A 143,381-nucleotide genomic window follows, 5' to 3' on the forward strand; every position below is an offset into this window, starting at 1 on the left:
TGTAATTCCACAGGTAGTTTGACTAGAGTACCACCACTTCCTCTAATGCGCCTAGCTTTGTCCCAGGCCCACAGTAGTTATACGCAAGGCTGTGTAATTCCACAGGTAGTTTGTCTAGAGTACCACCGCTTCCTCTAATGCGTCTAGCTTTGTCCCAGGCCCACAGTAGTTATACGCTGGGCTGCGTAATTCCACAGGTAGTTTGTCTAGAGTACCACCGCTTCCTCTAATGTGTCTAGCTTTGTTCCAGGCCCACAGTAGTTATAGGCAGGGCTGTGTAATTACGCAGGTAGTTTGTCCAGAGTACCACCGCTTCCTCTAATGCGTCTAGCTTTGTCCCAGGCCCACAGAAGCTATACACAGGGCTGTTTAATTCCACAGGTAGTTTGTCTAGAGTAAAACCACTTCCTCTAATGCGTCTAGCTTTGTCCCAGGCCCACAGTAGTTATATGCAGGGCTGTGTAATTCCACAGGTAGTTTGTCTAGAGTACCACCGCTTCCTCTAATAGGTCTAGCATTGTCCCAGGCCCACAGTAGTTATACACAGAGCTGTGTAACTCCACAGGTAGTTTGTCTAGAGTACCACCGCTTCCTCTAATGCGTCTAGCTTTGTCCCAGGCCCACAGTAGTTATACGCAGGGCTGTGTAATTCCACAGGTAGTTTGTCTAGAACACCACCGGTTCCTCTAATGCGTCTAGCTTTGTCCCAGGCCCACAGTAGTTATGCGCAAGGCTGTGTTATTCCACAGGTAGTTTGTCTAGAGCACCACCGCTTCCTATAATGCGTCTAGCTTAGTCCCAGGCCCACAGTAGTTATACGCAGGGCAGTGTAATTCCACAGGTAGTTTGTATAGAGTACCCCCGCTTCCTCTAATGCGTCTAGCTTTGTCCCAGGCCCACAGTATTTATACGCAGGGCTGTGTAACTCCACAGGTAGTTTGTCTAGAGTACCACCGCTTCCTCTAATGCGTCTAGCTTTGTCCCAGGCCCAAAGTAGTTATACCCAGGGCTGTGTAATACCACAGGTAGTTTGTCTGGAGTACCACCGCTTCCTCTAATGCGTCTAGCTTTGTCCCGGGCCCACAGTAGTTATACGCAGGGCTATGTAATTCCACAGGTAGTTTGTCTAGAGTACCACCGCTTCCTCTAATGCGTCTAGCTTTGTCCCAGGACCACAGTAGTTATACGCAGGGCTGTGTAATTCCACAGGTAGTTTGTCTAGACTACCACCGCTTCCTCTAATGCGTCTAGCTTTGTCCCAGGCCCACAGAAGTTATACGCAGGGCTGTGTAATTCCACATGTAGTTTGTCTAGAACACCACCGGTTCCTCTAATGCGTCTAGCTTTGTCCCAGGCCCACAGTAGTTTTGCGCAGGGCTGTGTCATTCCACAGGTAGTTTGTCTAGAGCACCACCGGTTCCTCTAATGCGTCTAGCTTAGTCCCAGGCCCACAGTAGTTATACGCAGGGATGTGTAATTCCACAGGTAGTTTGTCTAGAGTACCACCGCTTCCTCTAATGCGTCTAGCTTTGTCCCAGGCCCACAGTATTTATACGCAGGGCTGTGTAACTCCACAGGTAATTTGTCTAGAGTACCACCGCTTCCTCTAATGCGTCTAGCTTTGTCCCAGGCCCAAAGTAGTTATACCCAGGGCTGTGTAATACCACAGGTAGTTTGTCTGGAGTACCACCGCTTCCTCTAATGCGTCTAGTTTTGTCCCAGGCCCACAGTAGTTATACGCAGGGCTATGTAATTCCACAGGTAGTTTGTCTAGAGTACCACCGCTTCCTCTAATGCGTCTAGCTTTGTCCCAGGCCCACAGTAGTTATACGCAGGGCTGTGTAATTCCACAGGTAGTTTGTCTAGACTACCACCGCTTCCTCTAATGCGTCTAGCTTTGTCCCAGGCCCACAGTAGTTATACGTAGGGCTGTGTAATTCCACAGGTAGTTTGTCTACAACACCACCGGTTCCTCTAATGCGTCTAGCTTTGTCCCAGGCCCACAGTAGTTTTGCGCAGGGCTGTGTTATTTCACAGGTAGTTTGTCTAGAGCACCACCGGTTCCTCTAATGCGTCTAGCTTAGTCCCAGGCCCACAGTAGTTATACGCAGGGCTGTGTAATTCCACAGGTAGTTTGTCTAGAACACCACCGGTTCCTCTAATGCGTCTAGCTTTGTCCCAGGCCCACAGTAGTTATGCGCAAGGCTGTGTTATTCCACAGGTAGTTTGTCTAGAGCACCACCGCTTCCTCTAATGCCTCTAGCTTAGTCCCAGGCCCACAGTAGTTATACGCAGGGCTGTGTAATTCCACAAGTAGTTTGTCTAGAGTACCACCGCTTCCTCTAATGCGTCTAGCTTTGTCCCAGGCCCACAGTATTTATAAGCAGGGCTGTGTAATTCCACAGGTAGTTTGTCTGGAGTACCACCGCTTCCTCTAATGCGTCTAGCTTTGTCCCAGGCCCAAAGTAGTTATACCCAGGGCTGTGTAATACCACAGGTAGTTTGTCTGGAGTACCACCGCTTGCACTAATGCGTCTAGCTTTGTCCCAGGCTCACAGTAGTTATACGCAGGGCTATGTAATTCCACAGGTAGTTTGTCTAGAGTACCACCGCTTCCTCTAATGCGTCTAGCTTTGTCCCAGGCCCACAGTAGTTATACGCAGGGCTGTGTAATTCCACAGGTAGTTTGTCTAGACTACCACCGCTTCCTCTAATGCGTCTAGCTTTGTCCCAGGCCCACAGTAGTTATACGCAGGGCTGTGTAATTCCACAGGTAGTTTGTCTAGAACACCACCGGTTCCTCTAATGCGTCTAGCTTTGTCCCAGGCCCACAGTAGTTTTGCGCAGGGCTGTGTTATTCCACAGGTAGTTTGTCTAGAGCACCACCGGTTCCTTCAATGCGTCTAGCTTAGTCCCAGGCCCACAGTAGTTATACGCAGGGCTGTGTAATTCCACAGGTAGTTTGTATAGAGTATCACCGCTTCCTCTGATGCGTCTAGGTTTGTAACAGGCCCACAGTAGTTACACGCAAGGCTGTGTAACTCCATAGGTAGTTTGTCTAGAGTACCACCGCTTCCCATAATGTGTCTAGCTTTGTCCCAGGCCCACAGTAGTTATACGCAGGGCTGTGTAATTCCACAGGTAGTTTGTCTAGAGTACCACCGCTTCCTCTAATGTGTCTAGCTTAGTCCCAGGCCCACAGTACTTATACGCACGGCTGTGTAATTCCACAGGTAGTTTGTCTAGAGTACCACCGCTTCCTGTAATGCGTCAACTTTGTCCCAGGCCCACAGTAGATATACTCAGGGCTGTGTAATTCCACAGCTAGTTTGTCTAGAGTACCACCGCTTCCTCTTATGTGTCTAGCTTAGTCCCAGGCCCACAGTACTTATACGCACGGCTGTGTAATTCCACAGGTAGTTTGTCTATTTTTTCCTCTATTGCGTCTAGCTTTGTCCCAGGCCCACAGTAGTTATACGCAGGGCTGTGTAATTCCACAGGTAGTTTGTCTAGAGTACCACCACTTCCTCTAATGCGTCTAGCTTTGTCCCAGGCCCACAGTAGTTATACGCAAGTCTGTGTAATTCCACAGGTAGTTTGTCTAGAGTACCACCGCTTCCTCTAATGCGTCTAGCTTTGTCCCAGGCCCACAGTAGTTATACGCAGGGCTGTGTAATTCCACAGGTAGTTTGTCTAGAGTACCACCGCTTCCTCTAATGCGTCTAGCTTTGTACCAGGCCCACAGTAGTTATACGCAGGGCTGTGTAATTCAACAGGTAGCTTGTCTAGAGTAACACCGGTTCCTCTAATGCGTCTACCTTTGTCCCAGGCCCTCAGTAGTTATATGCAGGGATGTGTAATTCCACAGGTAGTTTGTCTAGAGTACCACCGCTTCCTCTAATGTGTCTAGCTTTGTTCCAGGCCCACAGTAGTTATAGGCAGGGCTGTGTAATTACGCAGGTAGTTTGTCTAGAGTACCACCGCTTCCTCTAATGCATCTAGCTTTGTCCCAGGCCCACAGAAGTTATACACAGGGCTGTGTAATTCCACAGGTAGTTTGTCTAGAGTACCACTGCTTCCTCTAATGCGTCTAGCTTTGTCCCAGGCCCACAGTAGTTATATGCAGGGCTGTGTAATTCCACAGGTAGTTTGTCTAGAGTACCACCGCTTCCTCTAATAGGTCTAGCATTGTCCCAGGCCCACAGTAGTTATACGCAGGGCTGTGTAACTCCACAGGTAGTTTGTCTAGAGTACCACCGCTTCCTCTAATGCGTCTAGCTTAGTCCCAGGCCCACAGTAGTTATACGCAGGGTTGTGTAATTCCACAGGTAGTATGTCTAGAGTGCCACCGCTTCCTCTAATGCGTCTAGCTTTGTCCCAGGCCCACAGTATTTATACGCAGGGCTGTGTAACTCCACAGGTAGTTTGTCTAGAGTACCACCGCTTCCTCTAATGCGTCTAGCTTTGTCCCAGGCCCAAAGTAGTTATACCCAGGGCTGTGTAATACCACAGGTAGTTTGTCTGGAGTACCACCGCTTCCTCTAATGCGTCTAGCTTTGTCCCAGGCCCACAGTAGTTATACGCAGGGCTATGTAATTCCACAGGTAGTGTGTCTAGAGTACCACCGATTCCTCTAATGCGTCTAGCTTTGTCCCAGGACCACAGTAGTTATACGCAGGGCTGTGTAATTCCACAGGTAGTTTGTCTAGAGTACCACCGCTTCCTCTAATGCGTCTAGCTTTGTCCCAGGCCCACAGTAGTTATACGCAGGGCTGTGTAATTCCACAGGTAGTTTCTCTAGAGTACCACCGCTTCCTCTAATGCGTCTAGCTTTGTGCCAGGCCCACAGTAGTTATACGCAGGGCTGTGTAATTCCACAGGTAGTTTGTCTAGAACACCACCGGTTCCTCTAATGCGTCTAGCTTTGTCCCAGGCCCACAGTAGTTATGCGCAAGGCTATGTTATTCCACAGGTAGTTTGTCTGGAGCACCACCGCTTCCTCTAATGCGTCTAGCTTAGTCCCAGGCCCACAGTAGTTATACGCAGGGCTGTGTAATTCCACAGGTAGTTTGTCTAGAGTACCACCGCTTCCTCTAATGCGTCTAGCTTTGTCCCAGGCCCACAGTATTTATAAGCAGGGCTGCGTAACTCCACAGGTAGTTTGTCTAGAGTACCACCGCTTCCTCTAATGCGTCTAGCTTTGTACCAGGCCCACAGTAGTTATACGCAGGGCTGTGTAATTCAACAGGTAGCTTGTCTAGAGTAACACCGGTTCCTCTAATGCGTCTACCTTTGTCCCAGGCCCTCAGTAGTTATATGCAGGGATGTGTAATTCCACAGGTAGTTTGTCTAGAGTACCACCGCTTCCTCTAATGTGTCTAGCTTTGTTCCAGGCCCACAGTAGTTATAGGCAGGGCTGTGTAATTCCACAGGTAGTTTGTCTAGAGTACCACTGCTTCCTCTAATGCGTCTAGCTTTGTCCCAGGCCCACAGTAGTTATATGCAGGGCTGTGTAATTCCACAGGTAGTTTGTCTAGAGTACCACCGCTTCCTCTAATAGGTCTAGCATTGTCCCAGGCCCACAGTAGTTATACGCAGGGCTGTGTAACTCCACAGGTAGTTTGTCTAGAGTACCACCGCTTCCTCTAATGCGTCTAGCTTAGTCCCAGGCCCACAGTAGTTATACGCAGGGCTGTGTAATTCCACAGGTAGTTTGTCTAGAGTACCACCGCTTCCTCTAATGCGTCTAGCTTTGTCCCAGGCCCACAGTATTTATAAGCAGGGCTGCGTAACTCCACAGGTAGTTTGTCTAGAGTACCACCGCTTCCTCTAATGCGTCTAGCTTTGTCCCAGGCCCAAAGTAGTTATACCCAGGGCTGTGTAATACCACAGGTAGTTTGTCTGGAGTACCACCGCTTCCTCTAATGCGTCTAGCTTTGTCCCAGGCCCACAGTAGTTATACGCAGGGCTATGTGATTCCACAGGTAGTTTGTCTAGAGTACCACCGCTTCCTCTACTGCGTCTAGCTTTGTCCCAGGCCCACAGTAGTTATACGCAGGGCTGTGTAATTCCACAGGTAGTTTGTCTAGACTACCACCGCTTCCTCTAATGCGTCTAGCTTTGTCCCAGGCCCACAGTAGTTATACGCAGGGCTGTGTAATTCCACAGGTTGTTTGTCTAGAACACCACCGGTTCCTCTAATGCGTCTAGCTTTGTCCCAGGCCCAAAGTAGTTTTGCGCAGGGCTGTGTTATTCCACAGGTAGTTTGTCTAGAGCACCACCGGTTCCTCTAATGCGTCTAGCTTAGTCCCAGGCCAACAGTAGTTATACGCAGGGCTGTGTAATTCCACAGGTAGTTTGTCTAGAGTACCACCGCTTCTTCTGATGCGTCTAGGTTTGTAACAGGCCCACAGTAGTTAGACGCAAGGCTCTGTAACTCCATAGGTAGTTTGTCTAAAGTACCACCGCTTCCCATAATGTGTCTAGCTTTGTCTCAGGCCCACAGTAGTTATACGCAGGGCTGTGAAATTCCACAGGCAGGTTGTCTAGAGTACCACCGCTTCCTCTAATGTGTCTAGCTTAGTCCCAGGCCCACAGTACTTATACGCACGGCTGTGTAATTCCACAGGTAGTTTGTCTAGAGTACCACCGCTTCCTCTAATGCGTCTAGCTTTGTCCCAGGCCCACAGTAGATATACTCAGGGCTGTGTAATTCCACAGCTAGTTTGTCTAGAGTACCACCGCTTCCTCTAATGTGTCTAGCTTAGTCCCAGGCCCACAGTACTTATACGCACGGCTGTGTAATTCCACAGGTAGTTTGTCTAGAGTACCACTGCTTCCTCTATTGCGTCTAGCTTTGTCCCAGGCCCACAGTAGTTATACGCAGGGCTGTGTAATTCCACAGGTAGTTTGTCTAGAGTACCACCACTTCCTCTAATGCGCCTAGCTTTGTCCCAGGCCCACAGTAGTTATACGCAAGGCTGTGTAATTCCACAGGTAGTTTGTCTAGAGTACCACCGCTTCCTCTAATGCGTCTAGCTTTGTCCCAGGCCCACAGTAGTTATACGCAGGGCTGCGTAATTCCACAGGTAGTTTGTCTAGAGTACCACCGCTTCCTCTAATGTGTCTAGCTTTGTTCCAGGCCCACAGTAGTTATAGGCAGGGCTGTGTAATTACGCAGGTAGATTGTCCAGAGTACCACCGCTTCCTCTAATGCGTCTAGCTTTGTCCCAGGCCACAGAAGTTATACACAGGGCTGTGTAATTCCACAGGTAAATTGTCTAGAGTAAAACCGCTTCCTCTAATGCGTCTAGCTTTGTCCCAGGCCCACAGTAGTTATATGCAGGGCTGTGTAATTCCACAGGTAGTTTGTCCAGAGTACCACCGCTTCCTCTAATAGGTCTAGCATTGTCCCAGGCCCACAGTAGTTATACGCAGGGCTGTGTAACTCCACAGGTAGTTTGTCTAGAGTACCACCGCTTCCTCTAATGCGTCTAGCTTTGTCCCAGGCCCACAGTAGTTATACGCAGTGCTGTGTAATTCCACAGGTAGTTTGTCTAGAACACCACCGGTCCCTCTAATGCGTCTAGCTTTGTCCCAGGCCCACAGTATTTATACGCAGGGCTGTGTAACTCCACAGGTAGTTTGTCTAGAGTACCACCGCTTCCTCTAATGCGTCTAGCTTTGTCCCAGGCCCAAAGTAGTTATACCCAGGGCTGTGTTATACCACAGGTAGTTTGTCTGGAGTACCACCGCTTCCTCTAATGCGTCTAGCTTTGTCCCGGGCCCACAGTAGTTATACGCAGGGCTATGTAATTCCACAGGTAGTTTGTCTAGAGTACCACCGCTTCCTCTAATGCGTCTAGCTTTGTCCCAGGACCACAGTAGTTATACGCAGGGCTGTGTAATTCCACAGGTAGTTTGTTTAGACTACCACCGCTTCCTCTAATGCGTCTAGCTTTGTCCCAGGCCCACAGTAGTTATACGCAGGGCTGTGTAATTCCACAGGTAGTTTGTCTAGAACACCACCGGTTCCTCTAATGCGTCTAGCTTTGTCCCAGGCCCACAGTAGTTTTGCGCAGGGCTGTGTTATTCCACAGGTAGTTTGTCTAGAGCACCACCGGTTCCTCTAATGCGTCTAGCTTAGTCCCAGGCCCACAGTAGTTATACGCAGGGCTGTGTAATTCCACAGGTAGTTTGTCTAGAGTACCACCGCTTCCTCTAATGCGTCTAGCTTTGTCCCAGGCCCACAGTATTTATACGCAGGGCTGTGTAACTCCACAGGTAGTTTGTCTAGAGTACCACCGCTTCCTCTAATGCGTCTAGCTTTGTCCCAGGCCCAAAGTAGTTATACCCAGGGCTGTGTAATACCATAGGTAGTTTGTCTAAAGTACCACCACTTCCTCTAATGCGTCTAGCTTTGTCCCAGGCCCACAGTAGTTATACGCAGGGCTATGTAATTCCACAGGTAGTTTGTCTAGAGTACCACCGCTTCCTCTAATGCGTCTAGCTTTGTCCCAGGCCCACAGTAGTTATACGCAGGGCTGTGTAATTCCACAGGTAGTTTGTCTAGACTACCACCGCTTCCTCTAATGCGTCTAGCTTTGTCCCAGGCCCACAGTAGTTATACGTAGGGCTGTGTAATTCCACAGGTAGTTTGTCTACAACACCACCGGTTCCTATAATGCGTCTAGCTTTGTCCCAGGCCCACAGTAGTTTTGCGCAGGGCTGTGTTATTTCACAGGTAGTTTGTCTAGAGCACCACCGGTTCCTCTAATGCGTCTAGCTTAGTCCCAGGCCCACAGTACTTATACGCACTGCTGTGTAATTAGACAGGTAGTTTGTCTAGAGTACCACCGCTTCCTCTAATGCGGTCTAGCTTTGTCCCAGGCCCACAGTAGATATACTCAGGGCTGTGTAATTCCACAGGTAGTTTGTCTAGAGTACCACTGCTTCCTCTATTGCGTCTAGCTTTGTCCCAGGCCCACAGTAGTTATACGCAGGGCTGTGTAATTCCACAGGTAGTTTGTCTAGAGTACCACCACTTCCTCTAATGCGTCTAGCTTTGTCCCAGGCCCACAGTAGTTATACGCAAGGCTGTGTAATTCCACAGGTAGTTTGTCTAGAGTACCACCGCTTCCTCTAATGCGTCTAGTTTTGTCCCAGGCCCACAGTAGTTATACGCAGGGCTGTGTAATTCCACAGGTAGTTTGTCTAGAGTACCACCGCTTCCTCTAATGCGATTAGCTTTGTACCAGGCCCACAGTAGTTACACGCAGGGCTGTGTAATTCAACAGGTAGCTTGTCTAGAGTAACACCGGTTCCTCTAATGCGTCTACCTTTGTCCCAGGCCCTCAGTAGTTATATGCAGGGATGTGTAATTCCACAGGTAGTTTGTCTAGAGTACCACCGCTTCCTCTAATGTGTCTAGCTTTGTTCCAGGCCCACAGTAGTTATAGGCAGGACTGTGTAATTACGCAGGTAGTTTGTCTAGAGTATCACCGCTTCCTCTAATGCGTCTAGCTTTGTCCCAGGCCCACAGAAGTTATACACAGGGCTGTGTAATTCCACAGGTAGTTTGCCTAGAGTAAAACCGCTTCCTCTAATGCGTCTAGCTTTGTCCCAGGCCCACAGTAGTTATATGCAGGGCTGTGTAATTCCACAGGTAGTTTGTCTAGAGTACCACCGCTTCCTCTAATAGGTCTAGCATTGTCCCAGGCCCACAGTAGTTATACGCAGGGCTGTGTAACTCCACAGGTAGTTTGTCTAGAGTACCACCGCTTCCTCTAATGCGTCTAGCTTTGTCCCAGGCCCACAGTAGTTATTCGCAGGGCTGTGTAATTCCACAGGTAGTTTGTCTATAACACCACCGGTTCCTCTAATGCGTCTAGCTTTGTCCCAGGCCCACAGTAGTTATGCGCAAGGCTGTGTTATTCCACAGGTAGTTTGTCTAGAGCACCACCGCTTCCTCTAATGCGTCTAGCTTAGTCCCAGGCCCACAGTAGTTATATGCAGGGCTGTGTAATTCCACAGGTAGTTTGTCTAGAGTACCACCGCTTCCTCTAATGCGTCTAGCTTTGTCCCAGGCCCACAGTATTTATACGCAGGGCTGTGTAACTCCACAGGTAGTTTGTCTAGAGTACCACCGCTTCCTCTAATGCGTCTAGCTTTGTCCCAGGCCCACAGTAGTTATACGCAGGGCTGTGTAATTCCACAGGTAGTTTGTCTAGAGTACCAACACTTCCTCTAATGCGCCTAGCTTTGTCCCAGGCCCACACTAGTTATACGCAAGGCTGTGTAATTCCACAGGTAGTTTGTCTAGAGTACCACCGCTTCCTCTAATGCGTCTAGCTTTGTCCCAGGCCCACAGTAGTTATACGCAGGGCTGTGTAATTCCACAGGTAGTTTGTCTAGAGTACCACCGCTTCCTCTAATGCGTCTAGCTTTGTACCAGGCCCACAGTAGTTATACGCAGGGCTGTGTAATTCAACAGGTAGCTTGTCTAGAGTAACACCGGTTCCTCTAATGCGTCTACTTTTGTCCCAGGCCCTCAGTAGTTATATGCAGGGATGTGTAATTCCACAGGTAGTTTGTCTAGAGTACCACCGCTTCCTCTAATGTGTCTAGCTTTGTTCCAGGCCCACAGTAGTTATAGGCAGGGCTGTGTAATTACGCAGGTAGTTTGTCTAGAGTACCACCGCTTCCTCTAATGCGTCTAGCTTTGTCCCAGGCCCACAGAAGTTATACACAGGGCTGTGTAATTCCACAGGTACTTTGTCTAGAGTAAAACCGCTTCCTCTAATGCGTCTAGCTTTGTCCCAGGCCCACAGTAGTTATATGCAGGGCTGTGTAATTCCACAGGTAGTTTGTCTAGAGTACCACCGCTTCCTCTAATAGGTCTAGCATTGTCCCAGGCCCACAGTAGTTATACGCAGGGCTGTGTAACTCCACAGGTAGTTTGTCTAGAGTACCACCGCTTCCTCTAATGCGTCTAGCTTTGTCCCAGGCCCACAGTAATTATACGCAGGGCTGTGTAATTCCACAGGTAGTTTGTCTAGAACATCACCGGTTCCTCTAATGCGTCTAGCTTTGTCCCAGGCCCACAGTAGTTATGCGCAAGTCTGTGTTATTCCACAGGTAGTTTGTCTAGAGCACCACCGCTTCCTGTAATGCGTCTAGCTTAGTCCCAAGCCCACAGTAGTTATACGCAGGGCTGTGTAATTCCACAGGTAGTTTGTCTAGAGTACCACCGCTTCCTCTAATGCGTCTAGCTTTGTCCCAGGCCCACAGTATTTATACGCAGGGCTGTGTAACTCCACAGGTAGTTTGTCTAGAGTACCACCGCTTCCTCTAATGCGTCTAGCTTTGTCCCAGGCCCAAAGTAGTTATACCCAGGGCTGTGTAATACCACAGGAAGTTTGTCTGGAGTACCACCGCTTCCTCTAATGCGTCTAGCTTTGTCCCGGGCCCACAGTAGTTATACGCAGGGCTATGTAATTCCACAGGTAGTTTGTCTAGACTACAACCGCTTCCTCTAATGCGTCTAGCTTTGTCCCAGGCCATAAGTAGTTATACCCAGGGCTGTGTAATTCCGCAGGTAGTTTGTCTAGACTACCACCGCTTCCTCTAATGCATCTAGCTTTGTCCCAGGCCCACAGTAGTTATACGCAGGGCTGTGTAATTCCACAGGTAGTTTGTCTAGAACACCACCGGTTCCTCTAATGCGTCTAGCTTTGTCCCAGGCCCACAGTAGTTTTGCGCAGGGCTGTGTTATTCCACAGGTAGTTTGTCTAGAGCACCACCGGTTCCTCTAATGCGTCTAGCTTAGTCCCAGGCCCACAGTAGTTATACGCAGGGCTGTGTAATTCCACAGGTAGTTTGTCTAGAGTACCACCGCTTCCTCTAATGCGTCTAGCTTTGTCACATGCCCACAGTATTTATACGCAGGGCTGTGTAACTCCACAGGTAGTTTGTCTAGAGTACCACCGCTTCCTCTAATGCGTCTAGCTTTGTCCCAGGCCCAAAGTAGTTATACCCAGGGCTGTGTAATACCACAGGTAGTTTGTCTGGAGTACCACCGCTTCCTCTAATGCGTCTAGCTTTGTCCCAGGCCCACAGTAGTTATACGCAGGGCTATGTAATTCCACAGCTAGTTTGTCTAGAGTACCACCGCTTCCTCTAATGCGTCTAGCTTTGTCCCAGGCCCACAGTAGTTATACGCAGGGCTGTGTAATTCCACAGGTAGTTTGTCTAGACTACCACCGCTTCCTCTAATGCGTCTAGCTTTGTCCCAGGCCCACAGTAGTTATACGCAGGGCTGTGTAATTCCACAGGTAATTTGTCTAGAACACCACCGGTTCCTCTAATGCGTCTAGCTTTGTCCCAGGCCCACAGTAGTTATACGCAGGGCTGTGTAATTAGGCAGGTAGTTTGTCTAGAGTACCACCGCTTCATCTAATGCGTCTAGCTTTGTCCCAGGCCCACAGTATTTATACGCAGGGCTGTGTAACTCCACAGGTAGTTTGTCTAGAGTACCACCGCTTCCTCTAATGCGTCTAGCTTTGTCCCAGGCCCAAAGTAGTTATACCCAGGGCTGTGTAATACCACAGGAAGTTTGTCTGGAGTACCACCGCTTCCTCTAATGCGTCTAGCTTTGTCCCGGGCCCACAGTAGTTATACGCAGGGCTATGTAATTCCACAGGTAGTTTGTCTAGACTACAACCGCTTCCTCTAATGCGTCTAGCTTTGTCCCAGGCCATAAGTAGTTATACCCAGGGCTGTGTAATTCCACAGGTAGTTTGTCTAGACTACCACCGCTTCCTCTAATGCATCTAGCTTTGTCCCAGGCCCACAGTAGTTATACGCAGGGCTGTGTAATTCCACAGGTAGTTTGTCTAGAACACCACCGGTTCCTCTAATGCGTCTAGCTTTGTCCCAGGCCCACAGTAGTTTTGCGCAGGGCTGTGTTATTCCACAGGTAGTTTGTCTAGAGCACCACCGGTTCCTCTAATGCGTCTAGCTTAGTCCCAGGCCCACAGTAGTTATACGCAGGGCTGTGTAATTCCACAGGTAGTTTGTCTAGAGTACCACCGCTTCCTCTAATGCGTCTAGCTTTGTCACATGCCCACAGTATTTATACGCAGGGCTGTGTAACTCCACAGGTAGTTTGTCTAGAGTACCACCGCTTCCTCTAATGCGTCTAGCTTTGTCCCAGGCCCAAAGTAGTTATACCCAGGGCTGTGTAATACCACAGGTAGTTTGTCTGGAGTACCACCGCTTCCTCTAATGCGTCTAGCTTTGTCCCAGGCCCACAGTAGTTATACGCAGGGCTATGTAATTCCACAGCTAGTTTGTCTAGAGTACCACCGCTTCCTCTAATGCGTCTAGCTTTGTCCCAGGCCCACAGTAGTTATACGCAGGGCTGTGTAATTCCACAGGTAGTTTGTCTAGACTACCACCGCTTCCTCTAATGCGTCTAGCTTTGTCCCAGGCCCACAGTAGTTATACGCAGGGCTGTGTAATTCCACAGGTAATTTGTCTAGAACACCACCGGTTCCTCTAATGCGTCTAGCTTTGTCCCAGGCCCACAGTAGTTTTGCGCAGGGCTGTGTTATTCCACAGGTAGTTTGTCTAGAGCACCACCGGTTCCTCTAATGCGTCTAGCTTATTCCCAGGCCCACAGTAGTTATACGCAGGGCTGTGTAATTGCACAGGTAGTTTGTCTAGAGTACCACCGCTTCCTCTAATGCGTCTAGGTTTGTAACAGGCCCACAGTAGTTACACGCAAGGCTGTGTAACTCCATAGGTAGTTTGTCTAGAGTACCACCGCTTCCCATAATGTGTCTAGCTTTTCCCAGGCCCACAGTAGTTATACGCAGGGCTGTGTAATTCCACAGGTAGATTGTCTAGAGTACCACCGCTTCCTCTAATGTGTCTAGCTTAGTCCCAGGCCCACAGTAGTTATACGCAGGGCTGTGTAATTAGACAGGTAGTTTGTCTAGGGTACCACCGCTTCCTCTAATGCGGTCTAGCTTTGTCCCAGGCCCACAGTGGGTATACTCAGGGCTGTGTAATTCCACAGCTAGTTTGTCTAGAGTACCACCGCTTCCTCTAATGTGTCTAGCTTAGCCCCAGGCCCACAGTACTTATACGCACGGCTGTGTAATTCCACAGGTAGTTTGTCTAGAGTACCACTGCTTCCTCTATTGCGTCTAGCTTTGTCCCAGGCCCACAGTAGTTATACGCAGGGCTGTGTAATTCCACAGGTAGTTTGTCTAGAGTACCACCACTTCCTCTAATGCGTCTAGCTTTGTCCCAGGCCACAGTAGTTATACGCAAGGCTGTGTAATTCCACAGGTAGTTTGTCTAGAGTACCACCGCTTCCTCTAATGCGTCTAGTTTTGTCCCAGGCCCACAGTAGTTATACGCAGGGCTGTGTAATTCCACAGGTAGTTTGTCTAGAGTACCACCGCTTCCTCTAATGCGTCTAGCTTTGTACCAGGCCCACAGTAGTTACACGCAGGGCTGTGTAATTCAACAGGTAGCTTGTCTAGAGTAACACCGGTTCCTCTAATGCGTCTACCTTTGTCCCAGGCCCTCAGTAGTTATATGCAGGGATGTGTAATTCCACAGGTAGTTTGTCTGGAGTACCACCGCTTCCTCTAATGTGTCTAGCTTTGTTCCAGGCCCACAGTAGTTATGGGCAGGGCTGTGTAATTACGCAGGTAGTTTGTCTAGAGTACCACCGCTTCCCCTAATGCGTCTAGCTTTGTCCCAGGCCCACAGAAGTTATACACAGGGCTGTCTAATTCCACAGGTAGTTTGTCTAGAGTAAAACCGCTTCCTCTAATGCGTCTAGCTTTGTCCCAGGCCTACAGTAGTTATATGCAGGGCTGTGTAATTCCACAGGTAGTTTGTCTAGAGTACCACCGCTTCCTCTAATAGGTCTAGCATTGTCCCAGGCCCACAGTAGTTATATGCAGGGCTGTGTAACTCCACAGGTAGTTTGTCTAGAGTACCACCGCTTCCTCTAATGCGTCTAGCTTTGTCCCAGGCCCACAGTAGTTATACGCAGGGCTGTGTAATTCCACAGGTAGTTTGTCTAGAACACCACCGGTTCCTCTAATGCGTCTAGCTTTGTCCCAGGCCCACAGTAGTTATGCGCAAGGCTGTGTTATTCCACAGGTAGTTTGTCTAGAGCACCACCGCTTCCTCTAATGCGTCTAGCTTAGTCCCAGGCCCACAGTAGTTATATGCAGGGCTGTGTAATTCCACAGGTAGTTTGTCTAGAGTACCACCACTTCCTCTAATGCGTCTAGCTTTGTCCCAGGCCCACAGTATTTATACGCAGGGCTGTGTAACTCCACAGGTAGTTTGTCTAGAGTACCACCGCTTCCTCTAATGCGTCTAGCTTTGTCCCAGGCCCAAAGTAGTTATACCCAGGGCTGTGTAATACCACAGGTAGTTTGTCTGGAGTACCACCGCTTCCTCTAATACGTCTAGCTTTGTCCCAGGCCCACAGTAGTTATACGCAGGGCTATGTAATTCCGCAGGTAGTTTGTCTAGAGTACCACCGCTTCCTCTAATGCGTCTAGCTTTGTCCCAGGACCACAGTAGTTATACGCAGGGCTGTGTAATTCCACAGGTAGTTTGTCTAGACAACCACCGCTTCCTCTAATGCGTCTAGCTTTGTCCCAGGCCCACAGTAGTTATACGCAGGGCTGTGTAATTCCACAGGTAGTTTGTCTAGAGTACCACCGCTTCCTCTGATGCGTCTAGGTTTGTAACAGGCCCACAGTAGTTACACGCAAAGCTGTGTAACTCCATAGGTAGTTTGTCTAGAGTACCACCGCTTCCCATAATGTGTCTAGCTTTGTCCCAGGCCCACAGTAGTTATACGCAGGGCTGTGTAATTCCATAGGTAGTTGGTGTAGAGTACCACCGCTTCCTCAAATGTGTCTAGCTTAGTCCCAGGCCCACAGTACTTATACGCACGGCTGTGTAATTCCACAGGTAGTTTGTCTAGAGTACCACCGCTTCCTCTAATGCGTCTAGCTTTATACCAGGCCCACAGTAGTTATACGCAGGGCTGTGTAATTCAACAGGTAGCTTGTCTAGAGTAACACCGGTTCCTCTAATGCGTTTACCTTTGTCCCAGGCCCTCAGTAGTTATATGCAGGGATGTGTAATTCCACAGGTAGTTTGTCTAGAGTACCACCGCTTCCTCTAATGTGTCTAGCTTTGTTCCAGGCCCACAGTAGTTATAGGCAGGGCTGTGTAAATACGCAGGTAGTTTGTCTAGAGTACCACCGCTTCCTCTAATGCGTCTAGCTTTGTCCCAGGCCCACAGAAGTTATACACAGGGCTGTGTAATTCCACAGGTAGTTTGTCTAGAGTACCACCGCTTCATCTAATGCGTCTACCTTTGTCCCAGGCCCACAGTAGTTATTCGCAGGGCTATGTAATTCCACAGGTAGTTTGTCTAGAGTACCACCGCTTCCTCTAATGCGTCTAGCTTTGTCCCAGGCCCACAGTTGTTATACGCAGGGCTGTGTAATTCCACAGGTAGTTTGTCTAGAGTACCACCGCCTCCTCTAATGCGTCTAGCTTTGTCCCAGGCCCACAGTAGTTATACGCAGGGCTGTGTAACTCCACAGGTAGTTTGTCTAGAGTACCACCGCTTCCTCTAATGCGTCTAGCTTTGTCCCAGGCCCAAAGTAGTTATACCCAGGGCTGTGTAATACCACAGGTAGTTTGTCTGGACTACCACCGCTTCCTCTAATGCGTCTAGCTTTGTCCCAGGCCCACAGTAGTTATACGCAGGGCTATGTAATTCCACAGGTAGTTTGTCTAAAGTACCACCGCTTCCTCTAATGCGTCTAGCTTTGTCCCAGGCCCACAGTAGTTATACGCAGGGCTGTGTAATTCCACAGGTAGTTTGTCTAGACTACCACCGCTTCCTCTAATGCGTTTACCTTTGTCCCAGGCCCACAGTAGTTATACGCAGGGCTGTGTAATTCCACAGGTAGTTTGTCTAGAACACCACCGGTTCCTCTAATGCGTCTAGCTTTTTCCCAGGCCATCAGTAGATTTGCGCAGGGCTGTGTTATTCCACAGGTAGTTTGTCTAGAGCACCACCGCTTCCTCTAATGCGTCTAGCTTTGTCCAACGCCCACAGTAGTTATACGCAGGGCTGTGTAATTCCACAGGTAGTTTGTCTAGAGTACCACCGCTTCATCTAATGCGTCTAGCTTTGTCCCAGGCCCACAGTAGTTATACGCAGGGCTATGTAATTCCACAGGTAGTTTGTCTAGAGTACCACCCCTTCCTCTAATGCGTCTAGTTTGTCCCAGGCCCACAGTAGTTATACGCAGGGCTGTGTAACTCCACAGGTAGTTCGTCTAGAGTACCACCGCTTCCTCTAATGCGTCTAGCTTTGTCCCAGGCCCACAGTAGTTATACGCAAGGCTGTGTAATTCCACAGGTAGTTTGTCTAGACTACCACCGCTTCCTCTAATGCGTCTACCTTTGACACAGGCCCACAGTAGTTATACGCAGGGCTGTGTAATTCCACAGGTAGTTTGTCTAGAACACCACCGGTTCCTCTAATGCGTCTAGCTTTGTCCCAGGCCCACAGTAGATTTGCGCAGGGCTGTGTTATTCCACAGGTAGTTTGTCTAGAGCACCACCGCTTCCTCTAATGCGTCTAGCTTAGTCCCAGGCCCACAGTAGTTATACGCAGGGCTGTGTGATTCCACACGTAGTTTGTCTAGGGTACCACCGCTTCCTCTGATGCGTCTAGGTTTGTAACAGGCCCACAGTAGTTACTCGCAAGGCTGTGTAACTCCATAGGTAGTTTGTCTAGAGTAGCACCGCTTCCCATAATGTGTCTAGCTTTGTCCCAGGCCCACAGTAGATATACTCAGGGCTGTGTAATTCCACAGGTAGTTTGTCTAGAGTACCACCGCTTCCTCTAATGTGTCTAGCTTAGTCCCAGGCCCACAGTACTTATACGCACGGCTGTGTAATTCCACAGGTAGTTTGTCTAGAGTACCACTGCTTCCTCTAATGCGTCTAGCTTTGTCCCAGGCAGACAGTAGTTATAAGCAGGGCTGTCTAATTCCACAGGTAGTTTGTCTAGAGTACCATCACTTCCTCTAATGCGTCTAGCTTTGTCCCAGGCCCACAGTAGTTATACGCAAGGCTGTGAAATTCCACAGGTATATTGTCCAGATTACCACCGCTTCCTCTAATGCGTCTAGCTTTGTCCCAGGCCCACAGTAGTTATACGCAGGGCTGTGTAATTCCACTGGTAGTTTGTCTAGAGTACCACCGCTTCCTCTAATGCGTCTAGCTTTGTACCAGGCCCACAGTAGTTATACGCAGGGCTGTGTAATTCCACGGTAGTTTGTCTAGAGTACCACCGCTTCCTCTAATGCGTCTAGCTTTGTCCCAGGCCCACAGTAGTTATATGCAGGGCTGTGTAATTTCACAAGTAGTTTGTCTAGAGTACCACCGCTTCCACTAATGTGTCTAGGTTTGTCCCAGGCCCACAGTAGTTTTATGTAGGGATGTGTAATTCCACAAGTAGTTTGTCTAGAGTACCACCGATTCCCATAATGTGTCTAGCTTTGTCCCAGGCCCACAGTAGTTATACGCAGGGCTGTGTAATTCCACAGGTAGTTTGTCTAGAGTACCACCGCTTCCTCTAATGTGTCTAGTTAGTCCCAGGCCCACGGTGCTTATACGCACGACTGTGTAATTCCACAGGTAGTTTGTCTAGAGTACCTCCGCTTCCTCTAATGCGTCTAGCTTTGTCCCAGGCCCACAGTAGATATACTCAGGGCTGTGTAATTCCACAGGTAGTTTGTCTAGAGTACCACCGCTTCCTCTAATGTGTCTAGCTTAGTCCCAGGCCCACAGTACTTATACGCACGGCTGTGTAATTCCACAGGTAGTTTGTCTAGAGTACCACTGCTTCCTCTAATGCGTCTAGCTTTGTCCCAGGCAGACAGTAGTTATAAGCAGGGCTGTCTAATTCCACAGGTAGTTTGTCTAGAGTACCATCACTTCCTCTAATGCGTCTAGCTTTGTCCCAGGCCCACAGTAGTTATACGCAAGGCTGTGTAATTCCACAGGTATATTGTCCAGATTACCACCGCTTCCTCTAATGCGTCTAGCTTTGTCCCAGGCCCACAGTAGTTATACGCAGGGCTGTGTAATTCCACAGGTAGTTTGTCTAGAGTACCACCGCTTCCTCTAATGCGTCTAGCTTTGTACCAGGCCCACAGTAGTTATACGCAGGGCTGTGTAATTCCACGGTAGTTTGTCTAGAGTACCACCGCTTCCTCTAATGCGTCTAGCTTTGTCCCAGGCCCACAGTAGTTATATGCAATGCTGTGTAATTCCACAAGTAGTTTGTCTAGAGTACCACCGCTTCCACTAATGTGTCTAGGTTTGTCCCAGGCCCACAGTAGTTTTATGTAGGGATGTGTAATTCCACAAGTAGTTTGTCTAGAGTACCACCGATTCCCATAATGTGTCTAGCTTTGTCCCAGGCCCACAGTAGTTATACGCAGGGCTGTGTAATTCCATAGGTAGTTTCTCTAGAGTACCACCGCTTCCTCTAATGTGTCTAGTTAGTCCCAGGCCCACGGTGCTTATACGCACGACTGTGTAATTCCACAGGTAGTTTGTCTAGAGTACCACCGCTTCCTCTAATGCGTCTAGCTTTGTCCCAGGCCCACAGTAGATATACTCAGGGCTGTGTAATTATACAGGTAGTTTGTCTAGAGTACCACCGCTTCCTGTAATGTGTCTAGCTTAGTCCCAGGCCCACAGTAGATATACGATGGGCTGTGTAATTCCACAGGTAGTTTGTCTAGAGTACCACTGCTTCCTATAATGCGTCTAGCTTTGTTCCAGGCCCACAGTAGTTATAGGCAGGGCTGTGTAATTACGCAGGTAGTTTGTCTAGAGTACCACCGCTTCCTCTAATGCGTCTAGCTTTGTCCCAGGCCCACAGAAGTTATACACAGGGCTGTCTAATTCCACAGGTAGTTTGTCTAGAGTAAAACCGCTTCCTCTAATGCGTCTAGCTTTGTCCCAGGCCCACAGTAGTTATATGCAGGGCTGTGTAATTCCACAGGTAGTTTGTCTAGAGTACCACCGCTTCCTCTAATAGGTCTAGCATTGTCCCAGGCCCACAGTAGTTATATGCAGGGCTGTGTAACTCCACAGGTAGTTTGTCTAGAGTACCACCGCTTCCTCTAATGCGTCTAGCTTTGTCCCAGGCCCACAGTAGTTATACGCAGGGCTGTGTAATTCCACAGGTAGTTTGTCTAGAACACCACCGGTTCCTCTAATGCGTCTAGCTTTGTCCCAGGCCCACAGTAGTTATGCGCAAGGCTGTGTTATTCCACAGGTAGTTTGTCTAGAGCACCACCGCTTCCTCTAATGCGTCTAGCTTAGACCCAGGCCCACAGTAGTTATACGCAGGGCTGTGTAATTCCACAGGTAGTTTGTCTAGAGTACCACCACTTCCTCTAATGCGTCTAGCTTTGTCCCAGGCCCACAGTATTTATACGCAGGGCTGTGTAACTCCACAGGTAGTTTGTCTAGAGTACCACCGCTTCCTCTAATGCGTCTAGCTTTGTCCCAGGCCCAAAGTAGTTATACCCAGGGCTGTGTAATACCACAGGTAGTTTGTCTGGAGTACCACCGCTTCCTCTAATGCGTCTAGCTTTGTCCCAGGCCCACAGTAGTTATACGCAGGGCTATGTAATTCCGCAGGTAGTTTGTCTAGAGTACCACCGCTTCCTCTAATGCGTCTAGCTTTGTCCCAGGACCACAGTAGTTACACGCAGGGCTGTGTAATTCCACAGGTAGTTTGTCTAGACAACCACCGCTTCCTCTAATGCGTCTAGCTTAGTCCCAGGCCCACAGTAGTTATACGCAGGGCTGTGTAATTCCACAGGTAGTTTGTCTAGAGTACCACCGCTTCCTCTGATGCGTCTAGGTTTGTAACAGGCCCACAGTAGTTACACGCAAAGCTGTGTAACTCCATAGGTAGTTTGTCTAGAGTACCACCGCTTCCCATAATGTGTCTAGCTTTGTCCCAGGCCCACAGTAGTTATACGCAGGGCTGTGTAATTCCATAGGTAGTTGGTGTAGAGTACCACCGCTTCCTCAAATGTGTCTAGCTTAGTCCCAGGCCCACAGTACTTATACGCACGGCTGTGTAATTCCACAGGTAGTTTGTCTAGAGTACCACCGCTTCCTCTAATGCGTCTAGCTTTATACCAGGCCCACAGTAGTTATACGCAGGGCTGTGTAATTCAACAGGTAGCTTGTCTAGAGTAACACCGGTTCCTCTAATGCGTTTACCTTTGTCCCAGGCCCTCAGTAGTTATATGCAGGGATGTGTAATTCCACAGGTAGTTTGTCTAGAGTACCACCGCTTCCTCTAATGTGTCTAGCTTTGTTCCAGGCCCACAGTAGTTATAGGCAGGGCTGTGTAAATACGCAGGTAGTTTGTCTAGAGTACCACCGCTTCCTCTAATGCGTCTAGCTTTGTCCCAGGCCCACAGAAGTTATACACAGGGCTGTGTAATTCCACAGGTAGTTTGTCTAGAGTACCACCGCTTCATCTAATGCGTCTAGCTTTGTCCCAGGCCCACAGTAGTTATTCGCAGGGCTATGTAATTCCACAGGTAGTTTGTCTAGAGTACCACCGCTTCCTCTAATGCGTCTAGCTTTGTCCCAGGCCCACAGTAGTTATACGCAGGGCTGTGTAATTCCACAGGTAGTTTGTCTAGAGTACCACCGCTTCCTCTAATGCGTCTAGCTTTGTCCCAGGCCCACAGTAGTTATACGCAGGGCTGTGTAACTCCACAGGTAGTTTGTCTAGAGTACCACCGCTTCCTCTAATGCGTCTAGCTTTGTCCCAGGCCCAAAGTAGTTATACCCAGGGCTGTGTAATACCACAGGTAGTTTGTCTGGAGTACCACCGCTTCCTCTAATGCGTCTAGCTTTGTCCCAGGCCCACAGTAGTTATACGCAGGGCTATGTAATTCCACAGGTAGTTTGTCTAAAGTACCACCGCTTCCTCTAATGCGTCTAGCTTTGTCCCAGGCCCACAGTAGTTATACGCAGGGCTGTGTAATTCCACAGGTAGTTTGTCTAGACTACCACCGCTTCCTCTAATGCGTTTACCTTTGTCCCAGGCCCACAGTAGTTATACGCAGGGCTGTGTAATTCCACAGGTAGTTTGTCTAGAACACCACCGGTTCCTCTAATGCGTCTAGCTTTGTCCCAGGCCATCAGTAGATTTGCGCAGGGCTGTGTTATTCCACAGGTAGTTTGTCTAGAGCACCACCGCTTCCTCTAATGCGTCTAGCTTTGTCCAACGCCCACAGTAGTTATACGCAGGGCTGTCTAATTCCACAGGTAGTTTGTCTAGAGTACCACCGCTTCATCTAATGCGTCTAGCTTTGTCCCAGGCCCACAGTAGTTATACGCAGGGCTATGTAATTCCACAGGTAGTTTGTCTAGAGTACCACCCCTTCCTCTAATGCGTCTAGTTTGTCCCAGGCCCACAGTAGTTATACGCAGGGCTGTGTAACTCCACAGGTAGTTCGTCTAGAGTACCACCGCTTCCTCTAATGCGTCTAGCTTTGTCCCAGGCCCACAGTAGTTATACGCAAGGCTGTGTAATTCCACAGGTAGTTTGTCTAGACTACCACCGCTTCCTCTAATGCGTCTACCTTTGACACAGGCCCACAGTAGTTATACGCAGGGCTGTGTAATTCCACAGGTAGTTTGTCTAGAACACCACCGGTTCCTCTAATGCGTCTAGCTTTGTCCCAGGCCCACAGTAGATTTGCGCAGGGCTGTGTTATTCCACAGGTAGTTTGTCTAGAGCACCACCGCTTCCTCTAATGCGTCTAGCTTAGTCCCAGGCCCACAGTAGTTATACGCAGGGCTGTGTGATTCCACACGTAGTTTGTCTAGGGTACCACCGCTTCCTCTGATGCGTCTAGGTTTGTAACAGGCCCACAGTAGTTACTCGCAAGGCTGTGTAACTCCATAGGTAGTTTGTCTAGAGTAGCACCGCTTCCCATAATGTGTCTAGCTTTGTCCCAGGCCCACAGTAGATATACTCAGGGCTGTGTAATTCCACAGGTAGTTTGTCTAGAGTACCACCGCTTCCTCTAATGTGTCTAGCTTAGTCCCAGGCCCACAGTACTTATACGCACGGCTGTGTAATTCCACAGGTAGTTTGTCTAGAGTACCACTGCTTCCTCTAATGCGTCTAGCTTTGTCCCAGGCAGACATTAGTTATAAGCAGGGCTGTCTAATTCCACAGGTAGTTTGTCTAGAGTACCATCACTTCCTCTAATGCGTCTAGCTTTGTCCCAGGCCCACAGTAGTTATACGCAAGGCTGTGTAATTCCACAGGTATATTGTCCAGATTACCACCGCTTCCTCTAATGCGTCTAGCTTTGTCCCAGGCCCACAGTAGTTATACGCAGGGCTGTGTAATTCCACAGGTAGTTTGTCTAGAGTACCACCGCTTCCTCTAATGCGTCTAGCTTTGTACCAGGCCCACAGTAGTTATACGCAGGGCTGTGTAATTCCACGGTAGTTTGTCTAGAGTACCACCGCTTCCTCTAATGCGTCTAGCTTTGTCCCAGGCCCACAGTAGTTATATGCAGGGCTGTGTAATTTCACAAGTAGTTGTCTAGAGTACCACCGCTTCCACTAATGTGTCTAGGTTTGTCCCAGGCCCACAGTAGTTTTATGTAGGGATGTGTAATTCCACAAGTAGTTTGTCTAGAGTACCACCGATTCCCATAATGTGTCTAGCTTTGTCCCAGGCCCACAGTAGTTATACGCAGGGCTGTGTAATTCCACAGGTAGTTTGTCTAGAGTACCACCGCTTCCTCTAATGTGTCTAGTTAGTCCCAGGCCCACGGTGCTTATACGCACGACTGTGTAATTCCACAGGTAGTTTGTCTAGAGTACCACCGCTTCCTCTAATGCGTCTAGCTTTGTCCCAGGCCCACAGTAGATATACTCGGGGCTGTGTAATTCCACAGGTAGTTTGTCTAGAGTACCACCGCTTCCTCTAATGTGTCTAGCTTAGTCCCAGGCCCACAGTACTTATACGCACGGCTGTGTAATTCCACAGGTAGTTTGTCTAGAGTACCACTGCTTCCTCTAATGCGTCTAGCTTTGTCCCAGGCAGACAGTAGTTATAAGCAGGGCTGTCTAATTCCACAGGTAGTTTGTCTAGAGTATCATCACTTCCTCTAATGCGTCTAGCTTTGTCCCAGGCCCACAGTAGTTATACGCAAGGCTGTGTAATTCCACAGGTATATTGTCCAGATTACCACCGCTTCCTCTAATGCGTCTAGCTTTGTCCCAGGCCCACAGTAGTTATACGCAGGGCTGTGTAATTCCACAGGTAGTTTGTCTAGAGTACCACCGCTTCCTCTAATGCGTCTAGCTTTGTACCAGGCCCACAGTAGTTATACGCAGGGCTGTGTAATTCCACGGTAGTTTGTCTAGAGTACCACCGCTTCCTCTAATGCGTCTAGCTTTGTCCCAGGCCCACAGTAGTTATATGCAATGCTGTGTAATTCCACAAGTAGTTTGTCTAGAGTACCACCGCTTCCACTAATGTGTCTAGGTTTGTCCCAGGCCCACAGTAGTTTTATGTAGGGATGTGTAATTCCACAAGTAGTTTGTCTAGAGTACCACCGATTCCCATAATGTGTCTAGCTTTGTCCCAGGCCCACAGTAGTTATACGCAGGGCTGTGTAATTCCACAGGTAGTTTGTCTAGAGTACCACCGCTTCCTCTAATGTGTCTAGTTAGTCCCAGGCCCACGGTGCTTATACGCACGACTGTGTAATTCCACAGGTAGTTTGTCTAGAGTACCACCGCTTCCTCTAATGCGTCTAGCTTTGTCCCAGGCCCACAGTAGATATACTCAGGGCTGTGTAATTATACAGGTAGTTTGTCTAGAGTACCACCGCTTCCTGTAATGTGTCTAGCTTAGTCCCAGGCCCACAGTAGATATACGATGGGCTGTGTAATTCCACAGGTAGTTTGTCTAGAGTACCACTGCTTCCTATAATGCGTCTAGCTTTGTTCCAGGCCCACAGTAGTTATAGGCAGGGCTGTGTAATTACGCAGGTAGTTTGTCTAGAGTACCACCGCTTCCTCTAATGCGTCTAGCTTTGTCCCAGGCCCACAGAAGTTATACACAGGGCTGTCTAATTCCACAGGTAGTTTGTCTAGAGTAAAACCGCTTCCTCTAATGCGTCTAGCTTTGTCCCAGGCCCACAGTAGTTATATGCAGGGCTGTGTAATTCCACAGGTAGTTTGTCTAGAGTACCACCGCTTCCTCTAATAGGTCTAGCATTGTCCCAGGCCCACAGTAGTTATATGCAGGGCTGTGTAACTCCACAGGTAGTTTGTCTAGAGTACCACCGCTTCCTCTAATGCGTCTAGCTTTGTCCCAGGCCCACAGTAGTTATACGCAGGGCTGTGTAATTCCACAGGTAGTTTGTCTAGAACACCACCGGTTCCTCTAATGCGTCTAGCTTTGTCCCAGGCCCACAGTAGTTATGCGCAAGGCTGTGTTATTCCACAGGTAGTTTGTCTAGAGCACCACCGCTTCCTCTAATGCGTCTAGCTTAGACCCAGGCCCACAGTAGTTATACGCAGGGCTGTGTAATTCCACAGGTAGTTTGTCTAGAGTACCACCACTTCCTCTAATGCGTCTAGCTTTGTCCCAGGCCCACAGTATTTATACGCAGGGCTGTGTAACTCCACAGGTAGTTTGTCTAGAGCACCACCGCTTCCTCTGATGCGTCTAGGTTTGTAACAGGCCCACAGTAGTTACACGCAAAGCTGTGTAACTCCATAGGTAGTTTGTCTAGAGTACCACCGCTTCCCATAATGTGTCTAGCTTTGTCCCAGGCCCACAGTAGATATACGCAGGGCTGTGTAATTCCATAGGTAGTTGGTGTAGAGTACCACCGCTTCCTCAAATGTGTCTAGCTTAGTCCCAGGCCCACAGTACTTATACGCACGGCTGTGTAATTCCACAGGTAGTTTGTCTAGAGTACCACCGCTTCCTCTAATGCGTCTAGCTTTATACCAGGCCCACAGTAGTTATACGCAGGGCTGTGTAATTCAGCAGGTAGCTTGTCTAGAGTAACACCGGTTCCTCTAATGCGTTTACCTTTGTCCCAGGCCCTCAGTAGTTATATGCAGGGATGTGTAATTCCACAGGTAGTTTGTCTAGAGTACCACCGCTTCCTCTAATGTGTCTAGCTTTGTTCCAGGCCCACAGTAGTTATAGGCAGGGCTGTGTAAATACGCAGGTAGTTTGTCTAGAGTACCACCGCTTCCTCTAATGCGTCTAGCTTTGTCCCAGGCCCACAGAAGTTATACACAGGGCTGTGTAATTCCACAGGTAGTTTGTCTAGAGTACCACCGCTTCATCTAATGCGTCTAGCTTTGTCCCAGGCCCACAGTAGTTATTCGCAGGGCTATGTAATTCCACAGGTAGTTTGTCTAGAGTACCACCGCTTCCTCTAATGCGTCTAGCTTTGTCCCAGGCCCACAGTAGTTATACGCAGGGCTGTGTAATTCCACAGGTAGTTTGTCTAGAGTACCACCGCTTCCTCTAATGCCTCTAGCTTTGTCCCAGGCCCACAGTAGTTATACGCAGGGCTGTGTAACTCCACAGGTAGTTTGTCTAGAGTACCACCGCTTCCTCTAATGCGTCTAGCTTTGTCCCAGGCCCAAAGTAGTTATACCCAGGGCTGTGTAATACCACAGGTAGTTTGTCTGGAGTACCACCGCTTCCTCTAATGCGTCTAGCTTTGTCCCAGGCCCACAGTAGTTATACGCAGGGCTATGTAATTCCACAGGTAGTTTGTCTAAAGTACCACCGCTTCCTCTAATGCGTCTAGCTTTGTCCCAGGCCCACAGTAGTTATACGCAGGGCTGTGTAATTCCACAGGTAGTTTGTCTAGACTACCACCGCTTCCTCTAATGCGTTTACCTTTGTCCCAGGCCCACAGTAGTTATACGCAGGGCTGTGTAATTCCACAGGTAGTTTGTCTAGAACACCACCGGTTCCTGTAATGCGTCTAGCTTTGTCCCAGGCCATCAGTAGATTTGCGCAGGGCTGTGTTATTCCACAGGTAGTTTGTCTAGAGCACCACCGCTTCCTCTAATGCGTCTAGCTTTGTCCAACGCCCACAGTAGTTATACGCAGGGCTGTGTAATTCCACAGGTAGTTTGTCTAGAGTAACACCGCTTCATCTAATGCGTCTAGCTTTGTCCCAGGCCCACAGTAGTTATACGCAGGGCTATGTAATTCCACAGGTAGTTTGTCTAGAGTACCACCCCTTCCTCTAATGCGTCTAGTTTGTCACAGGCCCACAGTAGTTATACGCAGGGCTGTGTAACTCCACAGGTAGTTTGTCTAGAGTACCACCGCTTCCTCTAATGCGTCTAGCTTTGTCCCAGGCCCACAGTAGTTATACGCAGGGCTGTGTAATTCCACAAATAGTTTGTCTAGACTACCACCGCTTCCTCTAATGCGTCTACCTTTGACACAGGCCCACAGTAGTTATACGCAGGGCTGTGTAATTCCACAGGTAGTTTGTCTAGAACACCACCGGTTCCTCTAATGCGTCTAGCTTTGTCCCAGGCCCACAGTAGATTTGCGCAGGGCTGTGTTATTCCACAGGTAGTTTGTCTAGAGCACCACCGCTTCCTCTAATGCGTCTAGCTTAGTCCCAGGCCCACAGTAGTTATACGCAGGGCTGTGTGATTCCACACGTAGTTTGTCTAGGGTACCACCGCTTCCTCTGATGCGTCTAGGTTTGTAACAGGCCCACAGTAGTTACTCGCAAGGCTGTGTAACTCCATAGGTAGTTTGTCTAGAGTACCACCGATTCCCATAATGTGTCTAGCTTTGTCGCAGGCCCACAGTAGTTATACGCAGAGCTGTGTAATTCCACAGGTAGTTTGTCTAGAGTACCACCGCTTCCTCTAATGTGTCTAGCTTAGTCCCAGGCCCACAGTGCTTATACGCAAGGCTGTGTAATTCCACAGGTAGTTTGTCTAGAGTACCACCGCTTCCTCTAATGCGTCTAGCTTTGTCCCAGGCCCACAGTAGATATACTCAGGGCTGTGTAATTCCACAGGTAGTTTGTCTAGAGTACCACCGCTTCCTCTAATGTGTCTAGCTTAGTCCCAGGCCCACAGTACTTATACGCACGGCTGTGTAATTCCACAGGTAGTTTGTCTAGAGTACCACTGCTTCCTCTAATGCGTCTAGCTTTGTCCCAGGCAGACAGTAGTTATAAGCAGGGCTGTCTAATTCTACAGGTAGTTTGTCTAGAGTACCATCACTTCCTCTAATGCGTCTAGCTTTGTCCCAGGCCCACAGTAGTTATACGCAAGGCTGTGTAATTCCACAGGTATATTGTCCAGATTACCACCGCTTCCTCTAATGCGTCTAGCTTTGTCCCAGGCCCACAGTAGTTATACGCAGGGCTGTGTAATTCCACAGGTAGTTTGTCTAGAGTACCACCGCTTCCTCTAATGCGTCTAGCTTTGTACCAGGCCCACAGTAGTTATACGCAGGGCTATGTAATTCCACGGTAGTTTGTCTAGAGTACCACCGCTTCCTCTAATGCGTCTAGCATTGTCCCAGGCCCACAGTAGTTATACGCAGGGCTGTGTAATTCCACAAGTAGTTTGTCTAGAGTACCACCGCTTCCACTAATGTGTCTAGGTTTGTCCCAGGCCCACAGTAGTTTTATGTAGGGATGTGTAATTCTACAAGTAGTTTGTCTAGAGTACCACCGATTCCCATAATGTGTCTAGCTTTGTCCCAGGCCCACAGTAGTTATACGCAGGGCTGTGTAATTCCACAGGTAGTTTGTCTAGAGTACCACCGCTTCCTCTAATGTGTCTAGTTAGTCCCAGGCCCACGGTGCTTATACGCACGACTGTGTAATTCCACAGGTAGTTTGTCTAGAGTACCACCGCTTCCTCTAATGCGTCTAGCTTTGTCCCAGGCCCACAGTAGATATACTCAGGGCTGTGTATGTATACAGGTAGTTTGTCTAGAGTACCACCGCTTCCTGTAATGTGTCTAGCTTAGTCCCAGGCCCACAGTAGATATACGCTGGGCTGTGTAATTCCACAGGTAGTTTGTCTAGAGTACCACTGCTTCCTATAATGCGTCTAGCTTTGTCCCAGGCAGACAGTAGTTATACGCAGGGCTGTGTAATTCCACAGGTAGTTTGTCTAGAGTACCATCACTTCCTCTAATGCGTCTAGCTTTGTCCCAGGCCCACAGTAGTTATACGCAAGGCTGTGTAATTCCACAGGTAGTTTGTCTAGATTACCACCGCTTCCTCTAATGCGTCTAGCTTTGTCCCAGGCCCACAGTAGTTATACGCAGGGCTGTGTAATTCCACAGGTAGTTTGTCTAGAGTACCACCGCTTCCTCTAATGCGTCTAGCTTTGTCCCAGGCCCACAGTAGTTATACGCAGGGCTGTGTAATTCCACAAGTAGTTTGTCTAGAGTACCACCGCTTCCACTAATGTGTCTAGGTTTGTCCCAGGCCCAAAGTAGTTTTATGTAGGGATGTGTAATTCCACAAGTAGTTTGTCTAGAGTACCACCGCTTCCCATAATGTGTCTAGCTTTGTCCCAGGCCCACAGTAGTTATACGCAGGGCTGTGTAATTCCACAGGTAGTTTGTCTAGAGTACCACCGCTTCCTCTAATGTGTCTAGTTAGTCCCAGGCCCACAGTGCTTATACGCACGGCTGTGTAATTCCACAGGTAGTTTGTCTAGAGTACCACCGCTTCCACTAATGCGTCTAGCTTTGTCCCAGGCCCACAGTAGATATACTCAGGGCTGTGTAATTATACAGGTAGTTTGTCTAGAGTACCACCGCTTCCTCTAATGTGTCTAGCTTAGTCCCAGGCCCACAGTAGATATACGCTGGGCTGTGTAATTCCACAGGTAGTTTGTCTAGAGTAACACTGCTTCCTCTAATGCGTCTAGCTTTGTCCCAGGCAGACAGAAGTTATACGCAGGGCTGTGTAATTCCACATGTAGTTTGTCTAGAGTACCATCACTTCCTCTAATGCGTCTAGCTTTGTCCCAGGCCCACAGTAGTTATACGCAAGGCTGTGTAATCCCACAGGTAGTTTGTCTAGATTACCACCGCTTCCTCTAATGCGTCTAGCTTTGTCCCAGGCCCACAGTAGTTATACGCAGGGCTGTGTAATTCCACAGGTACTTTGTCTAGAGTACCACCGCTTCCTCTAATGCGTCTAGCTTTGTACCAGGCCCACAGTAGTTATACGCAGGGCTGTGTAATTCCACGGTAGTTTGTCTAGAGATCCACCGGTTCCTCTAATGCGTCTAGCTTTGTCCCAGGCCCACAGTAGTTATATGCAGGGATGTGTAATTCCACAGGTAGTTTGTCTAGAGTACTACCGCTTCCTCTAATTTGTCTAGCTTTGTTCCAGGCCCACAGTAGTTATATGCAGGGCTGTGTAATTACGCAGGTAGTTTGTCTAGAGTACCACCGCTTCCTCTAATGCGTCTAGCTTTGTCCCAGGCCCACAGTTGTTATACGCAGTGCTGTGTAATTCCACATGTAGTTTGTCTAGAGTTCCACCGCTTCCTCTAATGCGTCTAGCTTTGTCCCAGGCCCACAGTATTTATACGCAGGGCTGTGTAATTCCGCAGGTAGTTCGTCTAGACTACCACCGCTTCCTCTAATGCGTCTAGCTTTGTCCCAGGCTCACAGTAATTATACGCAGTACTGTGTAATTCCACAAGTAGTTTGTCTAGAGTACCACCGCTTCCTCTAATGTGTCTAGGTTTGTCCCAGGCCCACAGTAGTTATATGCAGGGATGTGTAATTCCACAGGTAGCTTGTCTATAGTGCCACCGCTTCCTCTAATGTGTCTAGCTTTGTCCCTGGCCCACAGTTGTTATACGCAGGGCCGTGTAATTCCACAGGTAGTTTGTCTAGAGTACCACCGGTTCCTCTAATGCGTCTAGCTTTGTCCCAGGCCCACAGTAGTTATACGCAGGGCTGTGTAATTCCACAGGTAGTTTGTCTAAAGTACCACTGCTTCCTCTAATGCGTCTAGCTTTGTCCCAGGCCCACAGTAGTTATACGCAGGGCTGTGTAATTCCACAGGTAGTTTGTCTAGAGTACCACTGCTTCCTCTAATGCGTCTAGATTTGTCCCAGGCTCACAGTAGTTATATGCAGGGATGTGTATTTACGCAGGTAGTTTGTCTACAGTACCACCACTTCCTCTAATGTGTCTAGCTTTGTCCCAGGCCCACAGTAGTTATACGCAGGGCTGTGTAATTACGCAGGTAGTTTGTCTAGAGTACATCCGCTTCCTCCAATGCGTCTAGCTTTGACCCAGGCCCACAGTAGTTATACGCAGGGCTGTGTAATTCCACAGGTAGTTTGTCTAGAGTACCACCGGTTCCTCTAATGCGTCTAGCTTTGTGACAGGCCCACAGTAGTTATATGCAGGGCTGTGTAATTCCACAGGTAGTTTGTCTAGAATACCTCCGCTTCCTCTAATGCGTCTAGCTTTGTCCCAGGCCCACAGTAGTTATACGCAGGGCTGTGTAATTCCACAGGTAGTTTGTCTAGAGTACGACTGCTTCCTCTAATGCGTCTAGCTTTGTCCCAGGCCCACAGTAGTTATACGCAGGGCTGTGTAATTCCACATGTAGTTTGTCTAGCGTACCACCGCTTCCTGTAATGCGTCTTGCTTTGTCCCAGGCCCAAAGAAGTTATACACAGTGCTGTGTAATTCCTCAGGTAGTTTGTCTAGAGTACCACCGCTTCCTCTAATGTGTCTAGCTTTGTCCCAGGCCAACAGTAGTTATACGCAGAGCTGTGTAATTCCACAGGTAGTTTGTCTAGAGTACCACTGCTTCCTCTAATGCGTCTAGCTTTGTCCCAGACTCACAGTTGTTATACGCAGGGCTGTGTAATTCCACAGGTAGTTTGTCTAGAGTACCACTGCTTCTCCTAATGCGTCTAGTTTTGTCCCAGGCCCACAGTTGCTATACACAGTTCTGTGTAATTCCACAGGTAGTTTGACTAGAGTACCACCGCTTCCTCTAATGCATCTAGCTTTGTCCCAGGCCCACAGTAGTTATACGCAGGGCTGTGTAATTCCACAGGTAGTTTGTCTAGAGTAACACCGCTTCCTGTAATGCGTCTAGCTTTGTCCCAGGCTCAAGTTAGTTATACGCAGAACTGTGTAATTCCACAAGTAGTTTGTCTAGAGTACCACCGCTTCCACTAATGTGTCTAGGTTTGTCCCAGGCCCACAGTAGTTTTATGTAGGGATGTGTAATTCCACAAGTAGTTTGTCTAGAGTACCACCGATCCCCTAATGTGTCTATCTTTGTCCCAGGCCACAGTAGATATACGCTGGACTGTGTAATTCCACAGGTAGTTTGTCTAGAGTACCACCACTTCCTCTAATGCGTCTAGCTTTGTCCCAGTCCACAGTAGTTATACGCAGGGCTATCTAATTACTCAGGTAGTTTGTCTACAGTACCACCGCTTCCTCTAATGCGTCTAGCTTTGTCCCAGGCCCACAGTAGTTATATGCAGGGCTGTGTAATTCCACAGGTAGTTTGTCTAGAGTACCACCACTTACTCTAATGCGTCTAGCTTTGTCCCAGGCCCACAGTAGTTATATGCAGGGCTGTGTAATTCCACAGGTAGTTTGTCGAGAGTACCACCGCTTCCTCTAATGCGTCTAGCTTTGTCCCAGGCCCACATTAGTTATACGCAGGGCTGTGTAATTCCACAGGTAGTTTGTCTAGAGTACCACCGCTTCCTCTAATGCGTCTAGCTTTGTCCCAGGCCCACAGTAGTTATACGCAGGGCTGTGTAATTCCACAGGTAGTTTGTCTAGAGTACCACCGCTGCCTCTAATGCGTATAGCTTTGTCCCAGTCCCACAGTAGTAATACGCAGAACTGTGTAATTCCACATGTAGTGTGTCTAGAGTACCACCGCTTCCTCTAATGGGTCTAGCTTTGTCCCAGGCCCACAGTAGTTATACGCACGGATGTATAATTCCACAGGTAGTTTGTCTAGAGTACCGCCGCTTACTCCAATGCGTCTGGCTTTGTCCCAGGCCCACAGCATTTATATGCAGGGCTGTGTAATTCCACAGGTAGTTTGTCTAGAGTATCACCACTTCCTCTAATGCGTCTACATTTGTCCCAGGCCCACAGTAGTTATATGCAGTGCTGTGTAATTCCACAGGTAGTTTGTCTAGAGTACCACCGCTTCCTCTAATGCGTCTAGCTTTGTCCCAGGCCCACAGTAGTTATACGCAGTGCTGTGTAATTCCACAGGTAGTTTCTCTAGAGTACCACCGCTTCCTCTAATGCGTCTAGCTTTGTCCCAGGCCCACAGTTGTTATACGCAGGGCTGTGTAATTCCACAGGTAGTTTGTCTAGAGTACCACTGCTTCCTCTAATGCGTCTAGCTTTCTCCCAGGCCCACAGCAGTTATACGCAGGGCTGTGTAATTCCACAGGTAGTTTGTCTAGAGTACCACCGCTTCCTCTAATGCGTCTAGCTTTGTCCCAGGCCGACAGTATTTATACGCAGGGCTGTGTAATTCCACAGGTAGTTTGTATAAAGTACCACCGCTTCCTCTAATGTGTCTAGCTTTGTCCCAGGCCAACAGTAGTTATACGCAGTGCAGTGTAATTCCACAGGTAGTTTGTCTAGAGTACCACTGCTTCCTCTAATGCGTCTAGCTTTGTCCCAGGCCCACAGTTGTTATACGCAGGGCTGTGTAATTCCACAGGTAGTTTGTCTAGAGTACCACTGCTTCTCCTGATGCGTCTAGTTTTGTCCCAGGCCCACAGTTGCTATACGCAGGGCTGTGTAATTCCACAGGTAGTTTGACTAGAGTACCACCGCTTCCTCTAATGCATCTAGCTTTGTCCCAGGCCCACAGTAGTTATACGCAGGGCTGTGTAATTCCACAGGTAGTTTGTCTAGAGTAACACCGCTTCCTGTAATGCGTCTAGCTTTGTCCCAGGCTCACAGTAGTTATACGCAGAACTGTGTAATTCCACAAGTAGTTTGTCTAGAGTACCACCGCTTCCACTAATGTGTCTAGGTTTGTCCCAGGCCCACAGTAGTTTTATGTAGGGATGTGTAATTCCACAAGTAGTTTGTCTAGAGTACCACCGCTTCCTCTAATGTGTCTATCTTTGTCCCAGGCACACAGTAGATATACGCTGGGCTGTGTAATTCCACAGGTAGTTTGTCTAGAGTACCACCGCTTCCTCTAATGCGTCTAGCTTTGTCCCAGTCCACAGTAGTTATACGCAGGGCTATGTAATTACTCAGGTAGTTTGTCTACAGTACCACCGCTTCCTCTAATGCGTCTAGCTTTGTCCCAGGCCCACAGTAGTTATACGCAGGGCTGTGTAATTCCACAGGTAGTTTGTCTAGAGTACCACCACTTACTCTAATGCGTCTAGCTTCGTCCCAGGCCCACAGTAGTTATATGCAGGGCTGTGTAATTCCACAGGTAGTTTGTCGAGAGTACCACCGCTTCCTCTAATGCGTCTAGCTTTGTCCCAGGCCCACAGTAGTTATACGCAGGGCTGTGTAATTCCACAGGTAGTTTGTCTAGAGTACCACCGCTTCCTCTAATGCGTCTAGCTTTGTCCCAGGCCCACAGTAGTTATACGCAGGGCTGTGTAATTCCACAGGTAGTTTGTCTAGAGTACCACCGCTGCCTCTAATGCGTATAGCTTTGTCCCAGTCCCACAGTAGTAATACGCAGAACTGTGTAATTCCACATGTAGTGTGTCTAGAGTACCACCGCTTCCTCTAATGGGTCTAGCTTTGTCCCAGGCCCACAGTAGTTATACGCACGGCTGTATAATTCCACAGGTAGTTTGTCTAGAGTACCGCCGCTTACTCTAATGCGTCTGGCTTTGTCCCAGGCCCACAGTAGTTATATGCAGGGCTGTGTAATTCCACAGGTAGTTTGTCTAGAGTATCACCACTTCCTCTAATGCGTCTACCTTTGTCCCAGGCCCACAGTAGTTATATGCAGTGCTGTGTAATTCCACAGGTAGTTTGTCTAGAGTACCACCGCTTCCTCTAATGCGTCTAGCTTTGTCCCAGGCCCACAGTAGTTATACGCAGTGCTGTGTAATTCCACAGGTAGTTTCTCTAGAGTACCACCGCTTCCTCTAATGCGTCTAGCTTTGTCCCAGGCCCACAGTAGTTATACGCAGGGCTGTGTAATTCCACAGGTAGTTTGTCTAGAGTACCACTGCTTCCTCTAATGCGTCTAGCTTTCTCCCAGGCCCACAGTTGTTATACGCAGGGCTGTGTAATTCCACAGGTAGTTTGTCTAGAGTACCACCGCTTCCTCTAATGCGTCTAGCTTTGTCCCAGGCCGACAGTATTTATACGCAGGGCTGTGTAATTCCACAGGTAGTTTGTATAAAGTACCACCGCTTCCTCTAATGCGTCTAGCTTTGTCCCAGGCCTACAGCAATTACACGCAGGACTGTGTAATTCCACAAGTAGTTTGTCTAGAGAACCACTGCTTCCTCTAATGTGTCTAGGTTTGTCCCAGGCCCACAGTAGTTATATGCAGGGATGTGTAATTCCACAGGTAGTTTGTCTAGATTACCACCGCTTCCTCTAATGTGTGTAGCTTTGTCCCAGGCCAACAGTAGTTATACGCAGCGCTGTGTAATTCCACAGGTAGTTTGTCTAGAGTACCACCGCTTCCTGTAATGCGTCTAGCTTTGTCCCAGGCCCACAGTAGTTATACGCAGGGGTGTGTAAATCCACAGGTAGTTTGTCTAGAGTACCACCGCTTCCCCTAATGCGTCTAGCTTTGTCCCATTCCCACAGTAGTTATACGCAGGGCTGTGTAATTCCACATGTAGTTTGTCTAGAGTACCACCGCTTCCACTAATGTGTCTAGCATTGTCCCAGGCCCACAGTAGTTATACGCAGGGCTGTGTAATTCCACAGGTAGTTTGTCTAGAGTACCACCGCTTCCTTTTATTGCGTCTAGCTTTCTCCCAGGCCCACAGTAGTTATACGCAGGGCTGTGTAATTCCACAGGTAGTTTGTCTAGAGTACCACCGCTTCCTCTAATGTGTCTAGCTTTGTCCCAGGCCAACAGTAGTTATCCGCAGTGCTGTGTAATTCCACAGGTAGTTTGTCTAGAGTACGACTGCTTCCTCTAATGCGTCTAGCTTTGTCCCAGGCCCACAGTTGCTATACGCAGGGCTGTGTAATTCCACAGGTAGTTTGTCTAGAGTACCACCGCTTCCTGTAATGCGTCTACCTTTGTCCCAGGCTCACAGTAGTTATACGCAGGACTGTGTAATTCCACAAGTAGTTTGTCTACAGTGCCACCGCTTCCACTAATGTGTCTAGGTTTGTCCCAGGCCCACAGTAGTTTTATGTAGGGATGTGTAATTCCACAAGTAGTTTGTCTAGAGTACCACTGCTTCCCCTAATGTGTCTATCTTTGTCCCAGGCCCACAGTAGATATACGCTAGGCTGTGTAATTCCACAGGTAGTTTGTCTAGAGTACCACCGCTTCCTCTAATGCGTCTAGCTTTGTCCGAGTCCACAGTAGTTATACGCAGGGTTGTGTAATTCCACAGGTAGTTTGTCTAGAGTACCACCGCTTCCTCTAATGCGTCTAGCTTTGTGCCAGGTCCACAGTAGTTATACGCAGGGCTGTGTAATTCCACAGGTAGTTTGTCTAGAGTACCACCACTTCCTCTAATGTGTCTAGCTTTGTCCCAGGCCCACAGTAGTTATACGCAGGGCTGTGTAATTCCACAGGTAGTTTGTCTAGAGTACCACCGCTTCCTGTAGTGCGTCTAGCTTTGTCCCAGGGCCACAGTAGTTATACGCAGGGCTGTGTAATTCCACATGTAGTTTGTCTAAAGTACCACTGCTTCCTCTAATGCGTCTAGCTTTGTCCCAGGCCCACAGTAGTTATACACAGGGCTGTGTAATTCCACAGGTAGTTTGTCTAGAGTACCACGGTTTCCTCTAATGCGTCAAGCTTTGTCCCAGTCCCACAGTAGTTATACGCAGGGCTGTGTAATTCCACATGTAGTGTGTCTAGAGTACCACCGCTTCCTCTAATGGGTCGAGCTTTGTCCCAGGACCACAGTAGTTATACGCACGGCTGTGTAATTCCAGAGGTAGTTTGTCTAGAGTACCATCGCTTACTCTAATGCGTCTAGCTTTCTCCCAGGCCCACAGTAGTTATACGCAGGGCTGTGTAATTCCACAGGTAGTTTGTCTAGAGTACCACCGCTTCCTGTAATGCGTGTAGCTTTTGTCTGAGGCCCACAGTAGTTATACGCAGGGCTGTGTAATTCCACATGTAGTTTGTCTAGAGTACCACCGCTTCCTGTAATGCGTCTAGCTTTGTCCCAGGCCCACAGTAGTTATACGCAGGGCTGTGTAATTCCACAGGTAGTTTGTCTAGAGTACCACCGCTTCCTCTAATGTGTGTAGCTTTGTCCCAGGCCCACAGTAGTTATACGCAGGGCTGTGTAATTACGCAGGTAGTTTGTCTACAGTACCACCGCTTCCTCTAATGCGTCTAGCTTTGTCCCAGGCCCACAGTAGTTATACGCAGGGCTGTGTAATTCCACAGGTAGTTTGTCTAGAGTACCACCGCTTACTCTAATGCGTCTAGCTTTGTCCCAGGCCCACAGTAGTTATATGCAGGGCTGTGTAATTCCACAGGTAGTTTGTCGAGAGTACCACCGCTTCCTCTAATGCGTCTAGCTTTGTCCCAGGCCCACAGTAGTTATACGCAGGGCTGTGTAATTCCACAGGTAGTTTGTCTAGAGTACCACCGCTTCCTCTAATGCGTCTAGCTTTGTCCCAGGCCCACAGTAGTTATACGCAGGGCTGTGTAATTCCACAGGTAGTTTGTCTAGAGTACCACCGCTTACTCTAATGCGTCTAGATTTGTCCCAGGCCCACAGTAGTTATATGCAGGGCTGTGTAATTCCACAGGTAGTTTGTCTAGAGTATCACCACTTCCTCTAATGCGTCTACCTTTGTCCCAGGCCCACAGTAGTTATATGCAGTGCTGTGTAATTCCACAGGTAGTTTGTCTAGAGTACCACCGCTTCCTCTAATGTGTCTAGCTTTGTCCCAGGCCCACAGTAGTTATACGCAGTGCTGTGTAATTCCACAGGTAGTTTCTCTAGAGTACCACCGCTTCCTCTAATGCGTCTAGCTTTGTCAAAGGCCCACAGTTGTTATACGCAGGGCTGTGTAATTCCACAGGTAGTTTGTCTAGAGTACCACTGCTTCCTCTAATGCGTCTAGCTTTCTCCCAGGCCCACAGCAGTTATAAGAAGGGCTGTGTAATTCCACAGGTAGTTTGTCTAGAGTACCACCGCTTCCACTAATGCGTCTAGCTTTGTCCCAGGACCACAGTATTTATACGCAGGGCTGTGTAATTCCACATGTAGTTTGTATAAAGTACCACCGCTTCCTCTAATGCGTCTAGCTTTGTCCCAGGCCCACAGCAATTACACGCAGGACTGTGTAATTCCACAAGTAGTTTGTCTAGAGTACCACCGCTTCCTCTAATGTGTCTAGGTTTGTCCCAGGCCCACAGTAGTTATACGCAGGGTTGTGTAATTTCACAGGTAGTTTGTCTAGAGTACCACCGCTTCCCCTAATGCGTCTAGCTTTGTCCCATTCCCACAGTAGTTATACGCAGGGCTGTGTAATTCCACATGTAGTTTGTCTAGAGTACCACCGCTTCCACTAATGTGTCTAGCATTGTCCCAGGCCCACAGTAGTTATACGCAGGGCTGTGTAATTCCACAGGTAGTTTGTCTAGAGTACCACCGCTTCCTTTTATTGCGTCTAGCTTTCTCCCAGGCCCACAGTAGTTATACACAGGGCTGTGTAATTCCACAGGTAGTTTGTCTAGAGTACCACCGCTTCCTCTAATGTGTCTAGCTTTGTCCCAGGCCAACAGTAGTTATCCACAGTGCTGTGTAATTCCACAGGTAGTTTGTCTAGAGTACCACTGCTTCCTGTAATGCGTCTAGCTTTGTCCCAGGCCCACAGTTGCTATACGCAGGGCTGTGTAATTCCACAGGTAGTTTGTCTAGAGTACCACCGCTTCCTCTAATGCATCTAGATTTGTCCCAGGCCCACAGTAGTTATACGCAGGGCTGTGTAATTCCACAGGTAGTTTGTCTAGAGTACCACCGCTTCCTGTAATGCGTCTAGCTTTGTCCCAGGCCCACAGTAGTTATATGCAGGGCTGTGTAATTCCACAGGTAGTTTGCCTAGTGTACCACCGCTTCCTCTAATGCGTCTAGCTTTGTCCCAGGCCCACAGTAGTTATACGCAGTGCTGTGTAATTCCACAGGTAGTTTCTCTAGAGTACCACCGGTTCCTCTAATGCGTCTAGCTGTGTCCCAGGCCCACAGTAGTTATGCGCAGGGCTGTGTTATTCCACAGGTAGTTTGTCTAGAGCACCACCGCTTCCTCTAATGCGTCTAGCTTAGTCCCAGGCCCACAGTAGTTATACGCAGGGCTGTGTAATTCCACAGGTAGTTTGTCTAGAGTACCACCGCTTCCTCTGATGCGTCTAGCTTTGTAATAGGCCCAAAGTAGTTACACGCAAGGCTGTGTAACTCCATAGGTAGTTTGTCTAGAGTACCACCGCTTCCCATAACGTGTCTAGTTTTGTCCCAGGCCCACAGTAGTTATACGCAGGGCTGTGTAATTCCACAGGTAGTTTGTCTAGAGTACCACCGCTTCCTCTAATGTGTCTAGCTTAGTCCCAGGCCCACAGTACTTATACGCACGGTTGTGTAATTCCACAGGTAGTTTGTCTAGAGTACCACCGCTTCCTCTAATGCGTCTAGCTTTGTCCCAGGCCCACAGTAGATATACTCAGGGCTGTGTAATTCCACAGGTAGTTTGTCTAGAGTACCACCGCTTCCTCTAATGCGTCTAGCTTAGTCCCAGGCCCACAGTACTTATACGCACGGCTGTGTAATTCCACAGGTAGTTTGTCTAGAGTACCACCGCTTCCTCTAATGTGTCTAGCTTTGTCCCAGGCCCACAGTAGTTATACGCAGGGCTGTGTAATTCCACAGGTAGTTTGTCTAAAGTACCACCACTTCCTGTAATGCGTCTAGCTTTGTCCCAGGCCCTCAGTAGTTATATGCAGGGATGTGTAATTCCACAGGTAGTTTGTCTAGAGTACCACCGCTTCCTCTAACGTGTCCAGCTTTGTTCCAGGCCCACAGTAGTTATACGCAGGGCTGTGTAACTCCACAGGTAGTTTGTCTAGAGTACCACCGCTTCATCTAATGCGTCTAGCTTTGTCCCAGGCCCACAGTAGTTATACGCAGGGCTATGTAATTCGGCAGGTAGTTTGTCTAGAGTACCACCGCTTCCTCTAATGCGTCTAGCTTTGTCCCAGGCCCACAGCAATTACACGCAGGGCTGTGTAATTCCACAGGTAGTTTGTCTAGAGAACCACCGCTTCCTCTAATGTGCCCAGCTTTGTTTCAGGCCCACAGTAGTTATACGCAGGGCTGTGTAATTACGCAGGTAGTTTTTCTAGAGTACCACCGCTTCCTCTAATGCGTCTAGCTTTGTCCCAGGCACACAGTAGTTATACGCAGGGCTGTGTAATTCCACAGGTAGTTTGTCTAGAGTACCACCGCTTCCTCTAATGCGTCTAGCTTTGTCCCAGGCCCACAGCAATTACACGCAGGACTGTGTAATTCCACAAGTAGTTTGTCTAGAGTACCACCGCTTCCTCTAATGTGTCTAGGTTTGTCCCAGGCCCACAGTAGTTATACGCAGGGTTGTGTAATTTCACAGGTAGTTTGTCTAGAGTACCACCGCTTCCCCTAATGCGTCTAGCTTTGTCCCATTCCCACAGTAGTTATACGCAGGGCTGTGTAATTCCACATGTAGTTTGTCTAGAGTACCACCGCTTCCACTAATGTGTCTAGCATTGTCCCAGGCCCACAGTAGTTATACGCAGGGCTGTGTAATTCCACAGGTAGTTTGTCTAGAGTACCACCGCTTCCTTTTATTGCGTCTAGCTTTCTCCCAGGCCCACAGTAGTTATACGCAGGGCTGTGTAATTCCACAGGTAGTTTGTCTAGAGTACCACCGCTTCCTCTAATGTGTCTAGCTTTGTCCCAGGCCAACAGTAGTTATCCACAGTGCTGTGTAATTCCACAGGTAGTTTGTCTAGAGTACCTCTGCTTCCTGTAATGCGTCTAGCTTTGTCCCAGGCCCACAGCTGCTATACGCAGGGCTGTGTAATTCCACAGGTAGTTTGTCTAGAGTACCACCGCTTCTTCTAATGCGTCTAGCTTTGTCCCAGGTTCACAGTAGTTATACGCAGGACTGTGTAATTCCACAAGTAGTTTGTCTAGAGTACCACCGCTTCCACTAATGTGTCTAGGTTTGTCCCAGGCCCACAGTAGTTTTATGTAGGGATGTGTAATTCCACAAGTAGTTTGTCTAGAGTACCACCGCTTCGCCTAATGTGTCTATCTTTGTCCCAGGCCCACAGTAGATATACGCTGGGCTGTGTAATTCCACAGGTAGTTTGTCTAGAGTACCACCGCTTCCTCTAATGCGTCTAGCTTTGTCCCAGTCCACAGTAGTTATACGCAGGGTTGTGTAATTCCACAGGTAGTTTGTCTAGAGTACCACCGCTTCCTCTAATGCGTCTATCTTTGTGCCAGGTCCACAGTAGTTATACGCAGAGCTGTGTAATTCCACAGGTAGTTTGTCTAGAGTACCACCACTTAATCTAATGTGTCTAGCTTTGTCCCAGGCCCACAGTAGTTATACGCAGGGCTGTGTAATTCCACAGGTAGTTTGTCTAGAGTACCACCGCTTCCTGTAGTGCGTCTAGCTTTGTCCCAGGGCCACAGTAGTTATACGCAGGGCTGTGTAATTCCACATGTAGTTTGTCTAAAGTACCACTGCTTCCTCTAATGCGTCTAGCTTTGTCCCAGGCCCACAGTAGTTATACGCAGGGCTGTGTAATTCCACAGGTAGTTTGTCTAGAGTACCACCGTTTCCTCTAATGCGTCAAGCTTTGTCCCAGTCCCACAGTAGTTATACGCAGGGCTGTGTAATTCCACATGTAGTGTGTCTAGAGTACCAGCGCTTCCTCTAATGGGTCTAGCTTTGTCCCAGGCCCACAGTAGTTATACGCACGGCTGTGTAATTCCACAGGTAGATTGTCTAGAGTACCATCGCTTACTCTAATGCGTCTAGCTTTCTCCCAGGCCCACAGTAGTTATATGCAGGGCTGTGTAATTCCACAGGTAGTTTGTCTAGAGTACCACCACTTCCTCTAATGCGTCTAGCTTTGTCCCAGGCCCACAGTAGTTATATGCAGGGCTGTGTAATTCCACAGGTAGTTTGTCTAGAGTACCACCGCTTCCTCTAATGCGTCTAGCATTGTCCCAGGCCCACAGTAGTTATACGCAGTGCTGTGTAATTCCACAGGTAGTTTCTCTAGAGTACCACCGCTTCCTCTAATGCGTCTAGCTTTGTCCCAGGCCCACAGTAGTTATATGCAGGAATGTGTAATTCCACAGATAGTTTGTCTAGATTACCACCGCTTCCTCTAATGTGTCTAGCTTTGTCCCAGGCCAACAGTAGTTATACGCAGCGCTGTGTAATTCCACAGGTAGTTTGTCTAGAGTACCACCGCTGCCTCTAATGCGTATAGCTTTGTCCCAGGCCCACAGTAGTTATACGCAGGGCTGTGTAATTCCACAGGTACTTTGTCTAGAGTACCACCACTTAATCTAATGCGTCTAGCTTTGTCCCAGGCCCACAGTAGTTATACGCAGGGCTGTGTAATTCCACATGTAGTTTGTCTAGAGTACCACCCCATCCACTAAGGTGTCTAGCTTTCTCCCAGGCGCACAGTAGTTATACGCAGGGCTGTGTAATTCCACAGGTAGTTTGTCTAGAGTACCACCGCTTCCTGTAGTGCGTCTAGCTTTGTCCCAGGTCCACAGTAGTTATACGCAGGGCTGTGTAATTCCACAGGTAGTTTGTCTAGAGTACCACCGCTTCCTGTAATGCGCCTAGCTTTGTCCCAGGCCCACAGTAGTTATACGCAGGGCTGTGTAATTCCACAGGTAGTTTGTCTAGAGAACCACCGCTTCCTCTAATGTGCCCAGCTTTGTTCCAGGCCCACAGTAGTTATACGCAGGGCTGTGTAATTACGCAGGTAGTTTTTCTAGAGTACCACCGCTTCCTCTAATGCGTCTAGCTTTGTCCCAGGCACACAGTAGTTATACGCAGGGCTGTGTAATTCCACAGGTAGTTTGTCTAGAGTACCACCGCTTCCGCTAATGCGTCTAGCTTTGTCCCAGGCCCACAGTAGTTATACGCAAGGCTGTGTAATTCAACAGGTAGTTTGTCTAGAGTACCACCGCTTCCTCCAATGCGTCTAGCTTTTTTCCAGGCCCACAGTAGTTATACGCAGGGCTGTGTAATTCCACAAGTAGTTTGTCCAGAGTACCACCGCTACCTCTAATGGGTCTAGCTTTGTCCCAGTCCCACATTAGTAATACGCAGGGCTGAGTAATTCCACATGTAGTGTGTCTAGAGTACCACCGCTTCCTCTAATGCGTCTAGCTTTGTCCCAGGCCCACAGTAGTTATACTCAGGGCTGTGTAATTCCACATGTAGTTTGTCTAGAGTACCAGCGCTTCCACTAATGTGTCTAGCTTTGTCCCAGGCCCACTGAAGTTATACGCAGGGCTGTGTAATTCCACAGGTAGTGTGTCTAGAGTACCACCGCTTCCTCTAATGCATCTAGCTTTGTCCCAGGCCCACAGTAGTTATACGCAGGGCTGTGTAATTCCACAGGTGGTTTGTCTAGAGTACCACCGCTTCCTGTAATGCGTCTACCTTTGTCCCAGGCCCACAGTAGTTATATGCAGGGCTGTGTAATTCCACAGGTAGTTTGTCTAGAGTACCACCGCTTCCTCTAATGCGTCTAGCTTTGTCCCAGGCCCACAGTAGTTATACGCAGGGCTGTGTAATTCCACAGGTAGTTTGTCTAGAGTACCACCGCTTCCTCTAATGCGTCTAGCTTTGTTCCAGGCCCACAGTAGTTATACGCAGGGCTGTGTAATTCCACAGGTAGTTTGTCTAGAGTACCACCGCTTCCTGTAATGCGTCTAGCTTTGTCCCAGGCCCACAGAAGTTATACGCAGGGCTGTGTAATTCCGCAGGTAGTTTGTCTAGAGTACCACCGCTTCCTCTAATGCGTCTAGCTTTGTCCCAGGCCCACAGTAGTTACACGCCGGGCTGTGTAACTCCACAGGTAGTACGTCTGGAGTACCACCGCTTAATCTAATGCGTCTACCTTGTCCCAGGCCCACAGTAGTTATACGCAGGGCTGAGTAATTCCACATGTAGTGTGTCTAGAGTACCACCGCTTCCTCTAATGCGTCTAGCTTTGTCCCAGGCCCACAGTAGTTATACGCAGGGCTGTGTAATTCCACATGTAGTTTGTCTAGAGTACCAGCGCTTCTACTAATGTGTCTAGCTTTGTCCCAGGCCCACTGAAGTTATACGCAGGGCTGTGTAATTCCACAGGTAGTGTGTCTAGAGTACCACCGCTTCCTCTAATGCATCTAGCTTTGTCCCAGGCCCACAGTAGTTATACGCAGGGCTGTGTAATTCCACAGGTGGTTTGTCTAGAGTACCACCGCTTCCTGTAATGCGTCTAGCTTTGTCCCAGGCCCACAGTAGTTATATGCAGGGCTGTGTAATTCCACAGGTAGTGTGTCTAGAGTACCACCGCTTCCTCTAATGCGTCTAGCTTTGTCCCAGGCCCACAGTAGTTATACGCAGGGCTGTGTAATTCCACAGGTAGTTTGTCTAGAGTACCACCGCTTCCTCTAATGCGTCTAGCTTTGTTCCAGGCCCACAGTAGTTATACGCAGGGCTGTGTAATTCCACAGGTAGTTTGTCTAGAGTACCACCGCTTCCTGTAATGTGTCTAGCTTTGTCCCAGGCCAACAGAAGTTATACGCAGGGCTGTGTAATTCCGCAGGTAGTTTGTCTAGAGTACCACCGCTTCCTCTAATGCGTCTAGCTTTGTCCCAGGCCCATAGTAGTTATACGCAGGGCTGTGTAATTCCACAGGTAGTTTGTCTAGAGTACCACCGCTTCCTCTAATGTGTCTAGCTTTGTCCCAGGCCCACAGTAGTTATACGCAGGGCTGTGTAATTCCAGATGTAGTTTGTCTAGAGTCCACCGCTTCCACTAATGTGTCTAGCTTTGTCCCAGGCCCACAGTAGTTATACGCAGGGCTGTGTAATTCCACAGGTAGTTTGTCTAGAAAACCACCGCATCCACTAATGTGTCTAGGTTTGTCCCAGGCCCACAGTAGTTATACGCAGGGCTGTGTAATTCCTCAGGTAGTTTGTCTAGAGTACCACCGCTTCCTGTAATGCGTCTAGCTTTGTCCCAGGCCCACAGTAGTTATACGCAGGGCTGTGTAATTCCACAGGTAGTTTGTCTAGAGGACCACCGCTTCCTCTAATGCGTCTAGCTTTGTTCCAGGCCCACAGTAGTTATACGCAGGGCTGTGTAATTCCACATGTAGTTTGTCTAGAGTCCACCGCTTCCACTAATGTGTCTAGCTTTGTCCCAGGCCCACAGTAGTTATACGCAGGGCTGTGTAATTCCACAGGTAGTTTGTCTAGAAAACCACCGCTTCCACTAATGTGTCTAGGTTTGTCCCAGGCCCACAGTAGTTATACGCAGGGCTGTGTAATTCCACAGGTAGTTTGTGTAGAGTACCACCGCTTCCTCTAATGTGTCTAGCTTTGTCCCAGGCCCACAGTAGTTATACGCAGGGCTGTGTAATTCCACATGTAGTTTGTCTAGAGTACCACCGCTTCCACTAATGTGTCTAGCTTTGTCCCAGGCCCACAGTAGTTATACGCCGGGCTGTGTAATTCCACAGGTAGTACGTCTAGAGTACCACCGCTTAATCTAATGCGTCTACCTTGTCCCAGGCCCACAGTAGTTATACGCAGGTCTGTGTAATTCCACAGGTAGTTTGTCTAGAGTACCACCGCTGCCTCTAATGCGTCTAGCTTTGTCCCAGTCCCACAGTAGTTATACGCAGAACTGTGTAATTCCACATGTAGTGTGTCTAGAAAACCACCGCTTCCTCTAATGGGTCTAGCTTTGTCCCAGGCCCACAGTAGTTATACATACGGCTGCGTAATTCCACAGGTAGTTTGTCTAGAGTACCGCCGCTTACTCTAATGCGTCTAGTTTTTTCCCAGGCCCACAGTAGTTATATGCAGGGCTGTGTAATTCCACAGGTAGTTTGTCTAGAGTATCACCACTTCCTCTAATGCGTCTACCTTTGTGCCAGGCCCACAGTAGTTATATGCAGTGCTGTGTAATTCCACAGGTAGTTTGTCTAGAGTACCACCGCTTCCTCTAATGTGTCTAGCTTTGTCCCAGGCCCACAGTAGTTATACGCAGTGCTGTGTAATTCCACAGGTAGTTTCTCTAGAGTACCACCGCTTCCTCTAATGTGCCCAGCTTTGTTCCAGGCCCACAGTAGTTATACGCAGGGCTGTGTAATTACGCAGGTAGTTTGTCTAGAGTACCACTGCTTCCTCTAATGCGTCTAGCTTTCTCCCAGGCCCACAGCAGTTATAAGCAGGGCTGTGTAATTCCACAGGTAGTTTGTCTAGAGTACCACCGCTTCCTCTAATGCGTCTAGCTTTGTCCCAGGACCACAGTATTTATACGCAGGGCTGTGTAATTCCACATGTAGTTTGTATAAAGTACCACCGCTTCCTCTAGTGCGTCTAGCTTTGTCCCAGGCCCACAGCAATTACACGCAGGACTTTGTAATTCCACAAGTAGTTTGTCTAGAGTACCACCGCTTCCTCTAATGTGTCTAGGTTTGTCCCAGGCCCACAGTAGTTATACGCAGGGTTGTGTAATTTCACAGGTAGTTTGTCTAGAGTACCACCGCTTCCCCTAATGCGTCTAGCTTTGTCCCATTCCCACAGTAGTTATACGCAGGGTTGTGTAATTCCACATGTAGTTTGTCTAGAGTACCACCGCTTCCACTAATGTGTCTAGCATTGTCCCAGGCCCACAGTAGTTATACACAGTGCTGTGTAATTCCACAGGTAGTTTGTCTAGAGTACCACTGCCTCCTCTAATGCGTCTAGCTTTGTCCCAGGCCCACAGTTGCTATACGCAGGGCTGTGTAATTCCACAGGTAGTTTGTCTAGAGTACCACCGCTTCCTCTAATGCGTCTACCTTTGTCCCAGTCCACAGTAGTTATACGCAGGGTTGTGTAATTCCACAGGTAGTTTGTCTAGAGTACCACCGCTTCCTCTAATGCGTCTAGCTTTGTCCCAGGCCCACAGTAGTTATACGCAGGGCTGTGTAATTCCACAGGTAGTTTGTCTAGAGTACCACCGCTTCCTGTAGTGCGTCTAGCTTTGTCCCAGGGCCACAGTAGTTATACGCAGGGCTGTGTAATTCCACATGTAGTTTGTCTAAAGTACCACTGCTTCCTCTAATGCGTCTAGCTTTATCCCAGGCCCACAGTAGTTATACGCAAGGCTGTGTAATTCCACAGGTAGTTTGTCTAGAGTACCACCGTATCCTCTAATGCGTCAAGCTTTGTCCCAGTCCCACAGTAGTTATACGCAGGGCTGTGTAATTCCACATGTAGTGTGTCTAGAGTACCACCGCTTCCTCTAATGGGTCTAGCTTTGTCCCAGGCCCACAGTAGTTATATTCAGGGCTGTGTAATTCCACAGGTAGTTTGCCTAGAGTACCACCGCTTCCTCTAATGCGTCTAGCTTTGTCCCAGGCCCACAGTAGTTATACGCAGTGCTGTGTAATTCCACAGGTAGTTTCTCTAGAGTACCACCGCTTCCTCTAATGCGTCTAGCTTTGTTCCAGGCCCACAGTTGTTATATGCAGGGCTGTGTAATTCCACAGGTAGTTTGTCTAGAGTACCACTGCTTCCTCTAATGCGTCTAACTTTCTCCTAGGCAAACAGCAGTTATACGCAGGTCTGTGTAATTCCACAGGTAGTTTGTCTAGAGTACCACCGCTTCCTGTAATGCGTCTAGCTTTGTCCCAGGCCCACAGCATTTATACGCAGGGCTGTGTAATTCCACAGGTAATTCGTCTAGACTACCACCGCTTCCTCTAATGCGTCTAGCTTTGTCCCAGACCCACAGTAGTTATACGCAGGGCTGTGTAATTCCACAGGTAGTTTGTATAAAGTACCACCGCTTCCTCTAATGCGTCTAGCTTTGTCCCAGGCCCACAGCAATTATATGCAGGACTGTGTAATTCCACAAGTAGTTTGTCTAGAGTACCACCGTTCCTCTAATGTGTCTAGGTTTGTCCCAGGCCCACAGTAGTTATATGCAGGGATGTGTAATTCCACAGATAGTTTGTCTAGATTACCACCGCTTCCTCTAATGTGTCTAGCTTTGTCCCAGGCCCAAAGTAGTTATACCCAGGGCTGTGTAATACCACAGGTAGTTTGTCTGGAGTACCACTGCTTCCTCTAATGCGTCTAGCTTTGTCCCAGGCAAACAGTAGTTATACGCAGGGCTATGTAATTCCACAGGTAGTTTGTCTAGAGTACCACCGCTTCCTCTAATGCGTCTAGCTTAGTCCCAGGCCCACAGTAGTTATACGCAGGGCTGTGTAATTCAACAGGTAGTTTGTCTAGAGTACCACCGCTTCCTCTAAAGCGTCTAGCTTTGTCCCAGGCCCACAGTAGTTATATGCAGGGCTGTGTAATTCCACAGGTAGTTTGTCTAGAACACCACCGGTTCCTCTAATGCGTCTAGCTTTGTCCCAGGCTTACAGTAGTTATGCGCAGGGCTGTGTTATTCCACATGTAGTTTGTCTAGAGTACCACCGCATCCACTAATGTGTCTAGCTTTCTCCCAGGCCCACAGTAGTTATACGCAGGGCTGTGTAATTCCACAGGTAGTTTGTCTAGAGTACCACCGCTTCCTGTAGTGCGTCTAGCTTTGTCCCAGGGCCACAGTAGTTATACGCAGGGCTGTGTAATTCCACAGGTAGTTTGTCTAGAGTACCACCGCTTCCTGTAATGCGCCTAGCTTTGTCCCAGGCCCACAGTAGTTATACGCAGGGCTGTGTAATTCCACAGGTAGTTTGTCTAGAGAACCACCGCTTCCTCTAATGTGCCCAGCTTTGTTCCAGGCCCACAGTAGTTATACGCAGGGCTGTGTAATTACGCAGGTAGTTTTTCTAGAGTACCACCGCTTCCTCTAATGTGTCTAGCTTTGTCCCAGGCACACAGTAGTTATACGCAGGGCTGTGTAATTCCACAGGTAGTTTGTCTAGAGTACCACCGCTTCCTCTAATGCGTCTAGCTTTGTCCCAGGCCCACAGTAGTTATACGCAGGGCTGTGTAATTCCACAGGTAGTTTGTCTAGAGTACCACCGTTTCCTCTAATGCGTCTAGCTTTTTTCCAGGCCCACAGTAGTTATACGCAGGGCTGTGTAATTCCACAAGTAGTTTGTCCAGAGTACCACCGCTACCTGTAATGCGTCTAGCTTTGTCCCAGGCCCACAGTAGTTATACGCAGGGATGTGTAATTCCACAGGTAGTTTGCCTAGAGTACCACCGCTTCCTCTAATGGGTCTAGCTTTGTCCCAGTCCCACATTAGTAATACGCAGGGCTGAGTAATTCCACATGTAGTGTGTCTAGAGTACCACCGCTTCCTCTAATGCGTCTAGCTTTGTCCCAGGCCCACAGTAGTTATACGCAGGGCTGTGTAATTCCACAGGTAGATTGTCTAGAGTACCACCGGTTCCCCTAATGCGTCTAGCTTTGTCCCAGGCCCACAGTAGTTATACGCAGGGCTATGTAATTCCACAGGTAGTTTGTCTAGAGTACCACCGCTTCCTCTAATGCGTCTAGCTTTGTCCCAGGCCCACAGTAGTTATACGCAGGGCTGTGTAATTCCACAGGTTGTTTGTCTAGAGTACCACCGCTTCCTCTAACAGGTCTAGCATTGTCCCAGGCCCACAGTAGTTATACGCAGGGCTGTGTAACTCCACAGGTAGTTTGTCTAGAGTTCCAGCGCTTCCTCTAATGCGTCTAGCTTTGTCCCAGGCCCACAGTAGTTATACGCAGGGCTGTGTAAATCCACTGGTAGTTTGTCTAGAACACCACCGGTTCCTCTAATGCGTCTAGCTTTGTCCCAGGCCCACAGTAGTTATGCGCAAGGCTGTGTTATTCCACAGGTAGTTTGTCTAGAGCACCACCGCTTCCTCTAATGCGTCTAGCTTAGTCCCAGGCCCACAGTAGTTATACACAGGGCTGTGTAATTCCACAGGTAGTTTGTCTAGAGTACCACCGCTTCCTCTAATGCGTCTAGCTTTTTCCCAGGCCCACAGTATTTATACGCAGGGCTGTGTAACTCCACATGTAGTTTGTCTAGAGTACCACCGCTTCCTCTAATGCGTCTAGGTTTGTCCCAGGCCCAAAGTAGTTATACCCAGGGCTGTGTAATACCACAGGTAGTTTGTCTGGAGTACCACCGCTTCCTCTAATGCGTCTAGCTTTGTCCCAGGCCCACAGTAGTTATACGCAGGGCTATGTAATTCCACAGGTAGTTTGTCTAGAGTACCACCGCTTCCTCTAATGCGTCTAGCTTAGTCCCAGGCCCACAGTAGTTATACGCAGGGCTGTGTAATTCAACAGGTAGTTTGTCTAGAGTACCACCGCTTCCTCTAAAGCGTCTAGCTTTGTCCCAGGCCCACAGTAGTTATATGCAGGGCTGTGTAATTCCACAGGTAGTTTGTCTAGAGTACCACCGCTTCCTCTAAAGCGTCTAGCTTTGTCCCAGGCCCACAGTAGTTATATGCAGGGCTGTGTAATTCCACAGGTAGTTTGTCTAGAGTACCACCGCTTCCTCTAATGCGTCTACCTTTGTCCCAGTCCACAGTAGTTATACGCAGGGTTGTGTAATTCCACAGGTAGTTTGTCTAGAGTACCACCGCTTCCTCTAATGCGTCTAGCTTTGTGCCAGGTCCACAGTAGTTATACGCAGGGCTGTGTAATTCCACAGGTAGTTTGTCTAGAGTACCACCACTTCCTCTAATGTGTCTAGCTTTGTCCCAGGCCCACAGTAGTTATACGCAGGGCTGTGTAATTCCACAGGTAGTTTGTCTAGAGTACCACCGCTTCCTGTAGTGCGTCTAGCTTTGTCCCAGGGCCACAGTAGTTATACGCAGGGCTGTGTAATTCCACATGTAGTTTGTCTAAAGTACCACTGCTTCCTCTAATGCGTCTAGCTTTATCCCAGGCCCACAGTAGTTATACGCAAGGCTGTGTAATTCCACAGGTAGTTTGTCTAGAGTACCACCGTATCCTCTAATGCGTCAAGCTTTGTCCCAGTCCCACAGTAGTTATACGCAGGGCTGTGTAATTCCACATGTAGTGTGTCTAGAGTACCACCGCTTCCTCTAATGGGTCTAGCTTTGTCCCAGGCCCACAGTAGTTATATTCAGGGCTGTGTAATTCCACAGGTAGTTTGCCTAGAGTACCACCGCTTCCTCTAATGCGTCTAGCTTTGTCCCAGGCCCACAGTAGTTATACGCAGTGCTGTGTAATTCCACAGGTAGTTTCTCTAGAGTACCACCGCTTCCTCTAATGCGTCTAGCTTTGTTCCAGGCCCACAGTTGTTATATGCAGGGCTGTGTAATTCCACAGGTAGTTTGTCTAGAGTACCACTGCTTCCTCTAATGCGTCTAACTTTCTCCTAGGCAAACAGCAGTTATACGCAGGTCTGTGTAATTCCACAGGTAGTTTGTCTAGAGTACCACCGCTTCCTGTAATGCGTCTAGCTTTGTCCCAGGCCCACAGCATTTATACGCAGGGCTGTGTAATTCCACAGGTAATTCGTCTAGACTACCACCGCTTCCTCTAATGCGTCTAGCTTTGTCCCAGACCCACAGTAGTTATACGCAGGGCTGTGTAATTCCACAGGTAGTTTGTATAAAGTACCACCGCTTCCTCTAATGCGTCTAGCTTTGTCCCAGGCCCACAGCAATTATATGCAGGACTGTGTAATTCCACAAGTAGTTTGTCTAGAGTACCACCGTTCCTCTAATGTGTCTAGGTTTGTCCCAGGCCCACAGTAGTTATATGCAGGGATGTGTAATTCCACAGATAGTTTGTCTAGATTACCACCGCTTCCTCTAATGTGTCTAGCTTTGTCCCAGGCCCAAAGTAGTTATACCCAGGGCTGTGTAATACCACAGGTAGTTTGTCTGGAGTACCACTGCTTCCTCTAATGCGTCTAGCTTTGTCCCAGGCAAACAGTAGTTATACGCAGGGCTATGTAATTCCACAGGTAGTTTGTCTAGAGTACCACCGCTTCCTCTAATGCGTCTAGCTTAGTCCCAGGCCCACAGTAGTTATACGCAGGGCTGTGTAATTCAACAGGTAGTTTGTCTAGAGTACCACCGCTTCCTCTAAAGCGTCTAGCTTTGTCCCAGGCCCACAGTAGTTATATGCAGGGCTGTGTAATTCCACAGGTAGTTTGTCTAGAACACCACCGGTTCCTCTAATGCGTCTAGCTTTGTCCCAGGCTTACAGTAGTTATGCGCAGGGCTGTGTTATTCCACATGTAGTTTGTCTAGAGTACCACCGCATCCACTAATGTGTCTAGCTTTCTCCCAGGCCCACAGTAGTTATACGCAGGGCTGTGTAATTCCACAGGTAGTTTGTCTAGAGTACCACCGCTTCCTGTAGTGCGTCTAGCTTTGTCCCAGGGCCACAGTAGTTATACGCAGGGCTGTGTAATTCCACAGGTAGTTTGTCTAGAGTACCACCGCTTCCTGTAATGCGCCTAGCTTTGTCCCAGGCCCACAGTAGTTATACGCAGGGCTGTGTAATTCCACAGGTAGTTTGTCTAGAGAACCACCGCTTCCTCTAATGTGCCCAGCTTTGTTCCAGGCCCACAGTAGTTATACGCAGGGCTGTGTAATTACGCAGGTAGTTTTTCTAGAGTACCACCGCTTCCTCTAATGTGTCTAGCTTTGTCCCAGGCACACAGTAGTTATACGCAGGGCTGTGTAATTCCACAGGTAGTTTGTCTAGAGTACCACCGCTTCCTCTAATGCGTCTAGCTTTGTCCCAGGCCCACAGTAGTTATACGCAGGGCTGTGTAATTCCACAGGTAGTTTGTCTAGAGTACCACCGTTTCCTCTAATGCGTCTAGCTTTTTTCCAGGCCCACAGTAGTTATACGCAGGGCTGTGTAATTCCACAAGTAGTTTGTCCAGAGTACCACCGCTACCTGTAATGCGTCTAGCTTTGTCCCAGGCCCACAGTAGTTATACGCAGGGATGTGTAATTCCACAGGTAGTTTGCCTAGAGTACCACCGCTTCCTCTAATGGGTCTAGCTTTGTCCCAGTCCCACATTAGTAATACGCAGGGCTGAGTAATTCCACATGTAGTGTGTCTAGAGTACCACCGCTTCCTCTAATGCGTCTAGCTTTGTCCCAGGCCCACAGTAGTTATACGCAGGGCTGTGTAATTCCACAGGTAGATTGTCTAGAGTACCACCGGTTCCCCTAATGCGTCTAGCTTTGTCCCAGGCCCACAGTAGTTATACGCAGGGCTATGTAATTCCACAGGTAGTTTGTCTAGAGTACCACCGCTTCCTCTAATGCGTCTAGCTTTGTCCCAGGCCCACAGTAGTTATACGCAGGGCTGTGTAATTCCACAGGTTGTTTGTCTAGAGTACCACCGCTTCCTCTAACAGGTCTAGCATTGTCCCAGGCCCACAGTAGTTATACGCAGGGCTGTGTAACTCCACAGGTAGTTTGTCTAGAGTTCCAGCGCTTCCTCTAATGCGTCTAGCTTTGTCCCAGGCCCACAGTAGTTATACGCAGGGCTGTGTAAATCCACTGGTAGTTTGTCTAGAACACCACCGGTTCCTCTAATGCGTCTAGCTTTGTCCCAGGCCCACAGTAGTTATGCGCAAGGCTGTGTTATTCCACAGGTAGTTTGTCTAGAGCACCACCGCTTCCTCTAATGCGTCTAGCTTAGTCCCAGGCCCACAGTAGTTATACACAGGGCTGTGTAATTCCACAGGTAGTTTGTCTAGAGTACCACCGCTTCCTCTAATGCGTCTAGCTTTTTCCCAGGCCCACAGTATTTATACGCAGGGCTGTGTAACTCCACATGTAGTTTGTCTAGAGTACCACCGCTTCCTCTAATGCGTCTAGGTTTGTCCCAGGCCCAAAGTAGTTATACCCAGGGCTGTGTAATACCACAGGTAGTTTGTCTGGAGTACCACCGCTTCCTCTAATGCGTCTAGCTTTGTCCCAGGCCCACAGTAGTTATACGCAGGGCTATGTAATTCCACAGGTAGTTTGTCTAGAGTACCACCGCTTCCTCTAATGCGTCTAGCTTAGTCCCAGGCCCACAGTAGTTATACGCAGGGCTGTGTAATTCAACAGGTAGTTTGTCTAGAGTACCACCGCTTCCTCTAAAGCGTCTAGCTTTGTCCCAGGCCCACAGTAGTTATATGCAGGGCTGTGTAATTCCACAGGTAGTTTGTCTAGAACACCACCGGTTCCTCTAATGCGTCTAGCTTTGTCCCAGGCTTACAGTAGTTATGCGCAGGGCTGTGTTATTCCACAGGTAGTTTGTCTAGAGTACCACCGCTTCCTCTGATGCGTCTAGCTTTGTAATAGGCCCAAAGTAGTTACATGCAAGGCTGTGTAACTCCATAGGTAGTTTGTCTAGAGTACCACCGCTTCCCCTAACGTGTCTAGATTTGTCCCAGGCCCACAGCAGTTATACGCAGGGCTGTGTAATTCCACAGGTAGTTTGTCTAGAGTACCACCGCTTCCTCTAATGTGTCTAGCTTAGTCCCAGGCCCACAGTACTTATACGCACGGCTGTGTAATTCCACAGGTAGTTTGTCTAGAGTACCACCGCTTCCTCTAATGCGTCTAGCTTTGTCCCAGGCCCACAGTAGTTATACGCAGGGCTGTGTAATTCCACAGGTAGTTTGTCTAAAGTACCACCACTTCCTCGAATGCGTCTAGCTTTGTCCCAGGCCCTCAGTAATTATATGCAGGGATGTGTAATTCCACAGGAAGTTTGTCTAGAGTACCACCGCTTCCTCTAATGTGTCCAGCTTTGTTCCAGGCCCACAGTAGTTATACGCAGGGCTGTGTAATTAGGCAGGTAGTTTGTCTAGAGTACCACCGCTTCATCTAATGCGTCTAGCTTTGTCCCAGGCCCACAGTAGTTATACGCAGGGCTATGTAATTCCACAGGTAGTTTGTCTAGAGTACCACCGCTTCCTCTAATGCGTCTAGCTTTGTCCCAGGCCCACAGTAGTTATACGCAGGGCTCTGTAATTCCACAGGTTGTTTGTCTAGAGTACCACCGCTTCCTCTAATAGGTCTAGCATTGTCCCAGGCCGACAGTAGTTATACGCAGGGCTGTGTAACTCCACAGGTAGTTTGTCTAGAGTACCACCGCTTCCTCTAATGCGTCTAGCTTTGTCCCAGGCCCACAGTAGTTATACGCAGGGCTGTGTAATTCCACAGGTAGTTTGTCTAGAACACCACCGGTTCCTCTAATGCGTCTAGCTTTGTCCCAGGCCCACAGTAGTTATGCGCAAGGCTGTGTTATTCCACAGGTAGTTTGTCTAGAGCACCACCGCTTCCTCTAATGCGTCTAGCTTAGTCCCAGGCCCACAGTAGTTATACGCAGGGCTGTGTAATTCCACAGGTAGTTTGTCTAGAGTACCACCGCTTCCTCTAATGCGTCTAGCTTTGTCCCTGGCCCACAGTATTAAGACGCAGGGCTGTGTAACTCCACAGGTAGTTTGTCTAGAGTACCACCGCTTCCTCTAATGCGTCTAGCTTTGTCCCAGGCCCAAAATAGTTATACCCAGGGCTGTGTAATACCACAGGTAGTTTGTCTGGAGTACCACCGCTTCCTCTAATGCGTCTACCTTTGTCCCAGGCCCACAGTAGTTATACGCAGGGCTGTGTAATTCCACAGGTAGTTCGTCTAGACTACCACCGCTTCCTCTAATGCGTCTAGCTTTGTCCCAGGCCCACAGTAGTTATACGCAGGGCTGTGTAATTCCACAGGTAGTTTGTCTAGAACACCACCGGTTCCTCTAATGCGTCTAGCTTTGTCCCAGGCCCACAGTAGTTTTGCGCAGGGCTGTGTTATTCCACAGGTAGTTTGTATAGAGCACCACCGGTTCCTCTAATGCGTCTAGCTTAGTCCCAGGCCCACAGTAGGTATACGCAGGGCTGTGTAATTCCACAGGTAGTTTGTCTAGAGTACCACCGCTTCCTCTGATGCGTCTAGGTTTGTAACAGGCCCACAGTAGTTACACGCAAGGCTGTGTAACTCCATAGGTAGTTTGTTTAGAGTACCACCGCTTCCCATAATGTGTCTAGCTTTGTCCCAGGCCCACAGTAGTTATACGCAGGGCTGTTTAATTCCACAGGTAGTTTGTCTAGAGTACCACCGCTTCCTCTAATGTGTCTAGCTTAGTCCCAGGCCCACAATACTTATACGCACGGCTGTGTAATTCCACAGGTAGTTTGTCTAGAGTACCACCGCTTCCTCTAATGCGTCTAGCTTTGTCCCAGGCCCACAGTAGATATACTCAGGGCTGTGTAATTCCACAGGTAGTTTGTCTAGAGTACCACCGCTTCCTCTAATGTGTCTAGCTTAGTCCCTGGCCCACAGTACTTATACGCACGGCTGTGTAATTCCACAGGTAGTTTGTCTAGAGTACCACTGCTTCCTCTAATGTGTCTAGCTTTGTCCCAGGCCCACAGTGGTTATACGCAGGGCTGTGTAATTCCACAGGTAGTTTGTCTAGAGTACCACCACTTCCTCTAATGCGTCTAGCTTTGTCCCAGGCCCACAGTAGTTATACGCAAGGCTGTGTAATCCCACAGGTAGTTTGTCTAGAGTACCACCGCTTCCTCTAATGCGTCTAGCTTTGTCCCAGACCCACAGTAGTTATACGCAGGGCTGTGTAATTCCACAGGTAGTTTGTCTAGAGTACCACCGCTTCCTCTAATGCGTCTAGCTTTGTACCAGGCCCACAGTAGTTATACGCCTTTGTCCCAGGCCCTCAGTAGTTCTATGCAGGGATGTGTAATTCCACAGGTAGTTTGTCTAGAGTACCACCGCTTCCTCTAAAGCGTCTAGCTTTGTCCCAGGCCCACAGTAGTTATATGCAGGGCTGTGTAATTCCACAGATAGTTTGTCTAGAGTACCACCGCTTCCTCTAATGTGTCTAGCTTTGTTCCAGGCCCACAGTAGTTATACGCAGGGCTGTGTAATTACGCAGGTAGTTTGTCTAGAGTACCACCGCTTCCTCTAATGCGTCTAGCTTTGTCCCAGGCCCACAGTAGTTATACGCAGGGCTGTGTAATTCCACAGGTAGTTTGTCTAGAGTACCACCGTTTCCTCTAATGCGTCTAGCTTTTTTCCAGGCCCACAGTAGTTATACGCAGGGCTGTGTAATTCCACAAGTAGTTTGTCCAGAGTACCACCGCTACCTGTAATGCGTCTAGCTTTGTCCCAGGCCCACAGTAGTTATACGCAGGGATGTGTAATTCCACAGGTAGTTTGCCTAGAGTACCACCGCTTCCTCTAATGGGTCTAGCTTTGTCCCAGTCCCACATTAGTAATACGCAGGGCTGAGTAATTCCACATGTAGTGTGTCTAGAGTACCACCGCTTCCTCTAATGCGTCTAGCTTTGTCCCAGGCCCACAGTAGTTATACGCAGGGCTGTGTAATTCCACAGGTAGATTGTCTAGAGTACCACCGGTTCCCCTAATGCGTCTAGCTTTGTCCCAGGCCCACAGTAGTTATACGCAGGGCTATGTAATTCCACAGGTAGTTTGTCTAGAGTACCACCGCTTCCTCTAATGCGTCTAGCTTTGTCCCAGGCCCACAGTAGTTATACGCAGGGCTGTGTAATTCCACAGGTTGTTTGTCTAGAGTACCACCGCTTCCTCTAACAGGTCTAGCATTGTCCCAGGCCCACAGTAGTTATACGCAGGGCTGTGTAACTCCACAGGTAGTTTGTCTAGAGTTCCAGCGCTTCCTCTAATGCGTCTAGCTTTGTCCCAGGCCCACAGTAGTTATACGCAGGGCTGTGTAAATCCACTGGTAGTTTGTCTAGAACACCACCGGTTCCTCTAATGCGTCTAGCTTTGTCCCAGGCCCACAGTAGTTATGCGCAAGGCTGTGTTATTCCACAGGTAGTTTGTCTAGAGCACCACCGCTTCCTCTAATGCGTCTAGCTTAGTCCCAGGCCCACAGTAGTTATACGCAGGGCTGTGTAATTCCACAGGTAGTTTGTCTAGAGTACCACCGCTTCCTCTAATGCGTCTAGCTTTTTCCCAGGCCCACAGTATTTATACGCAGGGCTGTGTAACTCCACAGGTAGTTTGTCTAGAGTACCACCGCTTCCTCTAATGCGTCTAGCTTTGTCCCAGGCCCAAAGTAGTTATACCCAGGGCTGTGTAATACCACAGGTAGTTTGTCTGGAGTACCACCGCTTCCTCTAATGCGTCTAGCTTTGTCCCAGGCCCACAGTAGTTATACGCAGGGCTATGTAATTCCACAGGTAGTTTGTCTAGAGTACCACCGCTTCCTCTAATGCGTCTAGCTTAGTCCCAGGCCCACAGTAGTTATACGCAGGGCTGTGTAATTCAACAGGTAGTTTGTCTAGAGTACCACCGCTTCCTCTAAAGCGTCTAGCTTTGTCCCAGGCCCACAGTAGTTATATGCAGGGCTGTGTAATTCCACAGGTAGTTTGTCTAGAACACCACCGGTTCCTCTAATGCGTCTAGCTTTGTCCCAGGCTTACAGTAGTTATGCGCAGGGCTGTGTTATTCCACAGGTAGTTTGTCTAGAGTACCACCGCTTCCTCTGATGCGTCTAGCTTTGTAATAGGCCCAAAGTAGTTACATGCAAGGCTGTGTAACTCCATAGGTAGTTTGTCTAGAGTACCACCGCTTCCCCTAACGTGTCTAGATTTGTCCCAGGCCCACAGCAGTTATACGCAGGGCTGTGTAATTCCACAGGTAGTTTGTCTAGAGTACCACCGCTTCCTCTAATGTGTCTAGCTTAGTCCCAGGCCCACAGTACTTATACGCACGGCTGTGTAATTCCACAGGTAGTTTGTCTAGAGTACCACCGCTTCCTCTAATGCGTCTAGCTTTGTCCCAGGCCCACAGTAGTTATACGCAGGGCTGTGTAATTCCACAGGTAGTTTGTCTAAAGTACCACCACTTCCTCGAATGCGTCTAGCTTTGTCCCAGGCCCTCAGTAGTTATATGCAGGGATGTGTAATTCCACAGGAAGTTTGTCTAGAGTACCACCGCTTCCTCTAATGTGTCCAGCTTTGTTCCAGGCCCACAGTAGTTATACGCAGGGCTGTGTAATTAGGCAGGTAGTTTGTCTAGAGTACCACCGCTTCATCTAATGCGTCTAGCTTTGTCCCAGGCCCACAGTAGTTATACGCAGGGCTATGTAATTCCACAGGTAGTTTGTCTAGAGTACCACCGCTTCCTCTAATGCGTCTAGCTTTGTCCCAGGCCCACAGTAGTTATACGCAGGGCTCTGTAATTCCACAGGTTGTTTGTCTAGAGTACCACCGCTTCCTCTAATAGGTCTAGCATTGTCCCAGGCCGACAGTAGTTATACGCAGGGCTGTGTAACTCCACAGGTAGTTTGTCTAGAGTACCACCGCTTCCTCTAATGCGTCTAGCTTTGTCCCAGGCCCACAGTAGTTATACGCAGGGCTGTGTAATTCCACAGGTAGTTTGTCTAGAACACCACCGGTTCCTCTAATGCGTCTAGCTTTGTCCCAGGCCCACAGTAGTTATGCGCAAGGCTGTGTTATTCCACAGGTAGTTTGTCTAGAGCACCACCGCTTCCTCTAATGCGTCTAGCTTAGTCCCAGGCCCACAGTAGTTATACGCAGGGCTGTGTAATTCCACAGGTAGTTTGTCTAGAGTACCACCGCTTCCTCTAATGCGTCTAGCTTTGTCCCAGGCCCACAGTATTAAGACGCAGGGCTGTGTAACTCCACAGGTAGTTTGTCTAGAGTACCACCGCTTCCTCTAATGCGTCTAGCTTTGTCCCAGGCCCAAAATAGTTATACCCAGGGCTGTGTAATACCACAGGTAGTTTGTCTGGAGTACCACCGCTTCCTCTAATGCGTCTACCTTTGTCCCAGGCCCACAGTAGTTATACGCAGGGCTGTGTAATTCCACAGGTAGTTCGTCTAGAGCACCACCGCTTCCTCTAATGCGTCTAGCTTTGTCCCAGGCCCACAGTAGTTATACGCAGGGCTGTGTAATTCCACAGGTAGTTTGTCTAGAACACCACCGGTTCCTCTAATGCGTCTAGCTTTGTCCCAGGCCCACAGTAGTTTTGCGCAGGGCTGTGTTATTCCACAGGTAGTTTGTATAGAGCACCACCGGTTCCTCTAATGCGTCTAGCTTAGTCCCAGGCCCACAGTAGGTATACGCAGGGCTGTGTAATTCCACAGGTAGTTTGTCTAGAGTACCACCGCTTCCTCTGATGCGTCTAGGTTTGTAACAGGCCCACAGTAGTTACACGCAAGGCTGTGTAACTCCATAGGTAGTTTGTTTAGAGTACCACCGCTTCCCATAATGTGTCTAGCTTTGTCCCAGGCCCACAGTAGTTATACGCAGGGCTGTGTAATTCCACAGGTAGTTTGTCTAGAGTACCACCGCTTCCTCTAATGTGTCTAGCTTAGTCCCAGGCCCACAATACTTATACGCACGGCTGTGTAATTCCACAGGTAGTTTGTCTAGAGTACCACCGCTTCCTCTAATGCGTCTAGCTTTGTCCCAGGCCCACAGTAGATATACTCAGGGCTGTGTAATTCCACAGGTAGTTTGTCTAGAGTACCACCGCTTCCTCTAATGTGTCTAGCTTAGTCCCTGGCCCACAGTACTTATACGCACGGCTGTGTAATTCCACAGGTAGTTTGTCTAGAGTACCACTGCTTCCTCTAATGTGTCTAGCTTTGTCCCAGGCCCACAGTGGTTATACGCAGGGCTGTGTAATTCCACAGGTAGTTTGTCTAGAGTACCACCACTTCCTCTAATGCGTCTAGCTTTGTCCCAGGCCCACAGTAGTTATACGCAAGGCTGTGTAATCCCACAGGTAGTTTGTCTAGAGTACCACCGCTTCCTCTAATGCGTCTAGCTTTGTCCCAGACCCACAGTAGTTATACGCAGGGCTGTGTAATTCCACAGGTAGTTTGTCTAGAGTACCACCGCTTCCTCTAATGCGTCTAGCTTTGTACCAGGCCCACAGTAGTTATACGCAGGGCTGTGTAATTCAACAGGTAGCTTGTCTAGAGTAACACTGGTTCCTCTAATACGTCTACCTTTGTCCCAGGCCCTCAGTAGTTATATGCAGGGATGTGTAATTCCACAGGTAGTTTGTCTAGAGTACCACCGCTTCATCTAAAGCGTCTAGCTTTGTCCCAGGCCCACAGTAGTTATATGCAGGGCTGTGTAATTCCACAGATAGTTTGTCTAGAGTACCACCGCTTCCTCTAATGTGTCTAGCTTTGTTCCAGGCCCACAGTAGTTATACGCAGGGCTGTGTAATTACGCAGGTAGTTTGTCTAGAGTACCACCGCTTCCTCTAATGCGTCTAGCTTTGTCCCAGGCCCACAGTAGTTATACGCAGGGCTGTGTAATTCCTCAGGTAGTTTGTCTAGAGTACCACCGCTTCCTCTAAAGCGTCTAGCTTTGTACCAGGCCCACAGTAGTTATATGCAGGGCTATGTATTTCCACAGGTAGTTTGTCTAGAGTACCACCACTTTCTCTAATGTGTCTAGCTTTGTTCTAGGCCCACAGTAGTTATACGCAGGGCTGTGTAATTCCACAGGTAGTTTGTCTAGAGTACCACCGCTTCCTCTAATGCGTCTAGCTTTGTCCAAGGCCCACAGTAGTTATACGCTGGGCTGTGTAATTCCACAGGTAGTTTGTCTAGAACACCACCGGTTCCTCTAATCCGTCTAGCTTTGTCCCAGGCCCACAGTAGTTATACGCAGGGCTGTGTAATTCCACAGGTAGTTTGTCTAGAGTACCACCACTTCCTCTAATGCGTCTAGCTTTGTCACAGGCCCACAGTAGTTATACGCAGGGCTGTGTAACTATACAGGTAGTTTGTCTAGAGTACCACCGCTTCCTCTAATGCGTCTAGCTTTGTCCCAGGCCCAGAGTAGTTATACCCAGGGCTGTGTAATACCACAGGTAGTTTGTCTAGAGTACCACAGCTTCCTCTAATGCGTCTAGCTTTGTCCCAGGCCCACAGTAGTTATACCCAGGGCTATTTAATTCCACAGGTAGTTTGTCTAGAGTACCACCGCTTCCTCTAATGCGTCTAGCTTAGTCCCAGGCCCACAGTAGTTATACGCAGGGCTGTGTAATTCCACAGGTAGTTTGTCTAGAGTAACACCGCTTCCTCTAAAGCGTCTAGCTTTGTCCCAGGCCCAGAGTAGTTATACGCAGGGCTGTGTAATTCCACAGGTAGTTTGTCTAGAACACCACCGGTTCCTCTAATGCGTCTAGCTTTGTCCCAGGCCCACAATAGTTATGCGCAGGGCTGTGTTATTCCACAGGTAGTTTGTCTAGAGCACCACCGCTTCCTCTAATGCGTCTAGCTTAGTCCCAGGCCCAGAGTAGTTATACGCAGGGCTGTGTAATTCCACAGGTAGTTTGTCTAGAGTACCACCGCTTCCTCTGATGCGTCTAGCTTTGTAATAGGACCAAAGTAGTTACACGCAAGGCTGTGTAACTCCATAGGTAGTTTGTCTAGAGTACCACCGCTTCCCATAACGTGTCTAGATTTGTCCCAGGCCCACAGTAGTTATACGCAGGGCTGTGTAATTCCACAGGTAGTTTGTCTAGAGTACCACCGCTTCCTCTAATGCGTCTAGCTTTCTCCCAGGCCCACAGTATTTATACGCAGGGCTGTGTAACTCCACAGGTAGTTTGTCTAGAGTACCACCGCTTCCTCTAATGCGTCTAGCTTTGTCCCAGGCCCACAGTAGTTATACGCAGGGCTGTGTAATTCCACAGGTAGTTTGTCTAAAGTACCACCACTTCCTCTAATGCGTCTAGCTTTGTCCCAGGCCCTCAGTAGTTATATGCAGGGATGTGTAATTAGACAGGTAGTTTGTCTAGAGTACCACCGCTTCCTCTAATGTGTCCAGCTTTGTTCCAGGCCCACAGTAGTTATACGCAGGGCTCTGTAATTAGGCAGGTAGTTTGTCTAGAGTACCACCGCTTCATCTAATGCGTCTAGCTTTGTCCCAGGCCCACAGTAGTTATACGCAGGGCTATGTAATTCCACAGGTAGTTTGTCTAGAGTACCACCGCTTCCTCTAATGCGTCTAGCTTTGTCCCAGGCCCACAGTAGTTATACGCAGGGCTGTGTAATTCCACAGGTTGTTTGTCTAGAGTACCACCGCTTCCTCTAATAGGTCTAGCATTGTCCCAGGCCCACAGTAGTTATACGCAGGGCTGTGTAACTCCACAGGTAGTTTGTCTAGAGTACCACCGCTTCCTCTAATGCGTCTAGCTTTGTCCCAGGCCCACAGTAGTTATACGCAGGGCTGTGTAATTCCACAGGTAGTTTGTCTAGAACACCACCGGTTCCTCTAATGCGTCTAGCTTTTACCCAGGCCCACAGTAGTTATGCACAGGGCTGTGTTATTCCACAGGTAGTTTGTCTAGAGCACCACCGCTTCCTCTAATGCGTCTAGCTTAGTCCCAGGCCCACAGTAGTTATACGCAGGGCTATGTAATTCCACAGGTAGTTTGTCTAGAGAACCACCGCTTCCTCTAATGCGTCTAGCTTTGTCCCAGGCCCACAGTATTTATACGCAGGGCTGTGTAACTCCACAGGTAGTTTGTCTAGAGTACCACCGCTTCCTCTAATGCGTCTAGCTTTGTCCCAGGCCCAAAGTAGTTATACCCAGGGCTGTGTAATACCACAGGTAGTTTGTCTGGAGTACCACCGCTTCCTCTAATGCGTCTAGCTTTGTCCCAGGCCCACAGTAGTTAAACGCAGGGCTGTGTAATTCCACAGAAAGTTTGTCTAGACTACCACCGCTTCCTCTAATGCGTCTAGCTTTGTCCCAGGCCCACAGTAGTTATACGCAGGGCTGTGTAATTCCACAGGTAGTTTGTCTAGAACACCACCGGTTCCTCTAATGCGTCTAGCTTTGTCCCAGGCTCACAGTAGTTTTGCGCAGGGCTGTGTTATTCCACAGGTAGTTTGTCTAGAGCACCACCGGTTCCTCTAATGCGTCTAGCTTAGTCCCAGGCCCACAGTAGTTATACGCAGGGCTGTGTAATTCCACAGGTAGTTTGTCTAGAGTACCACCGCTTCCTCTGATGCGTCTAGGTTTGTAACAGGCCCACAGGAGTTACACGCAAGGCTGTGTAACTCCATAGGTAGTTTGTTTAGAGTACCACCGCTTCCCATAATGTGTCTAGCTTTGTCCCAGGCCCACAGTAGTTATACGCAGGGCTGTGTAATTCCACAGGTAGTTTGTCTAGAGTACCACCGCTTCCTCTAATGTGTCTAGCTTAGTCCCAGGCCCACAGTACTTATACGCACGGCTGTGTAATTCCACAGGTAGTTTGTCTAGAGTACCACCGCTTCCTCTAATGCGTCTAGCTTTGTCCCAGGCCCACAGTAGATATACTCTGGGCTGTGTAATTCCACAGGTAGTTTGTCTAGAGTACCACCGCTTCCTCTAATGTGTGTAGCTTAGTCCCAGGCCCACAGTAGTTATACGCAGGGCTGTGTAATTCCACAGGTAGTTTGTCTAGAGTACCACCACTTCCTCTAATGCGTCTAGCTTTGTCCCAGGCCCACAGTAGTTATACGCAAGGCTGTGTAATTCCACAGGTAGTTTGTCTAGAGTACCACCGATTCCTCTAATGCGTCTAGCTTTGTCCCAGACCCACAGTAGTTATACGCAGGGCTGTGTAATTCCACAGGTAGTTTGTCTAGAGTACCACCGCTTCCTCTAATGCGTCTAGCTTTGTACCAGGCCCACAGTAGTTATACGCAGGGCTGTGTAATTCCACAGGTAGTTTGTCTAGAGTACCATCGCTTCATCTAACGCGTCTAGCTTTGTCCCAGGCCCACAGTAGTTATACGCAGGGCTGTGTATTTCCACAGGTAGTTTGTCTAGAGTACCACCACTACCTCTAATGCGTCTAACTTTGTCCCAGGCCCACAGTAGTTATACGCACGGCTGTGTAATTCCACAGGTAGTTTGTCTAGAGTACCACCTCTCCTCTAATGCGTCTAGCTTTGTCCAAGGCCCACAGTAGTTATACGCAGGGCTGTGTAATTCCACAGGTAGTTTGTCTAGAGTACCACCGCTTCATCTAATGCGTCTAGCTTTGTCCCAGGCCCACAGTAGTTATATGCAGGGCTATGTAATTCCATAGGTAGTTTGTCTAGAGTACCACCGCTGCCTCTAATGCGTATAGCTTTGTCCCAGTCCCACAGTAGTAATACGCAGAACTGTGTAATTCCACATGTAGTGTGTCTAGAGTACCACCGCATCCTCTAATGGGTCTAGCTTTGTCCCAGGCCCACAGTAGTTATACGCTCGGCTGTATAATTCCACAGGTAGTTTGTCTAGAGTACCGCCGCTTACTCTAATGCGTCTGGCTTTGTCCCAGGCCCACAGTAGTTATATGCAGGGCTGTGTAATTCCACAGGTAGTTTGTCTAGAGTATCACCACTTCCTCTAATGCGTCTACCTTTGTCCCAGGCCCACAGTAGTTATATGCAGTGCTGTGTAATTCCACAGGTAGTTTGTCTAGAGTACCACCGCTTCCTCTAATGCGTCTAGCTTTGTCCCAGGCCCACAGTAGTTATACGCAGTGCTGTGTAATTCCACAGGTAGTTTCTCTAGAGTACCACCGCTTCCTCTAGTGCGTCTAGCTTTGTCCCAGGCCCAAAGTAGTTATGCGCAAGGCTGTGTTATTCCACAGGTAGTTTGTCTAGAGCACCACCGCTTCCTCTAATGCGTCTAGCTTAGTCCCAGGCCCACAGTAGTTATACGCAGGGCTGTGTAATTCCACAAGTAGTTTGTCTAGAGTACCACCGCTTCCTCTAATGCGTCTAGCTTTGTCCCAGGCCCACAGTATTTATAAGCAGGGCTGTGTAATTCCACAGGTAGATTGTTTAGAGTACCACCGCTTCCTGTAATGCGTCTAGCTTTGTCCCAGGCCCAAAGTAGTTATACCCAGGGCTGTGTAATACCACAGGTAGTTTGTCTGGAGTACCACCGCTTCCTCTAATGCGTCTAGCTTTGTTCCCAGGCCCACAGTAGTTATACGCAGGGCTATGTAATTCCACAGGTAGTTTGTCTAGAGTACCACCGCTTCCTCTAATGCATCTAGCTTTGTCCCAGGCCCACAGTAGTTATACGCAGGGCTGTGTAAGTCCACAGGTAGTTTGTCTAGACTACCACCGCTTCCTCTAATGCGTCTAGCTTTGTCCCAGGCCCACAGTAGTTATACGCAGGGCTGTGTAATTCCACAGGTAGTTTGTCTAGAACACCACCGGTTCCTCTATTGCGTCTAGCTTTGTCCCAGGCCCACAGTAGTTTTGCGCAGGGCTGTGTTATTCCACAGGTAGTTTGTCTAGAGCACCACCGGTTCCTTCAATGCGTCTAGCTTAGTCCCAGGCCCACAGTAGTTATACGCAGGGCTGTGTAATTCCACAGGTAGTTTGTATAGAGTACCACCGCTTCCTCTGATGCGTCTAGGTTTGTAACAGGCCCACAGTAGTTACACGCAAGGCTGTGTAACTCCATAGGTAGTTTGTCTAGAGTACTACCGCTTCCCATAATGTGTCTAGCTTTGTCCCAGGCCCACAGTAGTTATACGCAGGGCTGTGTAATTCCACAGGTAGTTTGTCTAGAGTACCACCGCTTCCTCTAATGTGTCTAGCTTAGTCCCAGGCCCACAGTACTTATACGCACGGCTGTGTAATTCCACAGGTAGTTTGTCTAGAGTACCACCGCTTCCTGTAATGCGTCTAGCTTTGTCCCAGGCCCACAGTAGATATACTCAGGGATGTGTAATTCCACAGCTAGTTTGTCTAGAGTACCACCGCTTCCTCTTATGTGTCTAGCTTAGTCCCAGGCCCACAGTACTTATACGCACGGCTGTGTAATTCCACAGGTAGTTAGTCTAGAGTACCACTGCTTCCTCTATTGCGTCTAGCTTTGTCCCAGGCCCACAGTAGTTATACGCAGGGCTGTGTAATTCCACAGGTAGTTTGTCTAGAGTACCACCACTTCCTCTAATGCGTCTAGCTTTGTCCCAGGCCCACAGTAGTTATACGCAAGTCTGTGTAATTCCACAGGTAGTTTGTCTAGAGTACCACCGCTTCCTCTAATGCGTCTAGCTTTGTCCCAGGCCCACAGTAGTTATACGCAGGGCTGTGTAATTCCACAGGTAGTTTGTCTAGAGTACCACCGCTTCCTCTAATGCGTGTAGCTTTGTACCAGGCCCACAGTAGTTATACGCAGGGCTGTGTAATTCAACAGGTAGCTTGTCTAGAGTAACACCGGTTCCTCTAATGCGTCTACCTTTGTCCCAGGCCCTCAGTAGTTATATGCAGGGATGTGTAATTCCACAGGTAGTTTGTCTAGAGTACCACCGCTTCCTCTAATGTGTCTAGCTTTGTTCCAGGCCCACAGTAGTTATAGGCAGGGCTGTGTAATTACGCAGGTAGTTTGTCTAGAGTACCACCGCTTGCTCTAATGCGTCTCGCTTTGTCCCAGGCCCACAGAAGTTATACACAGGGCTGTGTAATTCCACAGGTAGTTTGTCTAGAGTACCACTGCGTCCTCTAATGCGTCTAGCTTTGTCCCAGGCCCACAGTAGTTATATGCAGGGCTGTGTAATTCCACAGGTAGTTTGTCTAGAGTACCACCGCTTCCTCTAATAGGTCTAGCATTGCCCCAGGCCCACAGTAGTTATAGGCAGGGCTGTGTAATTACGCAGGTAGTTTGTCTAGAGTACCACCGCTTCCTCTAATGCGTCTAGCTTTGTCCCAGGCCCACAGAAGTTATACACAGGGCTGTGTAATTCCACAGGTAGTTTGTCTAGAGTAAAACCGCTTCCTCTAATGCGTCTAGCTTTGTCCCAGGCCCACAGTAGTTATATGCAGGGCTGTGTAACTCCACAGGTAGTTTGTCTAGAGTACCACCGCTTCCTCTAATGCGTCTAGCTTAGTCCCAGGCCCAAAGTAGTTATACCCAGGGCTGTGTAATACCACAGGTAGTTTGTCTGGAGTACCACCGCTTCCTCTAATGCGTCTAGCTTTGTCCCAGGCCCACAGTAGTTATACGCAGGGCTATGTAATTCCACAGGTAGTTTGTCTAGAGTACCACCGCTTCCTCTAATGCGTCTAGCTTTGTCCCAGGACCACAGTAGTTATACGCAGTGAAGCAAAGCAAGCGCTGTATCATGTATAAGATACAGAGGCGAGCGAGTGCACGGGACTTACCCTAGTTCACTGCTAGTAGCGTCACGTCATCGTAACGCGCCTGCATATAGTATTGCACCACATTTAACATAAAAGTAAAAATTAAGATTTGTGTGTAAAACTTTGTTAAAGTATAGTTCTATGTAATAATGTTTCAGGTAACAAATCTTAATGTTATAAAATTAGTAGTTTACGTAAAATTCACGTTTTGAAAGAAAAATAGGAGGCGCTAAATAATGACGCGAGGAAGCCAAAATTTGGTGAGAAGGTGCAGTAAGAAGTCATTAATGAGTGGTGCTGATTTCCAAAACCATAAAACTAAAATTGACTCCAGAATCCGCGTTTTTCGGAAAAATCAGAGGCGCGAAATAATAGAGCTACAATATTGAAAATTGGTAGGATGCTTCAGTTCACCCTAATAATAATAATGGAAATACCACAATCAGTTACCTCTTCTAGTTTTTTAGTAATTTAGTAAAAACTACTTTTGTGAGTAAAATGTACATAAGCATTATAGATTAAGTACTTTAAATTTTAATGATAAAACAAATTCTTTAAGACCAATGATCAGATAGGACAATTAATAAAGCTACACCAAGTTTTAGTCTTGTAGCATAATTAACAGCTGATACAAGTCTTGATAAAGCTATAGTTCAGAGGTAACAATCTACCGTTAGTTCCATTGTAAAAATTCTAGAGAGTAAAGTTTTAATTTTAGCGGGCTGAGATTTTCTACGTGCTTCTGTACTGCTCAGATGTATGTATACAATAATTGAGAAGTTTGTAAAGCTATTATTAAATGTGATATTTAAGATTATGTGCCTGAGATAGCGATCATTTTGGCTGCAGGCGTCTGCATAGGAACGAAAAGAACAGATGCTCTCTTGGCGGTACGCGCCGGAGCTATATAAAAAGAGCGGCAGAGGCAGTAGTAAGTTCACTCCGCATTAGACCAACGCCTAGTCCACGCGAGCTTAACGTCCGATCGCGCCTCGCCTCGGGTGACGTCATAGCGGGCTGTGACATGTGCGTACTTAGCAATGTAAACGGACATTGAAAATCGCGAGGACTGTACACCGTCCTGGATCGTTTGGACTTCGGTAACAAACTGTTATTGTGCCGTCCGTGTGAAGTATAATTCCGCGTGGCAAGTGGTGACTAACTCCACTTTTAAGGCGAGCATTAATTTTTTTTTAACATTATTGCGAACTATTAATAGAGTACCGTTAGTTAGAGTAATGAACTATTCGGGAGGAACTTGCTGTAGAAGTCGCCTCTGAACTATTAAACGATTGGCTGAATTAACAATATTTAATGTCTTTAGCATTTTCAGAAGTTTCGAGTAATTTGTGTGAGCCTTTAAGATAATAAAATCTTGTTTGGAACTTTAAATTTTATTGAAGCAGCCCTAATCCCGTGAAGAACTATGGATATTTTTCGTTTAGCTGGGCTGTACAGGAATGTGGCCGTGCAGACTGGGAACTAAGGTCAGTAAGTTTCCCTTCGCTTTCTGACTGGCCACCAAATTAGTTGCCAGGCTCGCGTGATTTAAGGTGGCAATGTTCAACTTTCATTCAACATTAAACGACTTCTTCGCCGTCCCACATATGTTGCATCGGCAATAGTCTGTTACGTGAAATGAACATTCAAACAACTCATTCGACGACTTCTTCGCCGCCCCACATATGGTGCATCGGCCGGGAAAACTGAATTAAAAGCAAATAAAAGTGCTCGATGTGTGAAAGCGATTGGTATAAATTAACGAACTCGGTAGGCAATAACAGGACACTGAATTGAACTAGTGTGGGAACAGTGTTACCAGTAAAGGCAGGTGTAGTGTATAAACAATAAGTGTCTACCGCTGTACGTTGGTTAGTGACGATGGTGAGAAAGGCGACGATGCTGGATCGCGGCTGCCGACGGCGCTGAGACTAAAGGAAGACGGTGCGTCATCGCGGAGCTGCGCTGATCTGCGAGACAGCTGCCGGCTGCGCCGAGCGGTCAACGGTGCCTTGCTGCCCCCCCCCCCCCTGGAGCTATTGCAGTAGGCGATTCCTGTGGCGGTACTCGACGCTACGGCTGCTGCTGCTGCCTTCAATACGTCGCGACGCGTCGCATCACGATTGCTGGTACACCGCGACGACATCATTCGTCGAAATCAAGCATTTAAGTTAAGTCAAAGACTTTTAAAATATTTATTAACTGCTGCTAACAAACTAAAAGATATGGAAAGTAGTGTACATTTCAGAAGGGAACCGGTCTCTGACCAAGAATCCTCACGATCAGGAATTGAGTTTAATGAGGATGGTTCCATTAATCCCTCAAATATTGAACTAGAACGTAATTTGTCACCAGTAAATTATGACTTTAATTTAAATGAGAGTGCAGGGATGCAATCAATAAGTGAAATAGAAGTCAAAAGGGAGCCAGTAGAGTTGCTAACTTTGTCAGGTAGTGAAACTGAGCTCAATATATCTCCAGCTCAGTCAAGTCAAGAGATACAAAGTATCAAGGTAGAAGCTCCGGATTGGATGCAAATACTGTTTGCCAAACTCGAATCAAACCAAAATAAAATTGAGGCTAAAATTGAAAATAGTAATAAAGAGTTGGAGAATAAAATTGAGGTTAGTAATAAAGGGTTGGAAAATAAAATTGAAAATAGTAATAAAGAGTTGGAGAATAAAATTGAGGTTAGTAATAAAGGGTTGGAAAATAAAATTGAGGATAGTAATAAAGAACTAAAAGAAGAACTGCAATCAAAATGGAATAGTTTGAATTATAAGATAGATGCTATTCATCATGACATTCAAGTAAAAGTAGGGCAACAGTTAACTAAAATGCATAGTACTTTCAAATGTGAAATAGATCAAATTCAAAAAAATTATCAAGAGGCAGATGAACTTTTGGAAGTGAGGTTGTCCGAAAGATTGAGCAACGAGTCCAAACTTTGCTCTGACAAAGTTAAAGAGGTACAAATTAAAGTAGATACTTGTCAGAAAAACATTGAGAAAGTAAAAGAAACCTGTACCGAAATTCGTGGTGCAGTGGAACAAAGATGTTCTGCCAGGATAGAAGCAGTAGAGTCACAAGTAGAGGAATTAAATACTAACATTGCTAACCTAGAAAATAGAGTAACCTCTGTTAATTCTAGTCATTCTACTGTACAGCATGTGACTTCAGTTGACGCCGCTTTTATAGGGTGTCGACAGTTTTTGCGCTTTGATCCTGATAAGTACATTCACCCTCTTGAATTTTGGAATGACTTTGAGGATGTTCTCCCCAACACGTGGTCAGAAAGAGAAAAAATTTCATTTATAAGAAGTCATTTGTCAGGTGATGCTTTGCGATGGTCAGCGGATGTAATGATCAAATGTAAAACTTTATCTGAATTTAAGTCTGCATTTCTCAACGAATACTGGTCACATAACAAACAAAATGATGTGTTAAGGGAATTCTGGAGTGGTAAGAAGTTTTTCCCAGGGCGTGAATCAGTAAAGGATTTCGCTAGGAAGTGGGTTTCAAGACTGTCACATTTGACAGAAAAGATGAAGCCAGATATGATCATTATGGGTTTAGAAGGTAAGCTGCCGTGGTACTGGCAGAAGAGGATCATTTCCGCCCCTAGAGATAATATAGACAAATTTATTGAATATCTGGAAAGAGTGGAAAGAGTAGCTGCTGCTGAGGAGCAGGTGCAGCAGAATAACAAATCTTTTAACAATCACGTACAAAATAATGGAAACGTGAACGTTAGAAATATGGAAGTTAGGCACACCAAAACAAACTATCGAAACCAAAGCCGTGGCAGAGGAAGAGGGGGTAGATACTCACCACGCTTTCGTAACAACTACTATGACGAAAGTGGAGAAGTAAATACTATGCCATTAAGACAAGAAGGGAGTCATGATGCTACTATATCTAGTGGTGTCACAGATGAACACAACAGGCCGCGTGTGGGAAACTAAATCCCGTCTATGAGGAAACTGGCGCTCACCAGGCGGTAACAGTAACACAGCCAGTAACGGAAACACAGACAATCAGCCAACATACACAGACAGACAACATGGATGACGAAATAAATACAGATAATACCAGTGATGTGTTAAGCCACTCTCACAAAATAGTGGATAGTATTTTGGATACACTAGAAAAATGGGTCAAGGAAGAACAGGAACTCAAGGTAGATAATGGGGAAGAAATAGATAATGGGTTTGAGTCTGATGGGAATAATGATGAAGTAAAAGCTTACATCTTCGATGAAAATGGCAATCTAAAAGCTGAAGTAGAAGTAGCAGAAGTAGAATCAGTACTGCAAAACTTTAGAGAGGAGGAAATGATGAATGAAGGGGGTAGAAATAGTAACGAGGTGAAAGAATCTAGTAGCTGTGTAAACGTGCCACAAATGGTTGAAGGTGACGACATTCTTATGAACAGCAATATTGCGCAGGGACGCAGTTGCTCAGAGGTAGAGGATAGTTTGGCTGATGTGCAGCAAACAAAAGTAGAAAAAGTCGTCAGATGCTTCGATTTAAAGTTAGTGGATAGATTAGAGAAAGCAGCTAAGATTATAGAGCATGATGAGCCCCAGGATGTAAATGTAAATGTAATTGCAACTGATCAGAATTACTTTAGCTGGAAGAACATAGAACGAGATTTATTAGACGAGGTGTGTGAGCAACCTGTTCAATGTAAAATAACTCACCCTGTTATCAAAGTAAACATATCAGGAGTCACTGTGCGTTGTCTGCTTGACAGTGGCAGTGAAGCAAGTGCTTTATCACAAACATTTTTTGACACCATACCCAATAAAGAGAAGTTAACAGTTATGAAAGTAAGTGGCTTAAAGATTATAGGTGCTACTGGAAAAGTCTCTAGACCAGTTCAACACGAAGCTTTGATACCCATTGGTATAAATGACGTAGTAATAGATCATCCTTGTTTGATTGTGCTAGGCTTAAGTGTTGATATGTTGATTGGTACTGATTTCTTATCAAAGTACCAGGGAAAGATCAATTTTGATCAGAACAACTTAATTTTAACTTTACCTGACTCTAAAGTGATAAGAGAGTCTTTTATAGGAAGTCATATAGGCGGGAGTAATGAAACTTGGGAACTGCCTATTAGAGTAATAAAGAATAAAGGATACTTGCAGGAAAATTTGGTTTTCAGTGAGAATGAGGAAAGTGCTAAGGTTGAAGAGAGACACATCCTAAAGGAAATAGAGGAAAAGGTACAATCAACAAAGCAAATTGCTGACGAACAAAGATCAGAGTTAAAGAGTGTGTTAACTAAGCATAGTAATGTATTCTCAAACGCACCTGGTGAAGTTAAAGGTTATGAATGCCATTTGAATATCAAGCCTGGGAAGGTATTTTTTAAGAAGCCTTATCCAATACATGTTGCAAGGAGAACAGAGCAGATGGAATATCCAAAGAGTAAGAGAGAACTAGGTCTAAGAAATATTGTGGATCTAAAGGAATTTAAAATTAACAGTAATTAATTACTGTAGGGAGTCTGCCACTCTTTGGCGGATACACGGTTTGGCGTACCGTGCAGTCCCAGCTGGGTGAAACTTTATTTCCTTTTCAAGTTTCATTCCCTTCTTCTGGTCTATCATAACAGGTAAGAATCACATATGTCTTCATGTTGTATATATGCTATTAGGTTTTAAGTATTCTTAGTAAGGATCTACCTAGTGAATGGCAAAACAAAAGTCTGAGTACCAATAAGAGGCAAACATGGCTAAAATAAATAAATTAAAATATTTCATGTAATTGTAAAGGGTTAGAAACTACAACTAAGAGAGACACTTTGCAGTATACGAAGTACGGTATGAATATGAATAATCCATGAGATTATGCAGAAGGTAGTATGTTGCTAGAAATAAGGTTGTCTGAAGGAAAACAGCGTAAGAAGGTAATGCTCATAGAGGCAAGCAATGGCGTTTTAGAATTAAATAAATGGAGATGTGTGGAAGTGGTGTGAGGATCGCACCAAATATATAGAAACAGGACGTCAATAGGCTGACAAAAGGAAAAGGGAGAAAGAAGTGGAGAAATGAAGTATTTTGAATCTGGAAGAAAAGGGAGAAAATGAATAAGGTGAAGAAGTGAAGTAAGTAAATTGAAGTAAATGATGTAGGATTAAAGAATAATTCCCTCACGTCTCGTGAAATGGTGAAAAACGCTAAATCTTGCTTGAGGCAAATAAATAGTTAAACAGACAACAGAAACACACAAATATTGGAAAATGCAGAAATTTGGAATCGGTATACTGAAAATAACTAATTTCTTTAGTAATTCATACAATAAATCAAAGTGCTGGTCAGCAAATGACTTCTTTGATGAACTAATCCATACGATAATTAAGCCAGAGTACATTAAAACTAAAAGGTTACTCAATTTTCTAAGTTGAAGCAAGATCTTGATATATTAATTTGCTAAAAGAATTTTCACTATTTAGGAACCTAAAAGATTATTTATGAAAGAAGAAAGTAGGAGCTATTGTATCAGATACGACTTAGTGCTAAATGTCTTTCTGACAACTTCACAATTAGTAAAATAGTGCCAGAATATAAACTATAAAATGTATTTTGTCCTACCTTAGATATAAGTTGAAAACAGAAACTTAGACTGTATTGTCTGTTTCTCAGGGACATGCAGGCTGCATGAATGACTGACAACAAGCGGTAGGGAGATTGGAAGTAGAGACGCAAACCACAGTGAATACAATTTCCTCCCACAATTTTGTCAATCAGTGAAATTAAATGAGTGTTACAATAGGACACCCACCACAGTGCCGAGTATTATAGTAAAAGAAAAATGTGAGTGCGTTGCAGTGATAAAAGTCGTGTGTATTTTCTTTTTCAGGAAGAGACTGATTTAAAAAAAAAAAAATAACTATTTTGTAACCATTGAAAAATTTATATTTCCATGTAAATGTATGTAAATAATTTGTGAATGTCTTCTGTACTAGGTTTTCTATGTGTATATGAGTATGGTTATTTTGTGTATGTAGTAATAAGGAATTGCCTAAGAAGAAGCAACTTAAGTTGAAAGAGGTATACTAAAGTAATCATCGCTTGTTTGTTCTTTTAGAAATTTAATTTTGTTCAAAAATAGATTTTCACGAAAATTAAAAAGGGGGTGATGAAGCAAAGCAAGCGCTGTATCATGTATAAGATACAGAGGCGAGCGAGTGCACGGGACTTACCCTAGTTCACTGCTAGTAGCGTCACGTCATCGTAACGCGCCTGCATATAGTATTGCACCACATTTAACATAAAAGTAAAAATTAAGATTTGTGTGTAAAACTTTGTTAAAGTATAGTTCTATGTAATAATGTTTCAGGTAACAAATCTTAATGTTATAAAATTAGTAGTTTACGTAAAATTCACGTTTTGAAAGAAAAATAGGAGGCGCTAAATAATGACGCGAGGAAGCCAAAATTTGGTGAGAAGGTGCAGTAAGAAGTCATTAATGAGTGGTGCTGGTTTCCAAAACCATAAAACTAAAATTGACTCCAGAATCCGCGTTTTTCGGAAAAATCAGAGGCGCGAAATAATAGAGCTACAATATTGAAAATTGGTAGGATGCTTCAGTTCACCCTAATAATAATAATGGAAATACCACAATCAGTTACCTCTTCTAGTTTTTTAGTAATTTAGTAAAAACTACTTTTGTGAGTAAAATGTACATAAGCATTATAGATTAAGTACTTTAAATTTTAATGATAAAACAAATTCTTTAAGACCAATGATCAGATAGGACAATTAATAAAGCTACACCAAGTTTTAGTCTTGTAGCATAATTAACAGCTGATACAAGTCTTGATAAAGCTATAGTTCAGAGGTAACAATCTACCGTTAGTTCCATTGTAAAAATTCTAGAGAGTAAAGTTTTAATTTTAGCGGGCTGAGATTTTCTACGTGCTTCTGTACTGCTCAGATGTATGTATACAATAATTGAGAAGTTTGTAAAGCTATTATTAAATGTGATATTTAAGATTATGTGCCTGAGATAGCGATCATTTTGGCTGCAGGCGTCTGCATAGGAACGAAAAGAACAGATGCTCTCTTGGCGGTACGCGCCGGAGCTATATAAAAAGAGCGGCAGAGGCAGTAGTAAGTTCACTCCGCATTAGACCAACGCCTAGTCCACGCGAGCTTAACGTCCGATCGCGCCTCGCCTCGGGTGACGTCATAGCGGGCTGTGACATGTGCGTACTTAGCAATGTAAACGGACATTGAAAATCGCGAGGACTGTACACCGTCCTGGATCGTTTGGACTTCGGTAACAAACTGTTATTGTGCCGTCCGTGTGAAGTATAATTCCGCGTGGCAAGTGGTGACTAACTCCACTTTTAAGGCGAGCATTAATTTTTTTTTAACATTATTGCGAACTATTAATAGAGTACCGTTAGTTAGAGTAATGAACTATTCGGGAGGAACTTGCTGTAGAAGTCGCCTCTGAACTATTAAACGATTGGCTGAATTAACAATATTTAATGTCTTTAGCATTTTCAGAAGTTTCGAGTAATTTGTGTGAGCCTTTAAGATAATAAAATCTTGTTTGGAACTTTAAATTTTATTGAAGCAGCCCTAATCCCGTGAAGAACTATGGATATTTTTCGTTTAGCTGGGCTGTACAGGAATGTGGCCGTGCAGACTGGGAACTAAGGTCAGTAAGTTTCCCTTCGCTTTCTGACTGGCCACCAAATTAGTTGCCAGGCTCGCGTGATTTAAGGTGGCAATGTTCAACTTTCATTCAACATTAAACGACTTCTTCGCCGTCCCACATATGTTGCATCGGCAATAGTCTGTTACGTGAAATTAACATTCAAACAACTCATTCGACGACTTCTTCGCCGCCCCACAGCAGGGCTGTGTAATTCCACAGGTAGTTTGTCTAGAGTACCACCGCTTCCTCTAATGCGTCTAGCTTTGTCCCAGGCCCACAGTAGTTATACGCAGGGCTGTGTAATTCCACAGGTAGTTTCTCTAGAGTACCACCGCTTCCTCTAATGCGTCTAGCTTTGTCCCAGGCCCACAGTAGTTATACGCAGGGCTGTGTAATTCCACAGGTAGTTTGTCTAGAACACCACCGGTTCCTCTAATGCGTCTAGCTTTGTCCCAGGCCCACAGTAGTTATGCGCAAGGCTATGTTATTCCACAGGTAGTTTGTCTAGAGCACCACCGCTTCCTCTAATGCGTCTAGCTTAGTCCCAGGCCCACAGTAGTTATACGCAGGGCTGTGTAATTCCACAGGTAGTTTGTCTAGAGTACCACCGCTTCCTCTAATGCGTCTAGCTTTGTCCCAGGCCCACAGTATTTATAAGCAGGGCTGTGTAACTCCACAGGTAGTTTGTCTAGAGTACCACCGCTTCCTCTAATGCGTCTAGCTTTGTCCCAGGCCCAAAGTAGTTATACCCAGGGCTGTGTAATACCACAGGTAGTTTGTCTGGAGTACCACCGCTTCCTCTAATGCGTCTAGCTTTGTCCCAGGCCCACAGTAGTTATACGCAGGGCTATGTAATTCCACAGGTAGTTTGTCTAGAGTACCACCGCTTCCTCTAATGCGTCTAGCTTTGTCCCAGGCCCACAGTAGTTATACGCAGGGCTGTGTAATTCCACAGGTAGTTTGTCTAGACTACCACCGCTTCCTCTAATGCGTCTAGCTTTGTCCCAGGCCCACAGTAGTTATACGCAGGGCTGTGAAATTCCACAGGTTGTTTGTCTAGAACACCACCGGTTCCTCTAATGCGTCTAGCTTTGTCCCAGGCCCACAGTAGTTTTGCGCAGGGCTGTGTTATTCCACAGGTTGTTTGTCTAGAGCACCACCGGTTCCTCTAATGCGTCTAGCTTAGTCCCAGGCCCACAGTAGTTATACGCAGGGCTGTGTAATTCCACAGGTAGTTTGTCTAGAGTACCACCGCTTCCTCTGATGCGTCTAGGTTTGTAACAGGCCCACAGTAGTTACACGCAAGGCTGTGTAACTCCATAGGTAGTTTGTCTAGAGTACCACCGCTTCCCATAATGTGTCTAGCTTTGTCCCAGGCCCACAGTAGTTATACGCAGGGCTGTGTAATTCCACAGGCAGGTTGTCTAGAGTACCACCGCTTCCTCTAATGTGTCTAGCTTAGTCCCAGGCCCACAGTACTTATACGCACGGCTGTGTAATTCCACAGGTAGTTTGTCTAGAGTACCACTGCTTCCTCTATTGCGTCTAGCTTTGTCCCAGGCCCACAGTAGTTATACGCAGGGCTGTGTAATTCCACAGGTAGTTTGTCTAGAGTACCACCACTTCCTCTAATGCGCCTAGCTTTGTCCCAGGCCCACAGTAGTTATACGCAAGGCTGTGTAATTCCACAGGTAGTTTGTCTAGAGTACCACCGCTTCCTCTAATGCGTCTAGCTTTGTCCCAGGCCCACAGTAGTTATACGCTGGGCTGTGTAATTCCACAGGTAGTTTGTCTAGAGTACCACCGCTTCCTCTAATGCGTCTAGCTTTGTACCAGGCCCACAGTAGTTATACGCAGGGCTGTGTAATTCAACAGGTAGCTTGTCTAGAGTAACACCGGTTCCTCTAATGCGTCTACCTTTGTCCCAGGCCCTCAGTAGTTATATGCAGGGATGTGTAATTCCACAGGTAGTTTGTCTAGAGTACCACCGCTTCCTCTAATGTGTCTAGCTTTGTTCCAGGCCCACTGTAGTTATAGGCAGGGCTGTGTAATTACGCAGGTAGTTTGTCTAGAGTACCACCGCTTCCTCTAATGCGTCTAGCTTTGTCCCAGGCCCACAGAAGTTATACACAGGGCTGTGTAATTCCACAGGTAGTTTGTCTAGAGTAAAACCGCTTCCTCTAATGCGTCTAGCTTTGTCCCAGGCCCACAGTAGTTATATGCAGGGCTGTGTAATTCCACAGGTAGTTTGTCTAGAGTACCACCGCTTCCTCTAATAGGTCTAGCATTGTCCCAGGCCCACAGTAGTTATACGCAGGGCTGTGTAACTCCACAGGTAGTTTGTCTAGAGTACCACCGCTTCCTCTAATGCGTCTAGCTTTGTCCCAGGCCCACAGTAGTTATTCGCAATGCTGTGTAATTCCACAGGTAGTTTGTCTAGAACACCACCGGTTCCTCTAATGCGTCTAGCTTTGTCCCAGGCCCACAGTACTTATGCGCAAGGCTGTGTTATTCCACAGGTAGTTTGTCTAGAACACCACCGCTTCCTCTAATGCGTCTAGCTTAGTCCCAGGCCCACAGTAGTTATACGCAGGGCTGTGTAATTCCACAGGTAGTTTGTCTAGAACACCACCGGTTCCTCTAATGCGTCTAGCTTTGTCCCAGGCCCACAGTAGTTATGCGCAAGGCTGTGTTATTCCACAGGTAGTTTGTCTAGAGCAGCACCGGTTCCTCTAATGCGTCTAGCTTAGTCCCAGGCCCACAGTAGTTATACGCAGGGCTGTGTAATTCCACAGGTAGTTTGTCTAGAGTACCACCGCTTCCTCTAATGCGTCTAGCTTTGTCCCAGGCCCACAGTATTTATACGCAGGGCTGTGTAACTCCACAGGTAGTTTGTCTAGAGTACCACCGCTTCCTCTAATGCGTCTAGCTTTGTCCCAGGCCCAAAGTAGTTATACCCAGGGCTGTGTAATACCACAGGTAGTTTGTCTGGAGTACCACCGCTTCCTCTAATGCGTCTAGCTTTGTCCCAGGCCCACAGTAGTTATACGCAGGGCTATGTAATTCCACAGGTAGTTTGTCTAGAGTACCACCGCTTCCTCTAATGCGTCTAGCTTTGTCCCAGGCCCACAGTAGTAATACGCAGGGCTGTGTAATTCCACAGGTAGTTTGTCTAGACTACCACCTCTTCCTCTAATGCGTGTAGCTTTGTCCCAGGCCCACAGTAGTTATACGCAGGGCTGTGTAATTCCACAGGTAGTTTGTCTAGAACACCACCGGTTCCTCTAATGCGTCTAGCTTTGTCCCAGGCCCACAGTAGTTTTGCGCAGGGCTGTGTTATTCCACAGGTAGTTTGTCTAGAGCACCACCGGTTCCTCTAATGCGTCTAGCTTAGTCCCAGGCCCACAGTAGTTATACGCAGGGCTGTGTGATTCCACAGGTAGTTTGTCTCGAGTACCACCGCTTCCTCTGATGCGTCTAGGTTTGTAACAGGCCCACAGTAGTTACACGCAAGGCTGTGTAACTCCATAGGTAGTTTGTCTAGAGTACCACCGCATCCCATAATGCGTCTAGCTTTGTCCCAGGCCCACAGTAGTTATACGCAGGGCTGTGTAATTCCACAGGAAGGTTGTCTAGAGTACCACCGCTTCCTCTAATGTGTCTAGCTTAGTCCCAGGCCCACAGTACTTATACGCACGGCTGTGTAATTAGACAGGTTGTTTGTCTAGAGTACCACCGCTTCCTCTAATGCGGTCTAGCTTTGTCCCAGGCCCACAGTAGATATACTCAGGGCTGTGTAATTCCACAGCTAGTTTGTCTAGAGTACCACCGCTTCCTCTAATGTGTCTAGCATAGTCCCAGGCCCACAGTACTTATACGCACGGCTGTGTAATTCCACAGGTAGTTTGTCTAGAGTACCACTGCTTCCTCTATTGCGTCTAGCTTTGTCCCAGGCCCACAGTAGTTATACGCAGGGCTGTGTAATTCCACAGGTAGTTTGTCTAGAGTACCACCACTTCCTCTAATGCGTCTAGCTTTGTCCCAGGCCCACAGTAGTTATACGCAAGGCTGTGTAATTCCACAGGTAGTTTGTCTAGAGTACCACCGCTTCCTCTAATGCGTCTAGTTTTGTCCCAGGCCCACAGTAGTTATACGCAGGGCTGTGTAATTCCACAGGTAGTTTGTCTAGAGTACCACCGCTTCCTCTAATGCGTCTAGCTTTGTACCAGGCCCACAGTAGTTATAGGCAGGGCTGTGTAATTCAACAGGTAGCTTGTCTAGAGTAACATCGGTTCCTCTAATGCGTCTACCTTTGTCCCAGGCCCTCAGTAGTTATATGCAGGGATGTGTAATTCCACAGGTAGTTTGTCTAGAGTACCACCGCTTCCTCTAATGAGTCTAGCTTTGTTCCAGGCCCACAGTAGTTATATTCAGGGCTGTGTAATTACGCAGGTAGTTTGTCTAGAGTACCACCGCTTCCTCTAATGCGTCTAGCCTTGTCCCAGGCCCACAGAAGTTATACACAGGGCTGTGTAATTCCACAGGTAGTTTGTCTAGAGTAAAACCGCTTCCTCTAATGCGTCTAGCTTTGTCCCAGGCCCACAGTAGTTATATGCAGGGCTGTGTAATTCCACAGGTAGTTTGTCTAGAGTACCACCGCTTCCTCTAATAGGTCTAGCATTGTCCCAGGCCCACAGTAGTTATACGCAGGGCTGTGTAACTCCACAGGTAGTTTGTCTAGAGTACCACCGCTTCCTCTAATGCGTCTAGCTTTGTCCCAGGCCCACAGTAGTTATGCGCAAGGCTGTGTTATTCCACAGGTAGTTTGTCTAGAGCACCACCGCTTCCTCTAATGCGTCTAGCTTAGTCCCAGGCCCACAGTAGTTATACGCAGGGCTGTGTAATTCCACAGGTAGTTTGTCTAGAGTACCACCGCTTCCTCTAATGCGTCTAGCTTTGTACCAGGCCCACAGAATTTATATGCAGGGCTGTGTAACTCCACAGGTAGTTTGTCTAGAGTACCACCGCTTCCTCTAATGCGTCTAGCTTTGTCCCAGGCCCACAGTAGTTATACGCAGGGCTGTGTAATTCCACAGGTAGTTTGTCTAGAGTACCACCACTTCCTCTAATGCGCCTAGCTTTGTCCCAGGCCCACAGTAGTTATACGCAAGGCTGTGTAATTCCACAGGTAGTTTGTCTAGAGTACCACCGCTTCCTCTAATGCGTCTAGCTTTGTCCCAGGCCCACAGTAGTTATACGCAGGGCTGTGTAATTCCACAGGTAGTTTGTCTAGAGTACCACCGCTTCCTCTAATGCGTCTAGCTTTGTACCAGGCCCACAGTAGTTATACGCAGGGCTGTGTAATTCAACAGGTAGCTTGTCTACAGTAACACCGGTTCCTCTAATGCGTCTACCTTTGTCCCAGGCCCTCAGTAGTTATATGCAGGGATGTGTAATTCCACAGGTAGTTTGTCTAGAGTACCACCGCTTCCTCTAATGTGTCTAGCTTTGTTCCAGGCCCACAGTAGTTATAGGCAGGGCTGTGTAATTACGCAGGTAGTTTGTCTAGAGTACCACCGCTTCCTCTAATGCGTCTAGCTTTGTCCCAGGCCCACAGAAGTTATACACAGGGCTGTGTAATTCCACAGGTAGTTTGTCTAGAGTAAAACCGCTTCCTCTAATGCGTCTAGCTTTGTCCCAGGCCCACAGTAGTTATATGCAGGGCTGTGTAATTCCACAGGTAGTTTGTCTAGAGTACCACCGCTTCTTCTAATAGGTCTAGCATTGTCCCAGGCCCACAGTAGTTATACGCAGGGCTGTGTAACTCCACAGGTAGTTTGTCTAGAGTACCACCGCTTCCTCTAATGCGTCTAGCTTTGTCCCAGGCCCACAGTAGTTATACGCAGGGCTGTGTAATTCCACAGGTAGTTTGTCTAGAACACCACCGGTTCCTCTGATGCGTCTAGCTTTGTCCCAGGCCCACAGTAGTTATGCGCAAGGCTGTGTTATTCCACAGGTAGTTTGTCTAGAGCACCACCGCTTCCTCTAATGCGTCTAGCTTAGTCCCAGGCCCACAGTAGTTATACGCAGGGCTGTGTAATTCCACAGGTAGTTTGTCTAGAGTACCACCGCTTCCTCTAATGCGTCTAGCTTTGTCCCAGGCTCACAGTATTTATACGCAGGGCTGTGTAACTCCACAGGTAGTTTGTCTAGAGTACCACCGCTTCCTCTAATGCGTCTAGCTTTGTCCCAGGCCCAAAGTAGTTATACGCAGGGCTGTGTAATACCACAGGTAGTTTGTCTGGAGTACCACCGCTTCCTCTAATGCGTCTAGCTTTGTCCCGGGCCCACAGTAGTTATACGCAGGGCTATGTAATTCCACAGGTAGTTTGTCTGGAGTACCACCGCTTCCTCTAATGCGTCTAGCTTTGTCCCAGGACCACAGTAGTTATACGCAGGGCTGTGTAATTCCACAGGTAGTTTGTCTAGACTACCACCGCTTCCTCTAATGCGTCTAGCTTTGTCCCAGGCCCACAGTAGTTATACGCAGGGCTGTGTAATTCCACAGGTAGTTTGTCTAGAACACCACCGGTTCCTCTAATGCGTCTAGCTTTGTCCCAGGCCCACAGTAGTTTTGCGCAGGGCTGTGTTATTCCACAGGTAGTTTGTCTAGAGCACCACCGGTTCCTCTAATGCGTCTAGCTTAGTCCCAGGCCCACAGTAGTTATACGCAGGGCTGTGTAATTCCACAGGTAGTTTGTCTAGAGTACCACCGCTTCCTCTAATGCGTCTAGCTTTGTCCCAGGCCCACAGTATTTATACGCAGGGCTGTGTAACTCCACAGGTAGTTTGTCTAGAGTACCACCGCTTCCTCTAATGCGTCTAGCCTTGTCGCAGGCCCAAAGTAGTTATACCCAGCGCTGTGTAATACCACAGGTAGTTTGTCTGGAGTACCACCGCTTCCTCTAATGCGTCTAGCTTTGTCCCAGGACCACAGTAGTTATACGCAGGGCTGTGTAATTCCACAGCTAGTTTGTCTAGACTACCACCGCTTCCTCTAATGCATCTAGCTTTGTCCCAGGCCCACAGTAGTTATACGCAGGGCTGTGTAATTCCACAGGTAGTTTGTCTAGAACACCACCGGTTCCTCTAATGCGTCTAGCTTTGTCCCAGGCCCACAGTAGTTTTGCGCAGGGCTGTGTTATTCCACAGGTAGTTTGTCTAGAGCACCACCGCTTCCTCTAATGCGTCTAGCTTAGTCCCAGGCCCACAGTAGTTATACGCAGGGCTGTGTAATTCCACAGGTAGTTTGTCTAGAGTACCACCGCTTCCTGTAATGCGTCTAGCTTTGTCCCAGGCCCACAGTATTTATACGCAGGGCTATGTAACTCCACAGGTAGTATGTCTAGAGTACCACCGCTTCCTCTAATGCGTCTAGCTTTGTCCCAGGCCCAAAGTAGTTATACCCAGGGCTGTGTAATACCACAGGTAGTTTGTCTGGAGTACCACCGCTTCCTCTAATGCGTCTAGCTTTGTCCCAGGCCCACAGTAGTTATACGCAGGGCTGTGTAATTCCACAGGTAGTTTGTCTAGAACACCACCGGTTCCTCTAATGCGTCTAGCTTTGTCCCAGGCCCACAGTAGTTTTGCGCAGGGCTGTGTTATTCCACAGGTAGTTTGTCTAGAGTACCACCGGTTCCTCTAATACGTCTAGCTTAGTCCCAGGCCCACAGTAGTTATACGCAGGGCTGTGTAATTCCACAGGTAGTTTGTCTAGAGTACCACCGCTTCCTCTGATGCGTCTAGGTTTGTAACAGGCCCACAGTAGTTACACGCAAGGCTGTGTAACTCCATAGGTAGTTTGTCTAGAGTACCACCGCTTCCCATAATGTGTCTAGCTTTGTCCCAGGCCCACAGTAGTTATACGTAGGGCTGTGTAATTCCACAGGTAGGTTGTCTAGAGTACCACCGCTTCCTCTAATGTGTCTAGCTTAGTCCCAGGCCCACAGTACTTATACGCACGGCTGTGTAATTAGACAGGTAGTTTGTCTAGGGTCCCACCGCTTCCTCTAATGCGGTCTAGCTTTGTCCCAGGCCCACAGTAGATATACTCAGGGCTGTGTAATTCCACAGCTAGTTTGTCTAGAGTACCACCGCTTCCTCTAATGTGTCTAGCTTAGTCCCAGGCCCACAGTACTTATACGCACGGCTGTGTAATTCCACAGGTAGTTTGTCTAGAGTACCACTGCTTCCTCTATTGCGTCTAGCTTTGTCCCAGGCCCACAGTAGTTATACGCAGGGCTGTGTAATTCCACAGGTAGTTTGTCTAGAGTACCACCACTTCCTCTAATGTGTCTAGCTTTGTCCCAGGCCCACAGTAGTTATACGCAAGGCTGTGTAATTCCACAGGTAGTTTGTCTAGAGTACCACCGCTTCCTCTAATGCGTCTAGTTTTGTCCCAGGCCCACAGCAGTTATACGCAGGGCTGTGTAATTCCACAGGTAGTTTGTCTAGAGTACCACCGCTTCCTCTAATGCGTCTAGCTTCGTACCAGGCCCACAGTAGTTACACGCAGGGCTGTGTAATTCAACAGGTAGCTTGTCTAGAGTAACACCGGTTCCTCTAATGCGTCTACCTTTGTCCCAGGCCCTCAGTAGTTATATGCAGGGATGTGTAATTCCACAGGTAGTTTGTCTAGAGTACCACCGCTTCCTCTAATGTGTCTAGCTTTGTTCCAGGCCCACATTAGTTATAGGCAGGGCTGTTTAATTACGCAGGTAGTTTGTCTACAGTACCACCGCTTCCTCTAATGCGTCTAGCTTTGTCCCAGGCCCACAGAAGTTATACACAGGGCTGTGTAATTCCACAGGTAGTTTGTCTAGAGTAAAACCGCTTCCTCTAATGCGTCTAGCTTTGTCCCAGGCCAACAGTAGTTATATGCAGGGCTGTGTAATTCCACAGGTAGTTTGTCTAGAGTACCACCGCTTCCTCTAATAGGTCTAGCATTGTCCCAGGCCCACAGTAGTTATACGCAGGGCTGTGTAACTCCACAGGTAGTTTGTCTAGAGTACCACCGCTTCCTCTAATGCGTCTAGCTTTGTCCCAGGCCCACAGTAGTTATACACAGGGCTGTGTAATTCCACAGGTAGTTTGTCTAGAACACCACCGGTTCCTCTAATGCGTCTAGCTTTGTCCCAGGCCCACAGTAGTTATGCGCAAGGCTGTGTTATTCCACAGGTAGTTTGTCTAGAGCACCACCGCTTCCTCTAATGCGTCTAGCTTAGTCCCAGGCCCACAGTAGTTATACGCAGGGCTGTGTAATTCCACAGGTAGTTTGTCTAGAGTACCACCACTTCCTCTAATGCGTCTAGCTTTGTCCCAGGCCCACAGTATTTATACGCAGGGCTGTGTAACTCCACAGGTAGTTTGTCTAGAGTACCACCGCTTCCTCTAATGCGTCTAGCTTTGTCCCAGGCCCAAAGTAGTTATACCCAGGGCTGTGTAATACCACAGGTAGTTTGTCTGGAGTACCACCGCTTCCTCTAATGCGTCTAGCTTTGTCCCAGGCCCACAGTAGTTATACGCAGGGCTATGTAATTCCACAGGTAGTTTGTCTAGAGTCCCACCGCTTCCTCTAATGCGTCTAGCTTTGTCCCAGGACCACAGTAGTTATGCGCAGGGCTGTGTAATTCAACAGGTAGCTTGTCTAGACTACCACCGCTTCCTCTAATGCGTCTAGCTTTGTCCCGGGCCCACAGTAGTTATACGCAGGGCTGTGTAATTCCACAGGTAGTTTGTCTAGAGTACCACCGCTTCCTCTGATGCGTCTAGGTTTGTAACAGGCCCACAGTAGTTACACGCAAAGCTGTGTAACTCCATAGGTAGTTTGTCTAGAGTACCACCGCTTCCCATAATGTGTCTAGCTTTGTCCCATGCCCACAGTACTTATACGCAGGGCTGTGTAATTCCATAGGTAGTTTGTCTAGAGTACCACCGCTTCCTCTAATGTGTCTAGCTTAGTCCCAGGCCCACAGTACTTATACGCACGGCTGTGTAATTCCACAGGTAGTTTGTCTAGAGTACCACCGCTTCCTCTAATGCGTCTAGCTTTATACCAGGCCCACAGTAGTTATACGCAGGGCTGTGTAATACCACAGGTAGTTTGTCTGGAGTACCACCGCTTCCTCTAATGCGTCTAGCTTTGTCCCAGGCCCACAGTAGTTATACGCAGGGCTGTGTAATTCCACAGGTAGTTTGTCTAGAACACCACCGGTTCCTCTAATGCGTCTAGCTTTGTCCCAGGCCCACAGTAGTTTTGCGCAGGGCTGTGTTATTCCACAGGTAGTTTGTCTAGAGTACCACCGGTTCCTCTAATACGTCTAGCTTAGTCCCAGGCCCACAGTAGTTATACGCAGGGCTGTGTAATTCCACAGGTAGTTTGTCTAGAGTACCACCGCTTCCTCTGATGCGTCTAGGTTTGTAACAGGCCCACAGTAGTTACACGCAAGGCTGTGTAACTCCATAGGTAGTTTGTCTAGAGTACCACCGCTTCCCATAATGTGTCTAGCTTTGTCCCAGGCCCACAGTAGTTATACGTAGGGCTGTGTAATTCCACAGGTAGGTTGTCTAGAGTACCACCGCTTCCTCTAATGTGTCTAGCTTAGTCCCAGGCCCACAGTACTTATACGCACGGCTGTGTAATTAGACAGATAGTTTGTCTAGGGTACCACCGCTTCCTCTAATGCGGTCTAGCTTTGTCCCAGGCCCACAGTAGATATACTCAGGGCTGTGTAATTCCACAGCTAGTTTGTCTAGAGTACCACCGCTTCCTCTAATGTGTCTAGCTTAGTCCCAGGCCCACAGTACTTATACGCACGGCTGTGTAATTCCACAGGTAGTTTGTCTAGAGTACCACTGCTTCCTCTATTGCGTCTAGCTTTGTCCCAGGCCCACAGTAGTTATACGCAGGGCTGTGTAATTCCACAGGTAGTTTGTCTAGAGTACCACCACTTCCTCTAATGCGTCTAGCTTTGTCCCAGGCCCACAGTAGTTATACGCAAGGCTGTGTAATTCCACAGGTAGTTTGTCTAGAGTACCACCGCTTCCTCTAATGCGTCTAGTTTTGTCCCAGGCCCACAGCAGTTATACGCAGGGCTGTGTAATTCCACAGGTAGTTTGTCTAGAGTACCACCGCTTCCTCTAATGCGTCTAGCTTTGTACCAGGCCCACAGTAGTTACACGCAGGGCTGTGTAATTCAACAGGTAGCTTGTCTAGAGTAACACCGGTTCCTCTAATGCGTCTACCTTTGTCCCAGGCCCTCAGTAGTTATATGCAGGGATGTGTAATTCCACAGGTAGTTTGTCTAGAGTACCACCGCTTCCTCTAATGTGTCTAGCTTTGTTCCAGGCCCACATTAGTTATAGGCAGGGCTGTTTAATTACGCAGGTAGTTTGTCTACAGTACCACCGCTTCCTCTAATGCGTCTAGCTTTGTCCCAGGCCCACAGAAGTTATACACAGGGCTGTGTAATTCCACAGGTAGTTTGTCTAGAGTAAAACCGCTTCCTCTAATGCGTCTAGCTTTGTCCCAGGCCAACAGTAGTTATATGCAGGGCTGTGTAATTCCACAGGTAGTTTGTCTAGAGTACCACCGCTTCCTCTAATAGGTCTAGCATTGTCCCAGGCCCACAGTAGTTATACGCAGGGCTGTGTAACTCCACAGGTAGTTTGTCTAGAGTACCACCGCTTCCTCTAATGCGTCTAGCTTTGTCCCAGGCCCACAGTAGTTATACACAGGGCTGTGTAATTCCACAGGTAGTTTGTCTAGAACACCACCGGTTCCTCTAATGCGTCTAGCTTTGTCCCAGGCCCACAGTAGTTATGCGCAAGGCTGTGTTATTCCACAGGTAGTTTGTTTAGAGCACCACCGCTTCCTCTAATGCGTCTAGCTTAGTCCCAGGCCCACAGTAGTTATACGCAGGGCTGTGTAATTCCACAGGTAGTTTGTCTAGAGTACCACCACTTCCTCTAATGCGTCTAGCTTTGTCCCAGGCCCACAGTATTTATACGCAGGGCTGTGTAACTCCACAGGTAGTTTGTCTAGAGTACCACCGCTTCCTCTAATGCGTCTAGCTTTGTCCCAGGCCCAAAGTAGTTATACCCAGGGCTGTGTAATACCACAGGTAGTTTGTCTGGAGTACCACCGCTTCCTCTAATGCGTCTAGCTTTGTCCCAGGCCCACAGTAGTTATACGCAGGGCTATGTAATTCCACAGGTAGTTTGTCTAGAGTACCACCGCTTCCTCTAATGCGTCTAGCTTTGTCCCAGGACCACAGTAGTTATGCGCAGGGCTGTGTAATTCAACAGGTAGCTTGTCTAGACTACCACCGCTTCCTCTAATGCGTCTAGCTTAGTCCCAGGCCCACAGTAGTTATACGCAGGGCTGTGTAATTCCACAGGTAGTTTGTCTAGAGTACCACCGCTTCCTCTGATGCGTCTAGGTTTGTAACAGGCCCACAGTAGTTACACGCAAAGCTGTGTAACTCCATAGGTAGTTTGTCTAGAGTACCACCGCTTCCCATAATGTGTCTAGCTTTGTCCCATGCCCACAGTACTTATACGCAGGGCTGTGTAATTCCATAGGTAGTTTGTCTAGAGTACCACCGCTTCCTCTAATGTGTCTAGCTTAGTCCCAGGCCCACAGTACTTATACGCACGGCTGTGTAATTCCACAGGTAGTTTGTCTAGAGTACCACCGCTTCCTCTAATGCGTCTAGCTTTATACCAGGCCCACAGTAGTTATACGCAGGGCTGTGTAATTCAACAGGTAGCTTGTCTAGAGTAACACCGGTTCCTCTAATGCGTTTACCTTTGTCCCAGGCCCTCAGTAGTTATATGCAGGGATGTGTAATTCCACAGGTAGTTTGTCTAGAGTACCACCGCTTCCCCTAATGTGTCTAGCTTTGTTCCAGGCCCACAGTAGTTATACGCAGGGCTGTGTAATTCAACAGGTAGTTTGTCTAGGGTACCACCACTTCCTCTAATGCCTCTAGCTTTGTCCCAGGCCCACAGTAGTTATACGCAGGGCTGTGTAATTCCACGGTAGTTTGTCTAGAGTACCATCGCTTCATCTAATGCGTCTAGCTTTGTCCCAAGCCCACAGTAGTTATATGCAGGGCTGTGTAATTCTACAGGTAGTTTGTCTAGAGTACCACCACTTCCTCTAATGCCTCTAGCTTTGTCCCAGGCCCACAGTAGTTATACGCAAGGCTGTGTAATTCCACAGGTAGTTTTTCTGGAGTACCACCGCTTCCTCTAATGCGTCTAGCTTTGTCCCAGGCCCACAGTAGTTATACGCAGGGCTGTGTGATTACGCAGGTAGTTTGTCTAGAGTACCACCGCTTCCTCTAATGCGTCTAGCTTTGTCCCAGGCCCACAGTAGTTATACGCAGAGCTGTGTAATTCCACAGGTAGTTTGTCTAGAGTACCACCGCTTCCTCTAAAGCGTCTAGCTTAGTCCCAGGCCCATAGTAGTTATATGCAGGGCTATGTAATTCCACAGGTAGTTTGTCTAGAGTACCACCACTTCCTCTAATGTGCCTCGCTTTGTACCTGGCCCACAGTAGTTATACGCAGGGCAGTGTAATTCCACAGGTAGTTTGTTAGAGTACCACCGCTTCCTCTAATGCGTCTAGCTTTGTCCAACGCCCACAGTAGTTATACGCAGGGCTGTGTAATTCCACAGGTAGTTTGTCTAGAGTACCACCGCTTCCTCTAATGCGTCTAGTTTGTCCCAGGCCATCAGTAGATTTGCACAGGGCTGTGTTATTCCACAGGTAGTTTGTCTAGAGCACCACCGCTTCCTCTAATGCGTCTAGCTTTGTCCAACGCCCACAGTAGTTATACGCAGGGCTGTGTAATTCCACAGGTAGTTTGTCTAGAGTACCACCGCTTCCTCTAATGCGTCTAGTTTGTCCCAGGCCCGCAGTAGTTATACGCAGGGCTGTGTAATTCCACAGGTAGTTTGTCTAGAGTACCACCGCTTCCTCTAATGCGTCTAGCTTTGTCCCAGGCCCACAGTAGTTATACGCAGGGCTCTGTAACTCCACAGGTAGTTTGTCTAGAGTACCACCGCTTCCTCTAATGCGTCTAGCTTTGTCCCAGGCCCACAGTAGTTATACGCAGGGCTGTGTAATTCCACAGGTAGTTTGTCTAGACTACCACCGCTTCCCATAATGCGTCTACCTTTGTCCCAGGCCCACAGTAGTTATACGCAGGGCTGTGTAATTCCACAGGTAGTTTGTCTAGAACACCACCGGTTCCTCTAATGCGTCTAGCTTTGTCCCAGGCCCACAGTAGATTTGCGCAGGGCTGTGTTATTCCACAGGTAGTTTGTCTAGAGCACCACCGCTTCCTCTAATGCGTCTAGCTTAGTCCCAGGCCCACAGTAGTTATACGCAGGGCTGTGTGATTCCGCAGGTAGTTTGTCTAGAGTACCACCGCTTCCTCTGATGCGTCTAGGTTTGTAACAGGCCCACAGTAGTTACTCGCAAGGCTGTGAAACTCCATAGGTAGTTTGTCTAGAGTACCACCGCTTCCCATAATGTGTCTAGCTTTGTCCCAGGCCCACAGTAGTTATACGCAGGGCTGTGTAATTCCACAGGTAGTTTGTCTAGAGTACCACCGCTTCCTCTAATGTGTCTAGCTTAGTCCCAGGCCCACAGTGCTTATACGCACGGCTGTGTAATTATACAGGTAGTTTGTCTAGAGTACCACCGCTTCCTCTAATGCGTCTAGCTTTGTCCCAGGCCCACAGTAGATATACTCAGGGCTGTGTAATTCCACAGGTAGTTTGTCTAGAGTAGCACCGCTTCCTCTAATGTGTCTACCTTAGTCCCAGGCCCACAGTACTTATACGCACGGCTGTGTTATTCCACAGGTAGTTTGTGTAGAGTACCACTGCTTCCTCTAATGCGTCTAGCTTTGTCCCAGGCAGACAGTAGTTATAAGCAGGGCTGTGTAATTCCACAGGTAGTTTGTCTAGAGTACCATCACTTCCTCTAATGCGTCTAGCTTTGTCCCAGGCCCACAGTAGTTATACGCAAGGCTGTGTAATTCCACAGGTAGTTTGTCTAGATTACCACCGCTTCCTCTAATGCGTCTAGCTTTGTCCCAGGCCCACAGTAGTTATACGCAGGGTTGTGTAATTCCACAGGTAGTTTGTCTAGAGTACCACCGCTTCCTCTAATGCGTCTAGCTTTGTACCAGGCCCACAGTAGTTATACGCAGGGCTGTGAAATTCCACGGTAGTTTGTCTAGAGTACCACCGGTTCCTCTAATGCGTCTAGCTTTGTCCCAGGCCCACAGTAGTTATATGCAATGATGTGTAATTCCACAGGTAGTTTGTCTAGAGTACCACCGCTTCCTCTAATGTGTCTAGCTTTGTTCCAGGCCCACAGTAGTTATATGCAGGGCTGTGTAATTACGCAGGTAGTTTGTCTAGAGTACCACCGCTTCCTCTAATGCGTCTAGCTTTGTCCCAGGCCCACAGTAGTTATACGCAGGGCTGTGTAATTCCACAAGTAGTTTGTCTAGAGTACCACCGCTTCCACTAATGTGTCTAGGTTTGTCCCAGGCCCACAGTAGTTTTATGTAGGGATGTGTAATTCCACAAGTAGTTTGTCTAGAGTACCACCGATTCCCATAATGTGTCTAGCTTTGTCCCAGGCCCACAGTAGTTATACGTAGGGCTGTGTAATTCCACAGGTAGTTTGTCTAGAGTACCACCGCTTCCTCTAATGTGTCTAGTTAGTCCCAGGCCCACAGTGCTTATACGCACGGCTGTGTAATTCCACAGGTAGTCTGTCTAGAGTACCACCGCTTCCTCTAATGCGTCTAGCTTTGTCCCAGGCCCACAGTAGATATACTCAGGGCTGTGTAATTATACAGGTAGTTTGTCTAGAGTACCACCGCTTCCTCTAATGCGTCTAGCTTTGTCCCAGGCCCACAGTATTTATACGCAGGGCTGTGTAACTCCACAGGTAGTTTGTCTAGAGTACCACCACTTCCTCTAATGCGTCTAGCTTTGTCCCAGGCCCAAAGTAGTTATACCCAGGGCTGTGTAATACCACAGGTAGTTTGTCTGGAGTACCACCGCTTCCTCTAATGCGTCTAGCTTTGTCCCGGGCCCACAGTAGTTATACGCAGGGCTATGTAATTCCACAGGTAGTTTGTCTAGAGTACCACCGCTTCCTCTAATGCGTCTAGCTTTGTCCCAGGACCACAGTAGTTATACGCAGGGCTGTGTAATTCCACAGGTAGTTTGTCTAGACTACCACCGCTTCCTCTAATGCGTCTAGCTTTGTCCCAGGCCCACAGTAGTTATACGCAGGGCTGTGTAATTCCACAGGTAGTTTGTCTAGAACACCACCGGTTCCTCTAATGCGTCTAGCTTTGTCCCAGGCCCACAGTAGTTTTGCGCAGGGCTGTGTTATTCCACAGGTAGTTTGTCTAGAGCACCACCGGTTCCTCTAATGCGTCTAGCTTAGTCCCAGGCCCACAGTAGTTATACGCAGGGCTGTGTAATTCCACAGGTAGTTTGTCTAGAGTACCACCGCTTCCTCTAATGCGTCTAGCTTTGTCCCAGGCCCACAGTATTTATACGCAGGGCTGTGTAACTCCACAGGTAGTTTGTCTAGAGTACCACCGCTTCCTCTAATGCGTCTAGCTTTGTCCCAGGCCCAAAGTAGTTATACCCAGGGCTGTGTAATACCACAGGTAGTTTGTCTGGAGTACCACCGCTTCCTCTAATGCGTCTAGCTTCGTCCCAGGCCCACAGTTTTTATACGCAGGGCTATGTAATTCCACAGGTAGTTTGTCTAGAGTACCACCGCTTCCTCTAATGCGTCTAGCTTTGTCCCAGGCCCACAGTAGTTATACGCAGGGCTGTGTAATTCCACAGGTAGTTTGTCTAGACTACCACCGCTTCCTCTAATGCGTCTAGCTTTGTCCCAGGCCCACAGTAGTTATACGCAGGGCTGTGTAATTCCACAGGTAGTTTGTCTAGAACACCACCGGTTCCTCTAATGCGTCTAGCTTTGTCCCAGGCCCACAGTAGTTTTGCGCAGGGCTGTGTTATTCCACAGGTAGTTTGGCTAGAGCACCACCGGTTCCTCTAATGCGTCTAGCTTAGTCCCAGGCCCACAGTAGTTATACGCAGGGCTGTGTAATTCCACAGGTAGTTTGTCTAGAGTACCACCGCTTCCTCTGATGCGTCTAGGTTTGTAACAGGCCCACAGTAGTTACACGCAAGGCTGTGTAACTCCATAGGTAGTTTGTCTAGAGTACCACCGCTTCCCATAATGTGTCTAGCTTTGTCCCAGGCCCACAGTAGTTATACGCAGGGCTGTGTAATTCCACAGGTAGGTTGTCTAGAGTACCACCGCTTCCTCTAATGTGTCTAGCTTAGTCCCAGGCCCACAGTACTTATATGCACGGCTGTGTAATTAGACAGGTAGTTTGTCTAGGGTAATACCGCTTCCTCTAATGCGGTCTAGCTTTGTCCCAGGCCCACAGTAGATATACTCAGGGCTGTGTAATTCCACAGCTAGTTTGTCTAGAGTACCACCGCTTCCTCTAATGTGTCTAGCTTAGTCCCAGGCCCACAGTACTTATACGCACGGCTGTGTAATTCCACAGGTAGTTTGTCTAGAGTACCACTGCTTCCTCTATTGCGTCTAGCTTTGTCCCAGGCCCACAGTAGTTATACGCAGGGCTGTGTAATTCCACAGGTAGTTTGTCTAGAGTACCACCACTTCCTCTAATGCGTCTAGCTTTTTCCCAGGCCCACAGTAGTTATACGCAAGGCTGTGTAGTTCCACAGGTAGTTTGTCTAGATTACCACCGCTTCCTCTAATGCGTCTAGTTTTGTCCCAGGCCCACAGTAGTTATACGCAGGGCTGTGTAATTCCACAGGTAGTTTGTCTAGAGTACCACCGCTTCCTCTAATGCGTCTAGCTTTGTACCAGGCCCACAGTAGTTACACGCAGGGCTGTGTAATTCAACAGGTAGCTTGTCTAGAGTAACACCGGTTCCTCTAATGCGTCTACCTTTGTCCCAGGCCCTCAGTAGTTATATGCAGGGATGTATAATTCCACAGGTAGTTTGTCTAGAGTACCACCGCTTCCTCTAATGTGTCTAGCTTTGTTCCAGGCCCACAGTAGTTATAGGCAGGACTGTGTAATTACGCAGGTAGTTTGTCTAGAGTACCACCGCTTCCTCTAATGCGTCTAGCTTTGTCCCAGGCCCACAGAAGTTATACACAGGGCTGTGTAATTCCACAGGTAGTTTGTCTAGAGTAAAACCGCTTCCTCTAATGCGTCTAGCTTTGTCCCAGGCCCACAGTAGTTATATGCAGGGCTGTGTAATTCCACAGGTAGTTTGTCTAGAGTACCACCGCTTCCTCTAATAGGTCTAGCATTGTCCCAGGCCCACAGTAGTTATACGCAGGGCTGTGTAACTCCACAGGTAGTTTGTCTAGAACACCACCGGTTCCTCTAATGCGTCTAGCTTTGTCCCAGGCCCACAGTAGTTATGCGCAAGGCTGTGTTATTCCACAGGTAGTTTGTCTAGAGCACCACCGCTTCCTCTAATGCGTCTAGCTTAGTCCCAGGCCCACAGTAGTTATACGCAGGGCTGTGTAATTCCACAGGTAGTTTGTCTAGAGTACCACCACTTCCTCTAATGCGTCTAGCTTTGTCCCAGGCCCACAGTATTTATACGCAGGGCTGTGTAACTCCACAGGTAGTTTGTCTAGAGTACCACCGCTTCTTCTAATGCGTCTAGCATTGTCCCAGGCCCAAAGTAGTTATACCCAGGGCTGTGTAATACCACAGGTAGTTTGTCTGGAGTACCACCGCTTCCTCTAATGCGTCTAGCTTTGTCCCAGGCCCACAGTAGTTATACGCAGGGCTATGTAATTCCACAGGTAGTTTGTCTAGAGAACCACCGCTTCCTCTAATGCGTCTAGCTTTGTCCCAGGACCACAGTAGTTATACGCAGGGCTGTGTAATTCCACAGGTAGTTTGTCTAGACTACCACCGCTTCCTCTAATGCGTCTAGCTTAGTCCCAGGCCCACAGTAGTTATACGCAGGGCTGTGTAATTCCACAGGTAGTTTGTCTAGAGTACCACCGCTTCCTCTGATGCGTCTAGGTTTGTAACAGGCCCACAGTAGTTACACGCAAAGCTGTGTAACTCCATAGGTAGTTTGTCAAGAGTACCACCGCTTCCCATAATGTGTCTAGCTTTGTCCCAGGCCCACAGTAGTTATACGCAGGGCTGTGTAATTCCATAGGTAGTTTGTCTGGAGTACCACCGCTTCCTCTAATGTGTCTAGCTTAGTCCCAGGCCCACAGTACTTATAAGCACGGCTGTGTAATTCCACAGGTAGTTTGTCTAGAGTACCACCGCTTAATCTAATGCGTCTAGCTTTATACCAGGCCCACAGTAGTTATACGCAGGGCTGTGTAATTCAACAGGTAGCTTGTCTAGAGTAACACCGGTTCCTCTAATGCGTTTACCTTTGTCCCAGGCCCTCAGTAGTTATATGCAGGGATGTGTAATTCCACAGGTAGTTTGTCTAGAGTACCACCGCTTCCTCTAATGTGTCTAGCTTTGTTCCAGGCAAACAGTAGTTATAGCCAGGGCTGTGTAAATACGCAGGTAGTTTGTCTAGAGTACCACCGCTTCCTCTAATGCGTCTAGCTTTGTCCCAGGCCCACAGAAGTTATACACAGTGCTGTGTAATTCCACAGGTAGTTTGTCTAGAGTACCACCGCTTCCTCTAAAGCGTCTAGCTTTGTCCCAGGCCCACAGTAGTTATATGCAGGGCTGTGTAATTCCACAGGTAGTTTGTCTAGAGTACCACCGCTTCCCCTGTGTCTAGCTTTGTTCCAGGCCCACAGTAGTTATACGCAGGGCTGTGTAATTCAACAGGTAGTTTGTCTAGAGTACCACCGCTTCCTCTAATGCGTCTAGCTTTGTCCCAGGCCCACAGTAGTTATACGCAGGGCTGTGTAATTCCACAGGTAGTTTGTCTAGAGTACCATCGCTTCATCTAATGCGTCTAGCTTTGTCCCAGGCCCACAGTAGTTATATGCAGGGCTGTGTAATTCCACAGGTAGTTTGTCTAGAGTACCACCACTTTCTCTAATGCCTCTAGCTTTGTCCCAGGCCCACAGTAGTTATACGCAAGGCTGTGTAATTCCACAGGTAGTTTTTCTGGAGTACCACCACTTCCTCTAATGCGTCTAGCTTTGTCCCAGGCCCACAGTAGTTATACGCAGGGCTGTGTAATTACGCAGGTAGTTTGTCTAGAGTACCACCGCTTCCTCTAATGCGTCTAGCTTTGTCCCAGGCCCACAGTAGTTATACGCAGAGCTGTGTAATTCCACAGGTAGTTTGTCTAGAGTACCACCGCTTCCTCTAAAGCGTCTAGCTTAGTCCCAGGCCCACAGTAGTTATATGCAGGGCTATGTAATTCCACAGGTAGTTTGTCTAGAGTACCACCACTTCCTCTAATGTGTCTCGCTTTGTTCCTGGCCCACAGTAGTTATACGCAGGGCTGTGTAATTCCACAGGTAGTTTGTCTAGAGTACCACCGCTTCCTCTAATGCGTCTAGCTTTGTCCCAGGCCCACAGTAGTTATACGCAGGGCTGTGTAACTCCACAGGTAGTTTGTCTAGAGTACCACCGCTTCCTCTAATGCGTCTAGCTTTGTCCCAGGCCCACAGTAGTTATACGCAGGGCTGTGTAATTCCACAGGTAGTTTGTCTAGAGTACCACCGCTTCCTCTAATGCGTCTAGCTTTGTCCCAGGCCCACAGTAGTTATACGCAGGGCTGTGTAATTCCACAGGTAGTTTGTCTAGACTACCACCGCTTCCTCTAATGCGTCTAGCTTTGTCCCAGGCCCACAGTAGTTATACGCAGGGCTGTGTAATTCCACAGGTAGTTTGTCTAGAACACCACCGGTTCCTCTAATGCGTCTAGCTTTGTCCCAGGCCCACAGTAGTTTTGCGCAGGGCTGTGTTATTCCACAGGTAGTTTGGCTAGAGCACCACCGGTTCCTCTAATGCGTCTAGCTTAGTCCCAGGCCCACAGTAGTTATACGCAGGGCTGTGTAATTCCACAGGTAGTTTGTCTAGAGTACCACCGCTTCCTCTGATGCGTCTAGGTTTGTAACAGGCCCACAGTAGTTACACGCAAGGCTGTGTAACTCCATAGGTAGTTTGTCTAGAGTACCACCGCTTCCCATAATGTGTCTAGCTTTGTCCCAGGCCCACAGTAGTTATACGCAGGGCTGTGTAATTCCACAGGTAGGTTGTCTAGAGTACCACCGCTTCCTCTAATGTGTCTAGCTTAGTCCCAGGCCCACAGTACTTATATGCACGGCTGTGTAATTAGACAGGTAGTTTGTCTAGGGTAATACCGCTTCCTCTAATGCGGTCTAGCTTTGTCCCAGGCCCACAGTAGATATACTCAGGGCTGTGTAATTCCACAGCTAGTTTGTCTAGAGTACCACCGCTTCCTCTAATGTGTCTAGCTTAGTCCCAGGCCCACAGTACTTATACGCACGGCTGTGTAATTCCACAGGTAGTTTGTCTAGAGTACCACTGCTTCCTCTATTGCGTCTAGCTTTGTCCCAGGCCCACAGTAGTTATACGCAGGGCTGTGTAATTCCACAGGTAGTTTGTCTAGAGTACCACCACTTCCTCTAATGCGTCTAGCTTTTTCCCAGGCCCACAGTAGTTATACGCAAGGCTGTGTAGTTCCACAGGTAGTTTGTCTAGATTACCACCGCTTCCTCTAATGCGTCTAGTTTTGTCCCAGGCCCACAGTAGTTATACGCAGGGCTGTGTAATTCCACAGGTAGTTTGTCTAGAGTACCACCGCTTCCTCTAATGCGTCTAGCTTTGTACCAGGCCCACAGTAGTTACACGCAGGGCTGTGTAATTCAACAGGTAGCTTGTCTAGAGTAACACCGGTTCCTCTAATGCGTCTACCTTTGTCCCAGGCCCTCAGTAGTTATATGCAGGGATGTATAATTCCACAGGTAGTTTGTCTAGAGTACCACCGCTTCCTCTAATGTGTCTAGCTTTGTTCCAGGCCCACAGTAGTTATAGGCAGGACTGTGTAATTACGCAGGTAGTTTGTCTAGAGTACCACCGCTTCCTCTAATGCGTCTAGCTTTGTCCCAGGCCCACAGAAGTTATACACAGGGCTGTGTAATTCCACAGGTAGTTTGTCTAGAGTAAAACCGCTTCCTCTAATGCGTCTAGCTTTGTCCCAGGCCCACAGTAGTTATATGCAGGGCTGTGTAATTCCACAGGTAGTTTGTCTAGAGTACCACCGCTTCCTCTAATAGGTCTAGCATTGTCCCAGGCCCACAGTAGTTATACGCAGGGCTGTGTAACTCCACAGGTAGTTTGTCTAGAACACCACCGGTTCCTCTAATGCGTCTAGCTTTGTCCCAGGCCCACAGTAGTTATGCGCAAGGCTGTGTTATTCCACAGGTAGTTTGTCTAGAGCACCACCGCTTCCTCTAATGCGTCTAGCTTAGTCCCAGGCCCACAGTAGTTATACGCAGGGCTGTGTAATTCCACAGGTAGTTTGTCTAGAGTACCACCACTTCCTCTAATGCGTCTAGCTTTGTCCCAGGCCCACAGTATTTATACGCAGGGCTGTGTAACTCCACAGGTAGTTTGTCTAGAGTACCACCGCTTCTTCTAATGCGTCTAGCATTGTCCCAGGCCCAAAGTAGTTATACCCAGGGCTGTGTAATACCACAGGTAGTTTGTCTGGAGTACCACCGCTTCCTCTAATGCGTCTAGCTTTGTCCCAGGCCCACAGTAGTTATACGCAGGGCTATGTAATTCCACAGGTAGTTTGTCTAGAGAACCACCGCTTCCTCTAATGCGTCTAGCTTTGTCCCAGGACCACAGTAGTTATACGCAGGGCTGTGTAATTCCACAGGTAGTTTGTCTAGACTACCACCGCTTCCTCTAATGCGTCTAGCTTAGTCCCAGGCCCACAGTAGTTATACGCAGGGCTGTGTAATTCCACAGGTAGTTTGTCTAGAGTACCACCGCTTCCTCTGATGCGTCTAGGTTTGTAACAGGCCCACAGTAGTTACACGCAAAGCTGTGTAACTCCATAGGTAGTTTGTCAAGAGTACCACCGCTTCCCATAATGTGTCTAGCTTTGTCCCAGGCCCACAGTAGTTATACGCAGGGCTGTGTAATTCCATAGGTAGTTTGTCTGGAGTACCACCGCTTCCTCTAATGTGTCTAGCTTAGTCCCAGGCCCACAGTACTTATAAGCACGGCTGTGTAATTCCACAGGTAGTTTGTCTAGAGTACCACCGCTTAATCTAATGCGTCTAGCTTTATACCAGGCCCACAGTAGTTATACGCAGGGCTGTGTAATTCAACAGGTAGCTTGTCTAGAGTAACACCGGTTCCTCTAATGCGTTTACCTTTGTCCCAGGCCCTCAGTAGTTATATGCAGGGATGTGTAATTCCACAGGTAGTTTGTCTAGAGTACCACCGCTTCCTCTAATGTGTCTAGCTTTGTTCCAGGCAAACAGTAGTTATAGCCAGGGCTGTGTAAATACGCAGGTAGTTTGTCTAGAGTACCACCGCTTCCTCTAATGCGTCTAGCTTTGTCCCAGGCCCACAGAAGTTATACACAGTGCTGTGTAATTCCACAGGTAGTTTGTCTAGAGTACCACCGCTTCCTCTAAAGCGTCTAGCTTTGTCCCAGGCCCACAGTAGTTATATGCAGGGCTGTGTAATTCCACAGGTAGTTTGTCTAGAGTACCACCGCTTCCCCTGTGTCTAGCTTTGTTCCAGGCCCACAGTAGTTATACGCAGGGCTGTGTAATTCAACAGGTAGTTTGTCTAGAGTACCACCGCTTCCTCTAATGCGTCTAGCTTTGTCCCAGGCCCACAGTAGTTATACGCAGGGCTGTGTAATTCCACAGGTAGTTTGTCTAGAGTACCATCGCTTCATCTAATGCGTCTAGCTTTGTCCCAGGCCCACAGTAGTTATATGCAGGGCTGTGTAATTCCACAGGTAGTTTGTCTAGAGTACCACCACTTTCTCTAATGCCTCTAGCTTTGTCCCAGGCCCACAGTAGTTATACGCAAGGCTGTGTAATTCCACAGGTAGTTTTTCTGGAGTACCACCGCTTCCTCTAATGCGTCTAGCTTTGTCCCAGGCCCACAGTAGTTATACGCAGGGCTGTGTAATTACGCAGGTAGTTTGTCTAGAGTACCACCGCTTCCTCTAATGCGTCTAGCTTTGTCCCAGGCCCACAGTAGTTATACGCAGAGCTGTGTAATTCCACAGGTAGTTTGTCTAGAGTACCACCGCTTCCTCTAAAGCGTCTAGCTTAGTCCCAGGCCCACAGTAGTTATATGCAGGGCTATGTAATTCCACAGGTAGTTTGTCTAGAGTACCACCACTTCCTCTAATGTGTCTCGCTTTGTTCCTGGCCCACAGTAGTTATACGCAGGGCTGTGTAATTCCACAGGTAGTTTGTCTAGAGTACCACCGCTTCCTCTAATGCGTCTAGCTTTGTCCCAGGCCCACAGTAGTTATACGCAGGGCTGTGTAACTCCACAGGTAGTTTGTCTAGAGTACCACCGCTTCTTCTAATGCGTCTAGCTTTGTCCCAGGCCCAAAGTAGTTATACCCAGGGCTGTGTAATACCACAGGTAGTTTGTCTGGAGTACCACCGCTTCCTCTAATGCGTCTAGCTTTGTCCCAGGCCCACAGTAGTTATACGCAGGGCTTTGTAATTCCACAGGTAGTTTGTCTAGAGTACCACCGCTTCCTCTAATGCGTCTAGTTTGTCCCAGGCCCACAGTAGTTATACGCAGGGCTGTGTAATTCCACAGGTAGTTTGTCTAGAGTACCACCGCTTCCTCTAATGCGTCTAGCTTTGTCCCAGGCCCACAGTAGTTATACGCAGGGCTGTGTAACTCCACAGATAGTTTGTCTAGAGTACCACCGCTTCCTCTAATGCGTCTAGCTTTGTCCCAGGCACACAGTAGTTATACGCAGGGCTGTGTAATTCCACAGGTAGTTTGTCTAGACTACCACCGCTTCCTCTAATGCGTCTACCTTTGTCCCAGGCCCACAGTAGTTATACGCAGGGCTGTGTAATTCCACAGGTAGTTTGTCTAGAACACCACCGGTTCCTCTAATGCGTCTAGCTTTGTCCCAGGCCCACAGTAGTTTTGCGCAGGGCTGTGTTATTCCACAGGTAGTTTGGCTAGAGCACCACCGGTTCCTCTAATGCGTCTAGCTTAGTCCCAGGCCCACAGTAGTTATACGCAGGGCTGTGTAATTCCACAGGTAGTTTGTCTAGAGTACCACCGCTTCCTCTGATGCGTCTAGGTTTGTAACAGGCCCACAGTAGTTACACGCAAGGCTGTGTAACTCCATAGGTAGTTTGTCTAGAGTACCACCGCTTCCCATAATGTGTCTAGCTTTGTCCCAGGCCCACAGTAGTTATACGCAGGGCTGTGTAATTCCACAGGTAGGTTGTCTAGAGTACCACCGCTTCCTCTAATGTGTCTAGCTTAGTCCCAGGCCCACAGTACTTATATGCACGGCTGTGTAATTAGACAGGTAGTTTGTCTAGGGTAATACCGCTTCCTCTAATGCGGTCTAGCTTTGTCCCAGGCCCACAGTAGATATACTCAGGGCTGTGTAATTCCACAGCTAGTTTGTCTAGAGTACCACCGCTTCCTCTAATGTGTCTAGCTTAGTCCCAGGCCCACAGTACTTATACGCACGGCTGTGTAATTCCACAGGTAGTTTGTCTAGAGTACCACTGCTTCCTCTATTGCGTCTAGCTTTGTCCCAGGCCCACAGTAGTTATACGCAGGGCTGTGTAATTCCACAGGTAGTTTGTCTAGAGTACCACCACTTCCTCTAATGCGTCTAGCTTTTTCCCAGGCCCACAGTAGTTATACGCAAGGCTGTGTAATTCCACAGGTAGTTTGTCTAGAGTACCACCGCTTCCTCTAATGCGTCTAGTTTTGTCCCAGGCCCACAGTAGTTATACGCAGGGCTGTGTAATTCCACAGGTAGTTTGTCTAGAGTACCACCGCTTCCTCTAATGCGTCTAGCTTTGTACCAGGCCCACAGTAGTTACACGCAGGGCTGTGTAATTCAACAGGTAGCTTGTCTAGAGTAACACCGGTTCCTCTAATGCGTCTACCTTTGTCCCAGGCCCTCAGTAGTTATATGCAGGGATGTGTAATTCCACAGGTAGTTTGTCTAGAGTACCACCGCTTCCTCTAATGTGTCTAGCTTTGTTCCAGGCCCACAGTAGTTATAGGCAGGGCTGTGTAATTACGCAGGTAGTTTGTCTAGAGTACCACCGCTTCGTCTAATGCGTCTAGCTTTGTCCCAGGCCCACAGAAGTTATACACAGGGCTGTGTAATTCCACAGGTAGTTTGTCTAGAGTAAAACCGCTTCCTCTAATGCGTCTAGCTTTGTCCCAGGCCCACAGTAGTTATATGCAGGGCTGTGTAATTCCACAGGTAGTTTGTCTAGAGTACCACCGCTTCCTCTAATAGGTCTAGCATTGTCCCAGGCCCACAGTAGTTATACGCAGGGCTGTGTAACTCCACAGGTAGTTTGTCTAGAACACCACCGGTTCCTCTAATGCGTCTAGCTTTGCCCCAGGCCCACAGTAGTTATGCGCAAGGCTGTGTTATTCCACAGGTAGTTTGTCTAGAGCACCACCGCTTCCTCTAATGCGTCTAGCTTAGTCCCAGGCCCACAGTAGTTATACGCAGGGCTGTGTAATTCCACAGGTAGTTTGTCTAGAGTACCACCACTTCCTCTAATGCGTCTAGCTTTGTCCCAGGCCCACAGTATTTATACGCAGGGCTGTGTAACTCCACAGGTAGTTTGTCTAGAGTACCACCGCTTCTTCTAATGCGTCTAGCATTGTCCCAGGCCCAAAGTAGTTATACCCAGGGCTGTGTAATACCACAGGTAGTTTGTCTGGAGTACCACCGCTTCCTCTAATGCGTCTAGCTTTGTCCCAGGCCCACAGTAGTTATACGCAGGGCTATGTAATTCCACAGGTAGTTTGTCTAGAGTACCACCGCTTCCTCTAATGCGTCTAGCTTTGTCCCAGGACCACAGTAGTTATACACAGGGCTGTGTAATTCCACAGGTAGTTTGTCTAGACTACCACCGCTTCCTCTAATGCGTCTAGCTTAGTCCCAGGCCCACAGTAGTCATACCCAGGGCTGTGTAATTCCACAGGTAGTTTGTCTAGAGTACCACCGCTTCCTCTGATGCGTCTAGGTTTGTAACAGGCCCACAGTAGTTACACGCAAAGCTGTGTAACTCCATAGGTAGCTTGTCAAGAGTACCACCGCTTCCCATAATGTGTCTAGCTTTGTCCCAGGCCCACAGTAGTTATACGCAGGGCTGTGTAATTCCATAGGTAGTTTGTCTAGAGTACCACCGCTTCCTCTAATGTGTCTAGCTTAGTCCCAGGCCCACAGTACTTATAAGCACGGCTGTGTAATTCCACAGGTAGTTTGTCTAGAGTACCACCGCTTAATCTAATGCGTCTAGCTTTATACCAGGCCCACAGTAGTTATACGCAGGGCTGTGTAATTCAACAGGTAGCTTGTCTAGAGCAACACCGGTTCCTCTAATGCGTTTACCTTTGTCCCAGGCCCTCAGTAGTTATATGCAGGGATGTGTAATTCCACAGGTAGTTTGTCTAGAGTACCACCGCTTCCTCTAATGTGTCTAGCTTTGTTCCAGGCAAACAGTAGTTATAGCCAGGGCTGTGTAAATACGCAGGTAGTTTGTCTAGAGTACCACCGCTTCCTCTAATGCGTCTAGCTTTGTCCCAGGCCCACAGAAGTTATACACAGTGCTGTGTAATTCCACAGGTAGTTTGTCTAGAGTACCACCGCCTCCTCTAAAGCGTCTAGCTTTGTCCCAGGCCCACAGTAGTTATATGCAGGGCTGTGTAATTCCACAGGTAGTTTGTCTAGAGTACCACCGCTTCCCCTGTGTCTAGCTTTGTTCCAGGCCCACAGTAGTTATACGCAGGGCTGTGTAATTCAACAGGTAGTTTGTCTAGGGTACCACCGCTTCCTCTAATGCGTCTAGCTTTGTCCCAGGCCCACAGTAGTTATACGCAGGGCTGTGTAATTCCACAGGTAGTTTGTCTAGAGTACCATCGCTTCATCTAATGCGTCTAGCTTTGTCCCAGGCCCACAGTAGTTATATGCAGGGCTGTGTAATTCCACAGGTAGTTTGTCTAGAGTACCACCACTTCCTCTAATGCCTCTAGCTTTGTCCCAGGCCCACAGTAGTTATACGCAAGGCTGTGTAATTCCACAGGTAGTTTTTCTGGAGTACCACCGCTTCCTCTAATGCGTCTAGCTTTGTCCCAGGCCCACAGTAGTTATACGCAGGGCTGTGTAATTACGCAGGTAGTTTGTCTAGAGTACCACCGCTTCCTCTAATGCGTCTAGCTTTGTCCCAGGCCCACAGTAGTTATACGCAGAGCTGTGTAATTCCACAGGTAGTTTGTCTAGAGTACCACCGCTTCCTCTAAAGCGTCTAGCTTAGTCCCAGGCCCACAGTAGTTATATGCAGGGCTATGTAATTCCACAGGTAGTTTGTCTAGAGTACCACCACTTCCTCTAATGTGTCTCGCTTTGTTCCTGGCCCACAGTAGTTATACGCAGGGCTGTGTAATTCCACAGGTAGTTTGTCTAGAGTACCACCGCTTCCTCTAATGCGTCTAGCTTTGTCCCAGGCCCACAGTAGTTATACGCAGGGCTGTGTAACTCCACAGGTAGTTTGTCTAGAGTACCACCGCTTCTTCTAATGCGTCTAGCTTTGTCCCAGGCCCAAAGTAGTTATACCCAGGGCTGTGTAATTCCACAGGTAGTTTGTCTGGAGTACCACCGCTGCCTCTAATGCGTCTAGCTTTGTCCCAGGACCACAGTAGTTATACGCAGGGCTTTGTAATTCCACAGGTAGTTTGTCTAGAGTACCACCGCTTCCTCTAATGCGTCTAGTTTGTCCCAGGCCCACAGTAGTTATACGCAGGGCTGTGTAATTCCACAGGTAGTTTGTCTAGAGTACCACCGCTTCCTCTAATGCGTCTAGCTATGTCCCAGGCCCACAGTAGTTATACGCAGGGCTGTGTAACTCCACAGGTAGTTTGTCTAGAGTACCACCGCTTCCTCTAATGCGTCTAGCTTTGTCCCAGGCACACAGTAGTTATACGCAGGGCTGTGTAATTCCACAGGTAGTTTGTCTAGACTACCACCGCTTCCTCTAATGCGTCTACCTTTGTCCCAGGCCCACAGTAGTTATACGCAGGGCTGTGTAATTCCACAGGTAGTTTGTCTAGAACACCACCGGTTCCTCTAATGCGTCTAGCTTTGTCCCAGGCCCACAGTAGATTTGCGCAGGGCTGTGTTATTCCACAGGTAGTTTGTCTAGAGCACCACCGCTTCCTCTAATGCGTCTAGCTTAGTCCCAGGCCCACAGTAGTTATACGCAGGGCTGTGTGATTCCACAGGTAGTTTGTCTAGAGTACCACCGCTTCCTCTGATGCGTCTAGGTTTGTAACAGTCCCACAGTAGTTACTCGCTAGGCTGTGTAACTCCATAGGTAGTTTGTCTAGAGTACCACCGCTTCCCATAATGTGTCTAGCTTTGTCCCAGGCCCACAGTAGTTATACGCAGGGCTGTGTAATTCCACAGGTAGTTTGTCTAGAGTACCACCGCTTCCTCTAATGTGTCTAGCTTAGTCCCAGGCCCACAGTGCTTATACGCACGGCTGTGTAATTCCACAGGTAGTTTGTCTAGAGTACCACCGCTTCCTCTAATGCGTCTAGCTTTGTCCCAGGCCCACAGTAGATATATTCAGGGCTGTGTAATTCCACAGGTAGTTTGTCTAGAGTACCACCGCTTCCTCTAATGTGTCTTGCTTAGTCCCAGGCCCACAGTACTTATACGCACGGCTGTGTAATTCCACAGGTAGTTTGTCTAGAGTACCACTGCTTCCTCTAATGCGTCTAGCTTTGTCCCAGGCATACAGTAGTTATAAGCAGGGCTGTGTAATTCCACAGATAGTTTGTCTAGAGTACCATCACTTCCTCTAATGCGTCTAGCTTTGTCCCAGGCCCACAGTAGTTATACGCAAGGCTGTGTAATTCCACAGGTAGTTTGTCTAGATTACCACCGCTTCTTCTAATGCGTCTAGCTTTGTCCCAGGCCCACAGTAGTTATACGCAGGGCTGTGTAATTCCACAGGTAGTTTGTCTAGAGTACCACCGCTTCCTCTAATGCGTCTAGCTTTGTACCAGGCCCACAGTAGTTATACGCAGGGCTGTGTAATTCCACGGTAGTTTGTCTAGAGTACCACCGGTTCCTCTAATGCGTCTAGCTTTGTCCCAGGCCCACAGTAGTTATATGCAGGGATGTGTAATTCCACAGGTAGTTTGTCTAGAGTACCACCGCTTCCTCTAATGTGTCTAGCTTTGTTCCAGGCCCACAGTGGTTATATGCAGGGCTGTGTAATTACGCAGGTAGTTTGTCTAGAGTACCACCGCTTCCTCTAATGCGTCTAGCTTTGTCCCAGGCCCACAGTAGTTATACGCAGGGCTGTGTAATTCCACAAGTAGTTTGTCTAGAGTACCACCGCTTCCACTAATGTGTCTAGGTTTGTCCCAGGCCCACACTAGTTTTATGTAGGGATGTGTAATTCCACAAGTAGTTTGTCTAGAGTACCACCGATTCCCATAATGTGTCTAGCTTTGTCCTAGGCCCACAGTAGTTATACGCAGGGCTGTGTAATTCCACAGGTAGTTTTTCTAGAGTACCACCGCTTCCTCTAATGTGTCTAGTTAGTCCCAGGCCCACAGTGCTTATACGCACGGCTGTGTAATTCCACAGGTAGTTTGTCTAGAGTACCACCGCTTCCTCTAATGCGTCTAGCTTTGTCCCAGGCCCACAGTAGATATACTCAGGGCTGTGTAATTATACAGGTAGTTTGTCTAGAGTACCACCGCTTCCTCTAATGTGTCTAGCTTAGTCCCAGGCCCTCAGTAGATATACGCTGGGCTGTGTAATTCCACAGGTAGTTTGTCTAGAGTACCACTGCTTCCTATAATGCGTCTAGCTTTGTCCCAGGCAGACAGTAGTTATACGCAGGGCTGTGTAATTCCACAGGTAGTTTGTCTAGAGTACCATCACTTCCTCTAATGCGTCTAGCTTTGTCCCAGGCCCACAGTAGTTATACGCAAGGCTGTGTAATTCCACAGGTAGTTTGTCTAGATTACAACCGCTTCCTCTAATGCGTCTACCTTTGTCCCAGGCCCACAGTAGTTATACGCAGGGCTGTGTAATTCCACAGGTAGTTTGTCTAGAGTACAACCGCTTCCTCTAATGCGTCTAGCTTTGTCCCAGGCCCACAGTAGTTATACGCAGGGCTGTGTAATTCCACAAGTAGTTTGTCTAGAGTACCACCGCTTCCACTAATGTGTCTAGGTTTGTCCCAGGCCCAAAGTAGTTTCATTTAGGGATGTGTAATTCCACAAGTAGTTTGTCTAGAGTACCACCGCTTCCCATAATGTGTCTAGCTTTGTCCCAGGCCCACAGTAGTTATACGCAGGGCTGTGTAATTCCACAGGTAGTTTGTCTAGAGTACCACCGCTTCCTCTAATGTGTCTAGTTAGTCCCAGGCCCACAGTGCTTATACGCACGGCTGTGTAATTCCACAGGTAATTTGTCTAGAGTACCACCGCTTCCTCTAATGCGTCTAGCTTTGTCCCAGGCCCACAGTAGATATACTCAGGGCTGTGTAATTATACAGGTAGTTTGTCTAGAGTACCACCGCTTCCTCTAATGTGTCTAGCTTAGTCCCAGGCCCACAGTAGATATACGCTGGGCTGTGTAATTCCACAGGTAGTTTGTCTAGAGTACCACTGCTTCCTCTAATGCGTCTAGCTTTGTCCCAGGCAGACAGTAGTTATACGCAGGGCTGTGTAATTCCACATGTAGTTTGTCTAGGGTACCATCACTTCCTCTAATGCGTCTAGCTTTGTCCCAGGCCCACAGTAGTTATACGCAGGGCTGTGTAATTCCACAGGTAGTTTGTCTAGAGTACTACCGCTTCCTCTAATGCGTCTAGCTTTGTCCCAGGCCCACAGTAGTTATACGCAGGGCTGTGTAATTCCACAGGTAGTTTGTCTAGAGTACCACCGCTTCCTCTAATGCGTCTAGCTTTGTACCAGGCCCACAGTAGTTATACGCAGGGCTGTGTAATTCCACGGTAGTTTGTCTAGAGTTCCACCGGTTCCTCTAATGCGTCTAGCTTTGTCCCAGGCCCACAGTAGTTATATGCAGGGATGTGTAATTCCACAGGTAGTTTGTCTAGAGTACTACCGCTTCCTCTACTTTGTCTAGCTTTGTTCCAGGCCCACAGTAGTTATATGCAGGGCTGTGTAATTACGCAGGTAGTTTGTCTAGAGTACCACCGCTTCCTCTAATGCGTCTAGCTTTGTCCCAGGCCCACAGTTGTTATACGCAGGGCTGTGTTATTCCACATGTAGTTTGTCTAGAGTACCACCGCTTCCTCTAATGCGTCTAGCTTTGTCCCAGGCCCACAGTATTTATACGCAGGGCTGTGTAATTCCACAGGTAGTTCGTCTAGACTACCACCGCTTCCTCTAATGCGTCTAGCTTTGTCCCAGGCTCACAGTAATTATACGCAGCACTGTGTAATTCCACAAGTAGTTTGTCTAGAGTACCACCGCTTCCTCTAATGTGTCTAGGTTTGTCCCAGGCCCACAGTAATTATATGCAGGGATGTGTAATTCCACAGGTAGCTTGTCTATAGTACCACCGCTTCCTCTAATGTGTCTAGCTATGTCCCTGGCCCACAGTAGTTATACGCAGGGCTGTGTAATTCCACAGGTAGTTTGTCTAGAGTACCACCGGTTCCTCTAATGCGTCTAGCTTTGTCCCAGGCCCACATTAGTTATACGCAGGGCTGTGTAATTCCACAGGTAGTTTGTCTAAAGTACCACTGCTTCCTCTAATGTGTCTAGCTCTGTCGCAGGCCCACAGTAGTTATACGCAGGGCTGTGTAATTCCACAGGTAGATTGTCTAGAGTACCACCGCTTCCTCTAATGCGTCTAGCTTTGTCCCAGGCTCACAGTAGTTATATGCAGGGATGTGTATTTACGCAGGTAGTTTGTCTAGAGTACCACCACTTCCTCTAATGTGTCTAGCTTTGTCCCAGGCCCACAGTAGTTATACGCAGGGCTGTGTAATTACGCAGGTAGTTTGTCTAGAGTACAACCGCTTCCTCCAATGCGTCTAGCTTTGTCCCAGGCCCATAGTAGTTATACGCAGGGCTGTGTAATTCCACAGGTAGTTTGTCTAGAGTACCACCGGTTCCTCTAATGTGTCTAGGTTTGTCCCAGGCCCACAGTAGTTATACGCAGGGCTGTGTAATTCCACATGTAGTTTGTCTAGCGTACCACCGCTTCCTGTAATGCGTCTTGCTTTGTCCCAGGCCCAAAGAAGTTATACGCAGTGCTGTGTAATTCCTCAGGTAGTTTGTCTAGAGTACCACCGCTTCCTCTAATGTGTCTAGCTTTGTCCCAGGCCAACAGTAGTTATACGCAGTGCTGTGTAATTCCACAGGTAGTTTGTCTAGAGTACCACTGCTTCCTCTAATGCGTCTAGCTTTGTCCCAGGCCCACAGTTGTTATACGCAGGGCTGTGTAATTCCACAGGTAGTTTGTCTAGAGTACCACTGCTTCTCCTAATGCGCCTAGTTTTGTCCCAGGCCCACAGTTGCTATACGCAGGGCTGTGTAATTCCACAGGTAGTTTGACTAGAGTACCACCGCTTCCTCTAATGCATCTAGCTTTGTCCCAGGCCCACAGTAGTTATACGCAGGGCTGTGTAATTCCACAGGTAGTTTGTCTAGAGTAACACCGCTTCCTGTAATGCGTCTAGCTTTGTCCCAGGCTACAGTAGTTATACGCAGAACTGTGTAATTCCACAAGTAGTTTGTCTAGAGTACCACCGCTTCCACTAATGTGTCTAGGTTTGTCCCCGGCCCACAGTAGTTTTATGTAGGGATGTGTAATTCCACAAGTAGTTTGTCTAGAGTACCAGCGCTTCCCCTAATGTGTCTATCTTTGTCCCAGGCCCACAGTAGATATACGCTGGGCTGTGTAATTCCACAGGTAGTTTGTCTAGAGTACCACCGCTTCCTCTAATGCGTCTAGCTTTGTCCCAGTCCACAGTAGTTATACGCAGGGCTATGTAATTACTCAGGTAGTTTGTCTACAGTACCACCGCTTCCTCTAATGCGTCTAGCTTTGTCCCAGGCCCACAGTAGTTATACACAGGGCTGTGTAATTCCACAGGTAGTTTGTCTAGAGTACCACCACTTACTCTAATGCGTCTAGCTTTGTCCCAGGCCCACAGTAGTTATATGCAGGGCTGTGTAATTCCACAGGTAGTTTGTCGAGAGTACCACCGCTTCCTCTAATGCGTCTAGCTTTGTCCCAGGCCCACAGTAGTTATACGCAGGGCTGTGTAATTCCACAGGTAGTTTGTCTAGAGTACCACCGCTTCCTCTAATGCGTCTAGCTTTGTCCCAGGCCCACAGTAGTTATACGCAGGGCTGTGTAATTCCACAGGTAGTTTGTCTAGAGTACCACCGCTGCCCCACAGTAGTTATACGCAGGGCTGTGTAATTCCACAGGTAGTTTGTCTAGAGTACCACCTCTACCTCTAATGCGTCTAGCTTTGTCCTAGGCCCACAGTAGTTATACGTAGAGATGTGTAATTCCACAGGTAGTTTGTCTAGAGTACCACCGCTTCCTCTAATGCATCCAGCTTTGTCCCAGGCCGACAGTAGTTATACGCAGGGCTGTGTAATTCCACAGGTAGTTTGTCTAGAGTACCACTGCTTCCTATAATGCGTCTAGCTTTGTCCCAGGCCCACAGTATTTATACGCAAGGATATGTAATTCCACAGGTGGTCTGTCTAGAGTACCACCGCTTCCTCTAACGCGTCTAGCTTTGTCCCAGGCCCACAGTAGTTATACGCAGTGATTTGTAATTCCACAGGTAGATTGTCTAGAGTACCACCGCTTCCTCTAATGCCTCTAGCTTTGTCCGTGGCCCACAGTGGTTATACGCAGGGCTGTGTAATTCCACAGGTAGTTTGTCTAGAGTACCGGCGCTTCCTGTAATGCGTCTAGATTTGTCCCAGGCCCACAGGAGTTATACGCAGGGCTGTGTAATTCCACAGGTAGTTTGTCTAGAGTACCACTGCTTCCACTAATGCGTTTAGCTTTGTCCCAGGCCCACAGTAGTTATACGTAGGGCTGTGTAATTCCACAGGTAGTTTGTCTAGAGTACCACGGCTTCCTCTAATGCATCTATCTTTGTCCAAGGCCCACAGTAGTTGTACGCAGGGCTGTGTAATTCCACAGGTAGTTTGTCTAGAGTACCACCGCTTCCTCTAATGCGTCTAGCTTTGTCCCAGGCCCACAGTAGTTATACGGAGGGCTGTGTAATTCCATGGGTAGTTTGTCTAGAGTACCACCTCTTCCTCTAATGCCTCCAGCTTTGTACCAAGCCCACAGCAGTTATGGGCAGGGCTGCGTAATTCCACAGGTAGTTTTTCTAGATTACACCGCTTCCTCTAATGTGTCTAGCTTTGTCCCAGGCCCACAGTAGTTATTCGCAAGGATGTGTAATTCCACAGGTAGTTTGTCTAGAGTACCTCCGCTTCCTCTAATGCGTCTAGCTTTGTCTCAGGCCCACAGTAGTTATACACAGGGATGTGTAATTCTGCAGGCAGTTTGTCTAGAGTACCACCGCTTCCTTTAATGCATCTAGCTTTGTCCCAGGCCCACAGTAGTTGTACGCAGGGCTGTGTAATTCCACAGGTAGTTTGTCTAGAGTACCACCGCTTCCTCTAATGCGTCTAGCTTTGTACCAAACCCACAGTAGTTATACGCAGGGCTGTGTAATTCACCAGGTAGTTCGTCTAGAGTACCACCGCTTCCTCTAATGCATCTAGCTTTGTCCCAGGCCCACAGTAGTTATAGGCAGTGCTGTGTAATTCCACAGGTAGTTTGTCTAGAGCACCACCGCTTGCTCTAATGCGTCTAGCTTTGTCCCAGGCCCACAGTAGTTATACGCAGGGCTGTGTAATTCCACAGGTAGTTTGTCTAGAGTACCACCGCTACCTCTAATGCGTCTAGCTTTGTCCCAGGCCCACAATAGTAATACGTAGAGATGTGTAATTCCACAGGTAGTTGGTCTAGAGTACCACCGCTTTCTATAACGCGTCTAGCTTTGTTCCAGGCCCATAGTAGTTACATGCAGAGCAGTGTAATTAGAGAGGTAGAGTACCACCGCTTCGTCTAATGTGTCTAGCTTTTTCCCATGCCCACAGTAGTCATATGCAGGGCTGTGTAATTCCACAGGTAGTTTCACTAGAGTACCACCACCTCCTCTAATGCGTCTAGCTTTGTACCAAGCCCACAGTAGTTATACGCAGGGCTGTGTAATTCTACAGGTAGTTTGTCTAGAGTACCACCGCGTCCTCTAATGCGTCTGGCTTTGTGCCAGACCCACAGTAGTTATACGCAGGGCTGTGTAATTCCACAGGTAGTGTGTCTAGAGTACCACCGCTTCCTCTAATGCGTCTAGCTTTGTCCAGGGCCCACAGTAGTTATACGCAGGGCTGTGTAATTCCACGGGTAGTTTGTCTAGAGTACCACCGCTTCCTCTAATGCATCCAGCTTTGTCCCAGGCCGACAGTAGTTATACGCAGGGCTGTGTAATTCCACAGGTAGTGTGTCTAGAGTACCACTGCTTCCTCAAATGTGTCTAGCTTTGTTCCAGGCCCACAGTAGTTATACGCAGGGCTGTGTAATTCCACAGGTAGTTTGTCTAGAGTACCACCGCTTCCTCTAATGCGTCTAGCTTTGTCCCAGGCCCACAGTAGTTATACGTAGAGATGTGTAATTCCACAGGTAGTTTGTCTAGAGTACCACTGCTTCCTCTAATGCCTCCAGCTTTGTACCAAGCCCACAGTAGTTATGGGCAGGGCTGTGTAATTCCACAGGTAGTTTTTCTAGATTACACCGCTTCCTCTAATGTGTCTAGCTTTGTCCCAGGCCCACAGTAGTTATTCGCAAGGATGTGTAATTCCACAGGTAGTTTGTCTAGAGTACCTCCGCTTCCTCTAATGCGTCTAGCTTTGTCTCAGGCCCACAGTAGTTATACGCAGTGATTTGTAATTCCACAGGTAGTTTGTCTAGAGTACCACCGCATCCTCTAATGCCTCTAGCTTTGTCCGTGGCCCACAGTAGTTATACGCAGGGCTGTGTAATTCCACAGGTAGTTTGTCTAGAGTACCGGCGCTTCCTGTAATGCGTCTAGATTTTTCCCAGGCCCACAGGAGTTATACGCAGGGCTGTGTAATTCCACAGGTAGTTTGTCTAGAGTACCACTGCTTCCACTAATGCGTCTAGCTTTGTCCCAGGCCCACAGTAGTTATACGCAGGGCTGTGTAATTCCACAGGTAGTTTGTCTAGAGTACCACGGCTTCCTCTAATGCACCTATCTTTGTCCAAGGAACACAGTAGTTGTACGCAGGGCTGTGTAATTCCACAGGTAGTTTGTCTAGAGTCCCACCGCTTCCTCTAATGCGTCTAGCTTTGTCCCAGGCCCACAGTAGTTATACGGAGGGCTGTGTAATTCCATGGGTAGTTTGTCTAGAGTACCACCGCTTCCTCTAATGCGTCTAGCTTTGTCCGAGGCCCACAGTAGTTATATGCAGGGCTGTGTAATTCCACAGGTAGTTTGTCTAGAGTACCACCGCTTCCTCTAATGCCTCCAGCTTTGTACCAAGCCCACAGTAGTTATGGGCAGGGCTGTGTAATTCCACAGGTAGTTTTTCTAGATTACACCGCTTCCTCTAATGTGTCTAGCTTTGTCCCAGGCCCACAGTAGTTATTCGCAAGGATGTGTAATTCCACAGGTAGTTTGTCTAGAGTACCTCCGCTTCCTCTAATGCGTCTAGCTTTGTCTCAGGCCCACAGTAGTTATACACAGGGATGTGTAATTCCGCAGGCAGTTTGTCTAGAGTACCACCGCTTCTTTTAATGCATCTAGCTTTGTCCCAGGCCCACAGTAGTTATACGCAGGACTGTGTAATTCCTCAGGTAGTTTGTCTAGAGTACCACAGCTTCCTCTAATGCGTCTAGCTTTGTCCCAGGCCCATAGTAGTTATACGCAGGGCTGTGTAATTCCACAGGTAGTTTGTATAGAGTACCACCACTTGCTCTAAAGCGTCTAGCTTTGTACCAAACCCACAGTAGTTATACGCAGTGCTGTGTAAATCATCAGGTAGTTTGTCTAGAGTATCACCGCTTCCTCTAATGCATCTAGCTTTTGACCCATGCCCATAGTAATTATACCCAGGGCTTTGTAATTCCACAGGTAGTTTGTGTAGAGTACCACCGCTTCCTCTAATGCGTCTAGCTTTGTACCAAACCCACAGTAGTTATACGCAGGGCTGTGTAATTCATCACGTAGTTTGTCTAGAGTATCACCGCTTCCTCTAACGCGTCTAGCTTTGTACCATGCCCACAGTAGTAATACGCAGGGCTGTGGAATTCATCAGGTAGATTGTCTAGAGTACCACCGCTTCCTCTAATGCGTCTAGCTTTGTCCGAAGAACACAGTAGTTATATGCAGGGCTGTGTAATTCTACAGGTAGTTTGTCTAGAGTACCACCACTTCCTCTAATGCGTCAAGCTTAGACCGAGGCCCACAGTAGTTATATGCAGGGCTGTGTAATTCCACAGGTAGTTTGTCTAGAGTACCACCGCTTCCTCTAATGCTTCCAGCTTAGTACCAAGCCCACAGTAGTTACACGCAGGGCTGTGTAATTCCATAGGTAGTTTGTCTAGAGTTCCTTCGCTTCCACTAATTCGTCTAGCTTTGTACCAGGCCCACAGTAGATATACGCAAGGGTGTGTAATTCCACAGGTAGTTTGTCTAGAGTACCACTGCTTCCACTAATGCGTCTAGCTTTGTCCCAGGCCCACAGTAGTTATACGCAGGGCTGTGTAATTTCACAGGTAGTTTGTCTAGAGTACCGGTGCTTCCTCTAACGCGTCTAGATTTGTCCCAGGCCCACAGGAGTTATACGCAGGGCTGTGTAATACCACAGGTAGTTTGTCTAGAGTACCACCGCTTCCTCTAATGCGTCTAGCTTTGTCCTAGGCCCACACAATTTATACGCAGAGCTATGTAATTCCACAGGTAGTTTGTCTAGGGTACCACCGGTTCCTCTTATGCATCTAGCTTTGTCCCAGGCCACCAGTAGTTATACGCAGGGCTGTGTAATTCCATAGGTAGTTTGTCTAGAGTACCACCGCTTCCTCTAATGCGTCTGGCTTTGTCCCAGGCCCACAGTAGATATACGCAAGGGTGTGTAATTCCACAGGTAGTTTGTCTAGAGTACCACTGCTTCCACTAATGCGTCTAGCTTTGTCCCAGGCCCACAGTAGTTATACGCAGGGCTGTGTAATTTCACAGGTAGTTTGTCTAGAGTACCACGGCTTCCTCTAATGCATCTAGCTTTGTCCAAGGCCCACAGTAGTTGTACGCAGGGCTGTGTAATTCCACAGGTAATTTGTCTAGAGTACCACCGCTTCCTCCAATGCGTCTTGCTTTGTCCCAGGGACATAGTAGTTATACGCAGGGCTGTGTTATTCCACAGGTAGTTTGTCTAGAGTACCAAAGCTTCCTCTAATGCGAATAGCTTTGTCTCAGGCGCACAGTAGTTATACGCAGGCTGTGTAATTCCACAGGTAGTTTGACTAGAGTACCACCGCTTCCTCTAATGCATCTAGCTTTGACCAAGGCCCACAGTAGTTCTACGCAGGGCTGTGTAATTCCACAGGTAGATTGTCTAGAGTACTACCGCTTCCTCTAATACGTCTAGCTTTGTCCGTGGCCCACAGTAGTTATACGCAGGGCTGTGTAATTCCACAGGTAGTTTGTCTAGAGTACAACTGCTTCCTCTAATGCGTCTAGCTTTGTCCCAGGCCCACAGTAGTTATACGCAGAGCTGTGTAATTCCACAGGTAGTTTGTCTAGAGTACCACAGCTTCCTCTAATGCGTCTAGCTTTGTCCCAGGCCCACAGTAGTTATACGCAGGGATGTGTAATTCCACAGATTGTTTGTCTAGAGTACCACCGCTTCCTCTAATGCGTCTAGCTTTGTAACAGGCCCACAGTAGTTATACGCAGTGCTGTGTAATTCCACAGGTAGTTCGTCTAGAGTACCACCGCTTCCTCTAATGCATCTAACTTTGTCCCAGGCCCACAGTAGTTATAGGCAGGGCTGTGTAATTCCACAGGTAGTTTGTCTAGAGTACCACAGCTTCCTCTAATGCGTCTAGCTTTGACCCAGGTTCACAGTTGTTATTCGCAAGGATATGTAATTCCACAGATAGTTTGTCTAGAGTACCTCCGCTTCCTCTAATGCGTCTAGCTTTGTCCCAGGCCCACAGTAGTTATACGCAGGGCTGTGTAATTCCACAGGTAGTTTGTCTAGAGTACCGGTGCTTCCTCTAACGCGTCTAGATTTGTCCCAGGCCCACAGGAGTTATACGCAGGGCTGTGTAATACCACAGGTAGTTTGTCTAGAGTACCACCGCTTCCTCTAATGCGTCTAGCTTTGTCCTAGGCCCACACAATTTATACGCAGAGCTATGTAATTCCACAGGTAGTTTGTCTAGGGTACCACCGGTTCCTCTTATGCATCTAGCTTTGTCCCAGGCCACCAGTAGTTATACGCAGGGCTGTGTAATTCCATAGGTAGTTTGTCTAGAGTACCACCGCTTCCTCTAATGCGTCTGGCTTTGTCCCAGGCCCACAGTAGATATACGCAGGGGTGTGTAATTCCACAGGTAGTTTGTCTAGAGTACCACTGCTTCCACTAATGCGTCTAGCTTTGTCCCAGGCCCACAGTAGTTATACGCAGGGCTGTGTAATTTCACAGGTAGTTTGTCTAGAGTACCACGGCTTCCTCTAATGCATCTAGCTTTGTCCAAGGCCCACAGTAGTTGTACGCAGGGCTGTGTAATTCCACAGGTAATTTGTCTAGAGTACCACCGCTTCCTCCAATGCGTCTTGCTTTGTCCCAGGGACATAGTAGTTATACGCAGGGCTGTGTTATTCCACAGGTAGTTTGTCTAGAGTACCAAAGCTTCCTCTAATGCGAATAGCTTTGTCACAGGCGCACAGTAGTTATACGCAGGCTGTGTAATTCCACAGGTAGTTTGACTAGAGTACCACCGCTTCCTCTAATGCATCTAGCTTTGACCAAGGCCCACAGTAGTTCTACGCAGGGCTGTGTAATTCCACAGGTAGATTGTCTAGAGTACTACCGCTTCCTCTAATGCGTCTAGCTTTGTCCGTGGCCCACAGTAGTTATACGCAGGGCTGTGTAATTCCACAGGTAGTTTGTCTAGAGTACAACTGCTTCCTCTAATGCGTCTAGCTTTGTCCCAGGCCCACAGTAGTTATACGCAGAGCTGTGTAATTCCACAGGTAGTTTGTCTAGAGTACCACAGCTTCCTCTAATGCGTCTAGCTTTGTCCCAGGCAGACAGTAGTTATACGCAGGGATGTGTAATTCCACAGATTGTTTGTCTAGAGTACCACCGCTTTCTCTAATGCGTCTAGCTTTGTAACAGGCCCACAGTAGTTATACGCAGTGCTGTGTAATTCCACAGGTAGTTCGTCTAGAGTACCACCGCTTCCTCTAATGCATCTAACTTTGTCCCAGGCCCACAGTAGTTATAGGCAGGGCTGTGTAATTCCACAGGTAGTTTGTCTAGAGTACCACCGCTTGCTCTAATGCGTCTAGCTTTGTCCCAGGCCCACAGTATTTATACGCAGGGCTGAGTAATTCCACAGGTAGTTTGTCTAGAGTACCACCGCTTCCACTAATGCGTCTACCTTTGTCCCAGGCCCACAGTAGTTATACGCAGGGCTGTGTAATTCCTCAGGTAGTTTGTCTAGAGTACCACCGCTTCCTCTAATGCATTCAGCTTTGTCCCAGTCCGACAGTAGTTATACGCAGGGCTGTGTAATTCCACAGGTAGTGTGTCTAGAGTACCACTGCTTCCTCAAATGTGTCTAGCTTTGTTCCAGGCCCACAGTAGTTATACGCAGGGCTGTGTAATTCCACAGGTAGTTTGTCTAGAGTACCACCGCTTCCTCTAATGCGTCTAGCTTTGGCCCAGGCCACAGTAGTTATACGTAGAGATGTGTAATTCCACAGGTAGTTTGTCTAGAGTACCCCCGCTTCCTCTAATGCGCCTAGCTTTGTCCCAGGCCCACAGTAGTTATACGGAGGGCTGTGTAATTCCACAGGTAGTTTGTCTAGAGTACCACCGCTTCCACTAATGCGTCTAGCTTTTTCCGAGGCCCACAGTAGTTATATGCAGGGCTGTGTAATTCCACAGGTAGTTTGTCTAGAGTACCACCGCTTCCTCTAATGCCTCCAGCTTTGTACCAAGCCCACAGTAGTTATGGGCAGGGCTGTGTAATTCCACAGGTAGTTTTTCTAGATTACACCGCTTCCTCTAATGTGTCTAGCTTTGTCCCAGGCCCACAGTAGTTTTTCGCAAGGATGTGTAATTACACAGGTAGTTTGTCTAGAGTACCTCCGCTTAATCTAATGCGTCTAGCTTTGTCTCAGGCCCACAGTAGTTATACACAGGGCTGTGTAATACCGCAGGTACTTTGTCTAGAGTACCACCGCTTCTTTTAATGCATCTAGCTTTGTCCCAGGCCCACAGTAGTTATACGCAGGACTGTGTAATTCCACAGGTAGCTTGTGTAGAGTACCACAGCTTCCTCTAATGCGTTTAGCTTTGTCCCAGGCCCATAGTAGTTATACGCAGGGCTGTGTAATTGCACAGGTAGTTTGTCTAGAGTACCACCGCTTGCTCTAAAGCGTCTAGCTTTGTACCAAACCCACAGTAGTTATACGCAGGGCTGTGTAATTCATCAGGTAGTTTGTCTAGAGTATCACCGCTTCCTCTAATGCATCTAGCTTTTGACCCAGGCCCATAGTAATTATACCCAGGTCTGTGTAATTCCACAGGTAGTTTGTGTAGAGTACCACCGCTTCCTCTAATGCGTCTAGCTTTGTACCAAACCCACAGTAGTTATACGCAGTGCTGTGTAATTCATCAGGTAGTTTGTCTAGAGTATCACCGCTTCCTCTAATGCATCTAGCTTTTGACCCAGGCCCATAGTAATTATACCCAGGGCTTTGTAATTCCACAGGTAGTTTGTGTAGAGTACCACCGCTTCCTCTAATGCGTCTAGCTTTGTACCAAACCCACAGTAGTTATACGCAGGGCTGTGTAATTCATCACGTAGTTTGTCTAGAGTATCACCGCTTCCTCTAACGCGTCTAGCTTTGTACCATGCCCACAGTAGTAATACGCAGGGCTGTGGAATTCATCAGGTAGATTGTCTAGAGTACCACCGCTTCCTCTAATGCGTCTAGCTTTGTCCGAGGAACACAGTAGTTATATGCAGGGCTGTGTAATTCCACAGGTAGTTTGTCTAGAGTACCACCACTTCCTCTAATGCGTCAAGCTTAGACCGAGGCCCACAGTAGTTATATGCAGGGCTGTGTAATTCCACAGGTAGTTTGTCTAGAGTACCACCGCTTCCTCTAATGCTTCCAGCTTAGTACCAAGCCCACAGTAGTTACACGCAGGGCTGTGTAATTCCGCAGGTAGTTTGTCTAGAGTACCACCGCTTCCCCTAATGCGTCTAGCTTTGTCCCAGGCCCACAGTAGTTATACGCAGGGCTGTGTAATTCCACAGGTAGTTTGTCTAGAGTACCGGTGCTTCCTCTAACGCGTCTAGATTTGTCCCAGGCCCACAGGAGTTATACGCAGGGCTGTGTAATACCACAGGTAGTTTGTCTAGAGTACCACCGCTTCCTCTAATGCGTCTAGCTTTGTCCTAGGCCCACACAATTTATACGCAGAGCTATGTAATTCCACAGGTAGTTTGTCTAGGGTACCACCGGTTCCTCTTATGCGTCTAGCTTTGTCCCAGGCCACCAGTAGTTATACGCAGGGCTGTGTAATTCCATAGATTGTTTGTCTAGAGTACCACCGCTTCCTCTAATGCGTCTGGCTTTGTCCCAGGCCCACAGTAGATATACGCAGGGGTGTGTAATTCCACAGGTAGTTTGTCTAGAGTACCACTGCTTCCACTAATGCGTCTAGCTTTGTCCCAGGCCCACAGTAGTTATACGCAGGGCTGTGTAATTTCACAGGTAGTTTGTCTAGAGTACCACGGCTTCCTCTAATGCATCTAGCTTTGTCCAAGGCCCACAGTAGTTGTACGCAGGGCTGTGTAATTCCACAGGTAATTTGTCTAGAGTACCACCGCTTCCTCCAATGCGTCTTGCTTTGTCCCAGGGACATAGTAGTTATACGCAGGGCTGTGTTATTCCACAGGTAGTTTGTCTAGAGTACCAAAGCTTCCTCTAATGCGAATAGCTTTGTCTCAGGCGCACAGTAGTTATACGCAGGCTGTGTAATTCCACAGGTAGTTTGACTAGAGTACCACCGCTTCCTCTAATGCATCTAGCTTTGACCAAGGCCCACAGTAGTTCTACGCAGGGCTGTGTAATTCCACAGGTAGATTGTCTAGAGTACTACCGCTTCCTCTAATGCGTCTAGCTTTGTCCGTGGCCCACAGTAGTTACACGCAGGGCTGTGTAATTCCACAGGTAGTTTGTCTAGAGTACAACTGCTTCCTCTAATGCGTCTAGCTTTGTCCCAGGCCCACAGTAGTTATACGCAGATCTGTGTAATTCCACAGGTAGTTTGTCTAGAGTACCACAGCTTCCTCTAATGCGTCTAGCTTTGTCCCAGGCCCACAGTAGTTATACGCAGGGATGTGTAATTCCACAGATTGTTTGTCTAGAGTACCACCGCTTCCTCTAATGCGTCTAGCTTTGTAACAGGCCCACAGTAGTTATACGCAGTGCTGTGTAATTCCACAGGTAGTTCGTCTAGAGTACCACCGCTTCCTCTAATGCATCTAACTTTGTCCCAGGCCCACAGTAGTTATAGGCAGGGCTGTGTAATTCCACAGGTAGTTTGTCTAGAGTACCACCGCTTGCTCTAATGCGTCTAGCTTTGTCCCAGGCCCACAGTATTTATACGCAGGGCTGAGTAATTCCACAGGTAGTTTGTCTAGAGTACCACCGCTTCCTCTAATGCGTCTACCTTTGTCCCAGGCCCACAGTAGTTATACGCAGGGCTGTGTAATTCCACAGGTAGTTTGTCTAGAGTACCACCGCTTCCTCTAATGCATTCAGCTTTGTCCCAGTCCGACAGTAGTTATACGCAGGGCTGTGTAATTCCACAGGTAGTGTGTCTAGAGTACCACTGCTTCCTCAAATGTGTCTAGCTTTGTCCGAGGCCCACAGTAGTTATATGCAGGGCTGTGTAATTCCACAGGTAGTTTGTCTAGAGTACCACCGCTTCCTCTAATGCCTCCAGCTTTGTACCAAGCCCACAGTAGTTATGGGCAGGGCTGTGTAATTCCACAGGTAGTTTTTCTAGATTACACCGCTTCCTCTAATGTGTCTAGCTTTGTCCCAGGCCCACAGTAGTTTTTCGCTAGGATGTGTAATTCCACAGGTAGTTTGTCTAGAGTACCTCCGCTTCCTCTAATGCGTCTAGCTTTGTCTCAGGCCCACAGTAGTTATACACAGGGCTGTGTAATTCCGCAGGTAGTTTGTCTAGAGTACCACCGCTTCTTTTAATGCATCTAGCTTTGTCCCAGGCCCACAGTAGTTATACGCAGGACTGTGTAATTCCACAGGTAGCTTGTTTAGAGTACCACAGCTTCCTCTAATGCGTTTAGCTTTGTCCCAGGCCCATAGTAGTTATACGCAGGGCTGTGTAATTGCACAGGTAGTTTGTCTAGAGTACCACCGCTTGCTCTAAAGCGTCTAGCTTTGTACCAAACCCACAGTAGTTATACGCAGGGCGGTGTAATTCATCAGGTAGTTTGTCTAGAGTATCACCGCTTCCTCTAATGCATCTAGCTTTTGACCCAGGCCCATAGTAATTATACCCAGGGCTGTGTAATTCCACAGGTAGTTTGTGTAGAGTACCACCGCTTCCTCTAATGCGTCTAGCTTTGTACCAAACCCACAGTAGTTATACGCAGGGCTGTGTAATTCATCAGGTAGTTTGTCTAGAGTATCACCGCTTCCTCTAACGTGTCTAGCTTTGAAGCATGCCCACAGTAGTAATACGCAGGGCTGTGTAATTCATCAGGTAGATTGTCTAGAGTACCACCGCTTCCTTTAATGCTTCCAGCTTTGTAGTAACCCCACATTAGTTATACGCAGTGCTGTGTAATTCCACAGGTAATTTTTCTAGATTAACACCGCTTCCTCTAATGTGTCAAGCTTTGACCCAGGCCCACAGTAGTTATTCGCAAGGATGTGTAATTCCACAGGTAGTTTGTCTAGAGTACCTCCGCTTCCTCTAATGCGTCTAGCTTTGTCTCAGGACCATGGTAGTTATCCACAGGGCTGTGTAATTCCGCAGGTAGTTTGTCTGGAGTACCACCGCTTCTTTTAATGCGCCTAGCTTGGTCCCAGGCCCACAGTAGTTATACACAGGACTGTGTAATTCCACAGGTAGTTTGTCTAGAGTATCACAGCTTCCTCTAATGCGTCTACCTTTGTCCCGGGCCCACAGAAGTTATACGCAGGGCTGTGTAATTCCACAGGTAGTTTCTCTAGAGTACCACCGATTCCTCTAATGCGTCTAGCTTTGTACCAAACCCACAGTAGTTATACGCAGGGCTGTGTAATTCATCAGGTAGATTGTCTAGAGTATCACCGCTTCCTCTAATGCGTCTAGCTTTGTCCCATGCCAACAGTAGCTATACGGAGGGCTGTGTAATTCCACAGGTAGTTTGTGTAAAGTACCACCGCTTCCTCTAATGCGTTTAGCTTTGTCCCAGACCCACAGTAGTTATTCGCAGGGCTGTGTAATTCCACAGGTAGTTTGTCTAGATTACCACCGCTTCCTCTAATGCGACTAGCTTTGTCTCAGGCGCACAGTAGTTACTCGCAGGGCTGTGTAATTCCACAGGTAGTTGTCTAGAGTACCACCGCTTCCTCTAATGCGTCTAGCTATGTCCCAGGCCCCCAGTAGTTATACGTAGAGATGTGTAATTCCACAGGTAGTTTGTCTAGAGTACCATCGCTTCCTCAAATACGCATAGCTTTGTCCCAGGCCCAAAGTAGTTATACGGAGGGCTGTGTAATTCAACAGGTAGTTTGTCTAGAGTACCACCGCTTCCTCTAATGCGTCTAGCTTTGTCCCAGGCCCACAGTAGTTATACGCAGGGCTGTGTAATTCCACAGGTAGTTTGTCTAGAGTACCACCGCTACCTCTAATGCGTGTAGCTTTGTCCCAGGCCAATAGTAGTTGTACGCAGGGATGTGTAATTCCACAGGTAGTTTGTCTAGAGTACCACCGCCTCCTGTATTGCGTCTTGCTTTGTCCCAGGCCCACAGTAGTTAAGCGCAGGGCTGTGTAATTCCAGAGGTAGTTCGTCTAGAGTACCACCGCTTCCTCTAATGCATCTAACTTTGTCCCAGGCCCACAGTATTTATACGCAGGGCTGAGTAATTCCACAGGTAGTTTGTCTAGAGTACCACCGCTTCCTCTAATGCGTCTACCTTTGTCCCAGGCCCACAGTAGTTATACGCAGATCTGTGTAATTCCACAGGTAGTTTGTCTAGAGTACCACCGCTTCCTCTAATACGTCTAGCTTTGTCCCAGGCCCACAGTAGTTATACGCAGAGATGTGTAATTCCACAGGTAGTGTGTCTACAGTACCACCGCTTCCTCTAATGCGTCTAGCTTTGTCCCAGGCCCACAGTAATTATACGCAAGGCTGTGTAATTCCACAAGTAGTTTTTCTAGAGTACCACCGCTCTCTCTATTGCGTCTAGCTTTGTCCCAGGCCCACAGTAGTAATACGTAGAGATGTGTAATTCCACAGGTAGTTTGTCTAGAGTACCACCGCTTCCTCTAACGCGTCTAGCTTTGTTCCAGGCCCATAGTAGTTATATGCTGAGCAGTGTAATTAGACAGGTAGTTTGTCTAGAGTACCTTCGCTTCGTCTAATGCGTCTAGCTTTGTCCCATGCCCACAGTAGTTATATGCAGGGCTGTGAAATTCCACAGGTAGTTTGACTAGAGTGCCACCACCTCCTCTAATGCGTCTAGCTTTGTACCAAGCCCACAGTAGTTATACGCAGGGCTGTGTAATTCTACAGGTAGTTTGTCTAGAGTACCACCGCGTCCTCTAATGCTTCTGGCTTTGTCCCAGGCCCACAGTAGTTATACGCAGGGCTGTGTAATTCCACAGGTAGTTTGTCTAGAGTACCACCACTTCCTCTAATGCGTCTAGCTTTGTCCCAGACCCACAGTAGTTATACGCAGGGCTGTGTAATTCCACGGGTAGTTTTTCTAGAGTACCACCGCTTCCTCTAATGCATTCAGCTTTGTCCCAGTCCGACAGTAGTTATACGCAGGGCTGTGTATTTCCACAGGTAGTGTGTCTAGAGTACCACTGCTTCCTCAAATGTGTCTAGCTTTGTTCCAGGCCCACAGTAGTTATACGCAGGGCTGTGTAATTCCACAGGTAGTTTGTCTAGAGTACAACCGCTTCCTCTAATGCGTCTAGCTTTGGCCCAGGCCCACAGTAGTTATACGTAGAGATGTGTAATTCCACAGGTAGTTTGTCTAGAGTACCCCCGCTTCCTCTAATGCGCCTAGCTTTGTCCCAGGCCCACAGTAGTTATACGGAGGACTGTGTAATTCCACAGGTAGTTTGTCTAGAGTACCACCGCTTCCACTAATGCGTCTAGCTTTGTCCGAGGCCCACAGTAGTTATATGCAGGGCTGTGTAATTCCACAGGTAGTTTGTCTAGAGTACCACCGCTTCCTCTAATGCCTCCAGCTTTGTACCAAGCCCACAGTAGTTATGGGCAGGGCTGTGTAATTCCACAGGTAGTTTTTCTAGATTACACCGCTTCCTCTAATGTGTCTAGCTTTGTCCCAGGCCCACAGTAGTTTTTCGCAAGGATGTGTAATTCCACAGGTAGTTTGTCTAGAGTACCTCCGCTTCCTCTAATGCGTCTAGCTTTGTCTCAGGCCCACAGTAGTTATACACAGGGCTGTGTAATTCCGCAGGTAGTTTGTCTATAGTACCACCGCTTCTTTTAATGCATCTAGCTTTGTCCCATTCCCACAGTAGTTATACGCAGGACTGTGTAATTCCACAGGTAGCTTGTGTAGAGTACCACAGCTTCCTCTAATGTGTTTAGCTTTGTCCCAGGCCCATAGTAGTTATACGCAGGGCTGTGTAATTGCACAGGTAGTTTGTCTAGAGTACCACCGCTTGCTCTAAAGCGTCTAGCTTTGTACCAAACCCACAGTAGTTATACGCAGTGCTGTGTAATTCATCAGGTAGTTTGTCTAGAGTATCACCGCTTCCTCTAATGCATCTAGCTTTTGACCCAGGCCCATAGTAATTATACCCAGGGCTGTGTAATTCCACAGGTAGTTTGTGTAGAGTACCACCGCTTCCTCTAATGCGTCTAGCTTTGTACCAAACCCACAGTAGTTATACGCAGGGCTGTGTAATTCATCAGGTAGTTTGTCTAGAGTATCACCGCTTCCTCTAACGTGTCTAGCTTTGAAGCATACCCACAGTAGTAATACGCAGGGCTGTGTAATTCATCAGGTAGATTGTCTAGAGTACCACCGCATCCTCTAATGCGTCTAGCTTTGTCCGAGGCCCACAGTAGTAATATGCAGGGCTGTGTAATTCCACAGGTAGTTTGTCTAGAGTACCACCACTTCCTCTAATGCGTCTAGCTTTGTCCGAGGCCCACAGTAGTTATATGCAGGGCTGTGTAATTCCACAGGCAGTTTGTCTAGAGAACCACCGCTTCCTTTAATGCTTCCAGCTTTGTAGTAAGCCCACATTAGTTATACGCAGTGCTGTGTAATTCCACAGGTAGTTTTCCTAGATTAACACCGCTTCCTCTAATGTGTCAAGCTTTGACCCAGGCCCACAGTAGTTATTCGCAAGGATGTGTAATTCCACAGGTAGTTTGTCTAGAGTACCTCCGCTTCCTCTAATGCGTCTAGCTTTGTCTCAGGACCATGGTAGTTATCCACAGGGCTGTGTAATTCCGCAGGTAGTTTGTCTAGAGTACCACCGCTTCTTTTAATGCGTCTAGCTTGGTCCCAGGCCCACAGTAGTTATACACAGGAATGTGTAATTCCACAGGTAGTTTGTCTAGAGTATCACAGCTTCCTCTAATGCGTCTAGCTTTGTCCCAGGCCCACAGTAGTTATACGCAGGGCTGTGTAATTCCACAGGTAGTTTCTCTAGAGTACCACCGATTCCTCTAATGCGTCTAGCTTTGTACCAAACCCACAGTAGTTATACGCAGGGCTGTGTAATTCATCAGGTAGATTGTCTAGAGTATCACCGCTTCCTCTAATGCGTCTAGCTTTGTCCCATGCCAACAGTAGCTATACGGAGGGCTGTGTAATTCCACAGGTAGTTTGTGTAAAGTACCACCGCTTCCTCTAATGCGTTTAGCTTTGTCCCAGACCCACAGTAGTTATTCGCAGGGCTGTGTAATTCCACAGGTAGTTTGTCTAGATTACCACCGCTTCCTCTAATGCGACTAGCTTTGTCTCAGGCGCACAGTAGTTACTCGCAGGGCTGTGTAATTCCACAGGTAGTTGTCTAGAGTACCACCGCTTCCTCTAATGCGTCTACCTATGTCCCAGGCCCCCAGTAGTTATACGTAGAGATGTGTAATTCCACAGGTAGTTTGTCTAGAGTACCATCGCTTCCTCAAATACGCCTAGCTTTGTCCCAGGCCCAAAGTAGTTATACGGAGGGCTGTGTAATTCCACAGGTAGTTTGTCTAGAGTACCACCGCTTCCTCTAATGCGTCTAGCTTTGTCCCAGGCCCACAGTAGTTATACGCAGGGCTGTGTAATTCCACAGGTAGTTTGTCTAGAGTACGACCGCTACCTCTAATGCGTGTAGCTTTGTCCCAGGCCCATAGTAGTTGTACGCAGGGATGTGTAATTCCACAGGTAGTTTGTCTAGAGTACCACCGCCTCCTGTATTGCGTCTTGCTTTGTCCCAGGCCCACAGTAGTTAAGCGCAGGGCTGTGTAATTCCAGAGGTAGATTGTCTAGAGTACCACAGCCTCCTGTAATGCGTCTTGCTTTGTTCCAGGCCCACAGTAGTTATACGCAGGGCTGTGTAATTCCACAGGTAGTTGTCTAGAGTACCACCGCTTCCTCTAATGCGTCTAGCTTTGTCCCAGGCCCCCAGTAGTTATACGCACAGCTGTGTAATTCCACAGGTAGATTGTTTAGAGTACCACCGCTTCCTCTAATGCGTCTAGTTTTGTCCCAGGCCCACAGTAGTTATACGCAGGCTGTGTAATTCCACATGTCGTTTGTCTAGAGTACCACCGCTGCCTGTAATGCGTCTAGCTTTGTCCCGGGCCCATAGTAGTTCTACGCAAGGGATGTGTAATTCCACAGGTAGTGTGCCTAGAGTACCACTGCTTCCTCAAATGTGTCTAGCTTTCTTCCAGGCCCACAAGAGTTATACGCAGGGCTGTGTAATTCCACAGGGAGTTTGTCTAGAGTACCACTGCTTCCTCTAATGCGTCTAGCTTTGTCCCAGGCCCTAGGTAGTTATACGTAGAGACATGTAATTTCACAGGTAGTTTGTCTAGAGTACCACCGCTTCCTCTAATGCGTCTAGCTTTGTCCCAGGCACACAGTAGTTATACGGAGGGCTGTGTAATTCCACAGGTAGTTTGTCTAGAGTACCACCACTTCCTCAAATGCGTCTAGCTTTGACCCAGGTTCACAGTTGTTATTCGCAAGGATATGTAATTCCACAGATAGTTTGTCTAGAGTACCTCCGCTTCCTCTAATGCGTCTAGCTTTGTCTCAGGCCCACAGTAGTTATCCACAGGGCTGTGTAATTCCGCAGGTAGTTTGTCTAGAGTACCACCGCTTCTTTTAATGCGTCTGGCTTGGTCCCAGGCCCACAGTAGTTATTCGCAGGGCTGTGTAATTCCACAGGTAGTTTGTCTAGTTTACCACCGCTTCCTCTAATGCGGCTAGCTTTGCCTCAGGCGCACAGTAGTTACACGCAGGGCTGTTTAATCCCACAGGTAGTTTGTCTAGAGTACCACCGCTTCCTCTAATGCGTTTAGCTATGTCCCAGGCCCAAAGTAGTTATACGCAGGGCTTTGTAATTCCACAGGTAGTTTGTGTAGAGTACCACCAATTCCTCTAATGCGTCTAGCTTTGTCCCAGGCCCACAGTAGTTATACGCAGGACTGTGTAATTCACCAGGTAGTTCGTCTAGAGTACCACCGCTTCCTCTAATGCATCTATCTTTGTCCCAGGCCCACAGTAGTTATAGGCAGGGCTGTGTAATTCCACAGGTAGTTTGTCTAGAGTACCACCGCTTGCTCTAATGCGTCTAGCTTTGTCCCAGGCCCACAGTATTTATACGCAGGGCTGAGTAATTCCACAGGTAGTTTGTCTAGAGTACCACCGCTTCCTCTAATGCGTCTAGCTTTGTCCCAGGCCCACAGTAGTTATACACAGGGCTGTGTAATTCCACAGGTAGCTTGTCTAGAGTACCACCGCTACCTCTAATACGTCTAGCTTTGTCCCAGGCCCACAGTAGTTATACGCAGAGATGTGTAATTCCACAGGTAGTTTGTCTAGAGTACCACCGCTTCCTCTAATGCGTCTAGCTTTGACCCAGGCCCACAGTAGTTATACGCAGGGCTGTGTAATTCCACTGGTAGTTTGTCTAGAGTACCACCACTTCCTCTAATGCGTCTGGCTTTGTTCCAGGCCCACAGAAGTTATACGCAGGGCTGTGTATGTCCACAGGTAGTTTGTCTAGAGTACCACCGCTACCTCTAATGCGTCTAGCTTTGTCCCAGGCCCACAGTAGTAATACGTAGGGATGTGTAATTCCACAGGTAGTTGGTCTAGAGTACCACCGCTTCCTATAACGCGTCTAGCTTTGTTCCAGGCCCATAGTAGTTACATGCAGAGCAGTGTAATTAGAGAGGTAGTTTGTCTTGAGTACCACCGCTTCGTCTAATGTGTCTAGCTTTTTCCCATGCCCACAGTAGTTATATGCAGGGCTGTGTAATTCCACAGGTAGTTTCACTAGAGTACCACCACCTCCTCTAATGCGTCTAGCTTTGTACCAAGCCCACAGTAGTTATACGCAGGGCTGTGTAATTCTACAGGTAGTGTGTCTAGATTACCACCGCGTCCTCTAATGCGTCTGACTTTGTTCCCAGACCCACAGTAGTTATACGCAGGGCTGTGTAATTCCACAGGTAGTTTGTCTAGAGTACTACCGCTTCCTCTAATGCGTCTAGCTTTGTCCAGGGCCCACAGTACTTATACGCAGGGCTGTGTAATTCCATGGGTAGTTTGTCTAGAGTACCACCACTTCCTCTAATGCATCCAGCTTTGTCCCAGGCCGACAGTAGTAATACGCAGGGCTGTGTAATTCCACAGGTAGTGTGTCTAGAGTACCACTGCTTCCTCAAATGTGTCTAGCATTGTTCCAGGCCCACAGTAGTTATACGCAGGGCTGTGTAATTCCACAGGTAGTTTGTCTAGAGTACCACCGCTTCCTCTAATGCGTCTAGCTTTGTCGCAGGCCCACACTAGTTATACGTAGAGATGTGTAATTCCACAGGTAGTTTGTCTAGAGTACCACCGCCTCCTCTAATGCGCCTAGCTTTGTCCCAGGCCCACAGTAGTTATACGGAGGGCTGTGTAATTCCACGGGTAGTTTGTCTAGAGTACCACCGCTTCCTCTAATGCGTCTAGCTTTGTCCGAGGCCCACAGTAGTTATATGCAGGGCTGTGTAATTCCACAGGTAGTTTGTCTAGAGTACCACCGCTTCCTCTAATGCCTCCAGCTTTGTACCAAGCCCACAGTAGTTATGGGCAGGGCTGTGTAATTCCACATATAGTTTTTCTAGATTACACCGCTTCCTCTAATGTGTCTAGCTTTGTCCCAGGCCCACAGTAGTTATTCGCAAGGATGTGTAATTCCACAGGTAGTTTGTCTAGAGTACCTCCACTTCCTCTAATGCGTCTAGCTTTGTCTCAGGCCCACAGTAGATATACACAGGGCTGTGTAATTCCGCAGGTAGTTTGTCTAGAGTACCACCGCTTCTTTTAATGCATCTAGCTTTGTCCCAGGCCCACAGTAGTTATACGCAGGACTGTGTAATTCCTCAGGTAGTTTGTCTAGAGTACCACAGCTTCCTCTAATGCGTCTAGCTTTGTCCCAGGACCATAGTAGTTATACGCAGGGCTGTGTAAATCCACAGGTAGTTTGTCTAGAGTACCACCACTTGCTCTAAAGCGTCTAGCTTTGTACCAAACCCACAGTAGTTATACGCAGTGCTGTGTAATTCATCAGGTAGTTTGTCTAGAGTATCACCGCTTCCTCTAATGCATCTAGCTTTTGACCCAGGCCCATTGTAATTATACCCAGGGCTTTGTAATTCCACAGGTAGTTTGTGTAGAGTACCACCACTTCCTCTAATGCGTCTAGCTTTGTCCCAGGCCCACAGTAGTTATACGCAGGACTGTGTAATTCACCAGGTAGATCGTCTAGAGTACCACCGCTTCCTCAAATGCATCTAGTTTTGTCCCAGGCCCACAGTAGTTATAGGCAGGGCTGTGTAATTCCACAGGTAATTTGTCTAGAGTACCACCGCTTGCTCTAATGCGCCTACCTTTGTCCCAGGCCCACAGTATTTATACGCAGGGCTGAGTAATTCCACAGGTAGTTTGTCTAGAGTACCACCGCTTCCTCTAATGCGTCTAGCTTTGTCCCAGGCCCACAGTAGTTATACGCAGGGCTGTGTAATTCATCAGGTAGATTGTCTAGAGTACCACCGCATCCTCTAATGCGTCTAGCTTTGTCCGAGGCCCACAGTATTTATACGCAGGGCTGTGTAATTCCACAGGTAGTTTGTCTAGAGTACCACCACTTCCTCTAATGCGTCTAGCTTTGTCCGAGGCCCACAGTAGTTATATGCAGGGCTGTGTAATTCCACAGGCAGTTTGTCTAGAGTACCACCGCTTCCTTTAATGCTTCCAGCTTTGTAGTAAGCCCACATTAGTTATACGCAGTGCTGTGTAATTCCACAGGTAGTTTTTCTAGATTAACACCGCTTCCTCTAATGTGTCAAGCTTTGACCTAGGCCCACAGTAGTTATTCGCAAGGATGTGTAATTCCACAGGTAGTTTGTCTAGAGTACCTCCGCTTCCTCTAATGCGTCTAGCTTTGTCTCAGGACCATGGTAGTTATCCACAGGGCTGTGTAATTCCGCAGGTAGTTTGTCTAGAGTACCACCGCTTCTATTAATGCGTCTAGCTTGGTCCCAGGCCCACAGTAGTTATACACAGGACTGTGTAATTCCACAGGTAGTTTGTCTAGGGTATCACAGCTTCCTCTAATGCGTCTAGCTTTGTCCCAGGCCCACAGAAGTTATACGCAGGGCTGTGTAATTCCACAGGTAGTTTCTCTAGAGTACTACCGATTCCTCTAATGCGTCTAGCTTTGTACCAAACCCACAGTAGTTATACGCAGGGCTGTGTAATTCATCAGGTAGATTGTCTAGAGTATCACCGCTTCCTCTAATGCGTCTAGCTTTGTCCCATGCCAACAGTAGCTATACGGAGGGCTGTGTAATTCCACAGGTAGTTTGTGTAAAGTACCACCGCTTCCTCTAATGCGTTTAGCTTTGTCCCAGACCCACAGTAGTTATTCGCAGGGCTGTGTAATTCCACAGGTAGTTTGTCTAGATTACCACCGCTTCCTCTAATGCGACTAGCTTTGTCTCAGGCGCACAGTAGTTACTCGCAGGGCTGTGTAATTCCACAGGTAGTTGTCTAGAGTACCACCGCTTCCTCTAATGCGTCTACCTATGTCCCAGGCCCCCAGTAGTTATACGTAGAGATGTGTAATTCCACAGGTAGTTTGTCTAGAGTACCATCGCTTCCACAAATACGACTAGCTTTGTCCCAGGCCCAAAGTAGTTATACGGAGGGCTGTGTAATTCCACAGGTAGTTTGTCTAGAGTACCACCGCTTCCTCTATGCGTATAGCTTTGTCCCAGGCCCACAGTAGTTATACGCAGGGCTGTGTAATTCCACAGGTAGTTTGTCTAGAGTACCATCGCTACCTCTAATGCGTGTAGCTTTGTCCCAGGCCCATAGTAGTTGTACGCAGGGATGTGTAATTCCACAGGTAGTTTGTCTAGAGTACCACCGCCTCCTGTATTGCGTCTTGCTTTGTCCCAGGCCCACAGTAGTTAAGCGCAGGGCTGCGTAATTCCAGAGGTAGATTGTCTAGAGTACCACAGCCTCCTGTAATGCGTCTTGCTTTGTTCCAGGCCCACAGTAGTTATACGCAGGGCTGTGTAATTCCACAGGTAGTTGTCTAGAGTACCACCGCTTCCTCTAATGCGTCTAGCTTTGTCCCAGGCCCCCAGTAGTTATACGCACAGCTGTGTAATTCCACAGGTAGATTGTCTAGAGTACCACCGCTTCCTCTAATGCGTCTAGTTTTGTCCCAGGCCCACAGTAGTTATACGCAGGCTGTGTAATTCCACATGTAGTTTGTCTAGAGTACCACCGCTGCCTGTAATGCGTCTAGCTTTGTCCCGGGCCCATAGTAGTTCTACGCAAGGGATGTGTAATTCCACAGGTAGTGTGCCTAGAGTACCACTGCTTCCTCAAATGTGTCTAGCTTTCTTCCAGGCCCACAGTAGTTATACGCAGGGCTGTGTAATTCCACAGGGAGTTTGTCTAGAGTACCACCGCTTCCTCTAATGCGTCTAGCTTTGTCCCAGGCCCTAGGTAGTTATACGTAGAGACATGTAATTTCACAGGTAGTTTGTCTAGAGTACCACCGCTTCCTCTAATGCGTCTAGCTTTGTCCCAGGCACACAGTAGTTATACGGAGGGCTGTGTAATTCCACAGGTAGTTTGTCTAGAGTACCACCACTTCCTCAAATGCGTCTAGCTTTGACCCAGGTTCACAGTTGTTATTCGCAAGGATGTGTAATTCCACAGATAGTTTGTCTAGAGTACCTCCGCTTCCTCTAATGCGTCTAGCTTTGTACCAAGCCCACAGTAGTTATACGCAGGGCTGTGTAATTCTACAGGTAGTGTGTCTAGATTACCACCGCGTCCTCTAATGCGTCTGGCTTTGTCCCAGACACACAGTAGTTATACGCAATGCTGTGTAATTCCCCAGGTAGTTTGTGTAGAGTACCACCGCTTCTTTTAATGCGTCTGGCTTGGTCCCAGGCCCACAGTAGTTATTCGCAGGGCTGTGTAATTCCACAGGTAGTTTGTCTAGTTTACCACCGCTTCCTCTAATGCGGCTAGCTTTGCCTCAGGCGCACAGTAGTTACACGCAGGGCTGTTTAATTCCACAGGTAGTTTGTCTAGAGTACCACCGCTTTCTCTAATGCGTTTAGCTATGTCCCAGGCCCAAAGTAGTTATACGCAGGGCTTTGTAATTCCACAGGTAGTTTGTGTAGAGTACCACCACTTCCTCTAATGCGTCTAGCTTTGTCCCAGGCCCACAGTAGTTATACGCAGGACTGTGTAATTCACCAGGTAGTTCGTCTAGAGTACCACCGCTTCCTCTAATGCATCTATCTTTGTCCCAGGCCCACAGTAGTTATAGGCAGGGCTGTGTAATTAAACAGGTAGTTTGTCTAGAGTACCACCGCTTGCTCTAATGCGTCTAGCTTTGTCCCAGGCCCACAGTATTTATACGCAGGGCTGAGTAATTCCACAGGTAGTTTGTCTAGAGTACCACCGCTTCCTCTAATGCGCCTAGCTTTGTCCCAGGCCCACAGTAGTTATACGCAGGGCTGTGTAATTCCACAGGTAGTTTGTCTAGAGTACCACCGCTACCTCTAATGCGTCTAGCTTTGTCCCAGGCCCACAGTAGTTATACGCAGAGATGTGTAATTCCACAGGTAGTTTGTCTAGAGTACCACCGCTTCCTCTAATGCGTCTAGCTTTGACCCAGGCCCACAGTAGTTATACGCAGGGCTGTGTAATTCCACTGGTAGTTTGTCTAGAGTACCACCACTTCCTCTAATGCGTCTGGCTTTGTTCCAGGCCCACAGTAGTTATACGCAGGGCTGTGTATGTCCACAGGTAGTTTGTCTAGAGTACCATCGCTACCTCTAATGCGTCTAGCTTTGTCCCAGGCCCACAGTAGTAATACGTAGAGATGTGTAATTCCACAGGTAGTTGGTCTAGAGTACCACCGCTTCCTATAACGCGTCTAGCTTTGTTCCAGGCCCATAGTAGTTACATGCAGAGCAGTGTAATTAGAGAGGTAGTTTGTCTAGAGTACCACCGCTTCGTCTAATGTGTCTAGCTTTTTCCCATGCCCACAGTGGTTATATGCAGGGCTGTGTAATTCCACAGGTAGTTTCACTAGAGTACCACCACCTCCTCTAATGCGTCTAGCTTTGTACCAAGCCCACAGTAGTTATACGCAGGGCTGTGTAATTCTACAGGTAGTGTGTCTAGATTACCACCGCGTCCTCTAATGCGTCTGGCTTTGTCCCAGACCCACAGTAGTTATACGCAGGGCTGTGTAATTCCACAGGTAGTTTGTCTAGAGTACCACCGCTTCCTCTAATGCGTCTAGCTTTGTCCAGGGCCCACAGTACTTATACGCAGGGCTGTGTAATTCCACGGGTAGTTTGTCTAGAGTACCACCGCTTCCTCTAATGCATCCAGCTTTGTCCCAGGCCGACAGTAGTTATACGCAGGGCTGTGTAATTCCACAGGTAGTGTGTCTAGAGTACCACTGCTTCCTCAAATGTGTCTAGCATTGTTCCAGGCCCACAGTAGTTATACGCAGGGCTGTGTAATTCCACAGGTAGTTTGTCTAGAGTACCACCGCTTCCTCTAATGCGTCTAGCTTTGTCCCAGGCCCACAGTAGTTATACGTAGAGATGTGTAATTCCACAGGTAGTTTGTCTAGAGTACCACCGCCTCCTCTAATGCGCCTAGCTTTGTCCCAGGCCCACAGTAGTTATACGGAGGGCTGTGTAATTCCACGGGTAGTTTGTCTAGAGTACCACCGCTTCCTCTAATGCGTCTAGCTTTGTCCGAGGCCCACAGTAGTTATATGCAGGGCTGTGTAATTCCACAGGTAGTTTGTCTAGAGTACCACCGCTTCCTCTAATGCCTCCAGCTTTGTACCAAGCCCACAGTAGTTATGGGCAGGGCTGTGTAATTCCACATATAGTGTTTCTAGATTACACCGCTTACTCTAATGTGTCTAGCTTTGTCCCAGGCCCACAGTAGTTATTCGCAAGGATGTGTAATTCCACAGGTAGTTTGTCTAGAGTACCTCCACTTCCTCTAATGCGTCTAGCTTTGTCTCAGGCCCACAGTAGATATACACAGGGCTGTGTAATTCCGCAGGTAGTTTGTCTAGAGTACCACCGCTTCTTTTAATGCATCTAGCTTTGTCCCAGGCCCACAGTAGTTATACGCAGGACTGTGTAATTCCTCAGGTAGTTTGTCTAGAGTACCACAGCTTCCTCTAATGCGTCTAGCTTTGTCCCAGGACCATAGTAGTTATACGCAGGGCTGTGTAAATCCACAGGTAGTTTGGCTAGAGTACCACCACTTGCTCTAAAGCGTCTAGCTTTGTACCAAACCCACAGTAGTTATACGCAGTGCTGTGTAATTCATCAGGTAGTTTGTCTAGAGTATCACCGCTTCCTCTAATGCATCTAGCTTTTGACCCAGGCCCATTGTAATTATACCCAGGGCTTTGTAATTCCACAGGTAGTTTGTGTAGAGTACCACCACTTCCTCTAATGCGTCTAGCTTTGTCCCAGGCCCACAGTAGTTATACGCAGGACTGTGTAATTCACCAGGTAGATCGTCTAGAGTACCACCGCTTCCTCAAATGCATCTAGCTTTGTCCCAGGCCCACAGTAGTTATAGGCAGGGCTGTGTAATTCCACAGGTAATTTGTCTAGAGTACCACCGCTTGCTCTAATGCGTCTAGCTTTGTCCCAGGCCCACAGTATTTATACGCAGGGCTGAGTAATTCCACAGGTAGTTTGTCTAGAGTACCACCGCTTCCTCTAATGCGTCTAGCTTTGTCCCAGGCCCACAGTAGTTATACGCAGGGCTGTGTAATTCCACAGGTAGTTTGTCTAGAGTACCACCGCTACCTCTAATGCGTCTAGCTTTGTCCCAGGCCCACAGTAGTTATACGCAGAGATGTGTAATTCCACAGGTAGTTTGTCTAGAGTACCACCGCTTCCTCTAATGCGTGTAGCTTTGACCCAGGCCCACAGTAGTTATACGCAGGGCTGTGTAATTCCACTGGTAGTTTGTCTAGAGTACCACCACTTCCTCTAATGCGTCTGGCTTTCTTCCAGGCCCACAGTAGTTATACGCAGGGCTGTGTAAGTCCACAGGTAGTTTGTCTAGAGTACCACCGCTACCTCTAATGCGTCTAGCTTTGTCCCAGGAGCACAGTAGTAATACATAGAGATGTGTAATTCCACAGGTAGTTGGTCTAGAGTACCACCGCTTCCTATAACGCGTCTAGCTTTGTTCCAGGCCCATAGTAGTTACATGCAGAGCAGTGTAATTAGAGAGGTAGTTTGTCTAGAGTACCACCGCTTCGTCTAATGTGTCTAGCTTTTTCCCATGCCCACAGTAGTTATATGCAGGACTGTGTAATTCACCAGGTAGTGCGTCTAGAGTACCACCGCTTCCTCTAATGCATCTATCTTTGTCCCAGGCCCACAGTAGTTATAGGCAGGGCTGTGTAATTCCACAGGTAGTTTGTCTAGAGTACCACCGCTTGCTCTAATGCGTCTAGCTTTGTCCCAGGCCCTCAGTATTTATACGCAGGGCTGAGTAATTCCACAGGTAGTTTGTCTAGAGTACCACCGCTTCCTCTAATGCGTCTAGCTTTGTCCCAGGCCCACAGTAGTTATACGCAGGGCTGTGTAATTCCACAGGTAGTTTGTCTAGAGTACCACCGCTACCCCTAATGCGTCTAGCTTTGTCCCAGGCCCACAGTAGTTATACGCAGAAATGTGTAATTCCACAGGTAGTTTGTCTAGAGTACCACCGCTTCCTCTAATGCGTCTAGCTTTGACCCAGGCCCACAGTAGTTGTACGCAGGGCTGTGTAATTCCACTGGTAGTTTGTCTAGAGTACCACCACTTCCTCTAATGCGTCTGGCTTTGTTCCAGTCCCACAGTAGTTATACGCAGGGCTGTGTATGTCCACAGGTAGTTTGTCTAGAGTACCACCGCCTCCTCTAATGCGTCTAGCTTTGTCCCAGGCCCACAGTAGTTATACGGAGGGCTGTGTAATTCCATGGGTAGTTTGTGTAGAGTACCACCGCTTCCTCTAATGCGTCTAGGTTTGTCCGAGGCCCACAGTAGTTATATGCAGGGCTGTGTAATTCCACAGGTAATTTGTCTAGAGTACCACCGCTTCCTCTAATGCCTCCAGCTTTGTACCAAGCCCACAGTAGTTATGGGCAGGGCTGTGTAATTCCACATATAGTGTTTCTAGATTACACCGCTTCCTCTAATGTGTCTTGCTTTGTCCCAGGCCCACAGTAGTTATTCGCAAGGATGTGTAATTCCACAGGTAGTTTGTCTAGAGTACCTCCACTTCCTCTAATGCGTCTAGCTTTGTCTCAGGCCCACAGTAGATATACACAGGGCTGTGTAATTCCGCAGGTAGTTTGTCTAGAGTACCACCGCTTCTTTTAATGCATCTAGCTTTGTCCCAGGCCCACAGTAGTTATAAGCAGGACTGTGTAATTCCTCAGGTAGTTTGTCTAGAGTACCACAGCTTCCTCTAATGCGTCTAGCTTTGTCCCAGGACCATAGTAGTTATACGCAGGGCTGTGTAAATCCACAGGTAGTTTGTCTAGAGTACCACCACTTGCTCTAAAGCGTCTAGCTTTGTACCAAACCCACAGTAGTTATACGCAGTGCTGTGTAATTCATCAGGTAGTTTGTCTAGAGTATCACCGCTTCCTCTAATGCATCTAGCTTTTGACCCAGGCCCATTGTAATTATACCCAGGGCTTTGTAATTCCACAGGTAGTTTGTGTAGAGTACCACCACTTCCTCTAATGCGTCTAGCTTTGTCCCAGGCCCACAGTAGTTATACGCAGGACTGTGTAATTCACCAGGTAGATCGTCTAGAGTACCACCGCTTCCTCAAATGCATCTAGCTTTGTCCCAGGCCCACAGTAGTTATAGGCAGGGCTGTGTAATTCCACAGGTAATTTGTCTAGAGTACCACCGCTTGCTCTAATGCGTCTAGCTTTGTCCCAGGCCCACAGTATTTATACGCAGGGCTGAGTAATTCCACAGGTAGTTTGTCTAGAGTACCACCGCTTCCTCTAATGCGTCTAGCTTTGTCCCAGGCCCACAGTAGTTATACGCAGGGCTGTGTAATTCCACAGGTAGTTTGTCTAGAGTACCACCGCTACCTCTAATGCGTCTAGCTTTGTCCCAGGCCCACAGTAGTTATACGCAGAGATGTGTAATTCCACAGGTAGTTTGTCTAGAGTACCACCGCTTCCTCTAATGCGTGTAGCTTTGACCCAGGCCCACAGTAGTTATACGCAGGGCTGTGTAATTATACTGGTAGTTTGTCTAGAGTACCACCACTTCCTCTAATGCGTCTGGCTTTCTTCCAGGCCCACAGTAGTTATACGCAGGGCTGTGTAAGTCCACAGGTAGTTTGTCTAGAGTACCACCGCTACCTCTAATGCGTCTAGCTTTGTCCCAGGAGCACAGTAGTAATACATAGAGATGTGTAATTCCACAGGTAGTTGGTCTAGAGTACCACCGCTTCCTATAACGCGTCTAGCTTTGTTCCAGGCCCATAGTAGTTACATGCAGAGCAGTGTAATTAGAGAGGTAGTTTGTCTAGAGTACCACCGCTTCGTCTAATGTGTCTAGCTTTTTCCCATGCCCACAGTAGTTATATGCAGGGCTGTGTAATTCCACAGGTAGTTTCACTAGAGTACCACCACCTCCTCTAATGCGTCTAGCTTTGTACCAAGCCCACAGTAGTTATACGCAGGGCTGTGTAATTCTACAGGTAGTGTGTCTAGATTACCACCGCGTCCTCTAATGCGTCTGGCTTTGTCCCAGACCCACAGTAGTTATACGCAATGCTGTGTAATTCCACAGGTAGTTTGTCTATAGTACCACCGCTTCCTCTAATGCGTCTAGCTTTGTCCAGGGCCCACAGTAGTTATACGCAGGGCTGTGTAATTCCACGGGTAGTTTGTCTAGAGTACCACCGCTTCCTCTAATGCGTCTAGCTTTGTCCCAGGCCGACAGTAGTTATACGCAGGGCTGTGTAATTCCACAGGTAGTGTATCTAGAGTACGACTGCTTCCTCAAATGTGTCTAGCATTTTTCCAGGCCCACAGTAGTTTTACGCAGGGCTGTGTAATTCCACAGGTAGTTTGTCTAGAGTACCACTGCTTCCTCTAATGCGTCTAGCTTTGTCCCAGGCCCACAGTAGTTATACGTAGAGATGTGTAATTCCACAGGTAGTTTGTCTAGAGTACCACCGCCTCCTCTAATGCGTCTAGCTTTGTCCCAGGCCCACAGTAGTTATACGGAGGGCTGTGTAATTCCATGGGTAGTTTGTGTAGAGTACCACCGCTTCCTCTAATGCGTCTAGCTTTGTCCGAGGCCCACAGTAGTTATATGCAGGGCTGTGTAATTCCACAGGTAGTTTGTCTAGAGTACCACCGCTTCCTCTAATGCCTCCAGCTTTGTACCAAGCCCACAGTAGTTATGGGCAGGGCTGTGTAATTCCACATATAGTTTTTCTAGATTACACCGCTTCCTCTAATGTGTCTTGCTTTGTCCCAGGCCCACAGTAGTTATTCGCAAGGATGTGTAATTCCACAGGTAGTTTGTCTAGAGTGCCTCCGCTTCCTCTAATGCGTCTAGCTTTGTCTCAGGCCCACAGTAGATATACACAGGGCTGTGTAATTCCGCAGGTAGTTTGTCTAGAGTACCACCGCTTCTTTTAATGCATCTAGCTTTGTCCCAGGCCCACAGTAGTTATACGCAGGACTGTGTAATTCCTCAGGTAGTTTGTCTAGAGTACCACAGCTTCCTCTAATGCGTCTAGCTTTGTCCCAGGACCATAGTAGTTATACGCAGGGCTGTGTAAATCCACAGGTAGTTTGTCTAGAGTACCACCACTTGCTCTAAAGCGTCTAGCTTTGTACCAAACCCACAGTAGTTATACGCAGTGCTGTGTAATTCATCAGGTAGTTTGTCTAGAGTATCACCGCTTCCTCTAATGCATCTAGCTTTTGACCCAGGCCCATAGTAATTATACCCAGGGCTTTGTAATTCCACAGGTAGTTTGTGTAGAGTACCACCGCTTCCTCTAATGCGTCTAGCTTTGTACCAAACCCACAGTAGTTATATGCAGGGCTGTGTAATTCCACATGTAGTATGTCTGGAGTACCACTGCTTCATCTAATGCGTCTACCTTTGTCCCAGGCCCACAGTATTTATACGCAGGGATATGTAATTCCACAGGTGGTCTGTCTAGAGTACCACCGCTTCCCCTAATGCGTCTAGCTTTGTCCCAGGCCCACAGTAGTTATACGCAGTGATTTGTAATTCCACAGGAAGTTTGTCTAGAGTACCACCGCTTCCTCTAATGCCTCTAGCTTTGTCCGTGGCCCACAGTAGTTATACGCAGGGCTGTGTAATTCCACAGGTAGTTTGTCTAGAGTACCGGCGCTTCCTGTAATGCGTCTAGATTTGTCCCAGGCCCACAGGAGTTATACGCAGGGCTGTGTGATTCCACAGGTAGTTTGTCTAGAGTACCACTGCTTCCACTAATGCGTCTAGCTTTGTCCCAGGCCCACAGGAGTTATACGCAGGGCTGTTTAATTCCACAGGTAGTTTGTCTAGAGTACCACGGCTTCCTCTAATGCATCTATCTTTGTCCAAGGCCCACAGTAGTAGTACGCAGGGCTGTGTAATTCCACAGGTAGTTTGTCTAGAGTACCACCGCTTCCTCTAATGCGTCTAGCTTTGTCCCAGGCCCACAGTAGTTATACGGAGGGCTGTGTAATTCCATGGGTAGTTTGTCTAGAGTACCATCGCTTCCTCTAATGCGTCTAGCTTTGTCCGAGGCCCACAGTAGTTATATGCAGGGCTGTGTAATTCCACAGGTAGTTTGTCTAGAGTACCACCGCTTCCTCTAATGCCTCCAGCTTTGTACCAAGCCCACAGTAGTTATGGGCAGGGCTGTGTAATTCCACAGGTAGTTTTTCTAGATTACACCGCTTCCTCTAATGTGTCTAGCTTTGTCCCAGGCCCACAGTAGTTATTCGCAAGGATGTGTAATTCCACAGGTAGTTTGTCTAG

This window comes from Schistocerca gregaria, chromosome X (assembly GCF_023897955.1).
Source record: "Schistocerca gregaria isolate iqSchGreg1 chromosome X, iqSchGreg1.2, whole genome shotgun sequence".
Classification (NCBI taxonomy): Eukaryota; Metazoa; Arthropoda; class Insecta; order Orthoptera; family Acrididae; genus Schistocerca; species Schistocerca gregaria.